At 42.9% G+C, this 144,179-nt stretch overlaps 1 protein-coding gene across 3 annotated transcripts; it reads right to left on the reverse strand.

The window, feature by feature from the left end:
* Positions 1–13,389: 13,389 nt before the first annotated feature.
* Positions 13,390–104,511, reverse strand: slc7a10a (solute carrier family 7 member 10a). 3 transcript variants are annotated; one of them, XM_060911971.1, is made up of 11 exons: positions 104,235–104,511; positions 63,668–63,872; positions 56,876–57,027; positions 35,975–36,100; positions 29,753–29,906; positions 27,585–27,708; positions 27,378–27,481; positions 27,202–27,298; positions 25,448–25,597; positions 17,752–17,929; positions 13,390–14,184 (listed from the first exon to the last, which is right to left on the reverse strand). In XM_060911971.1, the coding sequence occupies exons 1-11, from the start codon at positions 104,380–104,382 to the stop codon at positions 14,078–14,080; spliced, it is 1,545 nt and encodes a 514-aa protein (XP_060767954.1). In that variant the 5' UTR covers positions 104,383–104,511; the 3' UTR covers positions 13,390–14,077. The 3 variants fall into 3 exon arrangements, with proteins under 3 accessions (XP_060767954.1, XP_060767955.1, XP_060767956.1); XM_060911972.1 differs by lacking the exon at positions 104,235–104,511 and having other exon boundaries at positions 63,628–63,714; XM_060911973.1 differs by lacking the exons at positions 63,668–63,872; positions 104,235–104,511 and adding an exon at positions 61,841–62,531.
* Positions 104,512–144,179: the final 39,668 nt, after the last annotated feature.

A 144,179-nucleotide genomic window follows, 5' to 3' on the forward strand; every position in this document is an offset into this window, starting at 1 on the left:
AATTTGGTCACCTACAAACAAGCAAGATTTCTGGTTCTCACAGACCTGTAACTTCTTCTTTAAGAGGCTCCTCTGTCCTCCACTTGTTACCTATATGGTATTAATGGCACCTGTTTGAACTCGTTATCAGTATAAAAGACACCTGTCCACAACCTCAAACAGTCACACTCCAAACTCCACTATGGCCAAGACCAAAGAGCTGTCAAAGGACACCAGAAACAAAATTGTAGACCTGCACCAGGCTGGGAAGACTGAATCTGCAATAGGTAAGCAGCTTGGTGTGAAGAAATCAACTGTGGGAGCAATTATTAGAAAATGGAAGACATACAAGACCACTGATAATCTCCCTCGATCTGGGGCTCCACGCAAGATCTCACCCCGTGGGGTCAAAATGATCACAAGAACGGTGAGCAAAAATCCCAGAACCACACGGGGGGACCTAGTGAATGACCTGCAGAGAGCTGGGACTAAAGTAACAAAGGCTACCATCAGTAACACACTACGCCACCAGGGACTCAAATCCTGCAGTGCCAGACGTGTCCCCCTGCTTAAGCCAGTACATGTCCAGGCCCGTCTGAAGTTTGCTAGAGAGCATTTGGATGATCCAGAAGAGGATTGGGAGAATGTCATATGGTCAGATGAAACCAAAATAGAACTTTTTTAAACACGACTCAACTTGTCGTGTTTGGAGGAGAAAGAATGCTGAGTTGCATCCAAAGAACACCATACCTACTGTGAAGCATGGGGGTGGAAACATCATGCTTTGGGGCTGTTTTTCTGCAAAGGGACCAGGACGACTGATCCGTGTAAAGGAAAGAATGAATGGGGCCATATATCGTGAGATTTTGAGTGAAAACTTCCTTCCATCAGCAAGGGCATTGAAGATGAAACGTGGCTGGGTGTTTCAGCATGACAATGATCCCAAACACACCACCCAGGCAACGAAGGAGTGGCTTCGTAAGAAGCATTTCAAGGTCCTGGAGTGGCCTAGCCAGTCTCCAGATCTCAACCCCATAGAAAATCTTTGGAGGGAGTTGAAAGTCCATGTTGCCCAGCGACAGCCCCAAAACATCACTGCTCTAGAGGAGATCTGCATGGAGGAATGGGACAAAATACCAGCAACAGTGTGTGAAAACCTTGTGAAGACTTACAGAAAACGTTTGACCTCTGTCATTGCCAACAAAGGGTATATAACAAAGTATTGACATGAACTTTTGTTATTGACCAAATACTTATTTTCCACCATAATTTGCAAATAAATTCTTTAAAAATCAGACAATGTGATTTTCTGGATTTTTTTTTCTCCTTTTGTCTCTCATAGTTGAGGTATGGACCCTTTTCACGTGACGTCACGACAAACGCGGCCGCCATTTTGGACATGTACTACCAGTAGTTTACCACAGTAGTTTAACACTATATTGTTGTGCACCTGGATGTAGTAACCATCAACAAACAAGGCAAGGTTTATCATTTTATCGGATCCCGACGGAGAAGATGGATAGCGGCCATTAACAGATTGGCAGCCCTCGGCATACCAACGCTTGTGTAGTGACCACTTTGTTGGAGGTAAGACAAATAAAATTAGCCAGAAAAGGCATTACATTGCTGTTAACATTCTGTGACGGCGAGTGTGTAACCAAATAGGCTAAAATAACCCATTGTAACCTCTTTGTTCTTCTGTAGTAGCTATTGTTGACTAGCTAATGTCAACAAGTAGCTGGTATGTTACTGTAGCAATGTTTATGTTCAGTCATTTGGATGACTGTTAAAACCTTTCAGTCTCAAGTTTTTCCTTTACTGTATTTACTAGTTTACTGTAATTATGATCCGGCAGCTATTTACACCGGATCCAGTGTAAATAGCTGCCGGAGCCAACGTCCGAGGTTCCGGAGCATGCTCCGGCTTGCTCCCCCTCAAATTAAGCAGCGCGCTCCGGCTTGCTCCCGGAGTGCTCCGGCCGAGGTTCCGGAGCCGGAGCGCGCTGCTTAATTTGAGGGGGAGCAAGCCGGAGTGTACGTCAGTGAACAATCCTGGTGGAAGCAGGTAAACGTCGTTCTCTAAGCCTGCTAACCTCAATTTTTGCAAATACCTCTCCCTCTGCTCGCCCTGTAAATGCCCTACGTCACTGGATAGTGAAGGTGTTTTCTGCATCTCGCTCCTTTTTCTTTTATGTTTTTCGTTTGTCACCTTCCTCGCATTCAAACTGATTCGAGCCGAAGTCCACTACATGTCCAAAATGGTGGTCACGTTTACGAAGGTCACGTGACTGAAAAGGGTCTATACCTATGATGAAAATTACAGGCCTCTCTCATCTTTTTAAGTGGGAGAACTTGCACAATTGGTGACTGACTAAATACTTTTTTGCCCCACTGTATGTTGCCATACTTTGACTCATATTCAGAATTGTTTGAGTTTTCATTGAACGTGTATGTCTGGCAACGAGGGTGTGTATGACTGTATGAGGACCCCACTGAAAAGATGCTCATGGTGGCAATTTATGAGATTGTGAACTGTGCACATAATTGGGCTATGATAGATAGATAGATAGATAGATAGATAGATTATTCTTAAATGGACTGTATTTCCTACTGAAAATGACAGGATTATATTTCTTACCAGGGCAAAATGTTGAAAAAAATAATATCGAGCAGATTGTATCAACTTGTCTCTTGATTATTAAAACGCATCCAGTGATGATTTAACAGTTAAAACTGAATAAATAAATAATCTATATTTCTAGAAGCTGCACAAATGGACATTAGGTCACGAATTGTGATGAGTATAAATGGCCAGGAGAGGGCAGAAGAGATTAATGCTGAAATGTCTAGAAGACATTTATTTGGTATTTCTTAATTCTTAAATAAATTCTGAGGGATTTTTCTTCTCCATTAATATATTAATAAGGGTAATGTGTCCTATGTGAAGCTTTAAAAGATGGCATGTGGCAAGACAGTACTGATTCATATCATTTACAAATGAAAATTATCAGGTATAACAATAAATCAGGACTTACTCGGATTTAAATGCTGAATCGTATGTTTGCCATGTGAACGTGATGAAAAAAGAATCGAATTAGAATGAAAACTTGTGCTTTCAGTGTAATGAAAAAGAAAGCCTTTTTGAAATGTTATTCTTTACATCATGACAACTTTCTTGCTTCAAATGAAAAGTTTTTACTGTCCTGTTTGTCTCATGGAAGATTAGTAGAACAGCATTTTACACAAATATAATTATTTCTTATTTTCTTTGCAGGAAATGCTATACTTCATATAACAACAACAACAACAAGCAGCTTCCTGGATAGAGAGAGTGTACCCTTAATCATCACATTTATTATTATTATACGAATAAGTTGGGCGGCACGGTGGTGTAGTGGTTAGCGCTGTCGCCTCACAGCAAGAAGGTCCGGGTTCGAGCCCCGTGGCCGGCGAGGGCCTTTCTGTGTGGAGTTTGCATGTTCTCCCCGTGTCCGCGTGGGTTTCCTCCGGGTGCTCCGGTTTCCCCCACAGTCCAAAGACATGCAGGTTAGGTTAACTGGTGACTCTAAATTGAGCGTAGGTGTGAATGTGAGTGTGAATGGTTGTCTGTGTCTATGTGTCGGCCCTGTGATGACCTGGCGACTTGTCCAGGGTGTACCCCGCCTTTCGCCCGTAGTCAGCTGGGATAGGCTCCAGCTTGCCTGCGACCCTATAGAAGGATAAAGCGGCTAGAGATAATGAGATGAGATGAGATACGAATAAGTTCACAGTCTCGGTGTGAGTGATTGGTCTATTTGTCCTGCTGCGTGTCCATCAGGTCCCCATGACCTCAGATCCACAGCACCTTCTGCAAGATATTTACGGTTCTGAGCAATAAAAATTTCTGAAAGGCCCCTACATTGTACTTGATCTTCAGCTGGTCCAAGAAATCCAGAAGTTTGTGAGGACTTGACCCCAGGGCTCCGATTACTATTGGAATTCCTGTCGTTTTCCTGTTCCACATCCTTTTAATTTCCATTTTGAGATCAGCACAGTTACTGGTCTTTTCAAATTCTCTTTGGGTGATGTTGCCATCTCTGGGAACATCAACAAGGAAGCATCAATCAACCTTCTTATCCACCAAAGTGATGTCAGGCCTGTTGTGCTCAATTTTCCGGTCAGTCTGTATGGTAAAATCCCAAAGGATTTTTGCACGCTCGTTCTCCAGGACCTTCTCTGGTTCATGGAGATCCCACCGAGTGTTAACTTGGAAACTATATTTCTGACCCAGACTCCAATGAAGATTTACTACCAATCAAGATCGCCTTGCACCTTGTAAAGCATCTTTGAGCATTGTTAAAAGCGCTCTATAAATAAAATGTATTATTATTATTTAAGCGTACCTTATCATGCCATCTCTTGTAATCTTTTCGTGCAAGCATTTTACAAGAGCTTACGATACGAGTAACATTCTCAACTCTTAACTCCATCTCCACGGAGCCTGCATTTGTCAGAGGTTTCTTGTTATATATAGTCCTCTTGATTTCTCTCTCTTTCTCGTTTCTCTGCCCCCCTCCACTCTATCTGTCCCTCTGAGTTACATGTCGATCCTGAGACCGAGGTGCTGACCTCTTCTGCTACTCAGACCTGCCTGATCCATCCTGATGCCCTACGTCTGGCTGGAGTCTCATCACATCGCTCCTGTGGAGGACGGCCCCATATGGACAGTCGAAAGTCACACCTGGAAGACGATCTGGACTCTTACAGTAATGCTTTTATGGCTGAGGACTACAGTTGACTTGCTCACTTTAGGACTGCAGTTGTCATGAACAGTTTTGCACTCAAGTTTCCATCAACGAAAACAGACTTCATGTTAAAACTGTTAAAAATGTTATAGTCACGTTATCTGTTATCATCCAAATGAGGATGGGTTCCCTTTTGAGTCTGGTTCCTCTCAAGGTTTCTTCCTCATGTCATCTGAGGGAGTTTTTCCTTGACACTGTCGCCACAGGCTTCATCATTGGGGATAGATTAGGGATAAAATTAGCTCATGTTAAAGTCATTCAAATTCTGTAAAGCTGCTTTACGACAATGTCTATTGTTAAAAGGGCTATAAAAATAAACTTGACTTGATTTAGTGTTTAGAGCTTGAGCTGCAATTAAAAGGCTCTTGGTTTCCCTTTCTGAGGTCTCCCTTCACAAGCCATTTCCATGAACCTTCCATCTTGAGATCTTTCGTGTCTGTGAAACTATCCACGACGAGGTGTCTCCTCCACCAAGGCAACTTTCTCATCTTTTAGTCTCGATATCAATGGTCAACAAATTTTCAGAAGTCGTCTGCTTCAGAGATGAAATTGGCTGTTTGTTATGAAATTTGGTGTGTTGAATTCAAATACGATGATTAAAACAACTGATTGGCTACGGCTTCCAAGATATTTAAGATTTTGCATTTTATACTTATGTACATTGTGTAGATCATAATGTTTTAAGTATAAATTGTAAACCGAGATCTCTTTACATGTTTATGGTTGATTTACATGATATTTCACCTGTTCTCTTTATGTAACACTAGAAAAATCAGCAAAAAGTTTATATAAATAAAATGTATTATGAACCAAATGGCAGAAAACAGGGGCGGCACGGTGGTGTAGTCACTATGGCCTCACAGCAAGAAGGTTCTGGGTTCGAGCCCAGCGGCCAGCGAGGGCCTTTCTGTGTGGAGTTTGCATGTTCTCCCCGTGTCCGCGTGGGTTTCCTCCGGGTGCTCCGGTTTCCCCCACAGTCCAAAGACATGCAGGTTAGGTTAACTGGTGGCTCTAAATTGACCGTAGGTGTGAATGTGAATGATTGTTTATCTCTCTGTGTCAGCCCTGTGATAACCTGGCGACTTGTCCAGGGTGTATCCCGCCTCTCACCCATAGTCAGCTGGGATAGGATCCAGCTTGCCCGTGACCCTGTAGAACAGGATAAGCAGCTACAGATAATGGATGGATAGCAGAAAACAATTATGTATAAGTACTGAATAGGTTTTGTCTTTATTCAGTGCTTTTTGGCAGCTTGTCTCTTGTTAAGCAAAGACTTGATCTCGAGTGCACTGGACTGTATGATTTTTTTTTTTTGAGCTGATATTGCTGGGTTTCAGTCATGTGACTTTTCTTAGCGGAAAGTTTTACCGGAAGTGAAATAGCTGGTGGTCTAAACGGCTGCCGTAGTACAAACAACTAGTGATAACTTATCAGAGTACGCTCATAATCTAGAAGCCACTGCTGGCTTTAGATATATTCAGAAGATTGCTCTGTGCAATGGAATCGACCCCTACAGTCTGGGAAAGAAGGATTTGTCATACGATCTCGAAAACTACCCTTCAGTCGAGTTCCCCGACATCTCCAACTATCTGGTGTTGCAGACGTCCTTCTACACCGCAAAACAGATGAAAGCGTGGAAGAGTATGGAGGCTTACAACTGTTTTGTATGTGGCTGGGTAAAGGACCTCGGGATCAAGTCGCTGCCGAATGAATCCTGTATTGTTTTTGCCCGTGTATGTATGGTTTTTTTTAAGCTTTTCGTTTGCATCTTTACAATGAAGCGCTGCAAGTTGAAGTGTAAACAAACAGTTGGCTTGATTCTCACTTGTGTTGGCTCTTATCTCTCAGCTAAATCATTCACAAAGATCATCAGAAACTCCTTTAAAGACCTGGATCTTAGTTAAACAAGACGGAGAAGTGATCACGGCGCATTGTAACTGTACGGCTGGGGAAGAATTTTGTCGCGACCTTCATGCATATGGACTTTGTGAGGAGGAAACAAAGAAACAGCTGGGGACTTTAGCGCTTCGTGACTAAAAAAAGTACCGTAAAATAACGACACATAGCAAGAAAAGTACTTGGAAAACACTAAGGACAGAGCTGAGAGGGAAATACAAACCTTTCACCCAGTGACCACTGCAAACTCGAGCATGCTTCGAAAGCCACTTTTCTTGACGTCTTTTTGTGAAATCCTGTGTTCGTTCACCGTTTTTTATTAGTTCACAGGGAACTCTGAAGAAACTTTTATCAGTTTCATGGTTTGATCAGTTCGAACGACCTAAAACAGCGCAAGCGTAAGGCATTTTTCATGCGAGCAATGCACCTTCTCCGTACAAACGCCTTGTTAGCTGAACTTTAGCAGACCACCAGCTAAAGTTCTGAATAACTAATGAGGCAGATGTGACGTCACGTGAAACCCAGCAATTGGGCAATTTGTTCAGCAGAGTGATGCAAGTTGACTTATGATTGCATCATCAATGACTTCGAGGAATAACATGAGATCATGTATGACAAAATACCGGCTTCAGATTGCATCATTCATTGTTTTGCCAAGAAAGTAAGTACTATCCAAACTCAATCATAGACTTATTCATAGAGCCAGCTTGAAAACTAGAGCCAATGAACAATTTTAAGTTTCATTTTTGTTCTCAGCAACCCAGAATTAGTAAAGTTTGATGATATTTATTTCGGAAGCGTTTTGGCTGTAGACCAGTGTATTCTGTCTTGGTCTCAATAGTACCACGGGCAGCATGGCGGTGTAGTGTTTAGCACCGTTGTCTCACAACAAGAAGGTTCTGGGTTTGAGCCCAATGGCTGACGGGGCCTTTCTGTGTGGAGTTTGCATGTTCTCCCCAAAGACATGTGGTGAGGTTAACACAGGGTGGCAATGGCCTGAGGTTGGGCTGAAGTGCCCTTGAGTAAGGGCACCTAACCCACAACTGGTCCCTGGGTGCTGAAGCATAGCTGCCCACTGTTCTGGGTATGTATATGTGTGAGCAATGAGCACACACGTATACTTCAGCAGTGTTTTATTATTATTTGCCAAGTACCAATCTAGCATCCATCTTTCACTCGCCACACAATCTTCAGTGCTAACCAATCCCCGACCTCCCCCTGCATGGTGCTTATATGATTATTATTATTCACAAAATGTATTAGTGGGCGACACGGTGGTGTAGTGGTTAGCGCTGTCGCCTCACAGCAAGAAGGTCCGGGTTCGAGCCCCGTGGCCGGCGAGGGCCTTTCTGTGTGGAGTTTGCATGTTCTCCCCGTGTCCGTGTGGGTTTCCTCCGGGTGCTCCGGTTTCCCCCACAGTCCAAAGACATGCAGGTTAGGTTAACTGGTGACTCTAAATTGAGCGTAGGTGTGAATGTGAGTGTGAATGGTTGTCTGTGTCTATGTGTCAGCCCTGTGATGACCTGGCGACTTGTCCAGGGTGTACCCCGCCTTTCACCCGTAGTCAGCTGGGATAGGATCCAGCTTGCCTGCGACCCTGTAGAACAGGATAAAGCGGCTAGAGATAATGAGACAAAATGTATTAACGTGCATCTTTAGAAATCAACAATAACACGACAACAGCTCAACCTTTTGAATTAAATTTATTGTCCTATTTTTGTTACACATACCCATCTTTTACAATAAAAGTACATATTTATAGGACACATTCCCAATGTCTCACTCAGCTGGCCTCAGGAATGCCGTCCCTTTCCCAGGAATAATATTTACACAGCTGTGTTTGTTTGAATGAAGCACTTGGTGACTGAGGCAGTGAGAGCAGGTCAGTGTCATGTTTAGGGACAGAAACATCTTGTCCTGGAGCCCATTAAATGAAAACAGCAACAAAAAAAAAAAAAAGGCTTAGACTGGCCCATGTGATACATCATTATTTGTTTGAAAAAAAAAAAAAAGGAAAAGTTTAATAGCTTTATTTGGGCTGAGGATGAAACTGGTGTGTACCGTCAGGAAGAAATTTGTTGGATGTCAGTCCTGATTTGAGACACGAGGCTCTGGGAATAGATTAGACATACATCATTGCGGATACTGTGCAGATTTAGTCATACTCGTGAAATATTTTTCGTTCCTAATATCTGATATCATGTGATATCACGACTAAACAGAGTGTCAGATCCTGACCCGAGCGGTCAGATTAAATTAAATGCATGTTTAGATGCTGTGAATTGTGCACATAAAAGGTATTCGTGAGAGCGAGTGCATTCGTGGAGCAGCGAATGTATGAGAGCACTTCACTTCAGTGAGCACTGAGCACTCGGACACGCCCACTTCCTTTCCACTCGCTCTGCTCGGGTCCACCGGGGAAATCTCAGCACACAGTACAAACCAACAAACTGAGCGAAATAAAATGCTCCCCGATGATCCTGACTGAGTAACGCTAAGTGATTAGTCCTTTCAGTATCAATATCAGTATCGATGCGTCCCTCGAACAGACACGGTCAGTTATGTGATATTATTGAAGCATGTCTCAGTGGAATGTCCCATTTTTAGTCCCCATGAAGCCTAAATACATATCTTTTCAATTCCAGCGTAGCAAAAACACAATTAAATAAGTTATTTACACACACTAATCATTAACGTGTCTTTAAAATTCAAAACGTGATAAAAACAGATGGGAAAAGTACAGTCTGTGTTTCACTGGCAGTGACATGGTACTGCAACAAGTTACTACAACTATTAAACAAAATTATTAATGAGCCATTAAAGTAATTAAACCTGTTTGCATAGATACATAGCTACTGTCGCTCATTAACTGGGATTTGGTTAACGAATTATAATTTCAAATTATAAAGTGACTTTAAACCTGCCCGTGTAAGGAATAAGTGCTGGAGTTGGAGTTAGAACAAATACACAGTTCACATTCATCAGGTGTCCTTAATACAAACTCGAGTCACTTTACATTGCTTGTTTTTCATCCATTGGTAAAACGTCTCTTTAAAAAAAAAAAAAAAAAAGCACATTACAAACCCTTAATGGCAAAAATATTCCACAAACCACAGAAACACTCTGAAAATTTACCATGTGACAAAACTAAAGATGCAAAAAACAACGTCAACGTGGTCCGATGCTGCGTTCGTGAAAACTGAGTGATCAAGATTGTCCAGGAAAAAAACCCACAAAAACAAATTAACAATAAGCTAACGTTTATATATTTTCTTTGTTAATTAAAAAAAAAGTTATCAAACAGCTTTTAAAAATGCCAGGAGAGATGTATGGTTCGGAATTTATTATAAATAAGATCAATGCAGATGCAAGATGGAGGTTTTTGTAATAATCATTAATTGCACCCAAATTCAAAGTGCCAGTTAAACAAGCCTCCCTTTAGAGATCTTACAATACGACAAATACCACACACACACACACACAGGATCACTAAAGTCTGTTTAAAAAGCTGAAAACATGCCGCTAGTTTCATTCTCTGGACACAACACAGAGTGAGTTCTCATAAAATTTCAGTGAACACCACCACAAGTCAGGGTGAGAGCACAGGGTCGACTATGATACAGCGGCCCTGGAGCAGAAAGGGTTAAGGGCCTTGCTCAAAGGCCCAACATTGGCAGAGAGGAGGTGCTGGGGCTTGAATCTCCAACCTTCTGATCAGTAACCCAAGAGCCTTAACCATAACCATCAAGCCACCATCAATCCATGGCCTGTGCATGAAGAGCAAACAGCTCCAGGAAAGAAGGTCTGGAGGGTCTGGGAACATGGAACCTTAAAGACATGGCACTTGGGAATATGGGAACAGAGGACTCTGAGGATATACACACACACACACCAGGGTATGGCTCTTCAGAACATAGACACAAACATACATAGGGTTCTGGGAATATAGAACCATAGACACGTAGGGTCCTGGGAACACAGAACTCTAGGAATATAGAAGTGTAGATTCATAGAATCCTGGTGAGCAGTAGGGGGGTAAGTTCCTTGCTCAAGGGCACTTCAGCCATTCCTGCTGGTCCAGAGAATCAAACCAGTGACCTTTTGGTCCCAAAGCTGCTTCTCAAACTATTAGACCGTGACGTCCCCATGTAGACACTGGGTTCTGGTAACACAGGCTCTTGGAAGGTAGGCAGTAGGACATGGCTCTGGTTGAACAGAACCTTTTGTAATATAGGATCTGAAAATCTAAAGCCCTGGGAACATTGAACCCTAGATAGGAGATGACCCGAGATACATGGAGAACTGGAATCCATAGAAAAACAAAATCATGGGAACATAAAAACATAGATAAATAGGATACCGAGAATACAGAACCTTAGATGAATAAGGTCTGTGGAACACATGATTCTGGGAACACAGACGTGAAGAAACATAAGGTTCTGGGAACACGGGCTCCTGGAAGATAGGCATGGCCAGGATCTGGCTCTGGGAGCATAGAACCGTTTAGACCCTAGGATCCCAGTGCACCATGTTGAAACTGACACCACATGTAACTATGTTCTAATCAGAAGTCAGAAATGTCCCACTTCCCACCCAGTCACGAATGCAGCATTAGAACCAACTCTATGTGCAAATTCTACATTTCAACATGGATCCAAATAATCAGTTAATTATTATTAATCATTACGTCAATATGCACATTCTGTAAAAGCGCGCGCATGCACACACACAACAAATATCTCTCTCCATGACAGAGTGAGTGCATCATCATCATCATCATGTAGAAGGCAGCTGCAGCATTAAACACACTTACACCTCAGCACACATCTGTCTGGCCTGGTTTCAGTTAAACAGCTGTGAAATAGAGCAAGTAACACTATGTTCACACTAGAAGGCGACAAAGTAACAAGTGAGCGTTCTTTTTCTACGCAAGTCACGGAGTCAGCGACAGTCGCAAGACCAATTTGAGGCATTATGAAGTAAAATAAAGCTCGGAATGAAGTAGTAAAGATCGTTGGTGTTTCTGGTGAGTGAGTGTACGCAGTGAGTAAAGTTACTAATAATAAGCTAACGTGAAGCAAAGCGTAAAACACGTAAACAATCACATTTCACACTGTTTTGGGTGTTATTTAAATAGTGTTTTGACTAGTTAGCTTTTGGAGATGTAGCTACTCAAATTTCTCATCAGAAATTAAAAAAATAATAATAATAACCCCCCCGACAGGCCACACCCACAAGCTACGAACCATAAGCCATGTTTCTTGTGTGTGAACATAGTGTAACTTTATCCTGCATCCTAATGTCTAGTGAAATTAACTGATGAAATGAATGTTCCGCACATCAGCAAAGGGGATTTGTATTGAAAACGTTTTTCGTAAAAATATCGGAAGTTTTTTTTTTTTAAACTACATTATAAATTTAATATAAATGACTGTGTGTGTACTGTTTTTAGGAATCTAACAAAACTTTTTCATTATAGAAATGTACATTTCTGTAACCAAATGCACAAACACACATTTTGCATAACCCGAGTATGGTTATGATCTTTTCTTTAAAATTTAGATTTGCCACAAATAAAGTAACCAGTTTAATTTACATGCTTTTAGTGCTCAAGAAAAGATTGTAATTAATTAACATGCAGCATATTAACAACAAATACACAACATTTTGTTGTAGATTGTTGTTCATATGTTCGGTAGATGTGAGTTCTAATGGCGTAAACGAAAAGCATTACAGTCACTTAAGTAGCTTTTTCGAACCGTTTTGAAATTTTTCACACTGGGATGTTTTCCCGGGATACGCTCCAGATCCAACGCGTTCCCAACCAGGATAAAGCGGCTTCCTGAGGACAAATGAACTTTACTGGATAAACGAAGTGTGCACGTTGTTTTGGTTTCATTTGAGTTGAGTTGGAAAAGAAAATAAGATATTTTTAGCTGGTTAAATTTGGCGACATTCTACCCCTCACTGTTCTTTCCCACATGGAGTTGTTCAGTGCACATTCCCGAGTGAGGACACGTTCACGACTCTGCCAGACGGTTTCTGAGGAGTAAAAAACATCATAAATATTTATACATGAAGACGTTGACGATGATCGATCAATGCGAGAAAAATGAATAAAACTGAATCTAAAATATTAACGTTTAAAATAAAATGATAAACTTGATAATCTTGTGATTTCTTTGCTTAAGAAAGTGACTGTTGTCATCAATAAAGCTGCTAATATTCACTCTGTCAATAATATTCATAGGCTTATGGATGCTAAATATTTTAAGCAACTAAAACTCATAAAATAGAATAAAACTTTAAAGAAAAATATTTGATTGCGCTAATCAAAGAATGCACAGAGGTGTATATACAGTAGTATAATAATTTTAAAAATTCCGAATATATTATTTCAAAGGTTTTAGAACTTTTCAGCATCACGTTTTACACTAAAATGTCAATAATAATAATAATAATAATAATAATAATAAACAGGATAAAGCGGCTAGAGATAATGAGATAATAATAATACACTACTTGAATACGTTTTTTAAAATTAGATCCTTATTGAAATAGTTCTGTGAAAAACAACTTTTAATGATTTTAGTATTATTTTAGGTCACTGTTATACTCAAGTATTAGGAATCAATTTTAAATTTTTTTTTTTTTTAAAGCAAGGAGACTTTAACAGATTTTAAAGTTATCCGTCTTCAAAAAACAAAACAAAAAACAAACAAACCCAGAAATACTCAAAAATTGCATATTTTCACCTTGCTTCAAAAATACACACTGGTTTTAAGGACACCTGATACACAGCTGAACAAAAAAACAAAGCAAAAAATAAAAATTAAATGTACACACACATCTCTGTGGTACGACTTAAAGATTTGTGGCTTCATGCCATCTATATAAGGATGATATATCAAAGAAAAACACACACACACACACACACACAGCTGAAAGTTATGGGCCGGTAGTCGTTAATACACAAAGAACAAAAGAAACAAAAGATCCTGCATGGCTCTCGAGAACACATGCTCCGTATTTTAAATCAGGAATGGCCTCCAGGTAGCAACGAGGGGAGGTCGGTGGAAACCAGTTCCTTTTGTGAGGACAAAAGGGTTCGTTTTACACATTCCTACATCCGCAGCCAGCGGAAAAGACGAGAAGAGCCCAGAATAATAAAATATGCACCTCTCCTCAACAGGCCTCTCTTTCTTTACACACTTGGGAAAAAACAAAACAAAACAAAGTGGAACCTAGAGCACCGTGGAGAAATCCGTCTCATCACCTGCACAAGAAATTCCCGAGTTAATAACTGCTGCTTTTCTGGGTGGGGTTTTTTTTTTGACCCCATAATATTTAACTTAAAAAAAAAAAAAAGAAAAAAAAAAGAAAAAAAGGGGACGCATTTTCCCTGGAAGGATTGATGCCTCAGAGCTCCGACTTCTCAGTTTTCTCTGTGAGAGGCTCCGTTTCAGAGAGATCGTCCTGAGGGAACACGACGTAACACAGCTTCTGGCCCAAATACGTCACATGCTCTGAAAAACAAACAAACAAACAAACAAACAAAAAAACCCCCCAGAAAGTGAAGCAGGACGACAATAAATTACGCTCAAAATGAACATGAGCGGTTTCAATACACAAACACTGAAAACAAATTTACACAAGAAATCTGGTGTTCATAAAAATCTTGTAATCGTTGTCCCCTATGCTCACTCATCGAGAGTTTAAATCTACATCTGAGGAGACATTAAAGTGAACGGTTACTTCAGGTCACATTTAACGATGGTTAGTGTCACTTATGAGAACAAGTGCTAAAAAAAAAAGTCATTAAAACAGCAGGTAAACATCTGTATTCTTCCTTTTTTTTTTTTTACAACAAACTACTGAATATTTCTTAAAGCTCATTTTCTTTTCGAGGTAAGGAAACGAACAGCAAAATTGTTCTCACCCTTACGATGATGAATGTTTCGCTCACAAGTGGCGCATAAGTAAGAACTGTTTTTAATCTTAGGCTGATGATACACGGGGCAACTTTTTGGGCGATGTTGCCAGGCAACTGCGCTTCGACACTTTCCCATTGAGATTGGGCAACACCATTTCTATCGGAACGATTTTGATCGTTTTGGGTAACTTTTTAAGATCAGTCAATCAGAGTGCGAGCAGCGAATCACATGACCACCTGAGTGAGAGCTTCTGAAATTTTCAACAAAGATGGCAGCGTCTCTGACAGTGGAGCGAAGAAAAAAAAAAAAAGAGAGAGAGAACTTTTATCCCAGTAAATTGTTCTGCTCTGTGTGAACCCAAAGTGATGAATTTACCTTATCAAACGCTTAGAAAACCAACAGACATCTACAACCCCAATTCCAAAAAAGTTGGGACACTGTGTAAACTGTAAATAAAAACAAAAATGTGATAATTTGCAAATCATGGAAACCCTATATTTCTTTGAAAATAGTACAAAGACAGCAGATCACATGTTGAAACTGAGAAATTTTATTGTTTTTTGAAAAACGTGCTCATTTTGAATTTGATGTCAGCAACACGTTTCAAAAAAGTTGGGACAGGGGCATGTCTACCACTGTGTTGCATCACCTCTACTTTTAACAACACTCTGTAAACGTTTGGGAACTGAGGAGAGCAATTGCTGTAGTTTTGAAAGAGAAATGTTGTCCCATTTTTACACGATACACAATTTCAGTTGCTCAACAGTTCGGGTCTCCTTTGTCATATTTTGAGCTTCATAATGTGCCAAATGTTTTAAATGGGAGACAGGTCTGGATTGCAGGCAGGCCAGTTTAGCACCCGGACTCTTTTACTACAGAACCATGCAGTTTTGATATGTGCAGAAAGCAGTTTGGTGTTGTCTTGCTGAAAGAAGGAATGCCTTCCCTGAAAAATATTTTGTCTGGATGGCAGCATGTTGCTCTGAAACGTGTATATATCATTCAGCATTCATGATGCCTTCCAAGATGTGCAAGCTACTCAATGTCACGTACATTAATGCACCCTCATACCATCACAGATGCTGGCTTTTGAACTGTACACTGATAACAAGCCGGATGGTCCCTCTCCTTTTTAGCCTGGAGGACGTGATGTCCAAGATTTCTAAAAAGAATTTCAGATTTTGATTCATCAGATCTCAGGGCAATTTTCCACTTCACCTCAGTCCATCGTAAGAGAGCTCGGGCCCAGAGAAGGTGGCGGTGTTTCTGGATATTGTTTATATCTAGTTTTAACTTGCATTTGTGGATGCAGTAATGAAGTGTTTTCACAGACGATGGTTTTCTGAAGTGTTCCTGAGCCCATACAGTGATTTCCACTACAGACACGTGTCTGCTTTTAATGCAGTGTCTCCTGAGGACCTGAAGATCACAGGCATCCATTGTCAGTTTTCAGCCTTGTCTCTTGCATACAGAGATTTCTCCAGATTCGCTGAATCTTTTAATGATATTATGGACCATAGATGACGTGATCCCCAAATTCTTTGCAATTTTACATTGAGGAACGTTATTCTTAAATTGTTGCACTGTTTGCCCAAGCAGTCTTTTACAGAGCGGTGAACCCCGCCCCATCTTTACTTCTGAGAGACTCCGCCTCTCTGGGATGCTCTTTTTATACCCAATCATTTTACTGACCTGTTGCCAATTAACCAAATTACTTTTTTTTTTTTTTAGCATTACACAACTTTTTCAGTCTTTTGTTGTCCCTGTCCCAAGTTTTCTGAAACGTGTTGCTGACATCAAATTCAAAATGAGCATACATTTTCCAAAAAACAATAAAATTTCTCAGTTTCAACATGATATGTTGTCTTTGTACTATTTTCAATGCAATATAGGGTTTCCATGATTTGCAAATTATCACATTCTGATTTTACTGATGTTTTACAGTGTCCCAACTTTTTTGGAATTGGGGTTGTATTTTTATGCTCAGGTTGGAATTAAGACATTGATTTTATTTTGTTTTCAGCTAAGTGTAAACTGCCGTTAGCTAACCACCACTCCACAGAGATTGAATGGGATTTAGCTAACTAGCAGTGGCTTTTGCTAACATAGTAAACTGGAAATTATCGCTAGCTATGTAGGATAACATTAGCTCTCTTGGGTCAAGTTAAAAGTGATGGGCAACTGAGGATTTTTTTTTTTTTTTGAGTTGTAATAAAGATCGTCAAACTTATCGTCCGATCTAATTCACATCCAGAGCACGACTACTCGTGGAACCCGAGGGCGAAACAGTACAAACTTCAGGATCTAAAAAAAGAAAGAAAGCCTTCAGGAGCTTCGCCACGCCCTTTTCCTCCTCAGCAGCATCTCCTGCTCCATGTCCTTTTTGCTGAGATGAGAATTAAACGATGATGTTTTGTGATGTACGGGTATGTGTCAGTTATTAGTTACAGCAGATGTGATTGAGGCTAGTAGCATTTTAAAGAGATTTAAAAAGTGTTTATTATTAATAGAATAATGTGGCTATTTTGACTTATAAATGTTAAAATAATGGCAAATTATCTTTTGACCAGAGGATCTATTCAGTTTTGTTCCAGAAGTGATACGTACTTGAGCGAAATAAAGGCTGAAGGCAAAACAAAAGAAGTGACAGCTGTAAATATTTCAGTGTCAATCTTTGTGGTGTCTGTGTCCCAACAGATTTGCTCTTAGCTGATTGGTTGTTGCCAATTACCTGTTGCCCTGATTAGTTGCCCTGTGTCTCACCTGGTTGTCCGTTGCCAGCAACATTACCCAAAAAGTTGCCGCATGCATCATCACCTTTAGTTTTTAATATTAAACATTATATAGTTGTCTCGTAACAGCCAACTCCATTAATCTAAATGTACAGAACACTTAGGATCATAATCAGTCATGTTTTAACCTCAAAACTGATTTTGTTCTCATAATGGGTGCCAATACGTCTGGAGCTGAATGCATAATCTGAGATAGAAACAGATGTGTGTGAGCTCAGGGCTCATCCTGCTGTAATAAGAAACAAAATAATCAACTTGTTTACAATTTTAACGTGCAAAAAAACTTTTTTTGGCGCAAATAACATCGTCCCCCTGTGACCAAGCCCCGCTGAAAGCTTCCTGGACAGGTTATCTGAGTGTCACTCACCCACTGCGCTGTAGATCCAGTGTGGCTTTTGTGACCACTGAACTCCAATGAAGTAGATGGGGACTCCGGTGAGCATGATGACCAGCCCCATGCCACACACCACTGGCTCCGAGTACAGACTGAAGCCCAGCAATACGGCCCAGAACACCAGGTAACTGATGGGGACCAGCAGGTTCACCTGCACGCATGCGCGCACACACACACACACACACACACACACACACACACACCAAACGATTCTGTAGTACAGGAAAAATCATGAGGTAAAGACAAAATCAGGGAAGATACAACAACAATAATGACAATGAGAATAATAATCATTTTCAGATCATTGATGACATCAAGGGCGGCACGGTGGTGTAGTGGTTAGTGCCGTCACCTCATAGCAAGAAGGTCTGGGTTCGAGCCCCGTGGCCGGCGAGGGCCTTTCTGTGCAGAGTTTGCATGTTCTCCCCGTGTCCGCGTGGGTTTCCTCCGGGTGCTCCGGTTTCCCCCACAGTCCAAAGACATGCAGGTTAGGCAGCTGGGCCATAGAAGGTTCACGCTGCATGCTGCACGCTACACGCGTGTAAAGAAAAGTGGACAAACGTAGCATGACTTGCTCTGGGCCATAGAACGGCGTTCACGTTGCACGCTGCACACTTCACGCGTGAAGCGAGAAATGAACATGCACACTTTTTTCTAGGCGTGAAGATGGAAATTCCAGTCAATGCATGCGGTCACCGCCGCGCCAGCCAATCAGAACAGGTCTAGGGAGATAACTCTATGCTTTCAGGGGAAAACTTCAGAAAAAATATAATTGAATGGTATAATTGAAAAATAGTTCTTCATCGGGATTGTCAAGCAGATTATAGAATGTTCGGTGAAATTCACCACGGGTTTCTCTCAGAAGGAAGTGTTCTCGGCTCCAAATTCTGTTCCTTTTTCTCTTCCTCTGTCTCAGTAAAAGCAGAATGAGGCAATCGTCGTCATCCGAAGAGTCCATATTGTTGGTTACTCGGTCAAAGTAGAACAGACGCAACACGTGAACATCCAAGCATGAAGTTTAATGGCCCAGGGTCCGGTTCTTCACGTGAACGTGTAGCGTGCAGCATGCAGCGTGAACCTTCTATGGCCCAGCTGCCTTAGGTTAACTGGTGACTCTAAATTGAGCGTAGGTGTGAATGTGAGTGTGAATGGTTGTCTGTGTCTATGTGTCAGCCCTGTGATGACCTGGCAACTTGTCCAGGGTGTACCCCGCCTTTCGCCCGTAGTCAGCTGGGATAGGCTCCAGCTTGCCTGCAACCCTGTAGAACAGGATAAAGCGGCTACAGATAATGAGATGAGATGATGACATCAATCCAACCCCACGTTTGTTCCATGGTTGTCATGGTAACCTTTGCTTCTCACGAAGTGTGTCGGTTTCCTAATTTTTCCACCCACTCTCATTCTCGTCTCTCACACATTTCAAAACCTGAATATAAAACACCAATTCTAATTTTCTTCGGTCTAAACGTGGTTTAAAAGCTACAGACATCCACAAGCACGTCACATCATCCTCCAGACCACGTGCACCATCTCCGGAAGCGAGTCATCCATCTGATTGTCTTCAGTGAGTGATTTGATTCAGCTCACCAATAAGAATCGACTCCTTCAAATCCCAACCAACTCACTGAACGACTCACTGAATGATTCATACGGCAACAAATGAATTTTTGGCAAAATTAATACATTTGATTCAGTTCACCAATAAGAATCAACTCCTTCAATTCACAAACGACTCACTGAACGATTCATACAGTATCAAATGAATATTCGGCAAATGAACTCATTTGATTCAACTCACCAATAAGAATCGACTCTTTCAGCTCCCAAACGACTCACTGAATGACTCGTACAGCAACAAATGAAGCTTTGGCAAATGAACATAACTTAAATATAACAGAGTTGATCTAATATTTTATAGTATTATAAGATTACAAACCAAATATAAAATAATCCAAAGTATTTGTTGACATTTCAAGCTTTACATTTTCTTGTTTTATCGGCACATACAGTGCCTTGCAAAAGTATTCATACCTCTTGAACTTTTTCACATTTTTCCACCTTACAACCACGAACTTAAAAGTTTTTTATTGAGATTTTATGTGATAGACCAACACAGAGTAGCACATAATTGTGAAGTGAAATGAAAATGATAAATGGTCTTCAAAATTTTAAACAAAAATCTGAAAAATGCGGTGTGCATTAGTATTCAGCCCCCCTGCGTCAATACTTTGTAAAGCCACCTTTTGCTGCAATTACAGCTGCAAGTCTTTTGTGGTATGTCTCTACCAGCTTTGCACATCTAGACACTGAAATTTTTGCCCATTCTTCTTTGCAAAATAGCTCAAGCTCAGCCAGATTGGATGGAGAGCGTCTGTGAACAGCAATTTTCAAGTCTTGCCACAGATGCTCAATGGGATTTAGGTCTGGACTTCGACTGGGCCATTCTAACACATGAATATTCTTTGATCTAAACCATTCCATTGTAGCTCTGGCTGTATGTTTAGGGTCGTTGTCTTGCTGGAAGGTGAATCTCCTTCCCAGTCTCAAGTCTTTTGCAGCCTCCAACAGGTTTTCTTCCAGGATTGCCCTGTATTTAGCTCCATCCATCTTCCCATCAACTCTGACCAGCTTCCCTGTCCCTGCTGAAGAAAAGCATCCCCACAGCATGATGCCGCCACCACCATGTTTCACAGTGGGGATGGTGTGTGCAGGGTGATGAGCAGTGTTAGTTTTCCGCCACACATAGGGCTTTGCATTTAGGCCAAAAAGTTCAACTTTGATCTCATCTGACCAAAGCACCTTCTTCCACATGTTTGCTGTGTCCCCTACATGGCTTCTTATGCCTGTCTTTCAACAATGGCTTTCTTCTTGCCACTCTTCCAAAAAAGGCCAGATTTGTGGAATGTATGACTTATAGTTGTCCTGTGCACAGATTCTCCCACCTGAGCTGTGGATTTCTGCAGCTCCTCCAGAGTGATCATGGGCCTCTTGGCTGCTTCTCTGACCAGTGCTCTCCTTGCTCGCTCTGTCAGTTTAGGTGGACGGCCATGTCTTGGTAGGTTTGCAGTTGTGCCATACTTTTTCCATTTTTGAATGATGGATTGAACAGTGCTTCTTGAGATGTTCAGAGCTTGGGATATTTTTTTATAACCTAACCCTGCTTTAAACTTCTCCAGAACTTTATCCCTGACCTGTCTGGTGATTTCTTTGGTCTTCATGATGCTGTTTGTTCTTTAGTGTTCTCTAACAAACCACTGAGGCCTTCACAGAACAAGTGTATTTATGTTGAGAGTAAATTACACACAGTAGGACTCTTAACTAATTAGATGACTTCTGAAGGCAATTGATTGCACTGGATTGTATTTAGAGGTATCAGAGTACAGGGGGCTGAATATTAATGCACACCACATTTTTCAGATTTTTATTTGTTTAAAATTTTGAAGACCATTTATCATTTTCGTTTCACTTCACAATTATGTGCTACTCTGTGTTGGTCCATCACATAAAATCTCAATAAAAACTTTTAAGTTCGTTGTTGTAAGGTGGAAAAATGTGAAAAAGTTCAAGGGGTATGAATACTTTTGCAAGGCACAGTAATTTTGTTTCCTTCCAGAAATAAGAACTTAAAATGAGCAAAAATATTTCAAGCTTGAACTTTGGGAAAAATCTCCAGTGATATGTTTTAATCATCTTATATTTAGTTTATTACTTTATATATTTTCAAGATATTTTAACTTGAAGATTTTTTTTTCCAGAAAATGTTGTGTAATATTTTGACAGGTGATTATTCCTCCTGTTTAATGAAACTCGACTCAAACTTCTAATTACCAAAACACAGGCATGTAACTATTCACACAATTCACAATTCGATTTGAGTCACAATATCAAATCAGTTCATGATTTGATTTTCCCCACAATATTTTTGAAAAAAAATTACAGAAAAATTACAAAAAAAATAAAAAATCTACATTCTTATCATTTATCTAAATATTCCTTTTGTTAAATAAAAATTCATTTTGTTTCATTTTCTTAACCAACAATAATTATTTCCCCACATTTGTAAAGGTTGGAATATAATACAGTATTAACTAAAATATTCCTTTTATTAAAGGTCCCATGGCATGAAATTTTCACTTTCTGAGGTTTTTTAACATTAAAATGAGTTCCTCTGACCTTCTTGTCACCCCAGCGGCTAGAAATTTCATAATGTGTAAACCAAACTATGCCCAACATTTGAGAATGGCGCGTCAAAACGGCGCGTTGATAAGCTCTTCCCTTTACTACGTCAGCAAGGGAGATGATCCCCACGCCCCCCCTCTGGATTCCCACCCACTGTATGGATTGCCCGCCCAGTTGTAGTGAGGAGACCATAGAGGGAGAACACAACATGGCATCACCTAAGCGAGCGAAACATGGAAATTGCGCTGTACATGGATGTGACAACACAGAAAAGAGTCTGTTTTTACTGCTGACGGGAGAGCCCCTGAAGACGCAGTGGCTTAATTTTATTCACTTCAATAATACGCCGTCGAGTCTACCTAAGACGGTGTATGTTTGTCGGAAGCATTTTCCTGAGGAATGTTTCCACAACTTGGGACAGTACAGGGCAGGTTTTGCACATCAACTGTCACTGAAGCCTGGGTCCGTACCAAGCATCCCTGCCGCATCAGCCACAAACACCGAACAAGTAAGTGTATAACTGTTAAGTCGTTTTGCCGTGTTTTAAAATCGGTGCTACGTTAGCCTTGCAATGGCTACATTAGCTGTGCAGCTAACCGCTTCCTGCAGTTAGCCAGGTACTCTGCGCTACAAAACCAAAAAGCATGCAGCATGCTCTGTTATAATAGCCAATCAAAACAGTTTTTACAAAGACACCCACATTCTTTTTAAGTCACTCGTTCATTTTATTTGTTTGTTTGTTCAGTAAAAACCCAAACATTTGTTGAATTTATTTTATTTCCTCGCGTCGCACCTTAATGACGTCAGCGCGCGGTATTTTTCCCTTCGCGGTTTGTTCCTTCTCTCTCGCCATAGTAAGACACCCACATCCGCTTGTTCTGACCCACTGGAGGTAGCGTCACAGTGCTGTTAGCCAATCAGAGGTAACATGTTTACATGTCATGAATATTAATGATAAGACCCGCCCCCACCCTCTACCCTTCCCTGCCTCCATGCTTCTCATTAGCAAAACGACGCACTGGGAAAAGCGCTGAAATGGGGCTTTCTCCCAGGAGGCTATATCTACGTGCCGAGGGTTCATTTCGAGAAAGGCTGCGGATAGAACATCCGGAAACCTCCACGAGCCCGTTTAAAGCATCAACAAACCACCATGCCATGGGTCCTTTAAAAATGAAAAAAGCTAATCACAAATTGTTCTTTTCTTAAACTTTTATAAACATTTGTTTTGCCTCCATTTGTTTCTCTTTTCTTTATCTTTCAGCAGTCTGTAAAGACAGAGAGCTCTGAGTTGTTATTAAATCTATCTTGTGCACAATCGCACAGCAGCGATTAAATCTGTTTATTTCTTGTGTTTTCACAGCATTAGAGCTGCATTACTTCTGCCTACGATGAAGTCACGTATTCTCATTATTGTACATGTTATTGCACCCTCTGCTGTCTAAAAAATGCAATTACAGCCAGGAAAAATCAAAAAGATTATGCAGCGGGTTAATTTTTTATTTCATGGATTCGAATTGTCATGAATTTGTATCATGGTTTATCATCATTTGATATATCATTACATGCCGAGCAAAATAACATTATTGTGCATTGTTGGTTTTATAACATCATTTACAACATTTAAATAATTACATCCAAAGTTTCTTTGTATGTGGGAATCATTAAAAATCACTAAAAACGTGACTTCCACATAAACTTATGAAGTTTTATTCCAAGCTTTCAGATGTACGGTCCATCATCAGGGACAGAATGGAAATGTGCATTTACAAACGTCAACAAACCAGCTTAATCGAAAATAATAACAACTAAACGGTCATGTGCGTTATGATGGGTCATGCGCTTGTAAAACAGAATAATTTACAAGAAACACTGAATTGAGGAAAAAAGGACAAAAAAAGCTCCATCATCTATCGACGGTGCTGCAGTGGAGAGGGTGAGCAGCACCAAGTTTCTGGGTGTACACATCTCTGAAGACCTGTCCTGGAGCAACAACACCGCATCACTGGCCAAAAAAGCCCAACAGCGTCTGTACTTCCTCCGCAAACTGAGGAGAGCAAGAGCCCCGGCCCCCATCATGCACACATTCTACAGAGGCACCATCGAGAACATCCTGACCAGCTGCATCACCGTGTGGTACGGCGCCTGCACCGTGTCCTGCTGCAAGACTCTACAGTGCATCGTGAGAGCAGCTGAGAGGATCATTGGTGTCTCTCTCCCTTCTCTTATGGATATTTATAACTCCTGCCTCACCCACAAAGCCATCAGGATCGCAGGTGACCCCACCCACCCATCCATCTCACAGCCTCTTCAGTCTGCTGCTGTTGGGGAGGAGACTGCGGAGTCTCCGGGCCAAAACCAGCAGGCTCAAGAACAGTTTCTTTCACCAGGAGGTCAGGAGGCTCAACTCCCTCCCTGTTCTGCCCCTCCTCTGCCCCCTGCCACAGATTCTGCTCGCACACCCCCCTGACCCCCCCTTCAGCATCCGACATGTCATCCTCACAGTTTACCCCCCCCAACACACACATCTCATCGTTCATTAACACACTGAACTCAGGGACCGCACATTCACTTTACCTCACTCATTTGCACTATTCCGCACTACCTCACCTTAACAGCTGCTAGTTTGTTTATTCTGCTTATTTCATGTTTACCTGCTATACCTCAAGTGCTCTTGACTGTTTATTTGCACCAATTTATGCGTGCGCGTGTATGCGCGTGTGCATATATATGTATACATGTGCGTGCGCGCGCGTGCATATATATGTATATATGAGTGTTTATGTCTAGTTCTTATCTAGTGTTTACACTGTTTATATTGTTTGTCTGAGTGTTTAGTCTATGTCTAGTTCTTATTTAGAGTGTTTATACTGTTTATATTGTTTTTTTTTCCAATTATTCTATTTCATTTTTATTTATTGCATTGCCTGTTTGCACTGTGGGTCAGAGAGGACTGAAATTTCATCTGTGCTGCATGTCGAGCATGTATAGCATATTTGACAATAAAGTTGACTTGAAATAATGGTAAAGTCAGCGAGGCACTACAATCAACATGTACAGTAAGCATCGCTGCACTGATGTTATCATGCTGAGATTCTCATACACACACACACACACACACCTCACTATTGACACTAATGAACAGATCAGATATGGAGAAGAGGTTTCTGTGGAAACGTTTTCATTAAATTACACCCGCTCAGATGTGTAGGTCAGATCTCAACATTCACAAAGTGGAAGAAAAAAAGAAGCTGACAGGAAGTACAATAACCTGAACATGTGGTGTAAACAGGTACAAAGCAGAACCTCTTGGTCTGTGGGTTTTCAAATCAGCAGGTACCCGTTTCCTCCACAAATGCCACCTAGTGATGAACGTACAGCATGTCGAAGCTCCACACGGGTTTCTTTATTGATTTAATCTCTTAACAGTGTTCATGTATAGCTAAGCGCACTGCTAACGAACCAGGTGTGTGAGTGTGTTTAAGTCCCTCACCTTAATGGGTCTGACGAGATGGGGCTTCTTCCAGCGGTAGTACAGCAGGCCGGCGATGGTCACGCCATAGGAGAGGTAGTTTATAAAAGACACGTAGTTAATCAGGTTATGGGTTTCACCAATGCAGAGGATGACGATGGTCGCAGTGCACTGAGAGAGCGAGACAGAGAGCACGCAAAAGAGGGAGACAGAGACAGAGAGAGATAGAGCAAAAGAGGGAGAGAATGACAGAGAGAGAAAGAGGGAGAGTAAGAGAGAATGATAGAGGGAGACCGACAGCAAAAGAGGGAGAGTGTGACAGAGAGGATGACAGAGAGAGAGAGAGAGAGAGAGAGAGAGAGAGAGAGAGAGAATGATAGAGGGAGACAGAGAGACAGCAAAAGAGGGAGAGAGAGCAAAAGGGGGAGAGAAAGAGAGAATGATAGAGGGAGACAGAGACAGCAAAAGAGAGAGTGACAGAGAGAGAATGATAGAGAGAGACAGCAAAAGAGGGAGAGAGAGAGAGAGAATGATAGAGGGAGACAGAGAGACAGCAAAAGAGGGAGAGAGAGGGACAGAGGGAGACAGAGATAGAAAGAGAATGATAGAGGGAAACAGAGACAGCAAAAGAGGGAGAGAGTGACAGAGAGGGAGACAGAGAGAGAGAATGATTGAGGGAGACAGAGAGACAGCCAAAGAGGGAGAGGGTGACAGAGAGAGAGCAAAAGAGAGGGAGGGAGGGAGAGAGACAGAGAGAGAGACACACACGGAGAGAGAGAGAGAGAGAGAGAGAGAGAGAGAGAGGATGACTATCACTATCAACAAACAGAAAAAGTAAATAAATGTAATTCTTACTGACTTCAGCAGTATAAACTCTTATTTGGTTTGTAGCAACGCAACACGTTTTTACTGTAACTATCAGGTTTATATTAACACACTTGTTCTCACAGTTCGTCGTTTTTTACTGCAGATAGTTTATTGTTGCTTTCACAAAATAATAGTTCTGTAAGAATAAGAAAACCATCGATCAGTAATATACGCAGTGAGTTTCTAGAGGTTTATCTGACATTAACGGAGGGAGACTCCAGTGTCAGCACTTTATACAGTCAGTAAGTCTTCAGGAGAAATACATTTATTACAGATTAAATTAGTTCTTGTGTTTTAAGCCTTTATTTTTCTGTAAAGCTGCTTTGCGACAACGTCTGTTGTTAAAAAAGTGTGATACAAATAAACTGACCTGAGGGCCGAGTTTATGGCCTGTGGTTTCTCGGTAACATGACGAGCTGCGTTTTTGTTTATCGCTGCTCTGGAAGGGATTCTGTATTTCAAGAAGTTTATACGTCATCCTGCTTATTCCACCGTTACTAATGATTAAAAATCAATCATCTGAAACAAAATATTGATTAAAAAAAAAAAAGACTTGTTTTTTTTTCTATGGACCATAACAATGATGTGTTATTTAGGAATAACAGACCATAGAATGCTGTAACTGACCAATCAGAATCGAGTATTCAAATGAGCTGTATAATGTAACTTAGAACAGGAACTAACTCATTTCATGAATGTTCCACCACATTAAATGGAAAAGTAATTTAAAAAGTAATCCTTGGTGAATTGCTGTGGTGTAAGAGGAATAAAACACTTCAGGATGTGCTGAGAGAGAGTACGGGTCGCGGCGCGTGCTGAGAGAGAGTACGGGTTGTTGTGCGTGTTGAGAGATTATGGATCGTGGTGTGCGTTATGAAATATTACGGAGTGTGTATCGTGTCTCTTACACAGACGAGCAGAGCCGGGATGGGTGTGCAGTTCTTCAGATGGATCATTGCCAGCAAGTAGGGCAGGTGTCCTTCTCTTGCTCCTGAGAAACACAACCTGCACAGCACAGATCATCACTAACGGATCCCACGGGACATCATCAGTCTGCTATGAGCTCACATGGTGCGGTGTTTACCTGGAGGACGTGAACAGGTAGCCGTTAATCCCTCCGAACGTTGACAGAGCCACGGAGATGGGCATGACCCAGGAGAACATCCCCAACAGCTTCTCACCAAACGTCTGCAACACATCAACATACTCAAATCAATTCAAGTGTTTAACTTTCATCTGACCAATCAAAGCAGGGGTGTGTGCGCGCGCGTGTGGGACAGAGGTCACTCACCACGGCAACGGCGTTGGATGCGAGCAGCTCCTCGGGGGTCATGGAGGAGAAGTAGGCGATGTTTGTGAGAGTGTACACTAACGTGACTAGAGGAATGGAGACGTAGATCGCACGTGGCAGGTTCCTGTAAAAACACACGAATGCTAACGCCGTCACAATCCGTATTTTTATAGCAACACACTACAGGCAGAAAGGAGTAATTATTTGTTAAAAGTTAGCAGTGATGTGTGCATTTCACCACTTTTGTTCTCCCACGACCAGCTTATGATCCGAGAGGAAAAGGTTTTAAGCTCAGCCCACATCACATCACAAGTAGTTTCCTGATTTTTATATACGTCAATGTATGCATCATTATGACATTTACGTCAGATTTGTTAATAAAATTTATTTATTCACCACAATTATTAGTGTGGAAATAAATTAGATTAAATTTATTTTTAAAGTTAGACTGCCTTTCAGATTTCAAGTGCAGGTCATAAAAAGAATTTTCCCGACACCCAATTATTTTTGTTTAGTGACCGAAAGCTACTGAATTTGAGTCACAGACTTCCAATTTTATTAGGTTTTTTAAAAAATAGAACAATTAATGAATTTATCTCCACGTGGCCCTAAATTCTCCGCTATTTTTTCCTGCTTCACCATGACCCAATTCAAGATACTACATCATGCATCACGTGGTGGGCTTTCCCCGTTCACGCAAGGCATTGTGGGATACAAATTTGAAACAGGAGAGAAAAATGGAGGACGTGAGTGTGTGAATGAAACGTGAAAGACCGACTACAGTAACGGAAAGAAAGCGAGAAGAAAAGACGTTATGTTATATACGAAGGAAAGGAAACGCAGGACCAAACTAATAAATATTGGCGCTCAGCGAGCACCTCGGTGTGATCAGCTGTTCGTTTAGCGACAGAATGATGGAACTGTCAGCGCACGCTCAAAGGGAAACCTGCGCATGCGCACACACACGGACTTCCTCTGTCTGCTTGACTGCGCGAAGCGAGCGATTTCATGCACATTATTTGCTTTAATCCCCTCAAATTAATTAAATAACTTCCCAGCCACAGAATGGCCTGATATTTTGTGAGATATTACAGAAATAAACATATATCACAATGACCATATTTCAGAGGGAACTAAATTTCACCGATTTTATGGAATCGAAAGGCCGTCTAGCTTTAAACTTGATTTTCTGGTTTCCCCCCCCAAAATCTCAGTCTCTCTAGACGACTTGAATTTCTCCAACTGTTGATGACTGTTAGATTTATGACAGATCTTGTACTCAAAATGACATAAAAATTTTAAGACTGGTATATGTTCAGGATTAAATGAGAAATAAATTACACGAATAAACAACCAACCAACCAAATTCCAACACACAGGTCTGTATTTTTAGAAAGAACTGTTCACAAAAAAAAGTAATAATCGGGCGGCACAGTGGTGTAGTGGTTAGCGCTGTCGCCTCACAGCAAGAAGGTCCTGGGTTCGAGCCCCGGGGCCGGTGAGGGCCTTTCTGTGTGGAGTTTGCATGTTCTCCCCGTGTCCGCGTGGGTTTCCTCCGGGTGCTCCGGTTTCCCCCACAGTCCAAAGACATGCAGGTTAGGTTAACTGGTGACTCTAAATTGAGCGTAGGTGTGAATGTGAGTGTGAATGGTTGTCTGTGTCTATGTGTCAGCCCTGTGATGACCTGGCGACTTGTCCAGGGTGTACCCCGCCTTTCGCCCGTAGTCAGCTGGGATAGGCTCCAGCTTGCCTGCGACCCTGTAGAAGGATAAAGCGGCTAGAGAATGATGAGATAATAATTATAAAAAAATGTTCTTTGAGATGCATTACACCAAGTCTCAATGCATTTACAAAATAAAATACAATTGTAAAATTAAGTAAAAATTGTACGACTTATAATCCGTAGGCTTTGCGAAAGAGGAAAGTCTTTAGTCGAACATCTTCCAAAGATTAAATTTTTTGGTTTTATAAAGTATGAAAATGTATGTGTATTTATTCAGATTAAATAAAGCCTCATTTGCATAAATAAAAGCACATTTTTTATCTAAAGAATGCCTATAAGATGATCAGAACTCCAGAAGCAGAGATTCCCTACGATCCGAGAGCAGCGTCGAGACTCGACCAGCGGTTGGGTTCGAGGACGATGCTGTTGCTGAAGTGTGACTCACTTGCGTGGCTCCACCACCTCCTCAGTGACGTAGTTGAGAAAGTTCCAGCCGCTGAAGGCGAACGAGGCCTGCAGGAAGGCCAGAGCGATCTGCCCCACTGACGGATCTCGGATAAACTCGAACGCTGCCTGAGGCTCCAGAGCGTCGTAGTGGCCTACAGAGGGACATCAAATCTCAGAGACAGTTCTGTAAACAGGAAGATTTTACTGACAAAACAGGAAACTACATCAGTTACATAATGACAACATTAAAACATTTCCAATCATGATAAAATATTTACAGCACTGCAGCAGGAGTCCATAAAAGTCAATCTGTAACACATTTAAAAAAAATTTTCATTTTTAATCCTGTTGTCATGTTGTGGGTTAACGGTGCCGTGTCGTGCACCTTCAGGCCACCGTACTTTACAGAAAGTGTGTGATGAAAATAAACAGTTTTTCTTTTAGATTTTTCTGTGTTACATTTAAATAATATTGTCTGGCCTTTTTTTTCATGGTCTATCAGATATATTCCATTCAGCTAGCATGATACTGAACGAGTCAAAGACGAGTAGCTGAATGGAATATATCTGATAGACCATGAAAAAAAGCCAGCCATTATTATTATTATTATTATTATTACTATTATAATACATACACATTCCTTTCAGGTGTTCAGCGCATCTTTCTCTTTCAAAATTCTCTCAAAATCTTCTGTATTTAACGAAGCAAACCTGGCGGCTATGTTTGTTTACAAATTGCCACAGTCACTCGCTAGTGCAGAAGTTTTACGTCTCCGACGTGTGACGTCATGTTGTCTTGATAACCGTGCAATATCGTAAACCATATTCAACGCTTATTCTCCATTGGGTAGAGTGACGTAATACACGTAGGATAAGCGATATGCTAACAATATTGCATGCTATCGAACCAAATGAATGAAACTCACTCGAAGGGAATAGAACACATGTTTTTATTCCATCAAAAAAGTGTCCTGTATGGATAATAATCTATTATATTACAGGCATTTAGCAGACACTTTTATCCAGAGTGACGTACAACAAGTGCGCACACACACACACACCTAGCCTGGGCCCGCCCATCCTAAGCGTGACGCAACACGAGGACCTGTTGCGAGCTTAGTCTGGCCAGGCAAGCTATCTACAGCTCTTCCAAGCTCCCGAAAAATCGGGAACCAATCAACTTTGAGCATCTCCAACGGCCCTGGGTAGAGGCGTGTTCAAGGCACTGACGTAGTAGAACTGCGACCGGAAGCCATAGATTGTTTACAGAATCTATGCCGGAAGCGCTTCATTCACGAATGCTGTATTGAAAGCATTCAACGGGAAGTTCTCATTGAAAACGGAGCAAAGAGCAGCCCTGGAGGTATTTATTGAAAGGAAGGACGTTTTCGCCTTGCTCCCGACCGGCTTCGGTAAGAGTTTAATAATAGGATGTCTATGGTTTAATCTACCAGTTAGCCCCGTCGCGTCGCATACATCAGAGGAAAGAGTGATGCGATTGGTTTAAGCTTCGTCACAGCCTTTTCTGGCTTCGACCAATAGCAAACTGAGGCATTTCAGGGAGGCGGGTCAACCACGGGCTCTGGGAAACGGTTGGGCTTAATATCTTGGCTAGACCAATAGCTCGGAGAGCTTTGCAGTCGCGTTAGCCAGACTAACACACACCCCACCTGGGGGGCAGTCAGGATTAGATGCCTTGTTCAAGGGCACTTCAGCCATGGATTTTCCTGACGGTCCAGGGAATCAAACCACCGACCCTCCTGTCATTTGGTCATACTGTAACTTATTCTCTTTTCTTTCTTTATGTAACACACAGTCCTGTACAAAAGTCTTAGTCGCATGTAAAGAAATGCTGTTGACCAAAAATGACTTAAAAATACTGAAATTAAATGTTTCAAACATTAAAAAAACCCCAAAACTATAAACAATAATCAGTAAGCCATAATAAATGAAACAAAAAGTCAATATCTGGTGCGAGACAAAATTTCCTTTGCTTTAAAAAAAAATTAAAATAAAGTAGTCGTCTCAGGTCCAGTGAGTGCAGTTTTATGTGGAAATGATCTGTAGGTTTTCCTGAGCATCTTACAGAACCAGCCGCAGTTCTTCTGGACACTTTGTCACACTCACTTCTTCATTTTACACCAAAACCCAGCAGCCTTCATTATGCTTTCTTTTAATCTGAAAAGTGCTCTCTTATGGAATATGCTGCTCAGACATATTACAAATTTCTTTTCTGTAACATTTAATTTTGTGCTGGGAAAAAAAAAAAACCCGAACGTTTGGAACTCTAAAATGTTTTTGTAATGTTCTGACTCGATAATGTAGAAGTCATAAAATAGAAATCTATAACAAAGTTTATAACAAACTAAAGCTAAACTACTCACAGAGCTACTGTTCCTTCCGACCAATCAGAATCCAGAATTCAACAGCACTGTGTTATTAAACACAAATAAAAGATATTTAGAAGGTTTTTTTTTTTTTTTGTTCGTCATAACCAAGACTTTTGATATTTGACTTACAATAACAAAAAAAAGCGAAGAAAAGGTGGAAGCTTTGCAGGTGGGATGTTCACCTGATGATGAAGCATTGACAATTAAAGGATTAACTCTTTAACATCGCTAATCGGATAATGAAAAGTCGGACTGTAATCATACAGCCAGTGTGGATTATCAGAGTCACGCCAGCGCTCGAGTAATGACGCGCTCAATTTCCTCCTTTCTGAGAGGATCATTCATCAGAGCAGACAAAGAGCTTCAGAGGTTTTCTCCATTTCAGTCTCTCACGAGGTTTTTCCAGGTCATTCTCAGGAACGCCTCAAACCCCTCTGTTCTCTGAGAACACGCAGAACAAAACACACGGACAATACAGCGATTTAGAAACACCAGTTGATAATTTTCCTCGAATAACGCATCCTAAACCGTTTTATTCCTCTCACACAATAATAGCAAGGTAGCAATTATGGTTTATTTATTATCATTTTTTAGAAAATTATACACCACACTTTTTAATCTGCTAATAGTTTCATGTCATGGAACGTCCATGAAACAAGTTCGTTCCTGTTCTCACTTACATTAGAACAGCTAGAAACACTCGTTTCCTTACCAGCCTCTGTTTTTTTTTTCTCTCTTGAAGTTAAAAACAACAAAAATGAGCACTTCACTTTGCTAATGCAGACTAGTTTTAATCTTCTGAAATGTTACAGTAGCTCACAGAGGGAAACCGTCAGGACCTTCTCATCCTTCAGAGAAGCCCAAACATATCACCATTTCAAATTTTATATTTAATTTCTTTCATTATAATTATTCTCTTCTAATTTGGCCTCATTTTCTATCAAATGTGCTTCAGAAATGAAAGGACAGAAATTACGGTCCTGAAAATATTAAAATCGAGTTCTCCAATGAGATTGTTTTGTTTGTTGTCCCGAGGCTGAGAAGAGTTTAGAGCTGCTCACTCACTGGTTAGGACTTCATTGACGGGACAGAAGGCCATGGCAGTGTGTGTTTATGTAGGAAGTGACGGATGAATTAACCAATCAGATTTTGATTTACAGTGGGAGGGACCAAAAATGTAATCGCCCTTGAAGGCCAACGCGAGCTTAACTGCACCCGTAGCGTACTTCCAATATTTACATTCACGCTCCTTTGCTTTTTCTCAAGCTAAATATTATTTTATGATCATTCAAATTATTATTTTTTTTTTACAGCATTTTGATTGGCTGAGTGAACTTCAAATAACGGTCTGCTCATGCGCAGTTACATCGCACTTTTGTCAATATGGCTCAAGTTCGTCTTTGCGCAAACTTTATAATCAGTATTTTAAAAAAAATAATAATTTGAATGATAAAAACACGGCATCAGCAAATAATTAATAATTTGCTCGCCACTAACAAAATCACGATATTTTGTTGAACCTCATCTGATAATTGCTTATTATCCTCCATTTTTCAGAATGTGGGCTCTCAAACTTGTCAGCCAGCAGCAAACACTGATTCCTCTTCTTTCTTTTTTCCCCTCTTTGTCTTGCTTCTAGATTCATTCTGCGACTTGTAAAAACGAAACCCTCTCGAGGTTTGTCTGTTCCTGGCCACCGTAGCGGAGCAACACACTGTGGAAGTGAACCTGCGCCATGTGTAGATATAAAGGGCTCATTCTAAGCTTCTGGAACCACAACGATTCATATTACACACAAATAAAAACACACTCATGAATACAACACTCCATTTCTGCCAACAGGGCCCCCCTAAATCCTACCTAGTGCACCTTTAAACTCATTTCCTGAAAGCTTATTTACAACCCCGATTCCAAAAAAGTTGGGACAAAGTACAAATTGTAAATTAAAACGGAATGCAATGATGTGGAAGTTTCAAAATTCCATATTTTATTCAGAATAGAACATAGATGACATATCAAATGTTTAAACTGAGAAAATGTATCATTTAAAGAGAAAAATTAGGGGATTTTAAATTTCATGACAACAACACATCTCAAAAAAGTTGGGACAAGGCCATGTTTCCCACTGTGAGACATCCCCTTTTCTCTTTACAACAGTCTGTAAACGTCTGGGGACTGAGGAGACAAGTTGCTCAAGTTTAGGGATAGGAATGTTAACCCATTCTTGTCTAATGTAGGATTCTAGTTGCTCAACTGTCTTAGGTCTTTTTTGTCGTATCTTCCGTTTTATGATGCGCCAAATGTTTTCTATGGGTGAAAGATCTGGACTGCAGGCTGGCCAGTTCAGTACCCGGACCCTTCTTCTACGCAGCCATGATGCTGTAATTGATGCAGTATGTGGTTTGGCACTGTCATGTTGGAAAATGCAAGGTCTTCCCTGAAAGAGACGTCGTCTGGATGGGAGCATATGTTGCTCTAGAACCTGGATATACCTTTCAGCATTGATGGGGTCTTTCCAGATGTGTAAGCTGCCCATGCCACACGCACTAATGCAACCCCATACCATCAGAGATGCAGGCTTCTGAACTGAGCGCCGATAACAACTCGGGTCGTCCTTCTCCTCTTTAGTCTGAATGACACGGCGTCCCTGATTTCCATAAAGAACTTCAAATTTTGATTCGTCTGACCACAGAACAGTTTTCCACTTTGCCACAGTCCATTTTAAATGAGCCTCAGCCCAGAGAAGACATCTGCGCTTCTGGATCGTGTTTAGATACGGCTTCTTCTTTGAACTATAGAGTTTTAGCTGGCAACGGCGGATGGCACGGTGAATTGTGTTCACAGATAATGTTCTCTGGAAATATTCCTGAGCCCATTTTGTGATTTCCAATACAGAAGCATGCCTGTATGTGATGCAGTGCCGTCTAAGGGCCCAAAGATCACGGGCACCCAGTATGGTTTTCCGGCCTTGACCCTTACGCACAGAGATTCTTCCAGATTCTCTGAATCTTTTGATGATATTATGCACTGTAGATGATGATATGTTCAAACTCTTTGCAATTTTACACTGTCAAACTCCTTTCTAATATTGCTCCACTATTTGTTGGCGCAGAATTAGGGGGATTGGTGATCCTCTTCCCATCTTTACTTCTGAGAGCTGCTGCCACTCCAAGATGCTCTTTTTATACCCAGTCATGTTAATGACCTATTGCCAATTGACCTAATGAGTTGCAATTTGGTCCTCCAGCTGTTCCTTTTTTGTACCTTTAACTTTTCCAGCCTCTTATTGCCCCTGTCCCAACTTTTTTGAGATGTGTTGCTGTCATGAAATTTCAAATGAGCCAATATTTGGCATGAAATTTCAAAATGTCTCACTTTCGACATTTGATATGTTGTCTATGTTCTATTGTGAATACAATATCAGTTTTTGAGATTTGTAAATTATTGCATTCCGTTTTTATTTACAATTTGTACTTTGTCCCAACTTTTTTGGAATCGGGGTTGTAAAACAAACAAGGTTATTTAGTTACACTGATTACACAGACTCCCTTATCCAGCAATTTTTGTTGTTGTTGATGCGTTTCTTCACCCAAGTCCAGGACACGCTGGTTATTAACTCACCACAAGGGCAATAAAAATTAAACAGCGGACAAAAACACGGGTTTGAAGTCCACGCTGCTCCTGATGCAACTTTCTGCTGACATGGAGATGGTAAGGCAGGTCATGTGACCTGGAGCCAGGAAAGCTTTTTGTACTAGAAACTGAGTTGAAGATATGAAAAAGTTTTGTTCATACACACACACACACACACACACACACACACACAAATACCTTTGCAAATCTGGACCATGCCCACGACAATAATGAGAACAAGAGCGAGCAGTTTCCCAACGGTGAAGAAATCCTGGATGCGTGTGGCCCAGCGAACACTGGAGCAGTTCACCCATGTCAGCAACACTGAGAGAGAGAGAGAGAGAGAGAGAGAGAGAGAGAGAGAGAGAGAGAAAAGATGAGATTCAGACTTCAGTTAACTCACTCACATTGATATGAATCTGCTCTTTTCTACAAACTAATATGTGGACAAAATTAAATAGAACACACACACACACACACACACACACACACACACACACACACACACACACCCCTTATCTTGAGCTGTAATTACACCATCAGTTACATTTCAGTATCTATAACAATCAATCAATATCAGCATTTGATATACAATAAATCCAAACGTAAATCACACCATGTACTGTACATCCTGCCCTCACACTCCCATACAAATAGATGGAGGACAAACTGGATTCAGGGATTTGCTGCGCATGACAGCAGATGACTAAGATTACTTCTCTGACTGTTTTTCCATCACTGTACTTACAACTAATCACAGAGGGGGTTAACACCAAATGATTCACTTCCGAGAGAATCCAACATGCTTGATTATTGATTAAAAATATCAGAACCTTGATGAGAAAAAAAAGAAAGCACAACTTTATTCATCACACACTTGTGAAATTTCCTGTCTGCATTTAATCCATCTGAAGCAGTGAACACACACATGCGAGCAATGAGCACACACACACACACACCCCCAGAGCAGTAGGCAGCCATGCTAACAGCACCCGGGGGAGCAGTTGGGAGTTCGGTGCCTCGCTCAAGGGCACCTCAGCCCAAGGTCGTCCCATATTAACCTAACCGCATGTCTTTGGACTGTGGGGGAAACCGGAGCACCCGGAGGAAACCCACGCGGACACGGGGAGAACATGCAAACTCCACACACAAAGGCCCTCGCCGGCCACGGGGCTCGAACCTGGACCTTCTTGCTGTAAGGCAACCGTGCTAACCACTACACCACCGTCAGAGAAGACCACTGGGAAATTCGGGATAAAATCCTGAAGTGTGCACTCGGCTTTAGCGTGTGCTCACACTTGTTACTTTGAACAGGAAAAGTGCTGCTTTTGTCATAAATCTCATCCTCAATCTCGTCTCAGAGTCAGATTTTCTCACTTGTCACCATCCTGCAAAACCTGCAGCCTGAATACCCCACTTCCCCACAGGATCATATTAAAGTGTGTGTGCTGCTGAACGTTTCAGGAGTGACCTGATTTTCACGCTGCAGTCCTAAGGAAGTCCTACAGCACCATTTCCCCAAAATCATCCTCAACATCACGGTCCCTGCTCATTTAATGTCATCTTTCAGGAGAAATTCCTAAACACTGGATTTTGGGGGTCAAGTAATCAAATGTTTTCAAATAGGAAATAAAACATCACAAATGTCACAAATTTGCAACTCGGCTCAGATCTTCCTGAGAAAGGCGTGGATAAGTCCAGGACAGTTTTACAGGGAGACGACAAATAAACTGGAGCTACGTTCTGCTGTCAAAAGAAGCCATTGTAATTCCAGAGAGCCTCTCAGTACAGTTCAGAACACCACCCACACACACACACACACGGTCTCATATTTCACTGTAGGCCGCTGTAACGCTTTGTTGGTTGCTGAAGTGGAATCACGTGTTTCAGGGGGACTCATCAAAGTGTGACACAGTAATGAGAACAGCGGGACTAAATTTGGCCGCATGGCTCCGATTTCAGAGAGTAACGTTCCGGGAAAAAAAAATATCAGTCAGATGTTTTTCCATATGATCTGGAAAATGGCGTCCTGTCCATCCGAGAATGAATGAAGGAAGGAAAGCAAAGAGAACAGAATGGAGTGGGGGGAGAGAGAGAGAGAGAGAGAGAGAGAGAGAAAGAAAGAAGGGGAGAAAGAAGGGAAGAAAGAAAGAAAGAAAGAAAGAAAGAAAGAAAGAAGGGAAGAAAGAAAGAAAGAAGGGGAGAAAGAAAGAAAGAAGGGGAGAAAGAAAGAAAGAAGGGGAGAAAGAAAGAAAGAAAGAAAGAAAGAAAGAAAGAAAGAAAGGGAGAAAGAAAGAGAGAGAGAGAGAGAGAGAAAGAAAGAGAGAGAAAGAAAGAGAGAAAGAAAGAAAGAGAGAGAGAGAGAAAGAAAGAAAGAAAGGGAGAAAGAAAGAAAGAAAGGGAGAAAGAAAGAAAGAAAGAAAGAAAGAGAGAAAGAAAGAAAGAAAGAAAGAAAGAGAGAGAGAAAGAAAGAAAGAAAGAAAGAGAGAAAGAAAGAGAGAGAGAGAGAGAGAAAGAAAGAGAAAAAGAAAGAACGAACGAACACTCTCCAATTGTACAAAACAAAAATACACAAATCTTGCAGAAAACACTGAAAAGTGTCGTCTTTACCTTCATGCCTTTTGGTGATCAGTTCATCTTCTGCTCACTTAACTATTCACAGTAACAGACATTTTCAGTAAGGGTGCCCAAACTTTTTATATTACACACACACACACACACACACACACACACACACACACACTTTATATCTGGGTCTATCTCAGAAACTGGGTACTGTGGGGGTAGCCCACTAAATATACTCACAGTCAGGAAACTATACGGTTTTGAATGGTGATGCTGGTTTTAATTTGAAATAAAATGCTGAAAGAAATAATACAGATAAAACTAAATCTTTGATGTGAATACTCTATTCAGAATTTGGCAAAAATTCTGCAAATTTGTGGAAAAATGGCGGCTTGATCTGGGACATGATAAATGGTCGACTACATCGCATTCCCTTAAAAAGGCTGTAGTCCACTGAAAAGTATTTTAAAGTTGTAACTTTATACACCTAAGGATTGGTGCGCTCACAGAATAATCAGCCGTAATAAAACATCATGCAAAATATTTGATCGCCGTCGTAACTCCATTTTCCGCAAACCCAAACCCAATACGATCGTGTGTTTTGATCTAAACGGGAAGCCTCAGGGTCAAGGTCACTACCTCACCAAAAGTAGGAACTTAAAATCACTACGCCGTATAAAAATTTAGTTATAAATCTGCGATTTTGTTTTTTAAAACGAAAGCTGAAAGTTAGGTATAGAATATGTTTCTTACAGAATATGTTACGATGGTAGCTGGTCTTGTATGAATTTCTGAGCTATAAAATGAGTCGTGGTCTATTTTTTACCGTAGCGTGTTATTTGTGTGCGGGGAAGGACACACATTAACAATTTGCATGTGTAGAATGGAATTTTCCACTCCAACAGTTAGAAGCTGATCGTGCTTCCATTTGCGGTTTTTCTGTTACGCGGGTGATCTGTTCGGACGTTATCACTGAAAAGGTGAGTTTTGACAGTTTTATTTTGTTTTAGTCTTGCAGTATAAGGCAGTAGAATGTTTCTTTTTCATCTTACTTTCATATTTCGTAGTGTTTGCGTATTTTTGGCCAATATTTTGCAACCATGGTCAATTTAGATCGAACTTTTGATAGAATCTACGGCCAGTCACTTTGCCCTGCCCCCGCCTCGCGCTCCATCCGGTGCGGTAGTGATGTCCCGTTGCTCGCGCGCCGCAGCAGAGACCCGCGCGACCTTCAGCCGGTACAGTCGCTGTTCTTTTACCACCGCCGTTATTCTCATCTTTCCGGTGTGTTCTTGATTTTTCCATTGTGTCCTATTTTGCCGTATCAAATACCCGAAATGTATCATATTATTCATATTTAAGTGAATAATCAATTCAGTCATCATAACTTGGCATTTTTAACCCAAGCAATCAAAAAGAGGAAATTTATTCAATATTTTCACTCATCTGTGAAGGAGGGGCTTTAATTCTTCATGATGGAGTTATTTTATATGGAAATCAATTTTACAAAAGCATTTGAATTGTAATAAAAAAAAAAATGTTCCACAGTGGAGGCCAGATAAAGCAAGATACTATCTTTATTCTTATTAAACATGACAAAAGAAACATTGAGTGTTAGGTAAATGCAAAAAAAAAAAAAGTTAGAAAATTTATTTTTTGACCATAATGTCCCAAATGAGAGAGCAGTTTCTGAGACGGACCCATTTTTATATATATATACACATACATACACACACACACACAAAATATATATATATCAGCTGGATAGTACAGTGGTAACGCTCACTGACTACGACGCAGGAGATCGGGGAGAACTGCTAAGTGAATGTCTCAGGCAGCAGAACCCTGATGAGAGTGCAGAGGAGGAGGAGGAACAGACAACCTGGAGAGACAAACCCCTACATGGCATGTACCACCGTCAGATGGAGGAAGTGGCTGATATCAAGAAATCCTACCAGTGGCTGGATAATGCAGGACTGACAGACAGCACAGAGGCACTATGTTAGGACTAGGACTGTTTTGGCCTCTAGAGGCCGCTGTTATTTCCTTTTCATGTCGTGTTTATTTTGGCCTCTAGAGGCCGCCACTGTTCCTGTGTCTTGTGTTTGTGTTAATTGCCTAATTATCTTCACCTGTGTCCTTAATTAGTTTGTCTATTTATACCCCTGAGTTCAGTCCTCTTGTCACGGAGTCTTTGTGCTGTTATGTTTATCTCCAGTTTCCTTTGTACTGTGTTTTTTTGATCTTCTTAGCTTTTGTATTTTTGCACTTTGCTTTTCTTTTGGATTACACTCTTTGGTTTTTTTTGTCTTTTGTTTTGCCCTGTATATAGTGTATATAGTTTAAATAAACCTTTTTGATTCTTTTTCTACTTCCGCCTCACGCCTCTGCATTTGAGTCATCCCCCTGGTGGCCTAGTGGGGGTTTGCTGGATCATCACACCAACGAACCAGGTTCGAATCCCAGCAAAACCCTAACAGAAAGACTCCGTCATGACCGACTCAGCAGAGGCTGCTTCAACTGTCTACCCGGCCAACCTTCAGGGAATTATGGCAGCTTTGACACGCTTCGGAGCAACCATGGACGCTCATGGACGTACGCTCACCAGCCAACGTGAGGCCCTCGCTCGCCACGAGGAACTGCTTCAGCAAATTGGGAAAACCCTGGCACAGCTGACATCTCTGCCTGCATCTCCTGCTCCTGATCCAGTTCCTGCTCCTGATCCAGCTCCCACTCCTGCTCCAGTGCCTCCTGCAATGCTGCCTTCTTCACCTCGCGAACCCAGCCTTCCTGCACCACAGAGGTATGACGGCAAGCACAGTGAGTGCCGAGAGTTCCTTACCCAGTGTCAACTCACCTTTGAGCTTCAGCCTACCACCTACACTACGGATCGCCGCAAGATTGCCTTTGTGATCACCTTATTAGCTGGTAAGGCGCGAGCCTGGGCTACTGCTATCTGGCAAAGACAGGGACCTGAGTGCTTTGATTTCCAGCTGTTTTCTGAAGAGATGCTTCGGGTCTTCGATCAGGCAGACATCAGTACCGACGCAGCCCGAAAGCTCATGTCCATCCGGCAAGGAGGAAGCGTCGCAGATTACGCCATCTCGTTCCGAACACTCGCAGCAGTAAGTGGATGGAACGAGACTGCCCTGGTGTCAGCCTTCCACCATGGTCTGTCTGACCCCATCAAGGACGGTCTGGCCTCTATTGGATGCCCAAGTGACCTCGAAACCCTCATCTCACATGCTATTCGTCTGGACAACAGGATGAGAGAACGCCACCAAGCCTTGAGCCCCCCCAGCCTCCCTACCTCTACCTGGAGACCATCTACCTCCTTCAGTGACTGTCCAGAACCCATGCAAGTGGGTCGTACTCGCCTCTCCGCATCTGAGAGGGAGCGCAGAAGGAGGGACAAGTGCTGCATCTACTGTGGCAAACCTGGTCACTTCCGAGCATCATGTCCCGAACTCTTGGGAAAAGGACCGCCCCGTCCAGCCGAGGGAGGGTTGTGACGGGGCCTACCCTCTCTCCCGGACTCCCTGGCCAAGGAATCTACATCCCGGTCTCCATCTCCTGGGGTGAGTCTGTCCACTCTTGTCAAGCTTTGATAGACTCAGGGGCGGCTGGGAACTTTATGGATATTCACTTCGCCCAAAGCATCAATATTCCGACTGCACCTCTTGAAGTCCCACTGTCTGTGTCTGCCCTCGATGGCCAAGCGTTAGGTGATGGAAGAGTCACCCAAGTTACTTCTCCAGTTTTCCTCCAGTCTCAAGGTCACAAGGAAGAAATATCCCTGCACCTGATTCCTTCACCTGAGTTCCCAGTTATTCTAGGCCTTCCTTGGCTTACTCGCCACAACCCTCGCATAGACTGGGTAACAAGCCAGGTTGTGGAATGGGGCCCTGCATGCCATGCCTCTTGTCTGCTCTCTAGCTCTCCTGTGTCTCCTGCCGAGCCCCCTGATCTCACCGAGTTATCTCAAGTTCCCACAGAGTACTGGGATCTCAAGGAGGTATTCAGCAAGAGCAGGGCCGCCGTTCTTCCTCCGCACCGGGCCTACGACTGTGCCATCGACTTGCTCCCTGGGACTACCCCTCCTCGTGGCAGACTGTTTTCACTCTCTCAGCCAGAACGCAAGGCCATGGAGGAATACCTCAAAGATGCCCTGGTCTCTGGGTTTATTCGACCCTCCACTTCACCTGCTGGAGCCGGCTTCTTCTTTGTCGGCAAGAAGGATGGGGGGCTCCGACCATGTATTGATTACAGGGGCCTGAATAAGATCACTGTGCGCAACCGATATCCCCTTCCGCTGATGTCCACAGCTTTCGACCTGCTCCAAGGCGCCACCGTCTTCACCAAGTTGGACCTACGGAACGCATACCACCTCATCCGTATCCGACAGGGAGACGAGTGGAAGACTGCCTTTAACACCCCGTCTGGGCACTACGAATACCAGGTGATGCCCTTCGGACTCACCAACGCACCAGCTGTTTTTCAGGCCCTAATCAACGACATCTTAAGGGACATGATTAACCTATACGTTTTTGTCTACCTCGATGACATCCTTATCTTTTCCAAGACCGTGCAGGAGCACCGCCACCATGTCCGCCAGGTTCTCCAGAGGCTGCTACAGAACAATCTGTTCGCCAAGGCCCAGAAATGCGAATTTCATGTTCCCGAGGTCTCCTTTCTGGGATTTATTGTACGGACAGGCCAACTCCAAATGGACCCTGCCAAGACCCTGGCCGTCCGGGATTGGCCTACTCCCAAGTCCGTTAAGGAGGTTCAGCGGTTCTTAGGATTCGCTAACTTCTACCGCAAGTTCATCAGGAACTTCAGTTCTGTGGCAGCACCCATGTCAGACCTCACCAAAGGGACAGGTGGATCTTATGGCTGGTCTCCTCAGGCAGAAAAGGCGTTCAAAGACCTCAAGGACCGCTTCTGCACGGCACCCATTCTGGTTCTCCCGGACACCTCCCAACCATTCATCGTGGAGGTGGACGCCTCGGACAGTGGTGTCGGCGCGGTGCTCTCTCAACGTTCGGAAGGAAAGCTGCACCCCTGCGCTTACTTCTCCCACCGCCTGAGTCCTGCTGAGTCCCGGTACGATGTGGGGGATCGAGAACTGCTAGCGGTCAAACTGGCCCTTGAGGAGTGGAGGCACTGGCTGGAGGGAGCACAACATCCATTCCTGGTTTGGACTGACCACAAGAACCTGGAGTACCTCCAGCAAGCCAAGAGACTGAACCCTCGACAGGCTAGGTGGGCCCTGTTTTTCAGTCGATTTGACTTCACCCTCTCATACCGCCCCGGCTCCAAGAACACCAAACCTGACGCACTGTCCAGACTGTTCTCTGCCACTAACAGGGAGAATGAAGTCGGGCCTATTATCCCTGTGTCCCGGATTGTGGCCCCTGTCCGCTGGGGTATTGAGGAGGCTGTCCGACGAGCCCAACGCCAGGACCCCGGTCCTGGGACGGGGCCACCAGGCCTCTTGTACGTCCCACATCAAGCCCGGGCCAAGGTTCTCCAGTGGGGTCACTCTTCCCCTCTCACCGCCCACCCGGGAGCTCGGAGGACCCTGGACTTCCTGAAAAGACGCTTCTGGTGGCCTAACATGGAGCAGGAAGTAAGGTCATTTGTCCTGTCCTGTGAGGTTTGCACCAGAACCAAGAACCCACGACAGCGTCCCCAGGGTCTCCTGCATCCTCTGACCATTCCCCGGCGTCCCTGGTCCCACGTGGCAGTCGACTTTATCACGGGTCTCCCTGAGTCACAAGGTAACACGGTCATTTTGGTCTTAGTTGACAGATTCTCCAAGGCCTGCCGCTTCATACCACTGTGCAAACTCCCCTCTGCTCTTGAAACTGCGAAACTTTTGTTTAATCATGTCTTCCGAGTCTTTGGTCTTCCACAGGACATCGTCTCAGACCGAGGGCCCCAGTTCTCCTCCCGAGTGTGGCACGGGTTCTGCAAGGTCATCGGAGCCACTGCCAGCCTCTCCTCTGGGTTTCACCCACAGTCCAATGGTCAGACGGAGAGGCTCAACCAGGACCTGGAAACCACCCTGCGAGGCCTGGCTATGGATAACCCGACATCGTGGAGCACCTGGCTGCCATGGGCGGAGTACGCCCACAACACCCTGCAGTCATCGGCCACCAAGCTGTCGCCATTCCAGTGCCAATTCGGGTTCCAGCCACCTCTGTTCCCGGACCAGGAGGAGGACGCGGGGGTGCCCTCGGTCAACCAATATGTGAGACGGTGTCGCAAGACCTGGAGCAAGGTCAGGAAGACCCTCATACAGACCTCCAGAACCAACCAGACTCAGGCCAACCGCCATAGAAGACCTGCACACGCTTTCCGCCCTGGGCAGCGTGTTTGGCTGTCCACTAAGGACCTTCCACTGCGGGTGGAGAACCGCAAGCTTGCTCCTCGCTACATTGGCCCCTTCAAGGTGGTGCGCAGGGTGAACCCTGTCTCCTACCGGCTCCAGTTGCCCCGGACTCTGAGGATCAACCCCACTTTCCATGTTTCCCTGTTACGGCCCGTACTGACGTCTACGTATGCCCCTGCCCCTAGGAACCCCCCACCCCCCCGCATCTTCCAGGGGCAGACTGTGTTCACTGTGAATCGCCTGCTTGACTCCCGCCGGGTCCGCGGCGGGTTGCAATATCTGGTGGACTGGGAGGGCTATGGTCCTGAGGAGCGCTGCTGGGTTCCTGCTCGGGATGTCCTTGATAAAGAACTATGTCGGGACTTCCATTCGGCCCATCCGGATCGCCCTGGGAACGTCAGGAGACGCTCCTAGAGGGGGGGGTCCTGTTAGGACTAGGACTGTTTTGGCCTCTAGAGGCCGCTGTTATTTCCTTTTCATGTCGTGTTTATTTTGGCCTCTAGAGGCCGCCACTGTTCCTGTGTCTTGTGTTTGTGTTAATTGCCTAATTATCTTCACCTGTGTCCTTAATTAGTTTGTCTATTTATACCCCTGAGTTCAGTCCTCTTGTCACGGAGTCTTTGTGCTGTTATGTTTATCTCCAGTTTCCTTTGTACTGTGTTTTTTTGATCTTCTTAGCTTTTGTATTTTTGCACTTTGCTTTTCTTTTGGATTACACTCTTTGGTTTTTTTTGTCTTTTGTTTTGCCCTGTATATAGTGTATATAGTTTAAATAAACCTTTTTGATTCTTTTTCTACTTCCGCCTCACGCCTCTGCATTTGAGTCATCCCCCTGGTGGCCTAGTGGGGGTTTGCTGGATCATCACACCAACGAACCAGGTTCGAATCCCAGCAAAACCCTAACACACTAATCATGGCAGCACAAGAACAGGCCATAAGCACAAGAGCCATAGAGGCCAGGATCTACCAGAGTAGATCAGACCCAAGATGCAGACTGTGCAAAGAAGCCCCTGAAACAGTCCAGCACATAGTAGCAGGGTGTAAGATGCTAGCTGGATCAGCATACATGGAGAGGCACAACCAAGTGGCTGGGATAGTATACAGGAACATCTGCAACCAGTATGGAATAGAAGTACCCAAGTCCCAATGGGCCATACCACAGAAGGTGGCTGAGAACAACAGGGCCAAGATTCTGTGGGACTTCAGCTTCCAGACTGACAAACAGATCCTGGCTAACCAACCGGACATAGTGGTGGTGGACAAAGAGCAGAAGAGGGTGGTGGTGATAGATGTGGCGATCCCAGCTGACGCCAACATCAGGAAGAAGGAACGTGAGAAACTTGAGAAATATCAAGGGTTGAAAGAGCAGCTGGAACGGATGTGGAAGGTCAAGGGTTGCGTGGTCCCCGTGGTAGTGGGGGCACTTGGGGCAGTAACCCCCAAACTGGGAGAGTGGCTCCAGCAAATCCCAGGAACAACATCTGAAGCCTCAGTCCAGAAGAGCGCAGTCCTAGGAACATCGAAGATACTGCGCAGAACCCTCAAACTCCCAGGCCTCTGGTAGAGGACCCGAGCTTGAGGATGACATGGATACCACCCCCCCCCCCCGCCGGGGGTGAGAAGGAGATTTTTACATACATACATACATACATACACACACACACACACACACACACACACACAGTGGGGAAAATAAGTCTTTGATACACTGCCGATTTTGCAAGTTTTCCCATTTACAAAGAATGGAGAGGTCTGTCATTTTTTTTATCGTAGGTACACTTCAACTGTAAGAGACAGAATCTAAAAAAAAAAAATCCAGAAAAATCACATTGTATGATTTTTAAATAATTCATTTGCATTTTATTGCATGAAATAAGTATTTGATCACCTACCAACCAGCAAGAATTCTGGCTCTCACAGACCTGTTAGTTTTTCTTTAAGAAGCCCTCCTATTCTCCACTCACTACCTGTATTAATTGCACCTGTTTGAACTTGTTACCTGTATAAGAGACACCTGTCCACACACTCAATCAATCAGACTCCAACCTCTCTACCATGGGCAAGACCAAAGAGCTGTCTAAGGACACCAGGGACAAAATTGTAGACCTGCACAAGGCTGGGATGGGCTACAGGACAATAGGCAAGCAGCTTGGTGAGAAGGCAACAACTATTGGTGCAATTATTAGAAAATGAAAGAAACTCAAGATGACTGTCAATCTCCCTCGGTCTGGGGCTCCATGCAAGATCTCGCCTCGTGGGGTATCAATGATCATGAGAAAGGTGAGGGATCAGCCCAGAACTACATGGGAGGACCTGGTCAATGACCTGAAGAGAGCTGGAACCACAGTCTCAAAGATTTCCATTAGTGTAACACTACGTGGTCATGGATTAAAATCCTGCAAGGTCCCCCTGCTCAAGCCAGCACATGTCCAGGCCCGTCTGAAGTTTGCCAGTGACCATCTGGATGATCCAGAGGAGGCATGGGAGAAGGTCATGTGGTCAGATGAGACCAAAATAGAGCTTTTTGGTATAAACTCCACTCGCCGTATTTGGAGGAAGAAGGATGAGTACAACCCCAAGAACACCATCCCAACCATGAAGCATGGGGGTGGAAACATCATACTTTGGGGGTGCTTTTCTGCAAAGGGGACAGGACGACTGTACTGTATTGAGGGGAGGATGGATGGGGCCATGCATCATGAGATTTTGGGCAACAACCTCCTTCCCTCAGTAAGAGCATTGAAGATGGGTTGTGGCTGGGTCTTGCAGCATGACAATGACCCAAAATACACAGCCAGGGCAACTAAGGAGTGGCTCCGTAAGAAGCATTTCAAGGTCCTGGAGTGGCCTAGCCAGTCTCCAAACCTGAACCCAATTGGAAATCTTTAGAGGGAGCTGAAACTCCGTGTTGCCCAGTGACAGCCCCGAAACCTGAAAGATCTAGAGAAGATCTGTATGGAGGAGTGGGCCAAAATCCCTGCTGCAGTGTGCAAACCTGGTCAAGAACTACCGGAAACGTCTGACCTCTGTAATTGTAAACAAAAAAGTTTCTGTACCAAATATTAAGTTTTGTTTTTCTATTGTATCAAATACTTATTTAATGCAATAAAATGCAAATTAATTATTTAAAAAAAATCATACAATGTGATTTTCTGGACACTTTAAGATTCTGTCTCTCACAGTTGAAGTGTACCTACGATAAAAATGACAGACCTCTCCATTCTTTGTAAGTGGGAAAACTTGCAAAATCAGTAGTGTATCAAATACTTATTTTCCCCACTAATATAGTATATTATATATATATATACACACACACACACACTAAGTGCATGTGTTCTGTCTCGTTTGACAACAGCTCCAGTGGAGATCCGGTGTCTCCAGGGCCGGCTGGTGCTGTGAATCCAGCAATGCAGCAAAGGACGCTGGGTAAAGGGGACACGTCTTCCCCCTTCTCATCCATCACTGCCTGGAGCTGCCCGCCCACACACACACACACACACCCACCCACCCACCAGTGCACATTCACTTAACAGCCACACATAAACCAGAAATTAGTCAACAGCCAGATAAAAAACCACACACACACACACACACACACACACACACACACACACTTTAGCACTGCTGTTCTTGCTCAATTTGTTCCCCTTCACATGAATTTCATACGCCTGTCTGTTCCTGAAAAGGTTCTGATGCTCAGACAGATCCGAACCCTGAGCTACTCTCCAGACCGGTGTAGAGAAACAGAAATTAAAATGATCCATACAGTATCATCCATGTTGTGTTTGTATTTATACATTATTGTATTTATTTGGACAGCCTGAGCCCAACTGTTTTAGCCTGTCCACCTCAAGGTTCAATGCATTGCGAGATGCTTTTCTGCTCACTGTGGCTGTAAAGGGTGGTTATTTGAGCTACAGTAGCCTCCTGTTCTCCTCCATCCTCTCTCTAGAGACTGTTGTGTGTGAAAATCCCAAGAGATCAGCAGTTTGAGAAGGATTCAAACCAGTCTGTGACACCAACAACCATGCCACGGTTAAAGGTCACAGGACAGGACAGGACAGGGTTTGGAAAGGAAATAGAAGTTAGCTTAACCCTTGCATCTTCAGGAAGAAAAGAGATGAGGATTAGAACAAAAAAGTGCAGCTCCAAGGATACGAAAGAAGCTGTTAATGGTGGAAATTTTTTTGTTTCAAGGGTGCACAAACTTTTGGGCAAAATTCTCCATCATAGTAAAATGACGTCTAATCTCCTTTGTATCAATCAAACTGAAGGTCACCAAGACGTCCAAAACCATTGGAACGCTACCTGCGCCACGCGTGCACATCAGAACGCTTCCTGCGCCACGCGTGCACATCGGAACGCTTCCTGCGCCACGCGTGCACATGGATCCTCCTCTCACGACTCTGAAATATGTGCCAGGAGCTTCGGCTGCGTCTCGCGTCCTCCATTCACCCCTCGTTTCGCTCCTCTCGGTGTGCTCGATCCCCAAAGCGGAAGTTTATCAACAGCAGCCAAATGGAGTTAAATGAACTCAATGCTAATGAGAGGAGAATTTCAATGAAGCTCCGACACTGGTGTTTTTCCTGCCAAGCCACAAAAGGACTCGGGCCAAAAGTGAAGAGGGATTTCCCAAAGTGGCTAATTGACCCATAAAACCCACAAAAGACTCGATAAATAAGATGGAGAAGATTGGCCTGGAACTCTTGGTGGTCTCGGGCTGCGATACAGAGGACAGACAAGAATCAACAAACAACAAGAAAATAATTTCAAATCCCATGAGACCTTTCCAGAAACAAATTTGAGCTGATTTTAACAAGCAGATCGAGTTTTATTGGAATGAATGTACAGGTTGTGTGTGTAGTGTGTTTATATGGTGTATGGTAAGTGTTCTGTATGTAGTGTGTGTAGTGTGTACGTATAGTGCATGTGTGTTGCATGGGTATGTGTAGTGTGTGCAATGTGTGCCGTGTGTGCGCGCGCACGTGCGCTGTATGCGTGCTGTGTGCACCCGCGTGCTGTATGTGTGGTGTGTGCTGTATGTGTAGTGTGTGCGCGCGCGCGTGTGTGTGTGCTGTATGTATAGTGTGCACGCGCGCACTGGTGTGCTGTACGTGTAGTGTGTGTGCGTAGTGTGTGCCGATGTGCCGTATGTATGTTGCTGTATGTATAGTGTGTGCATGCTGGTGTGCTGTACGTGTGTGCAGTGTGTGCGCACGCGCGCCGGTGTGCTGTACGTGTAGTGTGTGTTTGCTGTATGTATGGTGTGTGTGCTGTATGTGTAGTGTGTGTATGTGCTGTGTATGAAGTATGTCATATGGTTAGTATGTGTATGCACGTGTTGTGTGCTGTATGTGTAGTCTGTATGTGTGTGTGTTTCCAGCAGACTGCTGTATGTTCGTTATCTCTCCCTGGTTTCAAACAAGTTGTTCTCCCTCCTACATTAAGTGGTTTCAATGGACGTGTGCGCGCGCGCTTAGCCACGGGCGATGTGTATTAAAGAGCATTTTGCTGTGTGTTATTGCGGCACAGCAGTCTAGGATATTTCATATCTCTTTTGAATAAAAGTGCTCTCTCACGCAGCAGAAACAGTTTGTCCAGAAGACGTTTTGTGTCGATACGACAAAACAGTAAGAACAATAACGTGCATCATGCAAAGTGCACGACCCTGTGTAACCATGACAACGGTTTTAGCCAGTGCTAGCATGCCTGTTTAATCTAACCTACTGCTGAGAGCTAAAAACGCAGGCAGGTTGAGGATTACATGTAAAACCGTACGCCGTACAAAAGCAGCCTGATATCGGACTGCAAACCAGCCCTCACTACAGCGCTCTGGAACATTAACACTTGATTCTCAAGCAGCTGAGAAAAGGAACGCTGTGTTAAAGAGGAAAATCCTTTGCAAACGCATGTCAGAAAAGAGACTGTAAAGCAGACGTCTGGCCTAGTAACCCTCTGTTTGGTTAAGAGCCAAGTAAACATTCTTTAAGTGGGACGTCACACTGCAGTGGTACAGCGGAGAGTCGGACACTGCGTACGGAGTTTATATTCCAGCTTCTTGGAATCGTCACAGATTTCTTAGTGGCCCAACACGAACGACTTTTTCCTTTCCAAAATTCTCTGCTGCTTTGCACCGATGCAAGTGAGCAATATGTTGAAAGATGGAGTGGCTTCTTTCCAGGAACTTGGAACCATAATGTCCAGGAATATCTACAGTTTAAACCATAAATCACATGTAAAATGATTAAGCACATCAATAAACACAAAAATACACAACTGACTTTAACGTGTTGTGTCAGAGAGGACGGTGTTCGTCTCTACAGTCACACTACATGAAGCAGAATTATAAAAATACACAAGGTTTAAAACACATCCCTGAAACTAACTCAAACTAGCCTTCCACATTCACTGGATATGAGCAATCGCGATCTCTGATTGGCTGCTCTACTACTAGACTATCAGCTCATGTACTGTTAGTAGAGAAAAACAAAATGGCGGAGCATGTTGCTGAACCAACTGAGGACGAAATAAAAACTCCACTCGAAAACAAAACCCCAAAATTATCAAGTATTTAAAAGAAACAGAAATAGCTGAAAGAATATATAGTTTGTTTTCCCCCAGCTGTTCCACACTCCAGCCCAGTCGGTGGCAGTAATGCACATGTAGCAACAAGTAACAATCAGGACCACCTGTTCCAGTCCCAAGCACGGCAGGAAAATATTTTTCTGTTATCTCTCAGGTGTGGGACGGTGCAGGAGGGTGGCACTGGGTTTGTGTGTAAAAGACCCAGCTTCAGGATTTTATTATTTGTGTATCGGCTCGCCTGCTGTGTTTTTGTATCATGGTGTTCTAGTTGTTCCTTGATCCAGCTGGAGAGGATTGGGAACACCGTGTGTGTGTGTGTGTCTCTCCGTCCGTCCCATTGTCTGTCTGTCTCTCTGTCCGTCCCATTGTCTGTCTCGCCATCCGTCTCATTGAAAACACAAAACCTGTGTTTTCTCTCTCTTCTCCCCCCCAAATCTGTCCCTCTGAGTTACATGTCGGTCCTGAGATCGAGATGCTGAACCTCTTCTGCTCCTCGGACCTGCCTGATCCATCCTGGTGCCCTGTGCCTGGTAGGAGTTTCAGCACATCGCTCCTGTGGAGGACGGCCCCATATGGACAGTTGAAAGTCACACCTGGAAGACGCTCTGGACTCTTACAGTAATGCTTTTATGGCTGAGGACTACAGTTGACTTGCTAACTTTAGGACTGCAGTTGTCATGAACAGTTTTGCACTCAAGTTTCCATCAATAAAGAGTTTATAACATCAACGAAACTGTCTTCATGTTGAAACTGTTATAGTGATGTTGTCTGTTGTTGTCCAGGTGAGGATGGGTTCCCTTTTGAGTCTGGTTCCTCTCGAGGTTTTCTTCCTCGTGTCATCTGAGGGAGTTTTTCCTTGCCACCGTCGCCACAGGCTTCATCATTGGGGATAGATTAGGGATAAAACTGGCTCATGTCTTGGGTCATTCAGATTCTGTAAAGCTGCTTTGGGACAATGTCTATTGTTAAAAGTGCTATAGAAACAAACTTGACTGGTCTGTCTCACTGTCCGTCTCATTGTCTGTCCGTCCGTCCGATCGTCTGTCCGTCCGTCCGATCGTCTGTCCGTCCGTCCCATCGTCTGTTCGTCCGTCTGTCTGTCCAATTGGCTGTCCGTCTGTCTCATTCCATGTCTGTCCGTCCGTCTGTCTCATTCTATGTCTGCCTGTCCGTCTCATTGTCTGCCTGTCGTCCGTCCGTCCGTCTCGTTGTCTGTCTGTCTCATTTTCTGTCTGCCGGTCTCTCCGTCCATCTGTCCGTCTCGTTGTCTATCTGTCTCTCCATCGCTCCATCTGTCTGTCTCATTATCTGTCTGTCCTCACCATCTCACTCCGTTTCACACTACTTTTGTCTTGTTCTCTCTGTCTCGCTCACCCCATCTCGGTTTTGCTTTCTCTCTGTCTAGCACTCTCACGCTCCGTCTCCTTTCACTCTCTTTCTGTCCATCTGTTTTTTGCTCCGTGTCTGTCTCTTTGTCTGTTTCCATCTCATCTCACACTTTGTCTTTCTCTCCCTCCCGCTCTGTCTATCTTTCTCTCCCCCTCTCGCTCCCTCTCGTTCCCACACAAAATCGACACAAATATTCACAGAATACAGAACATAAAAACAACAAGAACAACACATCAAGCTCTGAAACAGAACCAGAAACAAATCATGTCCACCTGCAGGGTGAGCAAGTTTCTGACACGTCAGAGTGTCCAACCCCCCCCCCCAAAAAAAAAAAAACAATATACAATGCGGGTGGCGCTCAAAGCCTGGTACCATTACAGAGTCTGACACTACGCCATGTGAGGGAGGGTCAGGTGCTCCAGTGCCCTCGCCATCACACAGACTTCTGCACCGTGTGCCATCTCGCGCACACTCATTCACAACACCTTGACCTCTGACCCTTTTTATGGGTCATAAAAGCACTAAAGTCAGAAATACGTCCGCAAAACAACAAAACAAACTAACTGCTGGATAATGGTGTATGCTTAACTAAAATAATAATAATAATAATAATAATAATAATAAGGCCTGGACTTTTGCATTTGCTGCAGAAAATTACAGGTGGAGTATACACAGTCAAGTGCAAAAGTTTACATCCCTATCTCTAATGTAATTCTATTATGACAGTTTATCGCACGTTTCTGCATGTTGTGACACTGTAATAACAGTTCACACTTCGAAATATCAGGTACAAGTGTTTCATTATTAATACACAACAAATATTACACTTTGTGACCAATTTCTATCTTGACATTCTTCTTAAAAGTTATCATCTCAAAAAATACAAATAATTTAATGTAAAGTTATTTCCCCCCTTATCTATCTATCTATCTATCTATCTATCTATCTATCTATCTATCTATCTATCTATCTATCTATCTATCTATCTATCTATATCAAAATTGAGTAAACTGTAATCAAAACACCCAGTTAGCTGGGTTCTGGAAAGACATCAAAACTTTCACGTAAAATAACTGTTTGACCGTCAGAAAAACCATCTTTGTTGCATCATTTCAGTTACTATGGTGATAACACAACCTCAAAAGGTAGATTTAAATAAACGAGCTGCATTTGCAAAGAAGATTATAAATGAGGCATCGTAAAATGGAGGTCTGAGGTGTGAATGTGAACACAGCACACTGAATGAAGGAGTTCGTTCCAAAACCTGCCGAGTCTCATTTTAATACAATCGGAGAAAAAAAATTAATCGAATAATTTACAGTTTCAGTCTTTGTGCTAAAGTGGAAATGACATTTATACAACTAGGGAATATTTCAGAAACAGTTTCAAAATGCTGCATGAGAAAACGTTATCTCATCTCATCATCTGTAGCCGCTTTATCCTGTTCTACAGGGTCGCAGGCAAGCTGGAGCCTATCCCAGCTGACTACGGGCGAAAGGCGGGGTACACCCTGGACAAGTCGCCAGGTCATCACAGGGCTGACACATAGACACAGACAACCATTCACACTCACATTCACACCTACGCTCAATTTAGAGTCACCAGTTAACCTAACCTGCATGTCTTTGGACTGTGGGGGAAACCGGAGCACCCGGAGGAAACCCACGCGGACACGGGGAGAACATGCAAACTCCGCACAGAAAGGCCCTCGCCGGCCACGGGGCTCGAACCCGGACCTTCTTGCTGTGAGGCGACAGCGCTAACCACTACACCACCGTGCCGCCCCGGAAAACATTATGTAGTATTCAAATACGTTTACTCAGAGTAAAGCCCGTGTAGAATTTCTTTAAAATTCACCCTAATATCGGGAATGTACAACAGTGCAATGACAATCACTGAACAGGTCAATATCACGCACTACGTTTACATGAACAAAATATTCCAGTTTTGTCCTTATTCTCAAAAATACAACATTCCTTCTCAGCTGTTTACATGGCTAATGAATCAGCATCACTCGATCAGCAGGTCTCTGTATCCAAGGCTCCAGATCTGTTAAACCTGGAATCAGTGTGGATTTGGCAAATATGGAGATCTGCAATGCAGGGGGCCAAATGGTCAGCTCGGATGGCATGGACTGCTTATGAAGGATGATCTTTAATATTACACTGCTTTCCAACAAACTGATTATGGATATTTATCTTTACTGTTTTAGTATTTTTTTGTAAGACTCACTTGAGTGTATAATAAAGTTTAAAAAAAAAAGTCAGCATGTAACGATATTTCGCGCGATGATAAATCACAAGACAAATTTCTGACAATTTGAATCGATGAAAAAAAAAAAAAAAAAAAAGAATTGTGAGGATTATCAGTTTCCGTAATTTCTTTGTTTTTCCTAGCTGGACTTGTGTTGTTTAGACAGCAGACAACACAATTACGTACAACTGAGGGAATACATGTGACTTCACCACAAGTGGAAGTAACACAGCCCTAATGGACCTGCCTGATCCATCCTGATGCCTTACTTCTGGCTGGAGTTTCATCACATCGCTCCTGTGGAGGACGGCCCCATGAGGACAGCTGAAAGTCACACCTGGAGGACGCTCTGGACTCTTACAGTAATGCTTTTATGGCTGAAGACTACAGTTGGCTTGCTAACTTTAGGACTGCAGTTGTCATGAACAGTTTTGCACTCAAGTTTCCATCAATGAAGAGTTTATAACATCAACGAAACTGACTTCATGTTAAAACTAATAAAAAATATTATAAAATCACACTGTCTGTTATCACCCAGATGAGGATGGGTTCCCTTTTGAGTCTGGTTCCTCTCAAGGTTTCTTCCTCGTGTCGTCTGAGGGAGTTTTTCCTCAACACCGTTGCTACAGGCTTCATCATTGGGGATAAATTAGGGATAAAAAATTAGCTCATGTTTAAAGTCATTAAAATTCTTTAAAGCTGCTTTGCGACAATGTCTATTGTTAAAAGCGCAATAAAAAATAAACTTGACTTAATGCTGTGAGAACACACAAATAAAAAACAGATCTGAAATGTGAAAGAGGTTTTGTGCGATTGTGTACAAATAGATTTAATAAGAAATCAGAGCTCTCTCTCTCTCTCTCTCTCACTCTTTACAGACTGCTGACAGATAATGAAAAGAAAAGCAAATGGTGGCGGGACAAATGTTTATAAGACATTTGAATTTGTGGCTCGTAATAACCGCAAAGAAAGAAAGCGTAAACACCATCTTATTTATAACCATAAACAAATCACTCGCTAATCGTTATGCATTAAAAGCTAACCGTTGTTGTCGTCCTCAATTCGCGTTAGTCGATTATTTGGGCCTTTGTAAGGAACTTTATGGATGTAGTCCTTCGGAAACACCACAAGGCTGGGAATAAAACTGTAAATGCACTAAAATGCAGCGTGATTTTCATTCTACACTTTTAATCTCACCAACGTCTTGTTGCCTTTCTCGAGTTCAATCTTTTTCACATGGGTGCAGATAAGACAGTTTACATTCTAGCACCAAAAATAAAGGGCTGGTTGTGGAACTGGCTTGCGTACAAAAAAAAAAAAAAAGCAAACAAGCACACACCCTCTTTACACCTTCTCATGTTCTCCATCAGACACGTCCCCTCACCCCCCCCATGTTCTCCATCAGACACGTCCCCTCCCCCCCCTTACGTTCTCCAACAGACACGTCCCCTCACCCCCCCTTACGTTCTCCAACAGACACGTCCCCTCACACACCCCCTTACGTTCTCCAACAGACACGTCCCCTCAAGTTCTCCATCAGACACACCCCCTCATACCCCCCTCATGTTCTCCATCAGACACACCCCCTCATGTTCTCCACCTCTCAAAAGCCAGATCATACAGGCCCAAACCAGCTGAGTCACAAGACTAGAGGTAACACATTCATACCCTCACACACACTCTTGGTGGCCTTTCACATATGTCAGCAGTGTCTGCTTGACCGGTTTGATCTTGCCATCTCCATAAATATTCTCACGCTGACGTACACTTGGCCAAGTTTGTTATACAGCTGTCCTTATGCTCACACCGTGGGGACGCGAATACCCAAACGGATATGAGGTGTGTGTGTGTGTGTGTGTGTGTGTGTGTGTGTGTGTGTGTATGTGTGTGTGTGTGTGTGTTAAACTCACAGATGCAGATAGTGGACAGGAGGCGAGTGGCGATGTAGGGAGGAAGGCAGTTGGGGAATGCCGGCTGCAGGACGTAGTTTGAGAAAGTGAGAGCGATCACAGCCAGCGTGGTCGGGTACATGATCCATACTGCACTCCACAGCAACAAGAATCTGGGGTTTCGATCATACAAACAACATCCATAAATCATCATCATCATCATCACTCTCTCACACAAACTTCCAGAGTGTTCCAAGTTACACTCATGATGCCCATGGTCTATTCTAAACCTATTTTCAAACGCTTTGTTCACTGATAAGGGCCCCGGTCCCTCAGCGCCGATAACTCTAACTCCAACTCTGACTCTCTGTCTGCCTGAATTTAGTTCCAGTCTGGAGCAGAAACACCACAATTATAATCCCCACTATAATATCACTCGGTCCTGACACTCAGGGAAAAACACATGCAGCTTAGGAATAGTCATGGAAGTTTTTTCAGAGTAGTAGCACATTATTCCGGGTCGTACTGTACAGCTCGGACTTCAGAACAACCCATGTACACACTCCGGCGGTTGACATAATACGGACAGGTCACGGATTACAGAAACATAATAAAAAAAGGATACAAAATATGGAGTGGTTACGGATTTTAATACGGATGCATCACGGATGCTAATAATTTACGGATCGGTCACAGATGTTTCAGGACATTACAGATTTCATCACGAATGGGGAAAAAAAAAGAAAAAAAAAGCATCACATAAAACATTAAGAAGTCTAAAATAATTAAATGCCGAAGTTCATAATTAAAATATCTTACCCACTGTACGTTTACTTTATTAATTCACTATTGATATTTCACGGAAAATAATCATATCCGTGAATAAAAGATCCGTGCTTTGTATTATATGTATTTATTTTCCGTGAATCCGTATTCCGTGACTATCAACAAGGATGTACAAAGATGTTCAGGAAAAATAACACGTGCTCAAACAACGTCACATGGAAACAATTCCCTGATTGGTCAGATGGTTTATGGGATCAGGTCCAGGCCTGGAAAAATGGCTCCAGAAGGAATCTCACCGATACGGATAAACCCAGGCCTGGGCTATAGACCCTTTTCAGTCACGTGACCTTCGTAAACGCGACCGCCATTTTGGACATGTAGTGGACTTCGGCTCGAATCGGTTTGAATGCAAGGAAGGCGACAAACATAAAAGAAAAAGGAGCGAGATGCAGAAAACTGTATTTACTAGTTTACTGTAATTATGATCTGGCAGCTATTTACACCGGATCCAGTGTAAATAGCTGCCGGAGCCAACATCCGAGCTTGCCGGAGCGTGCTCCGGCACCTCGGCCGCGAGCTAGCGCGCTCCGGCACCTCGGACGCGAGCTAGCGCGCTCCGGCACCTCGGACGCGAGCTAGCGCGCTCCGGCACCTCGGATGCGAGCTAGCGTGCTCCGGAACCTCGGACGTTGGCTCCGGCACTGGATCCGGTGTAAATAGCTGCCAGATCATAATTACAGTAAACTAGAATGGAAAGTTAACAGCAATGTAATGCCTTTTCTGGCTAATTTTATTCGTCTTACCTCCAACAAAGTGGTCACTACACAAGCGTTGGTATGCCGCTATCCATCTTCTCCGTCGGTCAACATCTACCAGGATCCGATAAAATGATAACCCTTGCCTTGTTTGTTGATGGTTACTACATCCAGGTGCACAACAATATAGTGGCATGATGGAAGTCTTGCTGAAAATAAACACTTTCTTTGCTGCCGTTCCTCAGTGTTGGCTGTGGTAAACTACTGGTAGTACATGTCCAAAATGGCGGCCGCGTTTGTCGTGACGTCACGTGAAAAGGGTCCATGGGGATCGTTATCAGTCTGGTCTGAGCACCGACCATGAACTGCAGGGGACTGATTTTATTCATAGTTATGGTTATAGTTGTAGGTATTGTGGGACCGGGACTGAATATGGACTCAACAACACTGAACAACTTGCCTCATTTTAATTGTCTGTTCAAAAGTCATCTTTAGCCACAAATTAAAAAAACAAACAAACAAACAAACAAACAAAAAAAACATTCTCCAGGTCCAGACAAATTTGCAAACATACCCTAATTATGGGCTCTTACTCTGTTAAAGATAGTGTGTAGAAATCCAGGCCCTGATGGTCTAACGGTGTACAGCATGTGCAAAGCGGCTATTGGAGTTAAAAATGTACTGTTTGGATTTATTAAAGACGCACAGTGAAAAGTTTGCGATGGAAACGTATGGACAGGTATCTCCATGGCTGACCTCACTGCATATGTATTTATAGGAGGTTCCCTTATCAGAACATAACGATTTCCTGATGCCAATTTACGCTGCTCTTGGTGGACTGCGTTGGTCATTATTAAAAATAAATAACTGCAGCTGTATTCAATAATTTATGCATTGTTAGTAGATCTCATGCAGAACTGGCCACTCCCACCAGTGTTTTTTTAAATTATTAGGGCCCGAGCCCTATGGGCGAAGGCCCTATTGTTCTTGTAAGAGTTCACTATTATATTATTCTTCCGTCTTCTTCTTCCGTCTTCTTCATTTTTCTCCGCTGTTGGGCCATTTTCGGGGCGCTTGCCATGGGCGGAAACGCACGAAATTTGGCACCAGTTCCGAGAATTGCCACCGCTACTCAGAACCAGACGCCCAAACTTGGCCGGGCCTCAATAGCGCCCCCTAAGTCGTTGTGATTTTGGCCTCCCGCATTAAGGTGCCTGGGTGCCATGTAGTTTGTGGTAGTGGCATGCCATTTGGTACGCATATGTATCTCACTAAGCCGGACAAAAATGTAATGCCAATGCATTAGCCACGCCCAACAGGAAGTGAGGTAATTTCACTTTTGTGCGAAATGCATGGCCACGAAGATGGCGCAACTCCTCCTAGACCGTTCATCGGAATGTCACCGTAATTGATACACATCATCTACAGACATGGCTGACAAAAGTTACTAAATACGTTTCACGTAGGATAAACCCTTCAGAAGTTATACGTCAATCAATTTTCGATGCAAAATTTTACATGCTTAAAAATTCATAACAAATCTTCTGCTTGCTCAAAACTGCTCATGCTTCACACGCAGGTCACTCATTGGGCTTCTGACATGTTACCCAATTTCTGTGATGTTTCGCCACTGGGGGCGCTATTTTTGGGCAAAAATTCCAATCTTTCCTCAAATTTGGTCAAACTTCACGGCCACCCTCTTACTACCTCCCATGTCATGTATACCACGTTTTGGGAATTTTCGTCCATGGGGGGCGCTGTTTTTGGCCGACGCAATTGCTCCAAAACGGGTTTTTGGTAAATAATTCCATAATGCTTTTCCTTCACACCACTACCTTGTGATAGTTCGTTGCTGTTGTAGACACTTATTTTTCCATCTCATCATCGCTCATGTACAGCATAGCGCCACCTACTGACATGGGAAAAACCAAAAAATTTCTTCTTCAAAAATCTATATCTCATCTTCTATTTACTCAATTGTCATCAAACTTCATAGGCAAACTCTTCATAGCTCACCTGACATATACGCCAAATTTTGTGCACTTTCGCCACTGGGGGCGCTACTTTTGGGCAAAAACTCCAATCTTTCCTCAAATCTGGTCAAACTTCACAGCCACCCTCTTCCTACCTCCCATGTCATGTATACCACATTTGGGGAATTTTCGTCCATGGGGGGGGGCGCTGTTTTTGGCCGACGCAATTGCTCCAAAACGGGTTTTTGGTAAATTATTCCTTCATGCTTTTCCTTCACACCACTACCTTGTGAAAGTACGTTGCTGTTGTAGACACTTATTTTGCCAACTCATAATCGCTCATGTACAGCATAGCGCCACCTTCTGACATGGGAAAAACCAAAAAATTTATTCTTCAAAAATCTCTCTCTCATCTTCTATTTACTCAATTGTCATCAAACTTCATACGCAAACTCTTCATAGCTCACCTGACATATACGCCAAATTTTGTGCACTTTCGCCCCTGGGGGTGCTGGTTATGGCAAAAATGATATTGCAGCTTCTGATTTGTCAAACTTGGCAAGCGAACTCTTTACAAGACCCTTATTGGGGCGCTTGCCATGGTCGACGACGCACGAAATTTGGCTCCTTTTTCTTAGACTGCCACCGCTACTGAGACCCAGAAGCCCAGATCCAGGCCGGCCTCAGGGCCTCTATAGCGCCCCCCGAGCTCCGTTCAGTGCGAGACCCTATTGTTGCCATGTGTCCATTTCTGTGGTTTGTCGCCATTGTGGGAGTAATGTCTCTTGCCGAAGAAGCTGTGGAAGGTTTTTCGCGGGGACGCATGCCCCCGCCCCCCTTGGCCGCTGGCGCGAGGGCCCGTCGAGGCCGCTTGCGGCTTTAATTATTATTATTATTATTATTGCAGCCTCATGTTAATTTGCCCTGCTTGGTAACTCTGGCCCTTAATCTGCTGAACCAGACGTCTGGTTTTCTCTAGAGAGTCTGGTGCCTTCTTGCTGACTTCGACAGGAAGTTAGCTCGCATTTGACTGAGATTTTAACCCAAAGCTCATCAGCAAACTCACAAGACCTTTACGTTGCCTCTTAAAGACCGAATTCAGTGAAGTAGATAGAAATACAGCAACGATACCAGGCTTCAACTTTTGCTTTATTGTGTCCCAGCATCCAAAATCCAGTGTGTGAGATTGAGGTGTGAACACACCGCTTTAGTGTGCAGATTGCTTTAAGATTCTGAAGCTTGTGGCCAGAAAAGTGTACATGAAACTACGAGACGAGGAGCAAAGATTGCACTCTTTTAAAAAGCTGGAATTAATAACCGTCTGAAGAACATCGAGTGTTACAGTCGAAATATTCATAAATACTAATGTTTATCATCCTGGGATTGACTCCTGACTGTCACATGACCCCAGGGCCAACATTACATGACAGGCGTTTAGCAGACGCGCTTACCCAGCGCAATATACAACATACCCAGAGCAGCCTGGGGAGCAGTTGTGGATTAGGTGTCTTGCTCAAGGGCACTTCAGCCATTCCTGCTGGTCCAGGGAATAGAACCAGCGACCTCTTGGTCCCTAAGCTGCTTCTCGAACCATTAAGCCATGGCTTCCACCCAACAAAATGGAAGAGTAAAGATCGCAGTTTGTTGTTACAATTTTTCTGTCTGACAATATATTTTTTCAAACAACTATACCTTACATGAAGACGTTCACATCAAAAATGAACGCTTGTCTGAAAAAAAGCGACTTTTTTTTGTAATAGGTTTGATTTTTCTAATATTTCTCATTTCACAGATATTCAACCAATCAGGACGTGGGTTGTGTAAATGTCATCAGCATCACACTGCTGCAGGCTGATCGGACTCTCATTCACTTCGTGTCTCAAAACCCAGCGCTGTTTAAAAAGAGCAGCAAAACTGATAAAGATAACGACTTTAAAGACGTCTGGAAACAAAATAGTCGAGGAGCTCGGAGATGAAAACAGTGGGTGTCCAGTCCCTGGTCCGTAGCCTGCTTTGTGACGTGGTGTAGCGAAGCTTGGTATCACTCTCAGCGAATCCTGAACCAAGCAGCGAAACTCCCTGCGTCCTCAGGAGAGGGACAGGACACGCCCAACAGTTTGTTTTTCCTCTCCTTTATTTTGTAAAAGGGAAACGAGCATATCACCACTTATTGATTACATCACGCAATTATTTTTGTGAAATGTTTACATAATCGAGTTGCGTTTAATGTGAATATTAATGTCATGTTAAATTCATTAATTATTTTTCCACACTTTTGCATTGTTTATTCACATCATGCTGTACATGTAAAGATCTTAACTTTGAGTAAAATCTGTTTTGGCGATTCTTAAAATGAAAAAGCTGCGTACAGCGCACATACAAAAAGTTATTTGTTTTGCAAGTTTTTGGGGATTTTTTTGGATGCTTGCATACTGCTGGCGTGCTCCGAGGGTGGACAAAATTTCAAAAAATAAATCATGTTATTCGATCCACATTTCACTGGATATGAGCAATCACGCGCTCTGATTGGCTACTCTACTACTAGGCTATCAGCTCATATACCGTGAGTAGAAAAAAAAACAAAATGGCGGAGCGTGTTGCTGAACCAACCGAGGACGAAATAAAAACTCTACTCGAAAACAAAACCCCAAAAAATACACAAAAAAGTGCAACAAAACATGGAATGAAAGTATTTAATAAAAGTAAGACCATATCTTTTTTAATTTTAAACCTGTCATTTAACCGGTTTGTTTACATTCTAAGTGAAAACGATTTTGTAGGACGTTTTTATTTATCAAATTTGCAAAAAATAAAAATGCTCTGTTTCTCAAAATCCAGTGAATGTGGATAGAATAAAACAGTCATTCCACTCAATCTCGTCGTACATGGATTATAGACAATTTGGTGCTACGCACCTCGTCAGCTATCAGCTCATGTACGACTCGATTTCATGGAATAACTTAAATGTCAGATCATATTAGGAGACATTTGTATAATGTATGATAATCAGCCAGCAAAACAGCAACTGTTGCATTTTGTTGTAAAAACTGACACTTTTAATAAACGTCTACAAAAACTCACACCCATCTGAAATACTAAAAAGGAAAAAAAAAAAAAAAATCAATAAAAATGAATATTTTCAAGATTTTGTATTTGCTAAAATATTGTGATACCTGTGACATCACAGGGAAGGAATTATGAAAGCATAAATGCAAAAGAACCGACTCACTGAGTCACTGTCTGTAAAGCGTCTTTTCACCTGAAAATTTCGAAAGAGAGAGAAAGCAAATCCCTCATACCCCACCAGTCCTCCAAAGATTTCCGTCACGTAGGAGTAATCTCCCCCAGATTTGGGGATGGTGACGCCCAGTTCGGCGTAACACAGTGACCCCAGAGCACAAATCCCTCCACCGAGGACCCAGACAATGAGGGAGAAGCCCACGCTGCCAGCATGCTCCAGAACCCCCTTCGGAGAGATGAAGATACCGGAGCCAATGATGTTACCTGCACAACACAAGCCAACAAACAGAAGACATCATCCTCAATGATCAAAGGTTTCACTCCATCAGATTATTTGCTGAAATAAAAGGTGGATTATTGTGGTTTTTTTTTTTACCTGAGCACATCAGCATCACAAACATGCGTTAAAAAAACAAACAAACCCCCAAAAGTGCTCTGAGAGCACAATACCCCCCACTACAATACAGTGGAGTTTGAAAGTTTGTGAACCCTTTAGAATTTTCTATATTTCTGCATAAATATGATCTAAAACATCATCAGATTTTCACACAAGTCCTAAAAGTAGATAAAGAGAACCCAGTTAAACAAATGAGACAAAATATTATACTTGGTCATTTATTTATTGAGGAAAATGATCCAATATTACATATCTGTGAGTGGCAAAAGTATGTGAACCTTTGCTTTCAGTATCTGGTGTGACCCCCTTGTGCAGCAATAACTGCAACTAAACGTTTGCGGTAACTGTTGATCAGTCCTGCACACCGGCTTGGAGGAATTTTAGCCCGTTCCTCCGTACAGAACAGCTTCAACTCTGGGATGTTGGTGGGTTTCCTCACATGAACTGCTCGCTTCAGGTCCTTCCACAACATTTCGATTGGATTAAGGTCAGGACTTTGACTTGGCCATTCCAAAACATTAACTTTATTCTTCTTTAACCATTCTTTGGTAGAACGACTTGTGTGCTTAGGGTCGTTGTCTTGCTGCATGACCCACCTTCTCTTGAGATTCAGTTCATGGACAGATGTCCTGATATTTTCCCTTTACAATTCGCTGGTATAATTCAGAATTCATTGTTCCATCAATGATGGCAAGCCGTCCTGGCCCAGATGCAGCAAAACAGGCCCAAACCATATGTAGTGGAAGTTCTTTATGTCTATCTATTATAGATATTTTTTAAGTTCGTTTCTTAGACAAGGATTTTTTAAACTTGTTACCTTGTTAACAGTTTCGGCGAGAATCTTCCACCTTCTTCAGAAACAGTCACCAGATGTCGAGTGGTGACGTGCCTTATCAGCTGATGTTGTGTTACGGAGGCGTGAACGTCCCGCCCAATTTGACAGGTAGTTCACGCCTCCTGCGGTCAGGTCGCTCCTCCAGGACGGCGCTCCAGGTGTGCGACAGTGCATACGCTCCCTCATCCCGGTTCATCGTCCTCTGTGCCCGCTTGCGTATCTCCACTGCCTCTAAAATCCAACGCTGGTATCTATTTTCTTTGTTTCTGAAGAAGGCGGAAGATTCTCGCCGAAACTGTTAACAAGGTAACAAGTTTAAAAAATCCTTGTCTAAGAAACGAACTTAAAAAGGCCCAAACCATGATACTACCACCACCATGTTTAACAGATGGGATAAGGTTCTTATGCTGGAATGCAGTGTTTTCCTTTCTCCAAACATAACGCTTCTCATTTAAACCAAAAAGTTCTATTTTGGTCTCATCCATCCACAAAACATTTTTCCAATAGCCTTCTGGCTTGTCCACATGATCTTTTGCAAACTGCAGATGAGCAGCAATGTTCTTTTTGGAGAGCAGTGGCTTTCTCCTTGCAACCCTGCCATGCACACCATTGTTGTTCAGTGTTCTCCTGATGGTGGACTCATGAACATTGGCCAATGTGAGAGAGGCCTTCAGTTGCTTAGAAGTTACCCTGGGGTCCTTTGTGACCTCGCCGACTATTACACGCCTTGCTCTTGGAGTGATCTTCGTTGGTCCACCACTCCTGGGGAGGGTAACAATGGTCTTGAATTTCCTCCATTTGTACACAATCTGTCTGACTGTGGATTGGTGGAGTCCAAACTCTTTAGAGATGGTTTTGTAACCTTTTCCAGCCTGATGAGCATCAACAACGCTTTTTCTGAGGTCCTCAGAAATCTCCTTTGTTCGTGCCATGATACACTTCCACAAACATGTGTTGTGAAGATCAGACTTTGATAGATCTCTGTTCTTTAAATAAAACAGGGTGCCCACTCACACCTGATTGTCATCCCATTGATTGAAAACACCTGACTCTAATTTCACCTTCAAATTAACTGCTAATCCTAGAGGTTCACATACTTTTGCCACTCACAGATATGTAATATTGGATCATTTTCCTCAATAAATAAATGACCAAGTATAATATTTTTGTCTCATTTGTTTAACTGGGTTCTCTTTATCTACTTTTAGGATTTGTGTGAAAATCTGATGATGTTTTAGGTCATATTTATGCAGAAATATAGAAAATTCTAAAGGGTTCATCAACTTTCAAGCACCAGTGTATACAGCAAATGAAGTTGCAATATGTGTATTACTGTCCTATAACAAAGCCTTCTGCCAAGTTTCGTGAAATTCCTCCAAAAATTGTGACAGGAGTTGATTTCAGAAGGCCCTTTCCTGAGATGGACGGATGGACATCACCACGACATAATCCCCTTTCAGGCCTTTTGGCCAGCGGGGAATAAACCCCCCCCCCCCCCCCACACCTGGATAGAAACTCTGATGAAAGTCACAGTAATTTGCACTAGCTGTTACAAACCGGGACGTCTGGTCACCGTGTCCTATAGATCCGTAACGGTAAGAGATAGAGAATGACACCAAGTGAGGAAAAGTTGCGACCTGTCGCCCTGAACAAAATTAAAACAGCTGATTGAAAAAAAAAAATCATGAAAGTTGACAGAGTTGTAAGTGATTGAAAAAAAAAAATACCATCACGTTTTTCATGGATCATTCCAGATTAGTGATCCAAATCAGCACAACGTAATTCAGCCCAGAGGTATTCATGTAAACATTACAGCAGGATGCACTTGTACGAAAAAAGGCGGAAATATCGCCAGAAACACCCGAGCTGCTGGTACGGTCTGGATTTATTTGGTAAAATTCATACATGTAAAAGATACAGTATAAATAGCACTGAGGACAAAGTATAAAATACACTTATTTCCAGTGTGATCCTCTTGATGACAGCAAGAAACAATAAAATATAAAGAGACAATAATAAATTGACAAAATTGTATAAACAATGAGTCAAACAAAAAATATGCCAACTGTAATTATCGCGGAGTCCAACTAGATTACGGAAATAGCACCAAAATGATTAAAAATTAGTTACACACACACACACACACACACACACACACTAAAACTGGGTTTGGAATTTACTCCATAAAAACTTTCACCTGTTTCTTAAAATGATGACGCGTTTGACTGGATTGCAGTGATGGAGGTCGGCTATTCCACAAACACATTCCTGTAAACCTAAAAACTCTGAATGGTTTCTGTAAAGTGTGACGTCACTTACAGTACACGGCCGTATTCGACAAAATGGACCACAGCGCCAGCGACGTTTTCTTCACTGATTTCCTCGAGTATTTCAGACAGTGACACGAATAATGATGATCATGATAAACAAGCATTACCATATCAATTAGTTCCACACAAGTGAACAATAGAGTTGTTTTAGTTTGTCATTCTGAGAACACGAAATCAAAGCAACATGCCCAAACGTCAGCCGCTTAGCTGCATCAGCAATTATTACGTTTATGCCCAAAGGAACTCAAAATAACATCATGCTTAATAAAAAGTTAGGGAAGCCGTAAAAAGCGTTTTCTTACCCTTTGAACTATTTTGCGGACTACTGACCGTGTGGTCTCGTTTGTCTCGTCCGCTTTTTGGCAAAAGATTGTGGGAACCGCATGTGGATTCAGCGTTGGTGTGTATGGTATTCTTAAAGCCGGTGCATCAGAGCTGTTTGAGTAAAACAATTTTCTTTAGAATGTTCCGCACACACGAGCTGCGTGAAGCAGTGTTTGTTTATCCTCTTTCTGCGTTGCAGCAGGGGTTGGACTGTCTACTACGGTAATTACGGTAGGCTAGCCTGGGGACATCTTGATGAAATTTTTCATGAATGAGCCAAGAGCAGGCAGCATGGTGGTGTAGTGGTTAGTGCTGTCGCCTCACAGCAAGAAGGTCCGGGTTCGAGCCCCGGGGCCGGCGAGGGCCTTTCTGTGTGGAGTTTGCATGTTCTCCCCGTGTCCGCGTGGGTTTCCTCCGGGTGCTCTGGTTTCCCCCACAGTCCAAAGACATGCAGGTTAGGTTAACTGGTGACTCTAAATTGAGCGTAGGTGTGAATGTGAGTGTGAATGGTTGTCTGTGTCTATGTGTCAGCCCTGTGATGACCTGGCGACTTGTCCAGGGTGTACCCCGCCTTTCACCCGTAGTCAGCTGGGATAGGATCCAGCTTGCCTGCGACCCTGTAGAACAGGATAAAGCGGCTAGAGATAATGAGATGAGTCAAGAGCATGCCAAGCGTGCTAACGAGTGCTTATGCTGCCAGGAACGTGTAAAAACTCGCACACTTGCCTCTTTGACAGATTTGTTTGTAGGTTGTCTAGCAAGGTTACAGTCCGCAGAATGAGGCGTCACGGCAGCACTACTTGTATCGGGGATATAAATATGAGAAGTTACCTTCCCCGTTCAGTCACATAGGAGTAAATCAGCTGTTCACGCTTCCCTCGCTGTTTATTAGCGACATCAGTATTGTCTTTCCCCCTCCACTTTTTTGTTGGAGAAATGGAATTTCTTTTTTTTTCCATATAAACTTAATGAAATAATCTCCAGCCAGAGGCAGCTTCAAGTCTTACTTGCTATGCAGAGCTTCCATGTTTTGCGCCCAAATAACGTCAGAGCACTGCAGGAAACAATTGGGGGGGATTTTTCTGATTGGTTAAAATATTTTCAATGGTGGCCTCCATGAAATCGTCCATTCTGCATAGAAACTGACTTTCGGAGATGGATATCTTAGTTGTGTGAGCTCCTTATTTTCAATTATTCACATGAATCGTTAGTTTATATCAACATCTATCTTCATAACTGTATTTCAAAATGGGTTTTCTTTTCTTTTAAAGGGGTTTCTGATGACCTGAGAGATAAGAGCCAACACAAGTGAGAATCAAGCAAACTGGTGTTTGTTTACACTTCAACTTGCAGCACTTTGTTGTAAAGATGCGAATGAAAAGCTTAAAAAAAAAAACTTCCACGGGCAAAAACAATACAAGATTCATTCGGCAGCGACTTGATCCCGAGGTCCTTTACCCAGCCACGTACAAAACAGTTGTAAGCCTCCATACTCTTCCACGCTTTCATCTGTTTTGCGGTGTAGAAGGACGTCTGCAACACCAGATAGTTGGAGATGTCGGGGAACTCGACTGAAGGGTAGTTTTCGAGATTGTATGACAAAGCCTTCTTTTCCAGACTGTAGGGGTCGATTCCATTGCACATAGCGATCTTCTGAAGATATCTAAAGCCAGCAGTGGCTTCTAGATTACGAGCGTACTCTGATAAGTTATCGTTAGTTGTTTGCACTACGGCAGCTGTTTAGACCAGCTAAGAAAAGTCACTTCCAGTAAAACTGCTAAGAAAGAAAGAAAAAAAAAAAAAAAAATCACATGACATGACTGAAACCCAGCAATACAGCTTCTTTAAGTTGGAACAAACTGCCTGAGGACATCAGGAACATTAAGCAGAGTTTCTCGCATAAGAAGTCACTAAGAATTAAGACAGCATTTAAAAAAAAAAAAAAATCAAAATCATATGCAGGTAGCGTAGCTGCTTTGTGACAGTGTTGTAGTTGAGTCGCTAAACCTCGAGTCCGAGTCCAGTTCAAGTCCAAGTCATTAAAGAAAATTGAGTCGAGTCCACTATTGATCCAAGTCAAATCAGAGAACAAGACTCCACCCGCACCATTTGACGGTGGCTGTTGCTGCCTTTATATGAAACCGTTTACAGCATGCGTGTGCTGGCCGGAGCGCGCCCGAGAGTCTCTGATGCACGTGCCAAGGTGCACAGGTGTGACACTCTTACACAAAATTCGTACAAAAATTAATACAGATATAAAATCTTATGCCAAATTATTATGGCATGCTACAAAAAAATAAAGAAAAAATCCGAGTCCTCGTCTCCAATTTACGAGTCCGAATGCAGTTAATGCACGAGTCCGAGTCCAAGCCCGAGTCATCAGTGCTCAAGTTCAAGTCATGAGTCCTTAAAATTAGGGTACGAGTTGGACTCAAGTACTACAAACCTGCTTTGTGAAAGTTGCATTGGATCGACGATGTCCTGTTGCCCGATAGTTCCTTTTTTATTAGTCTTTTGTTCTATTATTTTCCCTTTGTGTAGATCAAACTGACTTTCTTTGTGTGTTTGTTCACTGCTCCTAATGTAATGTTCTCGTATTATGTTTTTTTCTGAGTGTAATTTTTTTTTTTTTACTGTGGACCCCAGGAAGACCAGCAACCACTTTGTGGAAGCTAATGGGGATCCAAATAAAGAATAAGGTACACACAGGGGGCGGAGTTTGACTATATTGGAGGTGTGTATTTTTTTTTCATATTATATATATATATATATATATATATATATATATATATATATATATAAATAAAAATTTATGGATGGACATGGATACCACCCCCCCGCCGGGGGTGAGAAGGATATATATATATATATATATATATTTTTTTTTTTACATATTCTTGCATGATTTTGGTTTGAGAGTATTAAGTCCAGGGGTGGCACGGTGGTGTAGTGGTTAGCGCTGTCGCCTCACAGCAAGAAGGTCCGGGTTCGAGCCCCGTGGCCAGCGAGGGCCTTTCTGTGCGGAGTTTGCATGTTCTCCCCGTGTCCGCGTGGGTTTCCTCCGGGTGCTCCGGTTTCCCCCACAGTCCAAAGACATGCAGGTTAGGTTAACTGGTGACTCTAAATTGAGCGTAGGTGTGAATGTGAGTGTGAATGGTTGTCTGTGTCTATGTGTCAGCCCTGTGATGACCTGGTGACTTGTCCAGGGTGTACCCCGCCTTTCACCCGTAGTCAGCTGGGATAGGATCCAGCTTGCCTGCGACCCTGTAGAAGGATAAAGCGGCTAGAGATAATGAGATGAGTATTAAGTCCAATATTAAATACAGAAATAAAATAAAATGTCCTCTACGTCTGTATACGGTCATGATTTATAACCCGAGTCACCCCGAAGAGGGCGTGCTCCATTTTCACTCTGGTTCTTTTCAAGGGTTCTTCAAGGTCCCCCCTCCCCCCTCTCCGCGGTCATCTCCGATTTGTTTGTTAAGGATCGAAATTGACGTGCGCATTTCTGTAAAGCTGCTTTCTGACGATTTCCATTCTTAACAAAAGCGCTCTATAAATAAAATTTAACTGACTGTGAAAGGATCATCGCTCATTGTTCTAAGCAGATCAGCTCTTCTGATTCTTTTCAGTCCTGTTTTCTAGAGAAACGGTTCAGAAAAACGTCAGCTAAAAAAAAAAAAAAAAGGATGTCAAAGTCAACAGATGTGGAGCTGTTAAAATCAGCATTAAAGTCCATGTTGGAGTAAACTCTGATCTCTCAACCCAAAAAACAGAAGGTGGGTTTGTTTAGACTGGAGAGTATCCTGAATATGAGTGCGCGCACATGTGTACTGTATGTGTGGTGTGTGTACTCTTCTGTTCAATAACGACTCCTGTCAGGAATGATTTGAGGCTCTCCAGTAAAATTCTCAAGCTTGCAGAATCACATGATCTCATTTGTTGGAAGTTTACATGTCTAAATGACTAGAACCAGATCCTCTGATGAATCCAAGACACTGAAAACCATGAAGAGTTTTCGCAAGTGGTGCTAAACATTCCCAGGTCCTGAGTTCCTTCAACAAACCTAGTCACGCATCTTTTACTGAAGAATTGGAAGATAAGGTGCTTTCACATCTACTCGTTCATTTGCTGACTCTGAATTCGGTTGGACACTCAAAAGACTAAAAAGCCTAAAAGTTCATGGTGAGGCATGTGGGAATGGAACCTGCCTCATACAGGTCAGAATACAGCGATGGAGAAATCACAACCATCACAACTATCACCCGAGCATGCAGAACATTCTTTAATCAGAGAACCCAGAACCTTCATGCTGTGAGGTGACGGTGCGAGCTACTGCACCACCATGCCACCCTCATTTCACAGCTTAGATCAGGAATAAATCCGGGATCTTCCTCCCTCTGGGTCTCGTGTGTCTTTTCTAAAGCAGTGCGTTATTGATTTATCTAACGCTCCTCAGACGGAGCAGCACTTAGAAGCTCTTCAGATGATTCAGAGGAAGAAGAGCAGACAGCGGGTCACCACATCCTCCCTGTGTGCTGAGAGCCGAGCCTCAGTGAACGGACGAAAACATCACAGGGTGGAAACTCAAGACTGCATTAGATCTCAGCACTACTGCTCAGAGAGAGAGCTGCTGAGAGACTCAAGTGGAGGGAGGAATGGAGGGATGAACAGACAAACAAACAGATGTAATGTTGAACAGCTGAATGAATGAATTAATGAATGGTGGAAGGAAGGAAGGAATAGATAGACTGATGGAAGGACGTGCAGATAGATGGAGAGATAAATGGATGGTTTCAGGGATAAATGCATTCATAGATGAATAGGAAGGATAACGGAGTTGATCAATGTGTAGATTTATGGATGGAAGCATTGATGAAAAGATGAATAAACAGATGAATGAATGGATTAATGCATTAATAAATGAAGGAATGGATGAATAGCATGATCAATGCACAAGTTCATGGGAAGTTGAACTGACAGAAAAATGGATTAATAGAGGGATGAGTGGATGGAATGAATGAATGAATGAATTGATCATTGGGTAGATTTATGGCTGGATAGATGGAATGATGGATAGAGTTACTGATGGACAGAAACTGATGGATGAAATGGATGCATTGATGAAAATATGAATAAACGAATGAATGGATTAATGGACAGATGTATTAGTAAATGAAGAAATGGATGAATAGCATGATCAGTGCACAAGTTCATGGGAAGGTGAACTGACAAAAATGGATTAATAGAGGGATGACTGGATGGAATGAGGGAGCGAATGAATTAATAATTGGGTAGATGGATGGATTGACAGATTTACTGATGGACAAACTGATGAATGAATGGATGAAGGAATTGATCATTGGGTAGATTTATGAATGGATGGAGGGACAGATAGATTTACTGATGGACAGAAACTGATAGAGGGATGGATAAATGGATGCATTGATGGAAAGATGAATAAACAGATGAATGAATGGATTAATGGATAGATGCATTAGTAAGTGAAGGAATGGATGAATAGCATGATCGATGCATAAGTTCATGGGAAATTGAATTGACAGAAGAATGGATTAATAGAGGGATGACTGGATGGAATGAAGGAATGAATGAATTGATAATTGGGTAGATGGATGGAATGACAGATTTACTGATTGACAAACTGATTGATTCATCCATTCATTCATCATTGGGTAGATTTATGAATGGATGCATTGATGAAAAGATGAATAAACAGATGAATGAATGGATTAATGGATAGATACATTACAAAATGAAGGACTGGATGAATAGCATGATCAATGCATAATTTCTGGGAAGCTGAACTGACAGAAGAATGGATTAATAGAGGGATGAGTGGATGGAATGGATGAACTGATCGATGGGTAAATATGCAGATGGAAGGATGGACAGACAGATGAATGAATGAATGAACGAACGAACTGCTTAGTGCATGGATGAATGGGGATCCGTTAGATGAGTGGCTGACTGAGTGAGTCAGCCACAGTCCGGCACAGAATGGCACAGTCCGGGATGCTGACCCATGACTGCACACTAACATCCAACTCTAATCTCTTCATCAAGTTTGCGGATGACACGACTGTGGTGGGTCTCATCAACAATGGTGATGAGACAATCTACAGGAGTGAGGTGAGCCGCTTGGCCATGTGGTGCAAGGACAACAATCTCCGTCTGAACGTGGAGAAGACGAAGGAGATTGTTGTGGACTTCAGGAGAGAGCACACCCAGCATGCTCCACTATCTATCAACGGTGCTGCAGTGGAGAGGGTGAGCAGCACCAAGTTTCTGGGTGTACACATCTCTGAAGACCTGTCCTGGAGCAACAACACTGCATCACTGGCCAAAAAAGCCCAACAGCGTCTGTACTTCCTCCGCAAACTGAGGAGAGCAAGAGCCCCGGCCCCCCATCATGCACACTTTCTACAGAGGCACCATCGAAAACATCCTGACCAGCTGCATCACCGTGTGGTACGGCGCCTGCACCGTGTCCTGCTGCAAGACTCTGCAGCGCATCGTGAGAGCAGCTGAGAGGATCATTGGTGTCTCTCTCCCTTCTCTAATGGATATTTATAACTCCCGCCTCACCCGCAAAGCCATTAGGATTGCAGGTGACCCCACCCACCCATCCATCTCACAGCCTCTTCAGCCTGCTGCCGTCGGGGAGGAGACTGCGGAGTCTCCGGGCCAAAACCAGCAGGCTCAAGAACAGTTTCTTTCACCAGGAGGTCAGGAGGCTCAACTCCCTCCCTGTTCTGCCCCTCCGCCCCCCTCTGCCCCCTGCCACAGATTCTGCTCGCACACCCCCCTGACCCCCCTTCAGCATCCGACATGTCACCCTCACAGTTTACCCCCCCCAACACACACACACATCTCATCGTTCATTAACACACTGAACTCAGGGACCGCACATCTCACTTTACCTCACTCATTTGCACTATTCCGCACTACCTCACCTTAACAGCTGCTAGTTTGTTTATACTGCTTATTTCATGTTTACCTGCTATACCTCAAGTGCTCTTGACTATATTGTTTGCTTTTTCAATTATTCTATTTTTATTTATTTCATTGCCTGTTTGCACCGTGGGTCAGAGAGGACTGAAATTTCATCTGTGCTGTATGTCGAGCATGTATAGCATATTTGACAGTAAAGTTGACTTGACTTGATGAATAAATGGATGAACTGATTGAGGGATGGATGGACAAATTAACAGATATATATTTGAATGAATGAAGACAGATGGGGAGGGTGAACTGATGAATGAATGAATGAACACATCCAGTAAATGAGAACAATGATCATAGCATGTATTATGTACAGTTTGGTTTTTTATGTACCATAAAGCAGCAAATAATGAAATAACTTTTTTTTTTCTCGCGGTCCATATCCTGCGCTCTGATTGGCTGGCTAGTGGGTCCAAATCCTACGGTATAGACCTCAGTTACGGACCTCTGGGAACTCGCTCGTTCACAACAACAAACATAGTAGCATTTTTTTTGTCAACGTTTATCTTTTTTTAATAAGATTTATTTAAAAGCTTATCAAAAAGCTTATACATTTTTGCCAGCATTTCTCAGGAGAATAGCATTAATTTTACAGCATGGATAGCGATAACGACAGTGTTCACAGCAAAAGCGAGTTTTACTCCCCTGAGGAAGAAGAAATAAAAGAAAACATTTCAGGAGAAAGCTAAAAACCTGTAACTGTTGCTAACACCGAGCAAAAACATGGCTGAATCCTGAATGACTCAATTTTGTATAAATAGGGGACTACATAGGCAGCAAAATATAGTTTTTTTCCTGTCATGGAAGTGCACTTGTATACCGAGGAGGAAGCCATTTGCATTACAGCCGTGAATGAGGATTCAAAATGGCGGCTCGCCTCGGCTCGGTTTTCCCTTTCGGGCGCTCTCGTTTTCTGTTAGAATCTGGTAAAAAGAAAAAAATAAATATATTATTTACCAGCTTAAGGTCGGTCCGTATGGTGAAATACCGTGACCTCGGCCTTGAATACTGACCTCGGCCCAGACGGCCTCGCTCAGTACTTTCAAGACCTCGGTCACGGAATTTCACCATACGGACCTCCCAGCTGGTAAATAACATGTATGTATTTTGGTCTTTATGTCTGTAAAGAAGTGGAGCTCTGTAAGCGACTGTAACTCATCACTGTACCTGTGACACTTATTTACCAAAACAACCACTAAACCGCCTGTAAGCTCTTTTTTTTTTTTTTAAATTCCCCTGACCACACTTTGGTATCCAAAACAGAAATTTGGGTCAAAAACACAGCGACCTACAGCACAACCTAAATCTAACACCCTTTCAGGAAGAGAGTGGAGTCAGATTAATCCCTTTAGCATCAACAACAATGCAGCGGAAGGTTTTTATCGAGTAACGCACCTGGCAACAGTCCATTATATACATATAAAAGCAGAAATACAAGATAACATCGTGCAACACCATGAAATAAACTCTACAACATCAACTCGACTCGGACCTCAAATCAAATCTCTGGAAGATCTTCAGGTGCAGTTCCTGCAGACGTAATGGATCATGTTCATGGAAATGAAGGGTGTTGACCAAATCCTGTTCGAATCAGAAACTACAGAGTTACTGTGTCATTACGTGGAAATTTGTTGCACCAAAAACAAATGCGAACAAAGCTGGAGTTCCACTGAGAGTGTTTAAGGTTATTCCTCGTCAAGAGATCCTGATAAAATATTGACTGCATTCTGGAACAGACTGTGTAATAATGTCTCTGTGTCGGAGAGCACGCTGGCTGGAGATCCTCGAATAATCGACCTGCGATTAAAGACAACACTGATTTCATGTCAGGTTTTTTCCTCTGGTGGCGCTAAATCATCAGCTGATAATGCAAACACGTCACATTAAGACCTCTGATCTCAACTCTCGAGCAAAGACTAATTTTCCTACATGCATGAAAAAATGTGGCACCACCCCTTCGTGTACTCTTGCCCCACCCTCTTTACCACCTCCTGCCTTAAAACTATATATTTGTAAAGATTCTTTATCAAAAGTGCACAATCTTGTCACTTGGTTGATATTTTTTTCAAAAGGATTTGATGTGTAATTTTTTTTTCAGTGTGCGTGAGCTCTATCTTTTTGGTGCTTACGTCACCATCCTTTCCCTTGATAGGGCAAACACAGGAAACCATACATTTTCAGACATGCGTGTGACGTGCTTGGGGAAACCCACAGTCAAAAGTATTGTCACGCATCTCTGTCCTTTTCCAGAGGAAGTTGTAGTTTGGGTGTGGGAGGAAACAGTAAGAATGTAAACAGTGAATTAAAAGGCAGCAGCAAACTTTAGCCTCTATAAACCATTTATACCGTCTTTATATCATATCATCATTATTGTTGGACTGTTTTTAATCTTTTTCATACATGCACATGCAGTGTTGTTCATCTCCAAACCCCTCGAGACATTTAGTGTCATTAGTCTCGAGACTATTCATCATTCTCAGTGTCACGTCTCTGGTCTCTTTACAAACTTTTACACAAAATCACAAATCACGGCTTTTTAAAAAAAAAAAAAAAAAGGATTCGTCCTATCATCCAGAGATTGCGACTTCGAATCCCAATGATGCCACAGAAATCTATGACCAGGAGACCAAGAGAGCAAAACTGGCTGTGCTCTCAGGGAGGGAGGAGTGGCATACTCACTCTCTCACTCTCTCTATATTATAGTGACGCTGGCCAGTCATGGGTGTCTGTAAGCTCGTGAATATGGAAGCGGGCCGATAGCGCTTTCTTCTGAACAGATGTGCTCGGCTGGCATCACATGTCTCAGAGGAAGTCATGATGACCTTCACCCTCCCAGGTCGGCAACTGTCATGTGATAGAGGAGACCTGATAGAGGAGGTGGGTGGGAACTGGCCAACAAGGGAGAAAATTGTGGAAAAATCTCAAATTTAATTTTTTTTTTTTTAAATTAGACAATACATATTTATTTAATTTATTTATATAATCATGTACGATGAGATTGAGTGGAACAACTGCTTTATTCTATCCACATTCACTGGATTTTGAGAAACAGAGCATTTTTTTTATTTTCAATTTTTTGCAAATTTGATAAATAAAAACTTTACACAAAACATCCGACAAAATAATTTCCGCTTATGCGGACTTCTTAAAAACCTATCGATGGCGGCACGAATTGACTTTACTGCTTTTTTTTTTTGTAGGAAGTGCCGTCTTGCTGTTGTGCCGAGGTATAGAATTTAGGCTTTAGACATTTATTTAATTCTTCCTTGGGCATTTCAGTTCTGTAATCTTCAAACTTCTTTGAGCTTCTGAACCAGTCTAAAAAAATTCAACAAATTTTAATGCTTAAAGATAAATGTAAACAAACCGGCAAAACAACAGGAGCAATTTGAGAAAAACGCAATAATAATAATTCTTAAAAAAAAAAAAAAAAGTTCTTACCATCAAATACTTTTATTACATATTTTGTTGCTTTTTTGGGGTTCTGGTTTCGAGTAGAGTTTTTATTTCGTCCTTGGTTGGTTCAGCAACACGCACCACCATTTTGTTTTTCTCTACAGAATAAATAAATAAAAATTTTATATTACACACACCCCATGCAATAAACTCCTTAGTTTTGATTTTTACTGATTTTTTTCCTGCCACTGGAACCAGCTGCATCATGCAACAGTCCTAAACTGTGTAAATTTTTTATTAGCAATTCTGTAAAAGATATTGCCATATTTTGTTAAAAAAAAAAAAAAGACATCATCTCTCATTTTGGTCAACATCACATATTTTGGACCTGAATGTTAACGATTTTTGTTCGTACACACTTTTCTCCCCCCATTTCAGATAAAATATTTATCTTTTCCCCTCATGGTATTCCTACATGTAGTTTCTGGGTTTAAAGGGGTGAAACATCTGGGAAGGGCGGCTCCCAGCTGATGACCCTATGATTGGCCCACTGGCACCGGCAGAGGTGCGACAGGCAGAAACGCCCCACAGGTAACAAATACCTACCTGTGCTTCCAACCTGAACATTCCAGGACATTTAACTGATATTTAGAAAAAGTTCAAATGCTCGTTATTTTTTTAAAAATAATTCATCCCGAAAGTGTGAACTATCCTCAGGCATCATGCATAACAAGACGCCTCATTCTGGTTCCAGGTGCCCGTTTCTGCTGTAACTGTGATAATATTTACTTCCACCAGTTCTGAGCCTTTAATTACTTTCTAATTATCCTTTTCTCAGCCACAGTTGAATTCAGGATCAGGTGCATGCCTGAACAGGCCTGCTGTCCTTTTCTCTCTTCTTCAGGTGACGAACATGCTCAAAACTTGTGATGAGTCTCGAACAGACGACCGGCTGAACATCCCTCAGTTCTCAGCTTTCAGCCAGACAAAGACTGGCCCGCTCTTTCCTGGTTATTTGTACCGAACTGTTTAGAAGCATTTGCAGTAACTAAACATCACCATTATGTCCAATCACCCTCGATTTCTTCCAGACAACAGTTCTTTCTTTTGGAAATAAAAAACGCAGAGCAGGAAGGAAGCGTTTATTTGGACTGTTTCTCCTGAACATGTAAGATTTGTATAGAATTAATGCGTCTCTCATTTCTGGCGCTCAGCCACAAAGTCAGCGGCTTTTCTTTCTCAGCGTGTTGACGACCTGTAGACCTACGGATAGTCCATCAAACGCCGGCATTCACCCCAGGCATGGCAAACCCTGGCATGAAGCATCGTGGGAATTTCAATAAGGGCCCATACTGTGCTTACTAACAGAATGCAGGCAACGGTAAACAGACGCATGCTTCTGTTGCCGTATCTCGCGGAGTAAAAATCACCGAGTCCAGATGACCTTTATCTGAGCAGCATGGAAACATCTAAAACTTTCACAAAGTGTTTGGAGATACAGCTTTTGTGATAACATGTTCTCATGAAGGTCATTCAACAGTCTCCATGTTTATTAACCTTACGAGTACCTCAGCAGGTCGAAATAATCACTGCTGCTGAGTCATGTGTCTTAAAGCAACATCACTACATGCAGAAATGAGTAATTTGGTCAAATATTTTTAGATTTTTGAATAAATTTGACTCTAACATCTCTTAAACTGTAATAACATCAATCTCCACTGTAATATTTTTATTTCAGTCGTTTTTTCCATCTGAAAAAGCTAACAACTTCGAACGTCTTTAAGCTCTGCCTCCTTGGCACAATGTCGTATACAAACTTCTTTCCTGAAAAAAACCCCAATATTTAACAGTTATTCCATGAAATCAAGTTGTACATGAGCTGATAGCCGACGAGGTGCATAGCACCGAGTTGTCTATAATCCATGTACGATGTGATTGAGTGGAATAACTGCTTTATTCTATCCATATTCACTGGATTTTGAGAAACAGTATTTTTATTTTTTGCAAATTTGATAAATAAAAACTTTATACAAAACATCCGACAATCATTTCCACTTAGAATGTAAACAAACCAGCGAAATGACAGGAGCAATTTGTGAAAAATGCGACAATAATAATTATTGAAAAAAAGATACTCCGGAAGCGTTTTTCCGGTTTACATGGCGGCGCACACGGGTGCTACGGCTCGAGGCTCCCCGCTACTTTGCACCCTTTTGTGTTTTTTTATGTCTTTCGAATCTTTTCTGGACACACTCTTGCCACAGCAATACCATCTACAGCCGCCAAGATTTGATAAACATTGGATTTCAGGCAAAAACTGAAGTTACGATCGCTTTTTCACGGACTCACAACATCCCACCGGAGATAGCGAGACCGACGGGAGCACCATGGATTGTTGTCGGGAACGGCAGGCGCCGGAGGCGGCGTAGGGAGAGGAAGCAGAAACGTGGATGCCGGGCAGGTCTACTAGCTCAGCTAAGGAAAAAACCACACAGACCTCCGCTACCATCGATCTTCCTCACAAACGCTAGATCCCTAGCAAACAAGATGGATGATCTACAGGCACAGATCACATACAACCGCTTCATCCGTGAGTGTTGCCTGCTGATCGTCAGTGAATCCTGGCTACACCCGCTAATCCCCGACGCTACAGTGGAACTAGCAGGCCGCACCATCCACCGCTATGACCGGAACGAAGCCTCCGGTAAGAGCAGAGGAGGGGGACTGTGTGTTTACGTGCTCGAGGACTGGTGCTCAGACAGCAAGGTAATCAACACCCACTGCTCACCGGATCTAGAGGCCATGTCTGTCCAGTGCCGACCTTTCTACCTGCCACGGGAGCTAACGGTAGCCATCGTGACCGCTGTTTACATCCCTCCCGATGCTAACATTAGCACGGCACTCGGCCATTTGCTACACATCGTAAACAAACATCAGAGGGCTCATCCGGATGGCGTTCACATCATCGCTGGGGACTTTAATAAAGCATGTCTCAAGTCTGTCCTCCCCAAATTCCACCAGCACGTCAAGTGTGCAACTAGGGGAGAAAATACACTTGATCATGTTTATTCAAATATCAAACATGCCTACAGAGCGACCCCCCTCCCCCACATTGGACAATCAAACCACCTCTCTCTGCTCCTATTCCCAGCCTACGCCCCCCTCAGAAGGCAAACTAAACCAGCCACTCAGACCATCAAAGCCTGGCCTGGAAATGCTCTCCTCCAACTGCAGGACTGCTTTGCCTGCACAGAGTGGAGCATCCTTGAGGATCAGGACCTGGACACATACACCGAGTCTGTCCTCTTCTACATCAAATGCTGCGTAGAACACGGCACAGAGGAAAGACGCATCCGGGTCTTCCCAAACAGGAAGCCCTGGATGACAAATGAAGTCCAGACCCTGATCAGAGCCCGAAACTCGGCCTTCAGGACGGGGGACAGAGCTCTTTACAGCACCGCCAGAGCTGATCTGAGGAGGGGCATCAAACAGGCCAAGGACTCCTACAAGAGGAAAATAGAGGGATACCTGGAGGACAACAACCCACAACAGATGTGGAGGGGCATCCAGGCCCTAACCAATTACAAAGGCCAAACCCCTCCCGCCTCCCCCAGCAGCAGCACACTGGCAGAGGAGCTGAACAACTTCTTTGCCCGGTTTGAGACCACCACCACAAACCTCCAATCACTGCCTCCCCCTGATTCCAGCACCCCACCTCTTTCTCTCTTGGAGCACGAGGTGAGGAAAAACCTGAGAGCAGTGAACCCCAGGAAAGCTGCTGGTCCGGATGGTATCCCAGGGGTGGTGATTAAAGCATGTGCAGACCAACTGGCAGGGATCCTCACCAAGATCTTTAACCTCTCCCTGACACATGCCACCGTCCCCACATGTCTGAAGGCCTCCACCATCATCCCCAAAAAACCTGCCATAGACAGCCTCAACGATTACAGACCAATAGCCCTGACGTCTGTAATCATGAAGTGTTTAGAGCGATCGGTCTCCCAGCACATCAGAGACTGCCTCCCTCCCTCCTTCGACCCTCACCAGTTTGCATACAGGGCAAATCGGTCTACGGAGGATGCCATCGCCCTGACATTCCATACAGCGCTGAGCCACCTGGAGAACAAGAAGAGCTATGTGAGGATGCTCTTCGTGGACTACAGCTCTGCGTTTAATACTATCATCCCGGACATTCTCTTCAACAAACTCATGCAGTTACAGATCCCTCACCCCATATGCAACTGGATTAAAAACTTCCTGACGAGTCGCCCACAGACTGTAAGACTCGGTCCCCACCACTCCTCCACACTCACACTCAGCACTGGGTCCCCTCAAGGATGTGTCCTGAGCCCGCTACTCTATGCCCTGTACACCCATGACTGCTCTCCAACCCACCCAACCAACCACATTATAAAATATGCGGATGACACCACCGTGGTTGGACTCATCTGTGGTGAGGACGAGACATCGTACAGGGCTGAGGTAGAGAAACTGTCACTCTGGTGCTCAGAGAACAACCTGACCCTGAACGTCCAAAAGACAAAAGAACTCATCATGGACTTCAGGAAGAAAAGACAGGACCACGCCCCCCTCCTCATAAATGGAGAACGGGTGGAAACTGTCACCACCTTCAAGTTTCTGGGCACCCACATCTCTGCTGACCACACCTGGACTTTTAACATCAGGGCCCTAGTAAAGAAGGCTCAGCAGCGGCTGCACTTTCTGCGTGTTCTCAGGAAGAACAACCTGGACACTAAGCTGCTGCTGGCCTTCTATCACTCCTCTGTGGAGAGCATGCTGACGTACTGTCTGGGTGTCTGGTACGCAGGGTCCACAGCTGTGGATAGGAAGGCGGTGCAGAGGGTCATAAACACCGCCCAAAAAAAAAAATCATCGGCTGCCCTCTGCCCACCCTGGAACACATCTCCACATCCTGATGCCTCAGAAGAACCAAGGCCATCACAGGAGACCCCTCACACCCTGCCCACCCCCTGTTTGATCTATTGCCCTCGGGGAGACGCTTCAGGTCAATAAAGTCCCACACCAGCAGACTGACAAACAGCTTCTTCCCATGGGCCATCAGGACTGCCAACAACAACGGACACATACACACACACACTCTCACAAACGGACTCACATAAACACCTCCACCCCAACAACCAACAAATCTACCTCCGCTTCTTGTTTAAGCACCTTATATTTATTGCTTTTTATCTGCAAATTGCACATTTTATGTCTCAATTTTGAGAGACTATAATTAACTCCCTGACGTTTTTATTCCCTGACGTTTTTTATTGTATATTCTGTGTCTCTTATGTACATTTTATTTTCTGGTGTATGGTGGCTCTGTGGGAGCACCCTCAATTTCGTTGTATCTCCCGGTACAATGACAATAAAGATTATTCTATTCTATTATTCTATTCTATACGTTCTTACTATCAAATACCTTTATTCCATATTTTGTTGCCTTTTTTGGTATTTTGTTTTCAAGTAGAGCTTTTATTTTGTACTCAGCTGGTTCGGCAACACGCGCCACCATTTTGCTCTTCTTCTTTAGGTTTTTTGGCGGTTTGGTGCCACCAACTGGGCTGGAGTGTGGAACAGGATATATTGGAGGGAAAAATATATTCTTTTAGCCATTTCTGTTTCGTTTAAACACTTGATAAAGTGATATATCTGACTTGATGCACTCCACCATTTTGTTTTTCTCTACTCACGGTATATGACCTGATATCCTAGTAGTACAGTAGCCAATCAGAGCGCACGATTGCTCATATCCAGTGAATGTAGATAGAATTTTTAAAATCATATGTATAAAATGTGATTTATAAACAAAACCATGTTTTTATGACTTATCTTTTGAAGATCTGTTTTTATTTCTTTCAGTGTCGAAGGTCTCAGTTTCTAGATGATCTGCATTCATGTAATGTGCATTTCTACACATATCACTCATCTCATCATCTCTAACCACTTTATCCTGTTCTACAGGGTCGCAGGCAAGCTGGATCCTATCCCAGCTGACTATGGGCGAAAGGCGGGGTACACCCTGGACAAGTCACCAGGTCATCACAGGGCTGACACATAGACACACACAACCATTCACACTCACATTCACACCTACGCTCAATTTAGAGTCACCAGTTAACCTAACCTGCATGTCTTTGGACTGTGGGGGAAACCGGAGCACCCGGAGGAAACCCACGCGGACACGGGGAGAGCATGCAAACTCCACACAGAAAGGCCCTCGCCGGCCCCGGGGCTCAAACCCAGGACCTTCTTGCTGTGAGGCGACAGCGCTAACCACTACACCACCGTGCTGCCCCACACATATTACTATTTAGAATTTTATTACAAAGAAATTCCTTGTGAAAATTAGATAACTGCTGGATTTATGGTTGACTTTATAGTGAAAAACATTATGAATAAATTATGCCATGCTCCGGTCCATGCCATTTTCTTGACAGATAAATAAATAAACTTTTCACCAAAACTCTCTTTTTCCTCTGAACAGCTTTCCCACAGTGGAGTAAACATTTTAATCCCAACCATCATCCCAAGTCAGGACTTAAGGTTTTACAATGGATGCAAAATTTGTATTCAATTAGACTCTCTTTTGCATAAATACATACAAATTTAAAAACTCTAAAGCACTGAAAATACTTGTCTATTAAATTTCATTAAACTGTGTGTTTAACTAAATTGAAGTGCCGCGCCTTTAAACAAATATCCAAATAATCTCGGGATTCAGGGCTCTCAAGTCTCACGCATTGAGTGTGACAGTCACGCTTTTCGGTCTGTTGTCACGCACTCCCCGCCACACATTGTATTTCTCACGCTGAAAAAAAATTATAATATAAATTTCTCTGGTGCGCCACTATCGCTATGGAAACGGCAGGAAACAAGCGCGTCTCCCATGAGTCGAGCCTGCCACTTACCAGCCAATCAAAAAAAGGAAAAGGGCGGGGCTACACAATAGCCAATCAGAAGCACTATTGTATCTGGGTCGATAACGCAACAATCAATGAAAAAAGCATTGTTATCCCGGGAATTGTTCACGTGATTCTGCTACAACCATCTTCTGAAAGTTTTGTTCAGTGGACAGCATGAGGATGAGCTCCGAGCAGCACAGAGACCAGAGGAAGGCATATCCTGTTTTAATGTTACAACAAATTCACAACTTGTTTGACACAAGAAATGACAACTTGCCTGCTGTGAGAGAATGTTGCCCAGATAATCCGCATGGACATGGTCAGGTTTTACAGGAGATGAGCTGTATTGCACCTGTTTAAATGATCCCCTGGCGAGCAGCTCCACTTGTTCACAGGCAATAACAGACGCTGGTCAGTAATAATAACAGCGACACTAACGTGTGTTTAAAGCAGCATGTGAATACCAGTAAGAGTGAAGTTTTTTTAATTTGCCAGCAGTTATGAAAGACCCATTTGTGAAAGATCAAGTTTTTATTGTTCATAATATAGAAACTGCGTGACTCCAGGGAAAGATATAGGGAAGAGGAAAGTCCCACTATTACAGATTACAGGACCCGGCATCCTTTGACGTTGAGGAGTTTTGGGAAAGAATGTCCTCAAAAAAGAACAAAGTAAGAAATTTTTTGCACACAACATGACTTGCTCAGGCGGCACGGTGGTGTAGTGGTTAGCGCTGTCGCCTCACAGCAAGAAGGTCTGGGTTCGAGCCCCGTGGCTGGCGAGGGCCTTTCTGTGTGGAGTTTGCATGTTCTCCCCGTGTCCGTGTGGGTTTCCTCCGGGTGCTCCGGTTTCCCCCACAGTCCAAAGACATGCAGGTTAGGTTAACTGGTGACTCTAAATTGAGCGTAGGTGTGAATGTGAGTGTGAATGGTTGTCTGTGTCTATGTGTCAGCCCTGTGATGACCTGGCGACTTGTCCAGGGTGTACCCCGCCTTTCGCCCGTAGTCAGCTGGGATAGGATCCAGCTTGCCTGTGATCCTGTAGAACAGGATAAAGCGGCTAGAGATAATGAGATGAGATGACTTGCTCATTATTAAGATAAAAGGAAAAACATTTAAGTAATAGAGGCCCTTGGTTCCTTTTTCAAAGGTGACTGGCTTGAACCAATTTGGGAGGTTATCAATGATAACAACCTGGGTTTTGGTGCTTCCTCATTCAAATGCTGATGCCGAGAGGGTATTTTCAATGGTCAGTCTGAACAAAACCTCAACCCGAAACAGCTTGTCTCTGGACGGGACATTGGCCTCTATCATGACCCTGAAAATGGCTGGACTTGAGCCGAACTGTTTTAAGTGGGAGCCAACAACACAAATGATGAAGGACTCCAAAAAGGCAACAAACACTTACAATAAACAACACCAGTCATAATCTCTCTCTCTCTGCTCTCTCACACACACACTTATTCAATACACGGAAATTGAATAAAGACTTTGTATTTGGTTGAGTTGTCAGTGCCATGTGTTATCCTTTCTTCTGCAAGTCTGAGCAGTTATTAATAACACTAATAATAATAATAATATTATTATTATTAATGAAAAAGACCCCCATTCCTGCGACCCATCCAACCAGCCCCCCCAACGGAGGGGGGGGGGGGGGGGGGGAGATATGTCACTCTTGGCTGCATTCAAAACTTGAGAGCCCTGTCGGGATTTAAGGTGTTAACCAAGACGATATAAATAAGTTATGTTTTTTTCGTCTCGTGATCCTGATGTGATTTATATTTGAGAAAGCTCAGACGCATGACCTCTGTGGTTCGCTGAACTGGAGCCAGTAGCAACACAGATGGAAGAAGCAAATATACATAACCTTAATGCTGTCATGGGTTTTACGATGCTCTGGATTTTAAAATGTTCCACACAAGAGATACACTTTTGAAGATCTAGTAAACTGTAACCTCTCATCACTGGGCTGGTACCATCAAGATGACAGCTTTAATACCTTTACTTCAGGGCAGGGCTCGAAATTAACTTTTTTTCTTTGTGTCCCCCAGTGGTCCCGAATTCTGTGTTGTATTGTCCCGAATGGAAGCAATAGTGTCCCCATTTTTTTCCTTTCTGAAATAACCAGTGGTTAATATCATATGAAGTTACTATTATATTTGTAACTATGCGATTTTGAACCCTTTATATCATTTTTACAATAAGTCACAAGACACAAGCGACACGTCCTATACATCATCTACTTCAAAATTACAGTTATTGCATTTTCAGTTTATTAAACTTTGGCGATCTCACTGTATGAATAGATACCAGTTTATTTAAAGGGGCCAACTAGCTCATTCAGAAAATGTTTCAACTCCCTACATCTGCAGTACACTTTAGTTGAAAATAAGACCCCTTTTATGTTCATTTCATCTACTTATACCTTGAATATCTGTTGGCACTTATAAGGCCAACTTATAATTTTCACCATTACCGTTATCCATTTTTATGAACTTTCCGTTATCCATTACCGTTATCCATTTTTATGAACTTTCCGTTATCCATTACCGTTATCCATTTTTATGAACTTTCGCTGCCGAAACGTGGATGCAAATGTTAGCAACATCAACATAGTGCCAGGTCCGAGCCTAGTTGTGCTGCTGACTGACTAAACTTTCTGAACTAGAAAGACACCAAGAAAACTCACTCATTCTGTTGAACGGTATCTTCCGTCAATATCATCCACATCATTCCTGTTGTATTTTATAACGTGCCTAACAGTGTTCATTAAGTTCATTCAGTTGCTAGCGTTGCCTGCAGACCAGGCGATGACACTTTGGATCCTGAAGGTCCCGGAGACGTTATGTCTGGGCTTTCAGTTTCTTCCCCGCGGTCGGTCCGCTTCAACCACTTCAGCATTTTTGTTCTGGCAAGAGTCGGCGCAGCGTGTGCGGTAGCAATTCCATTCCAAGTCCATATAATGCAGACTCCGGCCGAAGATTCTAGAACAGAATGCGCTGCTCTGTAGCCTACGGATGCAGGTGCATCGAAAGTGTAGCTACTATGTATTTTTCGCTATTAACGTTTTAAAATTAAAATTGACAAATTAGGTGAATGTCTACGTATGTGTTACGGCTTTGTAAATAATATTAATGTAGAACTTTTTTTCTAGATCTATTTTTTTCCATTGTCCCGGGATTGTCCCAGATATGATAATTTTGTGTCCCGATGACATTTTTTATGGTCCCCGGGACGTCGGGACACCGTTAGTTTCGAGCGCTGCTTCAGAGGTCACCTGATTTACAAACAGGGTCGTGAGAGAAACTCACAGTCTCCTCTTTTGGTTTTATTCACTGATTTTACAAAGTCATTGTTTTGTGAACGATTCGATGCTCGTGAATTCCTAAAATCTCAATGCTATGCGAAGCTGCACAAAAAGAAAGCTCAAGCGTTTTAACCTTATCCTTGATGGAGCAGCAAGTCTTATTTGTTTTACTTTATGGATTTGTTTGGAATCGCTTTAAAAGTAGACGGCCTTTCGATTTTATAAAATCAGTGAAATTTAGTTTCCTCTGAAATGTGGTGATTGTGATGTGTTTATTTCTGTAATATCTCACAAAATATCAGGCCATTCTGTGGCTGGGAAGTTATTTAATTAATTTGAGGGGATTAAAGCAAATAATGTGCATGAAATCGCTCGCTTCGCGCAGTCAAGCAGACAGAGGAAGTCCGTGTGTGCGCATGCGCAGGTTTCCCTTTGAGCGTGCACTGACAGTTCCATCATTCTGTCGCTAAACGAACAGCTGATCACACCGAGGTGCTCGCTGAGCGCCCATATTTGTTAGTTTGGTCCTGCGTTTCCTTTCCTTCGTATATAACATAACTTCTTTTCTTCTCACTTTGTTACTGTAGTCAGTCTTTCACGTTTCATTCGCACACTTGCGTCCTCCATTTTTCTCTCCTGTTTCAAATTTGTATCACACAATGCCTTGTGCGAACGGGAAAAGCCCACCATGTGATGCATGATCTAGTATCTTGAATCGGGTCATGGTGAAGCAGAAAAAAAGGACCACGTGGCTCTAAATTCATTAATTGTTCTGTTTAAAATACCTAATAAAATTGGAAGTCTGTGATTCAAATTCAGTAGTTTTCGATCCACTAAACAAAAATAATTGGGTGTCGGGAAAATTCTTATGATCTACACTTGGAAAAATCTGAAAGGCAATACAGCTTTAAAAGACCCCTCATCATCAGCTCCTCCCGATAGATGGCTTGAAGTATACAGGGCTGTGAAATAGAAATGACAAAATCCAAAGAAACAATTTTAGCAGGGGGTCTGGGGGGAGCAGTCCCCCAGGAGCCGGGGGCCTGGGGCCCGCAGGGCCCCAGAAGCTGAACGGATTTTGTGTATATTGATAGATTTGAAGCGTCTCCTGAAAGCAAATTTTTTCTCAGCCATGCCATTTAATTTGAACTGTTTATTATTATTATTATTATTATGATAAATTGAATATATAAATGTGAACAAGATGGTCTACCTGGTAATCTATAGTTCAACAGCTTCAATTTCACCAATTCCGCATGTTTTTTTCCTTTAACATGGTCAACCAAACGCATCCTTCCACCAGAACCGTACTTCACATCCTGATGGCACAAGATGCGGTAAGCTTTCCCCGGTTCTTTTATCTTCTGTATGTGCTCATTCACTACCAACTTTAAACTCCAGCCATCGCCAATTCCATGGATTTTTGATGCCGTTTTCCTTGGCAAATGTTTTTGACATCGTCGGTCTCACCGTCCTCCCTCTGAACGATGTCCCTCTGTGACACAGACATACCGCGAAATTCTCCTTTTCAAAACCGTTGATATCGAAAGCGTGTTTAAAGAGCACAAGATTCGTGCCATGGTTTGTAAGCATGGCGCAAATGCCGTAAACCGGTCCGTCATTGTTGCAAAAGAAACCTCCCCCCCCAATTTTTATTGCAAAATTAGATGATTTACTAAAATGATATCTTTGGCGGCCAAATTCGCGGAATTCCGCGGATTTTTCACAGCCGTGAGTACATGATTCTCGATAACTCTATGTGCCATAGTGTATAACTATACAATGCAATAAGTACGGGAAACTGGGCCACAATTCCTCATGTTTCGTATGTTTTTTTTTTTTTAAATCGGGGATGTCTCCCCTAGATTGGCTACAGGAGGCTTGGTCATTGCTATCGCGATCCTGACCTTCCCACAAGTCAGCTGGTGTTGTGGTGCCCAACCCATGGTCATCTGAGGAGGGACCGCCCTCCAGTCACCTTTCTAGACACACTAATGAGGGACACTGGGGCTCAGAGTCTCTCTGAACTAACATCAAAAATCACGACGACGGACTGGGCCACGAGGCGTATGGCTCGGCTGAAGCCGCATTGATGATTACAGAGTAATATTACGAACAGCGCTCTAACTATAAATTTAGATTTTGAGAGCTAAAGTTGGAGTAGCATAAGAGTTCAGCAATAAAATGGGGACTTCTGGTCACGCGACCATGACGGTAGCAGTCTAACTTTGGAGTTCCCTGGCTCCAAAATGGCGACTTTCTGAGGTTTAATCTCGTCAAGGTTATGTGAGATTAAGGCGTTGAGTATATGGAAAGGGGGAGACGGAATAATGCAGCGCATGTTAAAAAACTTAAGACTCCATCTAAAGAAAATCCTGCGAGCAACAGCAGCCATTTCACGTCTGATAAACTAATGCTGCAGGAAAGGGACGCTATGGCTCACCTACAGACGATACTCCAGGAATTAAGGAACTTTTGGTGGGAAAATGGAGAGACACTGCAGGAAATTAAAGAAGATATTAAGGCTACGAACACAAGAGTCGACGAGATGGAAAATCGTATCGCGGGAGCAGAAGAAAGGGTACAGGTGGTGGAAGAAGCTGTGTTGGAGGTGCTACAACTACAGGAGAAACTTAAGGGGGACTTCAGGTCAAGCAATAAAAATGGACAAACTGTTCATCCAGCTACCTCCGCTAGCCCTTTCAAAACACGGATTCCACTCTTCGAACAACAGGGAACGGGTTCTTGAACCGGTTCCGTTCAGGATTCTTTGAACCTCGGTGCCTGCACACAAACCATCCTGCATTTCTACCAGTGTTGAGTGGAACTGTCGTAATCAAGTTGTTGCGTCATGAGCGGAGGATGTTGCACGACGCACATCAGGCGTAAACAGGAGGAGCAAATCGGTGGAGCGCACGGATTGCAAACTTTTGTTCTGTTATTACAGATATTTACTTGTTTTCATTCCAGTTTCTCAAGATGTCTCCTTTTCCATTCTGTTCGCCATTCCTGTGCTCTGCTTCCTCCCCTAACTAATGGCACACCCACTGATGTCATCATCACAGTTCATGCTGGAAAAAACAGCTCTCTTTTGGTTCCAACTGGGAAACAACTTTTCAGCTTTTGAACCAATTGATTTTTGGTTAAAATGCTCTGAACGGGTCAAAATGTGGTGCACGAACCAGAACGGAACCAATTAGAAAAGCGGTACGGGAGACTGCAAGAGTGTCCGAAATCACTCCCTACTCACTATATAGTGAGGACGCCATTTTGTAGTGCTGTCTGAAACCTTAGTGAGGATTATTTACACCCTATATAGTGCACTCAAAGTATCCCACAGTGCATCACGAAAAGTAGTGTACAACCGATGGTTACTAACCAAAGCAATATATCCCATCATGCATTGCGGTCGTGCTGAAAGAAATCAAATTAAAAGCCTCAAATTTGATTTAATCAAAAGGCAGCAGCAAAGAAGAAAGTATTCAGCCTTGATTTAAAAGAACTGAAAGATGCAGGTACTTTGTATTGATTAATGTGGTAAATACGCTCAGTATAATATGGATTTATCACTAAAATACATGCGTGTATTTATTATTTTGAAACCCACCAGCCGACTGATCTGGCATGTTTTAATTGTGCAACAGTAATGATGTAAATAACGGCACGACGGACTAGTGTCCGAAAGAGTTGTTTCATTTTATCAATGAGCTCACTATATAGTCCTCTATATAGTAATTCCCTATATAGTGAGTAGGGAGTAGTGAACGAGTGAGTGATTTCGGACACAGGGTCTGAGTCGGTGGAAAAACACAAGTCAAGAGAACAAAACAGGAAAGCTGGTACAGTATACTCAAACATTGGGTCACTGAAGGATTTGGGGTCATGTGCCATTAATCACTCCCAGAAAAAAAAGTTTGGGAACTCGTGCTTTAGTTTGTATCTTTCACCTGGAAGCAAATCTGTAAAGGAAAATTACACTCATCTTTCTGAGAAAAGGAGACTATAAAAAGGTACAAAAGGTACCCGGCCCTGTTCATGCTATTCGTTCCAATTATGTTGCACAAAAAGTAAAATCAATACATCCTCTTACGTAGCCAGTACAATACTTTTTGGTTTCCTAATACCCTAAAGTTAATAAATCATAGCAAGAGAGAGCTGAACGGGACCGAGTGCACGTTATCCAGGCAACTGAATATATAAAAAAAAAAAAAACCCAGATTTACATCTTCAAAAAAATAAACCGATGACAAGATGTGAAAACACTTTTACGAGCGCTGAGACAAATTTACAAGTGGTGGAACACTTTTACCAGCCTTGAAACAAATTTACAAATGAAAATCTTCACTGAAGGGGAATGTACCAAATGCCACAAGCGACCTGGAAGTACGGTGGCTGGGAAGCGATAGAGTGAGCGGTCAATTCGTGTTCCCTGTGTCCGAAAATCACTCACTACATATTCCTCTATATAAAATTCCCTGTATCGTGAGTAGTGAATGAGTGAGTGATTTCGGACACAGCTGTTGTGTTCCCTGTGCACTTGGTCCTTCTGTCTGGTCTGTATCCTTCAAAAGTTCTAGAGACCATCCACACAAAGCCACGTTAAACGGTTCATGTGTTTTCCACAAAAGGGGCAAACATAATTCGGTTACAGTCGACGTTCCGTCACCATAAACTCCAGAGAAGACAACACGAATTTATCGCTCACTATCACTTCCGGGTCGCTTGCGGCATTTGGTACATTCTCCTTCCGTGAAGATTTTCATTTGTAAATTTGTTTCGAGACTGGTAAAAGTGTTCCAACACTTGTAAATGTGTCTCAGCGCTCGTAAGCGTTTCACATCTTGTCAATTTGTTTTCTAAAGATGTAAATCTGTTTTGTCCTTAGTAAAAAAGTGTTTTGCTAAGCTAACTTTGTTTTATAAAATGTAAAAGCGTTTCACATTTTGTAATTTTGTTTTGCGCTTCCCGGCCACCGTAGTAAACACACTTTCTTTGTGGCAATACTTGAACGTTGCAGCAGAATCAGTTACAGAGGCGACTGAAATCCCGTATGTGACAAATGTTTACGAAAAATAGTCGAATGAACTTCAGCCAAATTTTAAAATTCTCAGTGTTTCAGAAGCCTTGTTGTAGTTTGAAATTATTGCTATTGTGTTTGTAATTTATTATGTACAGACTGGCTTGCCTTGATTAGTTTTAGTACTACCTGCAGGCCAGTCAGATTCATTTTCATAATTCTCATCTCATCTCATCATTTCTAGCCGCTTTATCCTGTTCTACAGGGTCGCAGGCAAGCTGGAGCCTATCCCAGCTGACTACGGGCGAAAGGCGGGGTTCACCCTGGACAAGTCACCAGGTCATCACAGGGCTGACACATAGACACAGACAACCATTCACACTCACATTCACACCTACGCTCAATTTAGAGTCACCAGTTAACCTAACCTGCATGTCTTTGGACTGTGCGGGAAACCGGAGCACCCGGAGGAAACCCACGCGGACACGGGGAGAACATGCAAACTCCGCACAGAAAGGCCCTCGTCGGCCACTGGGCTCGAACCTGGACCTTCTTGCTGTGAGGCGACAGCGCTAACCACTACTGTACACCGCCGTGCCGCCCCTTTTCATAATTCATTTATTTTTACCTAATAATAAAGAATAAATAAAACCTGTGTATTACACTTGTTAGACTCTGCCTTCTCAGAGAGCATTTTGACTGACCTGTTGGGACGCAACAGCCGACTAGAAATAACAAAACTGTTTACGGAAAATGTCACATACAGACAGAACCGTGGGTTTGCACTGCATCTGGTGAGACGGAGATTCAACATGCAGCGTGAATCTTACTCCACTTTTAAACCATTGACTGTTAGTCATCCAACCAACAAGAAATGTAAATAGAGGCGACATCAAACAGGCACAAACTCTGAACAGTTCCTATATCTGCATGCAACATGGCGTATGGCCAAATGGGAGGCTCTGGGTGACTGTGGTCACCTGGAAATAGATCAGGAAAAAAAAATCATTATGCAACCCAAGCTAGTCCTGTATGAACACTGTGAGGACATGCGCTTTTGGTGATCAAGATCTACCATGAACTAATAGCAAGAACTTAGACATGACATGACATTTTTTGAAGTGGGACCAATAGTGTGACCAGAGCTGTGCACTTCACAACCCAGGAAAAGAACTGTTTCGTCCCATGTTGTTGTTTTCCTGAGACTGGACCTGTAGAACATATACAGTCCTGTTTTGATGTTGTAACGCCATGTTTTTAAACGCAATAACATACTGATATATATTTATCATTTTTATGCATTAGGGCATTATTAAAAAAGGGTTGTTTTACAATCAGGGTACGCAAGCTAAAAATCACATTTAACACTTATCTTCAATATCAAAAGGCTTGACTAAATAAACTTGGTTGTTTATTGTAGCCCTGTGATAGCTCTATTTACCATGCAAAAAAAAAAAATTTGGTGATAACGTTATTTTTGGTGAATGTATGGCAATGTGTGTCATATTTAGCAAAATTACTCGCGTCAAGTGCTTTTTGACCACAGGTAGCTCCAAAAGGGATGCAAGGCAAGGCAAGTTTATTTATATAGCACACTTCATACACAGTGGCAGTTCAATGTGCTTTACAGAAGTAAAAGCAAAACAGTAAACAATAGAAAATAAAATTACATAAAATAAATGGGGAAGAAAAATAATAAGAATTAAACAATAGTAAATAAAATAATAAAATGAAGTAAAAGTTCAGTAAAAGAAAAAAAAACAGCAGAATAAAATAGAATAAAAGTTAAGTAAAATTTAAAACATGCAGAGACTGTAAAAGTTAATATTTATTTAGCAGAAAGCATCTGAGAACAGCTTGGTCTTTAGTCTAGATTTGAAGCTGCCAACAGCAGGAGCATTTTTGATGTCCTCTGGCAGTTGGTTCCATAGCTGTACTGCATAGTAGCTAAAAGCTGCTTCACCACACTTTGTTTTAACAGGTTTTACAAGTAAATTTTGCTGCTGCGATCTGGTAGATCTGATTGGGTTAGGTCGCTGCAACATAGAGAGGTAATTGGGCCCTGTACCATTTAGAGATTTGTACACCAGCAGCAATGCTTTAAAGCAGGGGTGGGCAATTATTTTTTCCATGGGGCCACATGAGAAACAGAAAATTTTGTGGAGGGCCGGACCAAAAGGCTGAACTAAATTCTGCATAATATTAATTGTATTTCTTTATATAAAGCAGTAAATAACATTGTTTTTACAAGCTGCTAAGACTGGTAAGAGTATGGAAAAAACGAGGTTGCCTTACAAAAAAATTTAATTTATTCAATCAAATTTCCCAAAACAATGGTTAACAAAATGTGAACGTTTGTACCATTTTTTTCAGTCACACTCACCCCAAAACACAATAAAGACATCACAATATTGTCTTTCTGCTCCAAATATCAAGCAAGATACATCATATAATGATGATGCCCACATTTGTAGTCTAATCACCTCATTTGGTGTTTTTCAGTTTTTTATTTGTTCAGTGAGAGAAATCTAGTCTCTGTTGGGCTTTAACGAGTGCATCAAAATCAGGTTGAATGTCTGAGGTGGAGATGCGAAGCACAGCTGACATGGTCATCGGTGAGAGAGGATCTATACCTGGATTTGTTAAACTTCATCACTGAAAATGTTTGTTCATATAAACATACTTAGCAGTCCGTGTTTTGTTGAAAGCCCTGCATTCAGCATCTACCTTTCTTCTTTTTGCGGACATTTTGGGGGCTAAAGTCTTCTTGTGACCTGCTCGCAACAACGTTGATTCGGTGTAGGTATCAGATCTACAGATCGGCTCGGGCTCCGGCGCCTGCTGGTGATGTCACACTATGTGATTGGCTGGACCGTTTGAAGGATGACGTACAAGTTTGTGGTTGGTCTGGACAAATTACGGAAGTAGTTATCGCGGGATTAGGTTTCGTGGGATTTCATGTCATGTTCGTGTCGCGTGCATTGCGTTTTTGTTGAACACAACTTCTAAATAAAAGCAATGCACATTCAGTTCATGCATGGGGTAAAATTAGAAAATACGTTTATTTTGTAATTTCTAATTAACCTTACGCGGGCCGGTCAGAATGAACCAAAGGGCCGGATGCGGCCCGCGGGCCATAAAATGCCCAGGTCTGCTTTAAAGTCAATTCTGTAGCTTACTGGAAGCCAGTGAAGGGACCTTAGAATTGGAGTAATGTGCTCTGTTCTTTTTTTTCGTGTGAGAACCCTCGCCGCTGCATTTTGAACCAGCTGAAGTCGTTTGATGGTCTTTTTTGGCAGGCCTGTGAAAAGGCCATTGCAGTAATCAACCCTACTAGAGATGAAGGCATGCATAAGTTTTTCCAGATCATTTTTTGACATAAGTCCTCTTAGTTTGGAAATGTTTTTTAGGTGATAAAATACCGTTTTAGTGATTGCTTTCATGTGACTGTCAAAGTTTAGCTCGCTGTCAATGAAAACACCAAGATTTTTAACCATATCTTTTGTTTTAATACCCTTTGTGTCAAGAATAGTGGTAATCCTGAGTCTTTCATCTTTTCTCCCACATAGAATTACTTCTGTTTTATCTGTGTTCAGCTGAAGAAAATTTTGTGACATCCAGTTGTTGATTTGGTCGATACACTGGTAGAGACATTCAAGAGGGGCATAATCATTAGGTGATAGAGCAAAATAAATTTGGGTGTCATCTGCATAGCAGTGATACAAAATTGAGCTGCTCTTGATAATTTGCCCAAGTGGGAGCATATAAAGTTGAATAGTAATGGTCCAAGAATCGACCCCTGGGGGACACCACAGGTCAAGGACATTGATGTTGAGGTACAATTTCCCATGGTAACAAAGAAGCTTCTGGGTCTTCCCCGGGGCCTCCTCCCGGGGGGACATGCCTGGAACACCTCCCCAGGGAGGCGTCCAGGAGGCATCCGAAAAAGATGCCCGAGCCACCTCAGCTGGTTCCTCTCGATGTGGAGGAGCAGCGGCTCTACTCCGAGCTCCTCCCGAGTGACTGTGCTTCTCACCCTATCTCTAAGGGAGCGCCCAGCCACCCTGCGAAGGAAACTCATTTCAGCCGCTTGTATCCGCGATCTTGTTCTTTCTGTCATTACCCAAAGCTCATGACCATAGGTGAGAGTCGGAACGTAGATCGACCGGTAAATTGAGAGCTTCGCCTTTTGGCTCAGCTCCTTCTTCACCACGACGGACCGGTAAAGCGACCGCATCACTGCGGAGGCTGCACCGATCCGCCTGTCGATCTCACGCTCCATCCTTCCCTCACTCGTGAACAAGATCCCGAGATACTTAAACTCCTCCACTTGAGGCAGGACTTCTCCACCAACCTGGAGAGGGCAAGCCACCCTTTTCCGGTCGAGAACCATGGCCTCGGACTTGGAGGTGCTGATTCTCATCCCAGCCGCTTCACACTCGACTGCAAACCGCCCCAGTGCATGCTGAAGGTCCTGGTTTGAAGAAGCCAACAGGACAACATCATCCGCAAAAAGCAGAGATGAAATCCTGTGGTTCCCAAACAGGATTCCTTCCGGCCCCTGGCTGCGCCTAGAAATTCTGTCCATAAAAATTATGAACAGAACCGGTGACAAAGGGCAGCCCTGACGGAGTCCAACATGCACTGGGAACAGGTCTGACTTACTGCCGGCAATGCGAACCAGACTCCTGCTCCGTTCGTACAGGGACCGGACAGCCCTTAGCAAAGAGCCCCGAACCCCATACTCCCGAAGCACCCCCCACAGAATACCACGGGGGACACGGTCGAATGCCTTCTCCAGATCCACAAAGCACATGTGGACTGGTTGGGCAAACTCCCATGAACCCTCGAGCACCCTATGAAGGGTATAGAGCTGGTCCAGTGTTCCGCGACCAGGACGAAAACCGCATTGTTCCTCCTGGATCCGAGGTTCGACTATCGGTCGAATTCTCCTCTCCAGTACCCTGGAGTAAACTTTCCCTGGGAGGCTGAGAAGTGTGATTCCCCTATAATTGGAGCACACTCTCCGGTCCCCTTTCTTAAAAAGAGGGACCACCACCCCAGTCTGCCACTCCAGAGGCACTGTCCCCGACCGCCACGCGATGTTGCAGAGGCGTGTCAACCAAGACAGCCCCACAACATCCAGAGACTTGAGATACTCAGGGCGGATCTCATCCACCCCCGGTGCCTTGCCACCGAGGAGCTTGCAAACCACCTCAGTGACTTTGGCTTGGGTAATGGACGAGTCCACCTCTGAGTCATCAGCCTCAGTCTCCTCAGTGGAAGACATGACGGTGGGATTGAGGAGATCCTCAAAGTATTCCTTCCACCGCCCGACAATGTCCCCAGTCGAGGTCAACAGCTCCCCACCCGCACTGTAAACAGTGTTGGCAGAGTACTGCTTCCCCCTCCTGAGGCGCCGGACGGTTTGCCAGAATTTCTTCGAGGCCGACCGATAGTCCTTCTCCATGGCCTCCCCGAACTCCTCCCAGTTCCGAGTTTTTGCCTCCGCAACTGCCCGAGCTGCAGCACGCCTGGCCTGCCGATACCCGTCGGCTGCCTCAGGAGTCCCGGAGGTCAACATGGCCCGATAGGACTCCTTCTTCAGCTTGACGGCATCCCTTACTTCCGGTGTCCACCACCGGGTTCGGGGATTGCCGCCACGACAGGCACCGGAGACCTTGCGGCCACAGCTCCGAACAGCTGCGTCCACAATGGAGGTAGAGAACATGGTCCACTCAGACTCAATGTCCCCCGCCTCCCTCGGAAGCTGGGAAAAGCTCTCCCGGAGGTGGGAGTTAAAGACCTCCCCAACAGAGTGCTCGGCCAGACGTTCCCAGCAGACCCTCACCATACGTTTGGGCCTGCCAGGTCTGTCCAGCTTCCTCCTCCGCCAGCGGATCCAACTCACCACCAGGTGGTGATCAGTTGACAACTCAGCCCCTCTCTTCACCCGAGTGTCCAAGACATAGGGTCGGAGATCAGATGACACGACTACAAAGTCGATCATCGACCTCCGACCTAAGGTGTCCTGGTGCCACGTGCACTTATGGACACCCCTATGCTCGAACATGGTGTTCGTTATGGACAAACTGTGACTAGCACAGAAGTCCAATAACAAAACACCACTCGGGTTCAGATCGGGGAGGCCGTTCCTCCCAACCACGCCCCTCCAGGTGTCACTGTCATCGCCCACGTGAGCATTGAAGTCCCCCAGTAGCACAATGGAGTCCCCAGTCTGAGCACCCCTCAGTACCTCTCCCAGGGACTCCAAGAAGGCCGGATACTCTATACTGCTATTTGGCCCGTAGGCACAAACAACAGCAAGAGCCCTCTCCCCAATCCGAAGGCGCAGAGAGGCGACCCTCTCGTTCACTGGGGTAAACTCCAACACATGGCGGCTGAGCTGGGGAGCTATAAGGAAGCCCACACCAGCCCGCCGCCGCTCACCATGGGCGACTCCAGAGAAGTGGAAAGTCCAGCCCCTCTCGAGGAGCTGGGTTCCAGAGCCCAAGCTGTGCGTGGAGGTGAGCCCGACTATCTCTAGCCGGTACCTCTCAACCTCCCGCACAAGCTCAGGCTCCTTCCCCCCCAGCGAAGTGACATTCCATGTCCCAACAGCCAGCCGCTGTGTCCGGGGGTCAGGTCGTCGAGGCCCCTGCCTTCGACTGCCACCCAATCCACACTGCACCAAACCCCTACTGCTACCTCTGTGGGTGGTGAACCCACAGGAGGTCGGGCCCACGTCGCCTCTTCGGGCTGAGCCCGGCCGGGCCCCATGGGCAAAGGCCCGACCACCAAGCGCTCGCATACGAGCCCCAACCCCGGGCCTGGCTCCAGGGTGGGGCCCCGGCTGCGTCCTACCGGGCGACGTCACGGTCCTGGATTTTTTCTCCATAGGGGTTTTTTGGTGAACTGCTCTTGGTCTGGCCTGTCACCTATATTTTTTTGGGCTTTTTGCACCTTTATTGGATAGGACAGTGTAGAGACAGGAAATGAGCGGGAGAGAGAGATGGGGAAGGATCGGGAAATCCTTCGCTGGAGGGACTATGTCTCTCGGCTGGCCTGGGAACGCCTCGGTGTTCTTCCCGAGGAGCTGGCCGAGGTGTCTGGGGAAAGGGAAGTTTGGGCTTCCATGCTTAGACTGCTGCCTCCGCGACCCGGTCCTGGATAAGCGGAAGAAGACGAGACGAGACGAGACAAAGAAGCTTCTATCTTTTAAGTATGATTTTAACCAATTGATAACTTTACCAGTCAACCCAACCCAGTGTTCAAGTCGATATAGCAGTATGTTGTGATCAACAGTATCAAAAGCTGCACTGAGGTCCAGTAACACCAGGACCGATGTTTTGCCTGCATCAGTATTAAGACGTATGTCATTTATAACTTTAATCAGCGCTGTTTCAGTGCTATGATTGGCACGAAATCCTGACTGAAAGTTATCAAAACAGCTGTTTGACATCAAGAAGGCAGTTAATTGATTGAAGACAATTTTTTCAAGAATTTTCCCGATGAATGGTAGATTTGATATTGGCCTGTAGTTGTTTAATACTGAAGCATCCAGATTATTCTTTTTAAGTAGGGGCTTTACAACGGCTTTTTTCAGGGACACAGGAACAATGCCAGTCTCTAGGGATGTATTTATGATTTGAAGCACATCTGTAATTATAAGATGAAGAACAGACTTAAAAAAGTTGGTGGGCAGAATGTCCAATTCAGATGTTGAGGAACTGAGATTTTGTACAGTTTTTTCAAGAGTCTCGTAATCAATTAAACAAAATTCTGGCATTGTGTTGAAATTGTCTGTCTGCGTCACTGGTGATTGCAGTTTTTCAATTATTTGCAACTGAGATATATTATGAGCAATATTCTGCCGTATTTTATCAATTTTACCTTTGAAGAAGGATGCAAACTCATTGCATTTATTAACTGAGGGAAGTTCAGGTGCTAATTGTGGTGGGGGATTAGTTAGCTTCTCTACTGTTGAAAATAGCACACGGGCATTGTTCATATTCCTGTTGATGATGGAGAAGAAAGACTGTCTTGCTTTACGAATTTCATAATTATATTTACAAAGCATCTCTTTATGGGTCTGATAATGGATGTGAAGTTTAGATTTGCGCCATTTTCTTTCAGTCTTCCTACATTCTCTCTTTAGCAGTTTAACAGCTGGGTATTGCTTCCACGGTGCTTTCTGCTTGTCACTGACTCTTTTGATTTTGAATGGAGCAATATCATCCATAATTTGGGTCATATTTAAATTAAAAATGTCCAGTAAATCATCTACAGAGTCTGACATTTTGGTTGAGATCCGAGAGAGAGCTTGCTCAAAGAGAACACGTGTTGTCGTTTATGACTCTCCTACCCATAGTCATTGAGCTGTTCTGAATGTGAGGAGACATAGAAACATCAGAGAAAACACAAAAATGATCAGATAAGGCCAGGTCAACAACAGTAGTAGAAACAGTAAGACCCTTTGTGATGACGAGGTCAAGGGTATGACCTGGATGCGATTTGCTGGGGGGGGGATCATCCCCCCCCCTCTGGTTTTTATCTCTGCTGAAAAAAAATCCTCGGGGACAACCCCGTCAATAAAACAAACAAACCAAAAAAAAAAGTTGACATGACAGGCATGTTGTGACACAGTTTTCTATGGTCTACATTGCACTCACTTTCAAAATGACCCGAAGTGGCAGCTTTGATGTTCACGAACGTCCCCAGCAAATAGATACATTGTAGATAATAACAATATCTTTGCGTTCTCGCAGGGATGCAAACAGCGCGCCTTTTGGCGGATGCTGCCTTTTTCACGGCCGATTTTTTTTTTTAGGGGGGGGGCGTTGGAGTGTCTGATTATAATTTCAAAGTAAATTCTGTATTAAAATTACTAAATAAGCAAATCCGTTACAGTTCATGAAACAGGAAGTATAAGGATGAGAAAAAAAAAAACAGTTTAAATCGGAAAGCTGCGCACAATGTGAACTGCGCCATCAGAGCAAACTGTTCATTTAGCATTCATGTATTTTAGTGATTTTCGAGTCACTGTCCATTTAATCCGGAGGGAGAGAAACATCACCGCAACGCGACAAGCAATGCGAACTTTGTTGTGTTAGTGTTCGTGTATTTCGTCAGAGAGATAGGAAGATGAATTTACTATCTCTGGTTTAGTGTTTGTTTTCATTTAGTGTTATTCATTTGATATCATCGGATGTTATTGAGCTGTTAGCCTATTGTTACCTTAATTTTGTGACGTTTCATGATTAAAAAAAAAAAATCCCCCCTTCTGGTTTTTTGACAAATCGCACCCTGGGTATGACCACGAGAGTGGGTCGGCCCCTGTACATGTTGTACTAGGTTGAAGTTGTCAATAAGTGCAAGTCTCATCTCATCATCTCTAGCCGCTTTATCCTTCTACAGGGCCGCAGGCGAGCTGGAGCCTATCCCAGCTGACTACGGGCGAAAGGCGGGGTACACCCTGGACAAGTCGCCAGGTCATCACAGGGCTGACACATAGACACAGACAACCATTCACACTCACATTCACACCTACGCTCAATTTAGAGTCACCAGTTAACCTAACCTGCATGTCTTTGGACTGTGGGGGAAACCGGAGCACCCGGAGGAAACCCACGCGGACAAGGGGAGAACATGCAAACTCCGCACAGAAAGGCCCTCGCCGGCCACGGGGATCAAACCCAGACCTTCTTACTGTGAGGCGACAGCGCTAACCACTACACCACCATGCCGCCCCATAAGTGCAAGTAGTTCTCTTTATACCATAAAACAAATATTTGGTTCCATATCATTGGAAACATAGTTAAGTTTTAAGGGTGGCACGGTGGTGTAGTGGTTAGCGCTGTCGCCTCACAGCAAGAAGGTCCGGGTTCGAGCCCCGTGGCCGGCGAGGGCCTTTCTGTGTGGAGTTTGCATGTTGTCCGCGTGGGTTTCCTCCACATCCTAAATGACCACATCCTAAAATGTGGTCAAGATATTGGGACATAAATATTAGAGACAACTAACACAAAGCTTACAGCCTTAGATTTAAAAGCACTATGGAAGTAGTGGATTCTGAATTGTCAAAAAAAAAAAAAAAGTCCTCTCCGAGAATCACTTCATTTGTTTCTCCCATCTTATAGCAGATTACACAAAACTACCATACACACACGTCAAAAAAATTACTTAAAATCTGTTCTTTAACTTGTCCTTCACTTAAAAACCGGTACAAGAATCAGTTTGAATCGATTTGAATTTTGGACCCCTGTGACACAAACTCTGTCCGCTGATTGTAAAACAACCCAAAAACTAATAAAATGGAAATAAAAGGGTGCACGCGCAGGCTACGATGCGTCTCTGCATCCACGTGCTGTTCAGTGATGGTCATGAAAACAAACAGACTGCACAGACAGAGTTCCAGAGTTCCTCTGCACAGACAGTTCCTCTGCACAGACAGTTCCTCTGCACAGACAGTTCCTCTGCACAGACAGTTCCTCTGCACAGACAGTTCCTCTGCTCGGACCCCGGCGAGGCTGCAGGACTTCATGAACGTTCGCACTAAAAGTGGGAACAGACCAGTCGGTGTAGTCGGTAGTCGTGATGTCAGTGATCGTGATGCGTGCCGGGATGAGGGAATACGTGGCGAGTGAGTGCACGAGTCGCGTGCACAAAAGTGCATTGTAGCCACGTAGGCGCTCGAGTTCAAGTACAACTTCCTAATGATGCAATACTGCACGAGGATGAGAGAGAGAGAGAGAGAGAGAGAGAGAGAGGTGTACTTCTTACACCACTTGAGAAAAGTTTTAGTCTTTAGCAACAAGAGCTCATCTCTTATAACAATACTGCTGTTATTTTTATTTTCATTATAATAACATCTAAAGCATGCACGAACGCTGCCTTTGAGGACGTTTCCAGCTTCCTTGTGTCCTCTAACTGTGTCAGATTTATGTCAAATTAAAATGCTGCGTGGAGAAGATATAAAACACAATAATAAATAAATAAATAATGGGAAATGAAGTATACTTTATAATGCGCGCGCGCGCGCAAGAATGAAGAAGAGCAAAGGCGTACACTACCTATAATAATAGCGCACGCGCTCATCAAACCGATTTCCTTCTTGAGTGTCACGCGCTCCTTCGAGCCGCTTTTCCGGTCTTGTCCCGAATCTGCCGCCGCGGTGTCGCTCCTCGTGCAGTTCCTCCGGTTCGCCTCGGTCCCGTCCATCACGAAGACTGTTTTAAAAAATATTAAACCATGCCCGAGTTTGGTCTCATATAGCGGGCGGATGTGCAGCGCGCGACGCGCATGCGCAAAACCACACAAACCCGAACCACTCCTGAGCGCGCGCCAACTCGTTCCAGCGGCCGCATCTTTCAGGAAACTGGCGCGCGCTTAACCTGACACCTGAGTGCACCTGCCCGCCCCGGAAATGACGTCATGCTTCTATACAAACGGCTTTGTTTGTACAGAAGAAAAGGAGGGAAAAGCTTGAAGTGAGCAGTGTGTTCCGTTTACAAAAGATCCAGGAGGGAAAGCAGCTCCACGCTAAGAAGTAGCTGGATGACGTCATAGACTTATTTGAATATGCTTTGGTCGTCGTGATTTGGATTTGCATATCCAAATATGTAACATGAAGAAGTACGACTTTCGGAAATCTAATCACTAGACTTTCATCAGAATATATATATATATATATATATATATATATATATATATATATATATATACATACTGGTTTGGCGGCACGGTGGTGTAGTAGTTAGCGCTGTCGCCTCACAGTCCTGGGTTCGAGCCCCGTGGCCGGCGAGGGCCTTTCTGTGCGGAGTTTGCATGTTCTCCCCGTGTCCGCGTGGGTTTCCTCCGGGTGCTCCGGTTTCCCCCACAGTCCAAAGACACGCAGGTTAGGTTAACTGGTGACTCTAAATTGAGCGTAGGTGTGAATGTGAGTGTGAATGGTTGTCTGTGTCTATGTGTCAGCCCTGTGATGACCTGGCGACTTGTCCAGGGTGTACCCCGCCTTTCACCCGTAGTCAGCTGGGATAGGATCCAGCTTGCCTGCGACCCTGTAGAACAGGATAAAGCGGCTAGAGATGATGAGATGAGATGAGATGTTTATATGGCGTAGTGATTTTAAGTTACTACTTTTGGTGAGGTAGTGACCTCGACCCTGAGGCTTTCCGTTTAGATCAAAACACACGATCGTATTGGTTTTGGGTTTGCGGAAAATGGAGTTACAACGGTGATCAAATATTTTGCATGTTGTTTTATTACGGTTATGATTATTCTGTGAGCGCACCATTCCTTAGGTGTATAAAGTTACAACTTAAAATACAATTAGTGATAACTGTAGACTTTTCAGTGGACTACAACCTTTTTAAGGGAATGCGATGTAGTCAACCATTATGCCCCAGATCAAGCCGCCATTTTTCCACAAATTTGCAGAATTTTTGCCAAATTCTGAATAGAGTATTCACATCAAAGATTTAGTTTTATCTGTATTATTTCTTTCATCATTTTATTTCAAATTAAAACCAACATCACCATTCAAAACCGTATAGTTTATTGACTGTGAGTATATTTAGTGGGGTACCCCCACAGTACCCAGTTTCTGAGACAGACCCATATATATATACCATGACCGAGGTCTTGAAAATACTGAGCGAGGCCTTTGGGACTCGATCAGTATTTTCAAGACCTCGGTCACAGTATTTCACGATACAGACCTCCCAGCTGGTAAATAATATATTTATTTTTTCTTTACCAAATTCTAACAGAAAATGAGAGCACCCGAAAGGGAAACCATATTTTGAACAAACCTGCTACAAGCTCGTTTTCGGCTTTCTCCTGAAATGTCTTCTTTTATGCCATCTTCATCAGGGTAGTAAAACTCACTTTTGCTGTGAACACTGTCGCTATCGCTATCCATGCTATAAAATTAATGCTGTTATACTGAGAAATGCGAAAAGAAATGTTGACAAAAAATTGCTACTATGTTTGTTGCTGTTGTGAATGAGCGAGTCGCCAAAGGTCTGTAACCGGGGTCCATATTGTAGGATTCCGGACCGCTTGCGAGCCAATCAGAGTGCACGATTTGATGGAAACCAAACCACGAAAAAAATTAAAAAACAAGATTCATAATGTGTTAAGCTACATCAAGCTGGTCACCGTGCAACAATTCACATCTTTAAGATTTGACAAATTTTTTTACCATTTCTATCAAGAATGCTGACAAAAACAAAGAGTGGTTGTGAAGAATCAGGATACAGACTCGAAGAAAATGGTTATGGGTTGAATAACTCACTTATGTGACTGTAAATATCACTAAGATGCAGGTTTCAAACAAGTGCACATGGGGATTAATAACGGTGATGACTGATTTGTTTTGCTGAGGGGCGCCAATAATAAGTGCTTTTGAAAGAAAATACTATGACTTGCTTTTAAATAAGGTCATCTTAATGAGAAGGTGTTACCTGAGAGAAGTACACTTGCCAGCCACTTTATTAGGAACACCCATACATCTATTTGCTGTTTGATGCAGTTCTCTATAAAATCACGCAGATACAAATCAAGAGAACATCAAGTTTCATGATGTTCAAACATCAGAATGGGAAAAATTGTGATCTCAGAGTGTGACTTTCTTTCACTGTGGCATGGGTGTTGGTTTGAGCCAGATGAGTATTTTTGGTTTGAGTATTTCAGAAACTGCTGATCTCCTGGGGTTTCCACACACAACAGTCTCTAGAGTTTATACAGAATGGTGCAGAAAACTAAAAACATCATTGAGTGAGTGAGAGACAGTTCTATGGGTGGAAAAAACAAATGCCTTGGTGATAAGAGAGGGTCAGAGGGAAATGGACAGATCGGTTTGAGATTTTTGGCCAGGAAGGATATAGTAACTCATATAATCACTCTTTACAACCATGGTGAGCAGAAAAGCGTCTCAGTATGTAACAGCAGAACACATTGGGTTCCACTCCTGCAGCCAAGAACAGGGATTTTAGAATCAACAAAAACAAGTTCCTATTAAAGTGGCCAGTGAGGTTGTGTGTGTGTGTATATATTCCATTTAAACATTTGGACACACCTTCTAATTCAATGTTTGTTCTTTATTTTTATGAATTAAAAGTCACTTCATGTCTTAAAGTAATGATGGATGTTGTTTCTCTTTACTGAGTTGTTCAGTTCTTGACATAATACGGTATGAATTACTACAGTTGTGGATGGAACAGGGCTATTATTTACTGTTTGATGATTTCAAATGCATCAAGAGCGGCAAGAAACTTGTCCACTAATTACCTTTTGACAAGGCACACCTGTTAATTGAAAAGCATTCCAGGTGACTCCCTCATGAAGCTTAAGATAAGAAAAGAAAGAAAGAAAGAAAGAAAGAACAACTTTATTCATCACACACTTGTGAAATTTCCTCTCTGCATTTAACCCATCTGAAGCAGTGAACACACACATGAGCAATGAGCACACACACATACCCAGAGCAGTGGGCAGCCATACTAACAGCGCCCAGGGAGCAGTCAGGAGTTAGGTGCCTCGCTCAAGGGCACCTCAGCCCAAGGCCGTCCCATATTAACCTAACCGCATGTCTTTGAACTGTGGGGGAAACCGGAGCACCTGGAGGAAACCCACGCGGACACGGGGAGAACATGCAAACTCCGCACAGAAAGGCCCTCACCCGCTGGGTTCGAACCCAGAAACTTCTTGCTGTGAGGCGACCGTGCTAATCACTACACCACCGTGCCACCACGCCAGATAATGCCAATAGTGTGTAAAGCATCATCAAGGTAAACACTGGATACTTTAAAGAATCTACAACCCTGATTCCAAAAAAGTTGGGACAAAGTACAAATTGTAAATAAAAACGGAATGCAATAATTTACAAATCTCAAAAACTGATATTGTATTCAAAACAGAACATAGACAACATATCAAATGTCGAAAGTGAGACATTTTGAAATTTCATGCCAAATATTGGCTCATTTGAAATTTTATGACAGCAACACATCTCAAAAAAGTTGGGACAGGGGCAATAAGAGGCTGGAAAAGTTAAAGATACAAAAAAGGAACAGCTGGAGGACCAAATTGCAACTCATTAGGTCAATTAGCAATAGGTCATTAACATGACTGGGTATAAAAAGAGCATCTTGGAGTGGCAGCGGCTCTCAGAAGTAAAGATGGGAAGAGGATCACCAATCCCCCTAATTCTGCGCCGACAAATAGTGGAGCAATATCAGAAAGGAGTTCGACAGTGTAAAATTGCAAAGAGTTTGAACATATCATCATCTACAGTGCATAATATCATCAAAAGATTCAGAGAATCTGGAAGAATCTCTGTGCGTAAGGGTCAAGGCCGGAAAACCATACCGGGTGCCCATGATCTTCGGGCCCTCAGACGGCACTGCATCACATACAGGCATGCTTCTGTATTGGAAATCACAAAATGGGCTCAGGAATATTTCCAGAGAACATTATCTGTGAACACAATTCACCGTGCCATCCGCCGTCGCCAGCTAAAACTCTATAGTTCAAAGAAGAAGCTGTATCTAAACATGATCCAGAAGCGCAGACGTCTTCTCTGGGCCAAGGCTCATTTAAAATGGACTGTGGCAAAGTGGAAAACTGTTCTGTGGTCAGACGAATCAAAATGTGAAGTTCTTTATGGAAATCAGGGACGCCGTGTCATTCGGACTAAAGAGGAGAAGGACGACCCAAGTTGTTATCAGCGCTCAGTTCAGAAGCCTGCATCTCTGATGGTATGGGGTTGCATTAGTGCGTGTGGCATGGGCAGCTTACACATCTGGAAAGACACCATCAATGCTGAAAGGTATATCCAGGTTCTAGAGCAACATATGCTCCCATCCAGACGACGTCTCTTTCAGGGAAGACCTTGCATTTTCCAACATGACAATGCCAAACCACACACTGCATCAATTACAGCATGATGGCTGCGTAGAAGAAGGGTCCGGGTACTGAACTGGCCAGCCTGCAGTCCAGATCTTTCACCCATAGAAAACATTTGGCGCATCATAAAACGGAAGATACGACAAAAAAGACCTAAGACAGTTGAGCAACTAGAATCCTACATTAAAGCCGCAAGCAGCCTCGACGGGCCCTCGCGCCAGCGGCCAAGGGGGGCGGGGGCAAGCGTCCCCGCGAAATACCTTCCACAGCTTCTTCGGCAAGAGACATTACTCCCGCAATGGCGACAAAGAACAGAATTAGACACATGGCAACGATAGGGTCTCGCACTGTACGGTGCTCGGGCCCTAATAATAATAGCGCCCTAATAAGGGTCTTGTAAAGAGTTTGCTTGCCAAGTTTGACAAATCAGAAGCTGCAATATCATTTTTGCCATAACCAGCACCCCCAGGGGCGAAAGTGCACAAAATTAGGCGTACATGTCAGGTGAGCTATGAAGAGTTAGCGTATGAAGTTTGATGACAATTGAGTAAATAGAAGATGAGATATAGATTTTTGAAGAATAAAATTTTAGGTTTTTCCCATGTCAGTAGGTGGCACTATGCTGTACATGAGCGATTATGAGTTGGAAAAATAAGTGTCTACAACAGCAACGCACTATCGCAAGGTAGTGGTGTGAAGGAAAAGCATTATGGAATTATTTACCAAAAACCCGTTTTGGAGCAATTGCGTCGGCCAAAAACAGCGCCCCCCATGGACGAAAATTTCCAAAACGTGGTATACATGACATGGGAGGTAGTAAGAGGGTGGCCGTGAAGTTTGACCAAAATTGAGGAAAGATTGGAATTTTTGCCCAAAAATAGCGCCCCCAGTGGCGAAATATCACAGAAATTGGGTAACATGTCAGAAGCCCAATGAGTGATTTGCGTGTGAAGTATGAGCAGTTTTGAGCAATCAGAAGATTTGTTATGAATTTTTAAGCATGTAAAATTTTGCATCGAAAATTGATTGACGTATAACTTCTGAAGGGTTTATCCTACGTGAAACGTATTTAGTAACTTTTGTCAGCCATGTCTGTAGATGATGTGTGTCAATTTTGGTGACATTCCTATGAACGGTCTAGGAGGAGTTGCGCCGTCTTCGTGGCCATGCATTTCGCACAAAAGTGAAATTACCTCACTTCCTGTTGGGCGTGGCTAATGCATTGGCATTACATTTTTGTCCGGCTTAGTGAGATACATATGCGGACCAAATTGCATGCCACTACTACAAACTATATGGCAACCAGGCACCTTAATGCGGGAGGCCAAAATCACAACGACTTAGGGGGCGCTATGGAGGCCCTGAGCCCCGGCCAAGTTTGGGCCTCTGGTTCTGAGTAGCGGTGGCAATTCTCGGAACTGGTGCCAAATTTCGTGCGTTTTCGCCCATGGCAAGCGCCCCGAAAATGGCCCAACAGCGGAGAAAAATAAAGAAGAAGAAGAAGAAGACGGAAGAAGAAGAAGAAGAAGAAGAAGGAGACGGAAGAATAATAATAGTGAACTCTTACAAGAACAATAGGGCCTTCGCCCATAGGGCTCGGGCCCTAATTAGACAAGAATGGGTTAACATTCCTATCCCTAAACTTGAGCAACTTGTCTCCTCAGTCCCCAGACGTTTACAGACTGTTGTAAAGAGAAAAGGGGATGTCTCACAGTGGGAAACATGGCCTTGTCCCAACTTTTTTGAGATCTGTTGTTGTCATGAAATTTAAAATCACCTAATTTTTCTCTTTAAATGATACATTTTCTCAGTTTAAACATTTGATATGTCATCTATGTTCTATTCTGAATAAAACATGGAATTTTGAAACTTCCACATCATTGCATTCCGTTTTCATGTACAATTTGTACTTTGTCCCAACTTTTTTGGAATCGGGGTTGTAAAATATTAAACATATTTTGTTTTTAAAATTTTTTGCATACCACATAATTCCAGATGTTATTTCACAGTTTTGATGTCTTCAGTTTTGTTCTACAATGTAGAAAATACAAACAGAAAAAACGATGCGTGAGTAGAGTAGGGGTGTACAAACTTTTGAATATGTATCAATGAATATGTTAAGGCCTATTATGAGTGCTATATCCATCTGTTATCTGTAGCCGCTTATCCTGTTCTACAGGGTTGCAGGCAAGCTGGAGCCTATCCAAGCTGACTACGGGCGAAAGGCGGGGTACACCCTGGACAAGTTGCCAGATCATCGCAGGGCTGACACACAGAGATAAACAACCATTCACACTCACATTCACACCTACGGTCAATTTAGAGTCACCAGTTAACCTAACCTGCATGTCTTTGGACTGTGGGGGAAACCAGAGCACCTGGAGGAAACCCACACAGACACGGGGAGAACATGCAAACTCCACACAGAAAGGCCCTCGCCGGCCACTGGGCTTGAACCCAAAACCTTCTTGCTGTGAGGCGACAGTGCTAACCACTACACCACCATGCCACCCTCTAAGTTCTATAATGAGGCCTAAATCCTGACTGATATAGTACATTTCCTGGATGTTATTCTTCTGTAACTATGAGTTTAACTGCTATGCCACAGGCAGCACAGTGGCATAATGGTTCGCACTGTTGCCTCACAGCAAGAAGGTCCGAGTTCGAGCCCAGTGGCCGGCGAGGGCCTTTCTATGTGGAGTTTGCATGTTATCCCTGTGTCCGCGTGGGTTTCCTCCGGGTGCTCCGGTTTCCCCCACAGTCCAAAGACATGCAGGTTAGGTTAACTGGTGACTCTAAATTGAGCGTAGGTGTGAATGTGAGTGTGAATGGTTGTCTGTGTCTATGTGTCAGCCCTGTGATGACCTGGCGACTTGTCCAGGGTGTACCCCGCCTTTCACCCGTAGTCAGCTGGGATAGGCTCCAGCTTGCCTGCGACCCTGTAGGACAGGATAAAGCAGCTACAGATAATGGATGGATGGATAACGACCAGGTCACCTCAGTGGCTCTGTGCTTTTTCTTCCGTTGTCAACAAAGGATTAACCTGAGGCCCTGAGGCTCAAAGGCTCAGATTACAGACACTAACTCATAGCCATGAAACAACACTTGCGCTACAGCAGCAATAGTTGTTCCCTCAGCAAACTCTTTTTTCTCTCTCGTGAAGTTAATGAAACCGTGTAAACTCCTGGACTACTGAAGATGACAGAAAACAAACTTCTTGCTTCACCACTGACTGTTACAAAACTAACACTGGAGACTCCTTACTTACTTCCAGTCAGCTTTATCACAGCAATGATTCTCATCTCATTATCTGTAGCCGCTTTATCCTGTTCTACAGGGTCGCAGGCAAGCTGGAGCCTATCCCAGCTGACTACGGGTGAAAGGCGGGGTACACCCTGGACAAGTCGCCAGGTCATCACAGGGCTGACACATAGACACAGACAACCATTCACACTCACATTCACACCTACGCTCAATTTAGAGTCACCAGTTAACCTAACCTGCATGTCTTTGGACTGTGGGGGAAACCGGAGCACCCGGAGGAAACCCACGCGGACACGGGGAGAACATGCAAACTCCGCACAGAAAGGCCCTCGTTGGCCACTGGGCTCGAACCCAGGACCTTCTTGGCGATGTGATATGATGGTATAATATTGATATCGTAATAAATCATGCCACAATACACCTTTCTGACATATTGTGGGTATCGTGATAAATAAATAATGTTATAAAAAGGTATTTTTTTTCTATTTACAGTCTGAATGGAACTTGGAACTTTTCTTCTTTCTTTGAGGGTTAATTTATTCTTTGTGCACATTAAATAAAAAGTATTATTCATATTCATTTTTAAGGCAAAAATTGCTATTTACTATTTTGCTCAAAGTTTCTGAGCAAACCTGTGTAGCTCGGTACATTGTGTATCACATGTACTGAAAATATAATCCTGAATTATCGTGATATGATATTTTTGTAATATCGTCCACCGTGTAAGTCCCTGTAACTGTGTTGTTGCTATGGAAACATTAAGATATAAAAATGAGTATGTTGTGATGAACCAGCAGTACTGTCAGAGCTACTGTTATCAAAAACAAATCAATGCCTTCTGACCAATCAGAATCCAGAATTCAGCACAGGCTCTGATTCTCCTGGCTGTACACAGAGTAAAACATTATGAGTTCAATGTGTGCACCGTCTCCCTTCACAGTGGGGTACGTTTATTTGTTGCCCGACACCTCGCCTCAGTCCCTTCGTCCCTCTCTCTCTCTCACACACACACACACACACACACACACACACACACACACACACACACACACACACACACACACAGGCGTTCTGTTCTCTTCCCGTCCCTCTCGCTTTGGGCCAAAAGTGAGGCCCTTGGTGTAATTGTTCATTCTGTGACATTAGCGTGAGAGAAAGGAGAAGAAAACAAAAACAGCCACAACTTTGTAGCTCTCAGAGTGTCCTGTGTGCCACCATCAGCGACAGAAAAAGGAAAGAAGTGGGAGGACAGGTCTGATACATAAGGCAACACACACACACACACACACACACACACACACACACACACACACACACACACACACACACACACACACACACCAGGCCAAGTAAGAAGCCTTTATTTGTCACACATACACTTAAGCACACAGTGAAATTTAACCTCATCTCATCTCATCTCATTATCTGTAGCCGCTTTATCCTGTTCTACAGGGTCGCAGGCGAGCTGGAGCCTATCCCAGCTGACTATGGGCGAAAGGCGGGGTACACCCTGGACAAGTCGCCAGGTCATCACAGGGCTGGAAATTTAACCTCTGCATTTAAACCATCTGAAGCAGCGAACATACACATGCACACACAAGTGAGCACACACACATACCCAGAGCAGTGGGCAGTGATGCTACAGCGCCTGGGGAGCAGTTGGGGGTTTGGTGTCTCGCTCAAGGGCACCTCAGCCCAACCTCAGGCCAAGGCCACCCCATGTTAACCTCACCGCATGTCTTTGGACTGTGGGCGAAACCGGAGTACCCGGAGGAAACCCACACAGACACGGGGAGAACATGCAAACTCCACACAGAAAGGCCCCTGTCAGCCGCTGGGCTCAAACCCAGAACCTTCTTGCTGTGAGGTGACAGTGCTAAGCACTACACCACCGTGCCGCCCCAAAATATCTCTAAACAGCAAGGCTTGATGTGAGGAGAGGGTCAAGGTCCTTTCAAAAAAAAAACAAAAAAAACCCTCCTCTCTGTAAAAACACAATTTTTAATTTATTTTCTTCTTGTCTGTCAGTCTGCAAAAACACTTCACATGGTGACATTCTGACTATACTATATACAGTGACAAAATAAAAACGTACACACTTTCCTGAACTGAAATTATTTTGTATATATCTCAATCAGAAAGTAAAGTTCTGGGATTTTAAATTTAACAAGGAAGAAAACTGCATTTAAAAGTTTCATTTATTTGAGTTTCATTCCATTGAAAGAAGCTCCGCCTACCTCTACATTTACAACCTTATGGAAAAACAATGTTCATTAAACTTTTAAAGACTAAAACATTACATTTTAAAGAATTATAAGTTTAGTATACAGTATATTTAGTCGCTCCCTAAAAGCGAAGCTCCTGATGAGTTTATGAGCAAAATATTTGCAAGGGCACAAAATCGACCTGAATAGAATAATATGAGCGCGCAGCCGCAGACTACACCACGCTTGCGCAGTGCCATTAGGACTAATCCCCATGCGCCTGTTTCTGATTAGAGTGCAATCACAGCGCAGACATTTACAGTTAGGTCCATAAATATTTGGACAGAGACAACATTTTTCTAATTTTGGTTCTGTACATTACCACAATGAATTTTGAACAAAACAATTCAGATGCAGTTGAAGTTCAGACTTTCAGCTTTAATTCAGTGGGTTGAACAAAATGATTGCATAAAAATGTGAGGAACTAAAGCATTTTTTAAACACAATCCCTTCATTTCAGGGGCTCAAAAGTAATTGGACAAATTAAATAATTGTAAATAAAATGTTCATTTCTAATACTTGGTTGAAAACCCTTTGTTGGCAATGACTGCCTGAAGTCTTGAACTCATGGACATCACCAGACTCTGTGTTTCCTCCTTTTTAATGCTCTGCCAGGCCTTTACTGCAGCGTTTTTCAGTTGCTGTCTGTTTGTGGGCCTTTCTGTCTGAAGTTTAGTCTTTAACAAGTGAAATGCATGCTCAATTGAGTTGAGATCAGGTGACTGACTTGGCCATTCAAGAATATTCCACTTCTTTGCTTTAATAAACTCCTGGGTTGCTTTGGCTTTATGTTTTGGGTCACTGTCCATCTGTATTATGAAACGCCGACCAATCAGTTTGGCTGCATTTGGCTGGATTTGAGCACACAGTATGTCTCTGAATACCTCAGAATTCATCCGGCTGCTTCTGTCCTGTGTCACATCATCAATAAACACTAGTGACCCAGTGCCACTGGCAGCCATGCATGCCCAAGCCATCACACTGCCTCCGCCGTGTTTTACAGATGATGTGGTATGCTTTGGATCATGAGCTGTACCACGCCTTCACCATACTTTTTTCTTTCCATCATTCTGGTAGAGGTTGATCTTGGTTTCATCTGTCCAAAGAATGTTCTTCCAGAACTGTGCTGGCTTTTTTAGATGTTTTTTAGCAAAGTCCAATCTAGCCTTTTTATTCTTGAGGCTTATGAATGGCTTGCACCATGCAGTGAACCCTCTGTATTCACTTTCATGCAGTCTTCTCTTTATGGTAGATTTGGATATTGATACGCCTACCTCCTGGAGAGTGTTGTTCACTTGGTTGGCTGTTGTGAAGGGGTTTCTCTTCACCATGGAAATTATTCTGCGATCATCCACCACTGTTGTCTTCTGTGGGCGTCCAGGTCTTTTTGCACTGATGAGTTCACCAGTGCTTTTTTTCTTTCTCAGGATGTACCAAACTGTAGATTTTGCCACTCCTAATATTGTAGCAATTTCTCGGATGTTTTTTTTTTCTGTTTTTGCAGCTTAAGGATGGCTTGTTTCACCTGCATGGAGAGCTCCTTTGACCGCATGTTTTCTTCACAGCAAAATCTTCCAAATGCAAGCACCACACCTCAAATCAACTCCAGGCCTTTTATCTGCTTAATTGAGAATGACATAACGAAGGAATTGCCCACACCCGCCCATGAAATAGCCTTTGAGTCAATTGTCCAATTACTTTTGGTCCCTTTAAAAACAGGGTGGCACATGTTAAGGAGCTGAAACTCCTAAACCCTTCATCCAATTTTAATGTGGATACCCTCAAATGAAAGCTGAAAGTCTGTACTTTATGCCCATGTCTATTATATAACTATAACTTGAATGTGTTTCAGTCAGTGGCGGCTGGTAGTCTTTCAAACAGGGGAGGCTGGTCGGTTACGATATTTCCAGATTTTAAAAGAAAAAACATCAATTTTGCCCATACTCTTGCCTCTGATCTGGCTGATTGTTGGCAGGGTCACAAACTGTGAAATAACAGGTTCTTTTGGCCCATTAGCCTACTGTCCAATATACATGATGGTGGTGTGTGTGGGGGGGTATTTTAACATTTTATATTTTAAAATTGTGGCATGTTGTTTAAAAATTGATCATTATTGAAAGCAGCTCTTTGTCAGGAACCTCAGCAGTAACAGCAGAGTGTTCTGGAATAGGCACAAGCACTGACCTTGGGGAGCCAAACATAGAGCTGGGTGCCACACATTTCATTCAGTGACACTTTCCCTATATTTTACTTATTTTGACTGAGAAATGTTTTATTGACAATTTTGATAACCCTTCACTTTTAATCCAGGTCTGTAGTGTGAAATGTTCTCGGCTGTGTTTTTGTTTAAAAATGTTTTCCAAATTGTAGCTGTGTTTAATTCATATCCAGAAAAATATATATTCCAATATAATATACTCAGCATAAACATTTTAAATAGATTCTATATTTTTGGTCCATCCATGACATATTACTAAAGTAGCCTATTTACTGTTATTGATGTGGGTCACTTGCTGTTAGCCAATTCACTTTCTCGTACCAGGAGAGCTGAAAGGAACGAGTATTATTCCCTACCTTTTTCACCAAGTCAATTTGAGGCGTTGGTCTACCCTGCTCTTTAATTTTAATTTTTTCCTCGAAAGGAAGACTGGCAAATGGCTTCGCCAAAATTAAATCAGCAATGCTTGGCATCCGTGCGCAGCTTTCTTGCTAGCTGACTAGCCCCCTCAAGTTCAAGTTCAGTCACTCAAATAAACGAAATTTCTGGAACTAAGATAGCAAACTTGACAACACTATATTTACACTTTATTTACAATGAAAATATATACAAACTAAAAAAGCTGGTAGAAACCGTATGTAATGAATGAAATCGAAATGTAAGCCGATCTCTTACAATACACCACAGCACTTGCGAATCCGCATGGGACTGAACTGAAATTCACCGCTGCCTGTCTATATTTGAAACGAGCTGTCAATCAAAGAAAATATCCGTCCGCTTTCACCAATCACCAGTCTCCTCGCGGAAAGCTTTGCCATGTCCCTCCCACTGTGAGGCTGGGAGTCTGGTGGGCGGGCGTTTTCGCAGTATTTGTCCAATAACCATCTTGCATTTTGATATTGAAAAGCGCATAGCTCCCAAATGCCATTGAAGTCCACTGAGGCTGGGAGTCCGTGGGACTCCGTAGGCGGGCGTTTTCGCAGTATTTGTCCAATAATCGTCTTGCATTTTGATATTGAAAGCGCATAGCTCCCAAATGCCATTGAAGTCCAGTGAGGCTGGGCTGCATCGCATTGTCATGAGGGGGAAAAACTCACGCACACATTAGGCGAACTGGGGAAAGTTATAACTGAATGATTTCGCACTGTAGTTGGGTTGAGCACATATATTTCTATGATTCTGGATCTGAAATAGCAATGTTATAAGGTCAGCTATAACATAAGCCTAGCGCAATTCATCCTACACGATGTTCGTCATTTTTAGAGGAGGCTGAGCCTCCCTCGTTGTCTTAGAGCAATCACCCGTGGTTTCAGTAAACAGGTAAAAAAAGAAAATTTGTGTCAGTGTCCAAATATATATGGACCTAACTGTATATAAGGACTCTGAGTAACACACAGACTTTGTGAAGTATACGCTCTGTACCCTGCATCTGATGTTATCAAGCCTTGTATTTTGTGTCATTTTTCTGGTTTTGATCCTGTTTGTGTTTTTGGACTGTGAGTATTGTATTCCTTCTGATATCCTGTCTGTGCCTCACTCCACCACTGCCTGGTTTTCCACTCTGCCTTTATCTCCGTTTTGGATCTGTTTGCGAGCGTGTTTTCAATAAAACTCTTCCTGCGATTACATCCGTCTATCACCTTTACACGACACAAACTGTCAACTGTCCAACTACTGAGTGGACTAATAAAACTGTTTTAACTCGTTTTGTATGAAACTGTCAGGAATATTTTCTGTAAAATGTGTTAGTAAGTTATCCCACATTATTTTTTAAAAAGCAAATTAAAAATAAGCGCTGGATAAAAACCCATCTATCTTATGGAAATAAAGATACAGATTTCACTGTCTGGTGGTGAAGTGTTTATAAGATATGTTGCCTTGCACTTACAGTCAGGTTTCCTGTGTATGGTGGTACAGAGATGGCATTCATGAAAGCCATCAAAAATCAAATTGATGCATTTCTCTGAAGTATGGAGCTCCGCTTTGCATCCAAAGCATGCGGGGAGCTTCGCTATGACAGGAAACAAGTTCTCACTTTGATTTTCGGCTTCATCCATGTCAGGCTCTGTTTTATCTTATTATCTGAGCTAAAAGTTGCTCACGGCGCATAAATAAACTTGATCCTCACAGTCGTCTGTTCACTCCACTGATCAGTGACAGGAAAAATCCACCATTCCACGGGCACAGATAGAGGGTGGGATGGGTGGGATTCGTCCCACCCAGATTTAAATTCACCTCGTTCGGTCCCCCCCACTTATAGGGAGGAAAAAACGTCTATGCTGTCTTTCTTTGCATAAGGCAAACCTCACAGAAAAATCAAAAGACTAATTACTATTCGGTTTATTGAGGTGCACAGCAGTACATACATAGTTGCAACAACTCACATAAAACAAAACAAAGACTGATATTCAGTTGGTTGAGCTGCGCAGACTGCACAGGTTGCGAGCTCGAGCTTGGTTGCTATGGTTACCCACAACAAGTTTGACAGGCATATCGGGGACAGCTCCTAGTTCAGGACCCCAACACGGCATGATGAAGGGTGCCAAACCGAAAAGGCAGAAAACGATTGCATCATTTTTTCAAAAAACAACGACTGTAAGTAAACTGTGCCTTACTTTATCATATCACCTTGCAATTTTTTGATAGTCTGTTCAAAGTAATGTCGTAGTGAAAGTAAAATCGTACGGAGTAGAGATGCCTTTCTGGTAGCCTCCTTCTTTCGGTGGTAGCCTGTAGATACAGTGCTCAGAAGGCAGTTTTAATGTTTAATCTGGCGTTCCCTGCCATAATTTCAGCGAGCATATTGTTTCATAAGGAAACTTTGCGAAGAGTTGTTGACTGACTGCCGTTCACGCAACACACAGGCATAGTTAGAAAGTCAGGATGCACTGGTTTACACTTTACACACACTGTAAAGGGCATCAGAGTATATTCCTCGCACAACACATGTTGGGGTTGGGGTTGGTTTGCTGGCAGCTTTGTCCCCCCCAGTTCAAAAAACGTATCTGCGCCCCTGCACCATTCACTCTCTTCTCTTCTGTTGGATCTGTTTTGTATTGTATACCTTTTTAAAAATTAAAATCTGCCGTGTGTACAGTGTGTGTAAACGCTGTTCTCTGTTTCGCAGCCTGGTAGACACTGTGACAACTAACATCAGGGATGGAATTTATTCAGCTTTACTATAACACACAGCTAAATCATGAGGAAATCAAACTTTATTCTGACTTTTATTACTGTTTTTACTGCTGGGTTCCTTAAGTCTTAGGCACCCTGGGTTTTTTTGTTTGTTTGTTTGTTTGAGTTACATGTCAATCCTGAGATCGAGACGCTGAACCTCTTCTGTTCCTCGGACCTGCCTGATCCATCCTGATGCCCTACTTCTGGTCGGATTCTCATCACATCGCTCCTGTGGAGGACAGCCCCATATGGACAGTCGAAAGTCACACTTGGAAGATGCTCTGGACTCTTACAGTAATGCTTTTATGTCTGAGGACTACAGTTAACTTGCTCACTCTAGGACTGCAGTTGTCATGAACAGTTTTGCACTCAAGTTTCCATCAATGAAAAGTTATAACATCAACAAAACAGACTTCATGTTAAAACTATAATGAATTTCCTGTTTTCACAGTTGTACTTTCTGACTCTATAGGACACTGCTATCAAAGCAAGTTATTTATAATCACATTGTCTGTTATCACCCAGATGAGGGTGGGTTCGCTTTTGAGTCTGGCTCCTCTCACGGTTTCTTCCTCGTGTCGTCTAAGGAAGTTTTTCCTCACCACCGTCACCACAGGCTTCATCATTGGGGATAAATTAGGGATAAAATTAGCTCATGTTTAAAGCCTTTAATTTTCTATAAAGCTGCTTCGCGACAATGCCTACTGTTAACAGCGCAATACAAATAAACTTGACTCGTTTTTTGTTTTTGGTACAAACTTTGTGATAGATTTTTATTTGATGAATTCTACTTTATGGAGTCAGTACCAAAACATTTAAGATTGAAAATGTTAGATTTCCAGCACTGAATTCCCCTTACAAAAAAGAAGTTTATTTAAGTTTGCTTCTAGTATACTTCTTTTAAACTAAAAATAAGAAAATATGCTTTCAGTTTACTTTTTATTTACTTATCAGAGATATACTTAATAAAGTTATACATAAGTAGACTTGGCTTAGACTGAAAAGTATATAGAAAAGTCTAAGTATATTAAGCTTATACTTAAACTTTTGATCAAGATATACTTACCAAAAGTGTAATAAAGTATTAAAATATTTGTGCTTTATGTTTAAGTGTACTTGCCCTGTATTAAATTTTGATTTTTAAAGAAAATGAATATGTTCTTAATCCTGAGTATCTGTTGTTATTTTTTTGTGAATTCTTATCTTTATAACTTCATTGTAACTTCAGGTACAAAACACTTAAGTTGTCTGCTGGTAGTGTGCATGAGGTAAGGGTTAGGGCTAGAAAACTAATAGTATACGTAGAAGGGTAATTGCAGTATACTTCAAAACTAAAAAGTGGACTAGATGTATATAACCAGTAATTAATAGTATATTTCCAATATGTTACAAAGTATATGTTTATAAACTAAAAAGTAGATTAGAAGTGTGTAACGAGTAAACCAATAGTATATTTCCAGTGTACTACAAAGTATACTTTAGTAAACTAAAAAGTGGACTAGAAGTGTGTAATGAGTAAAGTCATAGTATATTTCCAGTATACTATGAAGTACGTTTTTGTAAACTAAAGAGTGGACTACAAGTATAGAACTAGTAAACTATTAGTGTATAATTTTATTTGTGGTATACTTGCAGTACAAAATAAAAAATACTAGTTGTATACTCAAGGTTTACTTCTCTTAGACTTAAAGTATACTTTTTATAAACTAAAAGTGGGCCAATTTAGTCCCAAGAAGTATTAGATTAGTTTACTTACAAGTATACTGTAAGTACAGTGATATCAGTATACCTGGTACACAAAAGTATATACTTGAAATATACTTGAAATATACTTGAAGAAGGCGGCACGGTGGTGTAGTGGTTAGCGCTGTCGCCTCACAGCAAGAAGGTCCTGGGTTCGAGCCCCGGGGCCGGCGAGGGCCTTTCTGTGTGGAGTTTGCATGTTCTCCCCGTGTCCGCGTGGGTTTCCTCCGGGTGCTCCGGTTTCCCCCACAGTCCAAAGACATGCAGGTTAGGTTAACTGGTGACTCTAAATTGAGCGTAGGTGTGAATGTGAGTGTGAATGGTTGTCTGTGTCTATGTGTCAGCCCTGTGATGACCTGGCGACTTGTCCAGGGTGTACCCCGCCTTTCGCCCGTAGTCAGCTGGGATAGGCTCCAGCTTGCCTGCGACCCTGTAGAAGGATAAAGCGGCTAGAGATAATGAGATGAGAGATGAGATATACTTGAAGAAATATACTTGAACTTTACTTAAGTATACTTTTTGATAAGGGTCTAAACGTCAGTACAGAAAGCAGCCTATTCAGTAAGAGACACTTTTTTAAATAAAAAGCATAATGAAGGCTACTGGGTTTTGGTGCAAAATGAAGACACGAGTGTGACAGTCAAAGTGTCCAGAAGAACTGTGGCTGGTTCTGTAAAATGTTCAGTAAAACCTACAGATCATTTCCGCATAAAACTGCTCTCATTGGACCCAAAACTCTTGGGTTTTTACAGTAAGACTATTGACTGTTGTGTCTTTTTCAGTGCTTTTGATCAAGTCTGTGATCTTTACGCTCAGGTAAAGGATCATTTTGTTTTCTGTGTCTCTTATCTGTCATGTTTCGTTTTCTTTTGGTTGATTTGCTTCTCTTTCTGTCGTGCCATTACTTTGTAAAGCGTCCTTGAGTTAGTGAAAGGCGCAATATAAATTAAACATTGTTGTAGTTGTTGTGGTATAATGCACAGATTCTGGACTCGTGAGTCACCTCGCTTGCAGCTCACAGTGTAAAACTGCAATGAGCCAAAGGCTGAGAATAGAAAAGTGACCTGCTGATATTTCCAGGCATTACACCCATCAGCGCTGTTACACACTCACACAGGAACAAGATGGTCGACTCTAACCCTGTAATTATTTCATCACACGAAGGTGAGCAGCTTCTTGGAGTCTAGCCAAGAAAATGGTGAGAATTTCCTTGAGTGAACACAGTCGTATTCAGTCGTCTTCGGCTGAAAAAAAAATACTGGTTACTATTTTAAAATAAACACCATGTAGGTTGCTTTAATTTGTTTCTTGAGGAAACGTGGATGTACAGTACATCCACACGCATCTGAAACAGGACCCTGTCATTTAGATGAGTAAATTTGTTAATTTGAAAAAAACAACATTCACCAAGAAATTATAAAAATCTCAAACTGGAAAAATGCGGATTCGATCTCATACCCGTGATTGTTCTACAGAAAACACTTTCGACTTACCTCTGTATTCCTCAAAAAAAAAAGACCTATTTATTTATTTATTTATTTATTTTATTACATTCTTTCTCTTTTGGTAAAACAAAATTTAATCCAAGTGTCTTGAAACCTGCTGATTTTACCGATACAAAAACAACGAACCAGATCTTTATTCCATTTAGAGATTTAAATGTATCCGAGATGTCAGTGTACTTTAGCTAAAATATTTTTTTCTATTCCATGTCCCAACAGCTAGCCGCTGTGTTCGGGGATCAGGTCGGGGATTCCGGGCCTGGCTCCAGGGTGGGGCCCTGGCTGCGCCATACCAGGCAACGTCACGGTCCTATGGTCATGAGCTTTGGGTAATGACCAAAAGAACAAGATCGCGGATACAAGCGGCTGAAATGAGTTTCCTTCGCAGGGTGGCTGGGCGCTGCCTTAGAGATAGGGTGAGAAGCACAATCACTCAGGAGGAGCTCGGAGTAGAGCTGCTGCTCTTCCACATCAAGAGGAATCAGCTGAGGTGGCTCGGGCATGTCTTTCGGATGCCTCCTGGACGCCTCCCTGGGGAGGTGTTCCAGGCATGTCCCCCCCGGGAGGAGGCCCCAGGGAAGACCCAGGACACGCTGGAGGGACTATGTCTCTCGGCTGGCCTGGGAACGCCTTGGTGTTCTTCCCGAGGAGCTGGCCGAGGTGTCTGGGGAAAGGGAAGTTTGGGCTTCCATGCTCAGACTGCTGCCTCCGTGACCCGGCTCCGGATAAGCAGATGAAGATGAGATGAGATGAGATGAGATTTTTTTCTAACTATTTTTTTATGCCAAAATGATTCCCCTGTACTTTAGAGTTCACTTTCCCCACGTACTTAATACCTACAATTTAGAAAACAGTAAAAGGAAGTCAGAACAAACTTATTTTATTATCTTTATATTTTTGTCTTCAACTGTGACGGTTTTTAGATTTTTTTTCCCAGATTTTCCAACTGGATATATTAACAATAAATAGAAGTAATTATTAGTTTGAACAACAACAATAAAAACAAAACAAACAAATTTTGTTGTCTTGAAACTTTGCAAAAAAAAAAAATAGTAATGTTTGTCCTTCAAGGTTGAAGATGACCATGACTTCAATTTGGTGGGTGGTGGTTGTGGGTCCAGAGGTGACTGATGAGGCCAATCCATGTTTTGAAGGTACACCTACATGTCGATGTTCCAGGTGCCAAGGTTGAGTACCTTCACTATCTTTTTGTTGTATTTCGATCCCCGCCAGCCACGGTGTACTGGCCAGGCTGAGGTGAAGCAGGCTATGTTTGGGGCACCTTTTCTAGCTCTTTCCTCCATGGAGGTGAGCAGAGCGAATCCTAAACAGGGCTGCTCAGACACCCAGGGAGCTGCTGAACTCTGCTGCTACTTTGTTCCAGCAGAGAGCGATGCCTGCCTGTGTGCAGGTTCGTGACTACAGCTTCCACTGTTTCTGCACCTGCTGCTTCATTACTTGCCCATCACCACAGGACTTGAATTTGGATTTGAAGTCATGACTTGTGCATGATCAGCCCTGCGATGGCCTGGTGACTTGTCCAGGGTGTACCCTGCCTCTCGCCCATAGTTAGCTGGGATAGGCTCCAGCTTGCCTGTGACCCTGCACAGGATAAGTGGCTACAGATAATGGATGGATGGATGGATGGACTTGCACATGACTTGGATTAGAGTGAGGGAGAGTTGCGCAGCCATCAGCCTCACTCTCTCATCTCAACCTAACTGGGTCCAGGGACAAGACAGAATCAGGATGGTTGGTACTAGGTCGGGATGCAGTGGATGGCCAATAGTGTTCTACGTGGTGTACTGTGCCCTGATTGTGTTCCACAAATGCTTTGCTGGATCCGCCTTCCTGCCCATTGAACCACCAGGTGGTGGTCTCCTCTGTTGAGTCCAGTCTTTGATCAGAACCCTGACCAGGGGGAGCAAGGGGTTGCTAGTGCTTGCTCAAGGGACCATCCCAGTCTAGTGGAGGGAAGGAGACGCCTTACAACTCCATAGCAAGGTGGTCCTACTACTATTACTACTATTACTTCTAATCATCATCATCATCATCATCATAGTCCAGATTTCTGAATACACCAATCCACAAAATCAATATACACAAATCAGATCTGTTTTTCAAAGTCAGAACGACACACCCATCAGCCCCAGCACTAACACGCCTCACTAATCACTCTCTCCTGCGTCTCCTTACGCCTGTTATCACTGTTATTATATTTGAGTTTTTCAATGTCTCACTGCCAAGCTTTTATTAGAGTTATTGTTTGCCAAATGATCTCCTACACTCTGTACGTTTCTTGCCTCCATAGTGTCTGTTCATGGTTCTTGTTTTCACCATTGTGTTTGTTTGATTTTATCTTCTCCAGTAAATTACCAGCACTTGAATCCGCCTCCTCTCCCCTTACAAAAAAGAAGTTTATTCAAGTGTGCTTCTAGTATACTTCTTTTAAACTAAAAATAAGAGCGTATGCTTTCAGTTAACTTTTTATTTACTTATCAGAGATATACTTAATAAAGCTATACATAAGTATACTTGGCTTAGACTGAAAAGTATATAGAAAAGTCTGGGTATATTAAGCTTATACTTAAACTTTTGATCAAGATATACTTAACAAAAGTGTAATAAAGTATTAAAATATTTGTGCCTTGTTTAAGTGTACTTGCCCTGTAGTTGTGCTTATCCTTTTGATAGTAGCCTATAAAATACTTCTTTTTCACTCACATTGGCTTCTTTGTGAGATACGGCAGCATGTTTTAAATCCCATCTTTTAAACTTACATGTACCATAAGTTTGTGGTCAGCTCTGGGGTGGAATAGCTTAAGAGTAAACGGTGTTGGAACTTAAACTTATCTGTTATTAACCCACAAAGAGACAGATAAACATTTCTCTTATTTTATTTGCCAACAAATTTGAAAACAAAGGTGAGAACATTGTGACAGACTTGAATCATACTGGCTGTCATTATACGCCATCACCAAAATACATCTGAATTTTTACAGTTTCATCAAAAAAAAAGTCAGTTTTCATCAGTAAAATCATATATCAATGGCAACAACACTGGACTTAAGATATGACTCGAGGCTGCTCTTTTAGTCCTGTTCATATGGATTTGGCAAAGGAATGTACAATTTATCAACCATTTCAGCAATAACACATTTCATTGTTATCATATCAGGGATATGATAAAAAAAGTGGATTAGAAGTGTGTAACGAGTAAACCAGAAGTATATTTCCAGCATACTACGAAGTATACTTTAGTAAACTAAAAAAAGTGGACTAGAAGTATAAAACAAGTAAAGTCATAGTATATTTCCAGTATACTATGAAGTAAGCTTTTATAAACTAAAGAGTGGACTACAGGGCGGCACGGTAGTGTAGTGGTTAGCGCTGTCGCCTCACAGCAAGAAGGTCCTGGGTTCGAGCCCCGGGGCCGGCGAGGGCCTTTCTGTGTGGAGTTTGCATGTTCTCCCCGTGTCCGCGTGGGTTTCCTCCGGGTGCTCCGGTTTCCCCCACAGTCCAAAGACATGCAGGTTAGGTTAACTGGTGACTCTAAATTGACTGTAGGTGTGAGTGTGAATGGTTGTCTGTGTCTATGTGTCAGCCCTGTGATGACCTGGCGACTTGTCCAGGGTGTACCCCGCCTTTCGCCTGTAGTCAGCTGGGATAGGCTCCAGCTTGCCTGCGACCCTGTAGAAGGATAAAGCGGCTACAGATAATGAGATGAGATGAGATGAGAGTGGACTACAAGTATAGAACTAGTAAACTATTAGTATATAACTTTATTTGTGGTATACTTGCAGTACAAAATAAAAAATACTAGTTGTATACTCAAGGTTTACTTCTCTTAGACTTAAAGTATACTTTTTATAAACTAAAAGTGGGCCAATTTAGTCCCAAGAAGTATTAGATTAGTTTACTTACAAGTATACTGTAAGTACACTGATATCAGTATACTTGGTACACAAAAGTATACTTAAGGAAATATACTTTAACTTTACTTAAGTATACTTAATAAAATAAACTTGAAGTATACTTCTTTTGGATAAGGGTCCCAATTCTGTGACACTGGTTATTTATTTATTTATTTGTTTATTGATCAATAAACAAATTGATTTGTTTATTGATCAATTGTTTCTTGTTTATTTGTTTATTGTTGTTTGATTTATATTGATTTTACTGATTTGTGGTATACTTGCAGTTACTTACTTACTTAAGCCCTTTGCTCCTCTTGGGTGCATAGGCCGTTGACGAACAACCTCCATTTCACTCTGTTGGTGGCTTTCTGTTCAAGCTCTCCCCAGTGCAGCCCTCTCTCAGACATTTCTGCCTTATGCTTCTTCTCCAGCTGTTCCTGGGGCGACCTTGTTTCCTTTTCCCTTGGGGGTTCCACTTCAGGGCTTGACGGGTGATGTCTGTGGCAGGTTTTCTGAGGGTGTGACCAATCCAACTCCATTTTCTTCTCTGTATTTGTACATCTATGGGGTCTTGATTTGTTCTTTTCCATAGATCCACGTTGCTCACTTTGTCTTTCCACCAGATGTTTAGTATCCTTCTGAGGCAGGAGTTGATGAATGTTTGTAGCCTGTGTGTTGTGTGTTTTGTTGTTCTCCATGTTTCAGACCCATACAGCATCACCTGTTTCATGTTGGAGTTGAAGATGCGTATCTTAGTGTTTGTGGAGATGTTCTTCGAGCTCCAGATGTTTCTGAGCATGTTGAATACCACTCTTGCTTTGTTAATTCTGCTTCTCGTGTCCACATCCGTCCCTCCTGTGGTGTCTACAACACTGCCTAGGTAGGTAAAGGATTCTACCTCTGCTAGGGCAGCATTGTTCAAGGTCACAGGATTGTTGGTCTTGGAGTGGATCTTGATCACTTGTGTTTTTGTTGTATTGGGAGTAAGGCCAAGTTTTGATGAAGCTTGTGCAAGTCTGTCTGTCTTCTCTTGCATTTGCATGTACAGTATGTGTGTGAGAGTAGAACTATATCGTCTGCATAATCCAGATCATCCAGTTGCTCCCACAATGTCCACTGGATTCCATTTCGCTTTCCCTCTGTTGTTTTTCTCATGACCCAATGGATGGCGAGGAGGAAGAGGAATGGTGAGAGAAGACATCCTTGCTTGACTCCTGTCTTGACTTCAAACGTCCGGGAAAGCTGACCTGCATGCATGACTCTACAGGAGGTGCCGTCATATGAATTCTTGATTAGGTTTATGATCTTGGTGGGGATTCCATAGTGTTCCATTAGCTGCCATAGTGTTGTCCGGTCTAAGCTGTCAAAAGCCTTCTCAAAGTCAATGAAATTCATGTACAGGGATGTGTTCCATTCAATAGACTGTTCAATGATGATGCGAAGTGTTGCTATGTGGTCTGTGCATGAGCGATCTTTCTTGAAACCTGCTTGCTGGTCCCACAGCCTCCTGTCAACGGCTTCCTGAAGACGGTTCAGGATGACTCGATTAAAGATCTTACTGGGCACTGAGAGTAGGGTGATCCCTCGGTAGTTGTTGTACTTTCTTTTTTTTATTTTTTATTTATTTGCTAACAAATACAAACAAATACAAAGTAAAAAGGACAGAATGAAACAAATCAATACATACACATGACATACAACAGAAGCACTGACGTATCTAACAACAATTTCAAAGGCTGGACAATACTACTAATATGTTAACAGAGATGTAACAGAACACATGGAGACAAATTCGACAAAGATAAACAAGAGCTATATTGCTGTATAGAGGAGGATGGGTGGGGTTGATTAGGGGTAATGAATGTACATATGAGATAGAGGAGGGTAGGTGGGGGAGATTTGGAGGGGTTTTGGGCCTTGAATTATGGGTGGAGGGACAGTGTGTACACTGAGTGCAGAATTATTAGGCAAGTGAGTATTTTGACCACAACATCCTTTTAATGCATGTTGTCCCACTCCAAGCTGTTTAGGCTTGAAAGCCTACTACCAATTAAGTATATCAGGTGCTGTGCATCTGTGTAATGAGAGGGGGTGTGGTCTAATGACATCAACACCCTATATCAGGTGTGCATAATTATTAGGCAACCTCTTTTCCTCTGGCAAAATGGGTCAGAAGAGAGATCTGACAGACTTTGAAAAGTATAAAATTGTGAGATGTCTTGCAGACGGATGCAGCACTCTTGAAATTGCGAAGATGTTGAAACGTGATCACCAAACAATCAAGCGTTTCATTGCAAATAGTCAACAGGGTCAAAAGAAGCGTGTGGGGAAAAAAAAGGCGCAAAATAACTGCACATGATCTGTGGAAAATCAAGCGTGAAGCTAACAAGCAGCCATTAGCATCCAGTTCTGCCATATTCCAGAGTTGCAACATTCCTGGAGTGTCAAAGAGTACAAGGTGTGCAATACTGAGGGACATGGCCAAGGTAAGGAAGGCTGAAAAACGACCACTACTGAGTAAGGCACACAAGATAAAACGTCAAGACTGGGCCAAGAAATATCTTAAGACTGATTTTTCTAAGGTGCTGTGGTCTGATGAGATGAGAGTGACTCTTGATGGGCCAGATGAATGGGCCTGTGGCTGGATCAGTAATGGGCACAGAGCTCCACTCCGACTCGGACGCCAGCAAGGTGGAGGTGGAGTACTGCTATGGGCTGGTATCATCAAAGACGAGCTTGTTGGACCTTTTCGAGTTGAGGATGGACTCAAACTCAACTCCCAGACCTACTGCCAGTTCCTGGAAGAAACCTTCAAGCAGTGGTATAGGAAAAAGTCAGCATCTTTCAAGAAGAACATGATTTTCATGCAGGATAACGCTCCATCTCATGTGTCCAAATACTCCACTGCGTGGCTAGCCAGTAAAGGTCTGAAAGGTGAAAAAATAATGACATGGCCCCCTTGTTCACCTGACCTAAACCCCATAGAGAACCTGTGGTCCATTATAAAACGTGAGGTCTACAAAGAGGGAAAACAGTACACCTCTCTGAACAGCATCTGGGAGGCCGTGGTTGCTGCTGCACACAATGTTGGTCGTGAACAGATAAAGAAATTGACAGAATCTATGGATGGAAGGCTTTTGAGTGTCCTCATGAAGAAGGGTGGCTATATTGGTCACTGATTTTGTTTTTGTTTTGTGTTTGAATGTCAGATATGTTTATTTGCAAATCTGGAGTTGTCATATCAGTGTACCTGGTGAAAATAAATAAGTGAAATGGCTACACATTTGGTTTTTATTAAGTTGCCTAATAATTCTGCACAGTGAAAGTTACCTGAACACATACATATTCTCCTAAAATGGCCAAAACTAAAAACACCCCACTCTAACTTCCATACATATTCAGCTTTGATATTTATGAGTCTTTTTGTTTGATTGAGAACATAGTTGTTGTTCAATAATAAAACTAATCCTCAAAAATACAACTTGCCTAATAATTCTGCACTCCGTGTATATGTTGGGGGGGAGCAGGATATGTGAAAGTAAGCACGTGTGTGTGTGTGTGTGTGTATATAAGCAGTGCTGGTCTGTGTCGGGCCAGGGAGAAGGAAACTGGATCCTAATGAAGGAGAGAGGGGGAGGGGGAGTATTATTTTATTTGCTAATCATTTGTGTTAGTAAATTTTTTATAGATAGAAATTCTAAAAATAATAGTTATTTAATAGTTAATTATGATGACTACCTGAGCACCTGTTATGGCTAGGTTCTCGGCGCCCCGCCCACCCCACGCATGCACTCTGATACCTGCCTACTCTTGGTGTTGCACAGCGCGCCTTATCCTCTTTTAAATGCTCTACACATTAGGAAGCACACACCATTTGTACACCTGCAATAAGAACAACATGATAGACTAGGGTAAGGGAGGAATGCATGTGGGAAACCTCTGCAGGTGCTTCGCTGCACTCCTTGCCTCTTTTAATGCAAATACATCTCTTCTTTTAATTTCATTTTAGAGAAGGCACACATTCTTGTCATATACAGTCATATATAGGATAGGTAGGGCGTGTTGTGCGGAGGCTATGGGGGGCTGGTGTCGGTGCATGGGGCGTCAGGGCCCGGAGCCCTGCCTCATGCAGTACCTCCCCCTCCCCTCTGTCGTCCCATCATGAATCAGCTTGGGCAGGGGGGGCTGGCACCATAGCCATAACAGGTGCTCAGGTAGTTGTTGTACTTTCTTAGGTCACCTTTCTTCGGGAGTTTCACTATGTGGCCCTCTGCCCATTCTGTGGGTGTTTTTCATCCTCCCAAATTCTTCCAAAGAGGCTATACAACATGTCTGTAGATGTGTTCATATCAGCTTTGAGGGCTTCAGGTGGAATATTGTCAGGGCCAGCAGCCTTACCTGGTTTTAGTTGTTTGATTGCAGCTTTTATTTCAGTTTTTGTTGGTCTGTCACACTTGATCTTTAGCTGTGTCTGGGCCATAGGAATATGTGGCTTCTCTGCTGGTGGTGGTCTGTTAAGAACCTCTTTGAAGTGTTCTACCCATCTATTGAGCTGGTCTTCTGGGGTTGAAAGGAGTTGGCCGGCCATTCTTGTCCATGATCGGGTTATAACTTTGTTGATGTGTCCCAGCCAGTTTTCTTGTGATGTTGTACAGTTCCTTCATGTTTCTTTGGGATGCTGCAAGTTCTGCCTCCTTAGTCAATCTCTCCACCTGTGATCTCTTGTCCTTCTTGATGTTCTTGCGTACTTCTTTGTGGCAATGGTTGTATTCCTTTACGGCTGCTGCTTTTTCAGATCTTGTTTTTGCAATGTTTACTTTTTCCTTCAGCTGTCTCCTCTGATGGATTCTGTTGAGGGTTTCCGGTGTTATCCAATCTTTGTGGTTTTGTGATCTTCTCCCCAAGACCTCCTCACATGTTGAGCTCCAAGCAGTTTTTAGGTTTTCCCACTCTTTGTTTATTGTCCATTCTCTTGTGTGACCAAGCTGCATCTCTGTATTTTTCTTTGAAAGAGTATCTCTGAACTCTTTCTTGATTTGAGCATTGCTGAGGTAGCTGGTATTGTATTTTGTCCTCTGGCCCTTTGCATGATGGTATCTCTTCAGCCTTAGTTTGAATTTCCCCACCAGGAGATGGTGGTCTGAGGCTGCGTCTGCCCCCTGTCTTGTCCTGACATCTTCCATGGTTCTTCTAAACTTTTTATTTATACAGATGTGATCGATTTGGTTTTCTGTGACATGATCTGGTGACACCCAGGTTATTTTATGGATTGTCTTGTGGGGGAAAACACTCCCCCCTATTACAAGGTTATTGTTCACACAGGTTTCAGCAAACATCTCGCCGTTTTCGTTCATGGTCCCCACTCCATGTTTACCCATCACAGACTCGTATCCCTCATTTTGGGCTCCAATCTTTGCATTAAAATCCCCCATTAGAATAATGAGGTCCCTAGTTCCAATGTCATTGAGAAGGTGGTTTAAGCTGTCATAGAACCTCTCCTTGGCCTCGTCATCTGCGTCATTGGTGGGTGCGTAGCACTGGATGATATGGGCTTTCACTCTCTTATAACTAGTGTTGAAGTTTGCTGAGATAATACGGGAGCTGATGGGTTTCCATGCAGTTAGGGTCTTCCTGGTCTCTTTTGTCATCATGATAGCCACTCCCTCCATATGGCTTGCTGCCTCTTCTTCATGTCCAGAGTAGATAATGGACTGGCCACTGGTTAGTTTGACCTCACCTGACTGTGTCCATCGAGTTTCTGCCAGGCCCAGGACTGTGAGATTGTAGCGCTCCATTTCCTTGCCAATGGTAGCAGCCTTGCCAGCCTGGTACATGATTCTGATGTTCCATGTCCCCACGGTAATGAGTTTCCTTGGCGTCAGAAGGTGTTTCAGCCTACCAGCTCCCTTGCGGGTTTGGCTGGTAGGCGTCATAGTCCCCATTGCTGGGGCACCCTCTTCGGCCAGGTGAGTGATTTGGTTTTTCTTCATCAGCGTTTCCGTAACTGGAGAGTGTTTTACAGGGTTGGGTAGTTAACCCAACGCCCAACCCCCAACCTGGAGGGCCAGCTGCTGCTTTTCGTCTGGCCTCTACTCTAGAAACCTGCCCGGCATGGTTGAACCTACCGGGGGCATGGGCCCCCACCGATATAGCCTTCAGAGTCACGTAGGCACGCAAGCAACCCCACCACGACAAGGTAGCAGCATAGGGGAGTATATAACTTTATTTGTGGTATACTTGCAGTACAAAATAAAAAATACTAGTTGTATACTTAAGGTTTACTTCTCTTAGACTTAAAGTATACTTTTTATAAACTAAAAGTGGGCCAATTTAGTCCCAAGAAGCATTAGATTAGTTTACTTACAAGTATACTGTACTGTAAGTACATTGATATCAGTATACTTGGTACACAAACGTATACTTAAGGAAATATACTTTAACTTTACTTAAGTATACTTAATAAAATAAACTTGAAGTATACTTCTTTTGGATAAGGGTCCCAATTCTGTGACACTGGTTATTTATTTATTTATTTGTTTATTGATCAAAGCAGCACTTTTTTTGGCTTATTCACCACAACAGCAGCTGCTTCAGGTTCGAGCCTTTGCACCAAAGAATGAACAACATCAGTTTAATGTTTCATCAGTGTGTCTGAAGGCCAAGGTGGTGCAGTGTGAGCAGGAATTGCTCACAGGGGTATTTCAGGTTATTTCAGTGCACTTTGCTGAGACATTACATTCCTCCTCTGGGCAGGTGTGGCTCTGGTATTCTATACACTCATATCTGCACACTTTCACCATTTCTCATGGTTGTTTCTACCAATCAGTCATTATTCAAAACCCGAGTAGATCATGAACAACTGTGACATGCCGAGAGCACGGGGAGAGCACGCGGTTACAGTGACACATCAGCAAAATCACTGAATAAAATAAACACTACCTGTGATCCTCTGCTTAAACAACTGAGGAAAAAAAATACTTTTTTATTATGTATACACTCACCGGCTACTTTATTAGGAACTTGTTGTTGATTCTAAGATCCCTGTTCTTGGCTGCAGGAGTGGAACCCAATATTATAATAATAATAATAATAATAATAATAATAATAATAATAATAATAATAACTAGACAGGGACACTCTAACGAGTGCAAACCCCGCCTTTTCCCTATTAAAATACATTGGGCGAAAATTTCGAAGTTCTGCCATGACCTTGACCTTTGACCTCCAAAATTTAATGGTTTCCTTCCTGGGTGATTGGCAATACATGTACAAAATTTGGTCCAAATCGATCCATTGGTTCTTGAGATATCTTGCAGACACACAGACAGACAGACAGACAGACAGATACACACACACACACAGACTGACGCAGGTGAAAATAATAACCCCTCCGACTACTGTCGGCGGGGTTAATAATAATAATAATAATAATAATAATAATAATAATAATAATAATAAGTTCAATTTATATAGTGCCTTTCACAAACCCAAGGACACTAAAAGAAGGCCACATTAGGAAGAGTAGTGTGAGGTAAAGCGGAATGTTTTCAAGTTAGCTTTGAAGGAAGAGAGTGGAACAGTCACGAACTGATTGTGGTAACGAGTTCCAAAGTTTAGGAGCAGCAACACTGAAAGATCTGCCACCCATAGATGCCAGTTTAAAATGTGGAACAGTCAAAAGTCCACAGACAGAAGATCTGAGGGAGCGAGAGGGACAGTACAAATGAATTAGCTCACAGAGATAGGAAGGGGCGAAACCATGAAGAGCTTTATAGGTTAAAAGCAAGATTTTGTATTTAATCCGAGAGATAACTGGCAACCAATGCAGTTGCTGTAAAACAGGAGTGATGTGAGCAGTGCGCTTGGTGAGTGTGAGGACTCTAGCTGCTGAGTTTTGGATGGACTGCAGGCGATTGAGCGATGTGGCAGGGAGACCAAAGAAGAGAGAATTGCAATATTCAAGACGAGAAAAGATAAACACATTGACCAACATTTTGGCATCAGTTTCCAAGAGAAGAGGGCGGAGACGTGCAATATTGCAGAGGTGAAAGAAAACATTCTTAGTAATGAGGTTAAAATATGTTCTTCGGTTCCATTGTTGCATGCTGAGATGCTTTTCTGCTCACCATGGTTGTAAAGAGTGATTATATGAAATAGTGATTACTATATCCTTCCTAGCAAAAAAAGCTCAAACCACCTCAAATCTGTCCATTTTCCTCTGACCTCTCTTCTCAACAAGGCGTTTCAAGTCAACTCAAGTCAAGTTTATTTTTTATAGCACTTTTAACAATAGACATTGCCACAAAGCAGCTTTAAAGAATTTGAATTACTTTAAACATGAGCTAATTTTATCCCTAATTTATCCCCAATGATGAAGCCTGTGGCGACGGTGGTGAGGAAAAACTCCCTCAGACAACATGAGGAAGAAACCTCAAGAGGAACCAGACTCAAAAGGGAACCCATCCTCATTTGGGTGATTACAGACAACATGATTATGACATTTTTAACAGTTTTAACATGAAGTCTGTTTCGGTGATATTATAGCTCTTCATTGATGGAAACTTGAGTGCAAAACTGTTCATGACAGGCAGGTTTGCTTCCACCCACAGAACTGTCCCTCCCTCATTCAGTGTTTTTTTTTGTTTTCCACACCATTCTGTGTAAACTCTAGAGACTGTTGTGTGTGAAAACTCCAGGAGATCAGCAGTTTCTAAAATACTCAAACCATCATGCTCCATCTGGCTCAAACCAACACCCATACCACAGTGAAAGAAAATCACACTTTGAGATCACAATTTTTCCCATTCTGATATTTGAACACTGTGAACATTAACTTATTATATATATTAATATTATATTATTAATTATATTATATATTAATATTTGCATCACACAGAACATGAAGCTAAATGGAGATTTTCAACAGAGTATGCAAATGCAATGTTAAAACACACACACACACACACACACACACACACACACACACACACACACACACACACACACTTGAACACAAATACTATCGGTCACTGTTTCTTAGAAAGAGGCTTCTTTAAAGCACTCTGCTCTCTGAATCGTGGGCCATGCTCCTGCACAAAACATAATTTGTTAAGAGAACAGCTAAAGTGCCTGAGACGAACGCTGAGGCTGCATAGCAACCGAACACTGCCTGAGCCTCCTCAGCGTGAGCTGCACCGTCGTATGACTGACCCCGGGTCAGTCTCAGAGGTCATTTCTCACCCGGCATGCATTCAGCACAGAAATAACACTGACCGCAGATCAGCTTTGTGCCAGGCTGGGTAAAAAAGAGAAATGAGCGGAAACCTGTTTTTGTGAGAGTCGGAAAAGGAAGACCTCCTCTCTGGAAAAGAGACCTTGTGGGCTTTGGAAAAATAGAAAATAAACAAACAAACAAATAAAATAAAAGCAGTGTAGAGGCTGTCAGGAAGATGCCCCTCGAACCTCTGACCTGCTGCTGTATGTTTCTCTGACTTTTATATTTACTTTTCAATTTCACCTGTTCCTGGTCTTATGTGTATAATGTGTAAAATGTTCATAATCTGTTTATTTTTAAAATGTACACCTGTAATTCCTCTAGCTCGGAACAGGAGGTGAGGTCTGACTCAGCCAGTATACAGAGGGACTTAATCATCACCCCAACAGTGTCAGCATCACTTACATTTATTTCTTGTGCAATTATGTGGAAAAATGTGTGAAAACCTATTTCAGTATGTTATACCCTGAAATTACACAGATATAAACTAAACATGTGGATAAGGTTTCTTCCTCATGTCATTCAGGGAGTTTTTCCTCACCACCATCACCTCAGGCTTGTTCATTAGAGATAAATTTATAAATTCATCTGTTTAAAATTTATATCTGGAATTTATATATTTTTGTAAAGCTGCTTTGTGACAATGTCTATTGTTAAAAGTGTTATATAAATAAAATTGTATTGAATTGAAAAAAATCACAATGCAGTGTATTAAAATCAAGATGAAATTTCTGTGCAGATTTGAAAGATTTTCTCCAATCTACAGGCTGATTAGACTGATTCAGACATTTTGACACTCCACATACACTCCACATACCGTACACTCCACACGCCACATACCGTACACTCCACACTCCACATACTGTACACTCCACATACACTCCACATACTGTACACTCCACATACACTCCACATACTGTACACTCCACATGCCACATACCGTACACTCCACATACCGTACACTCCATGCTCCACGCTCCAGACGCCATCTACTGTTATAAAGCTGATCACACATTTATCAGTGCAGCTTTCATTTATACTTTTCATAGTTCATGATGAAATGCATCATGGGGAAAGTGTGTGTGCACGTGTGTGTGTGTGGGTGGGTGGTGGTGTTGGATTATAGAACCAGAACATCAAGGCCGTAGTACCTCATCTGGCCTGCCATCAAACCAACCATGACAACCAAAACATCACACAGAACTGAAATGTGACGATGTGTGAGAGAGAGGACCAACCTCCACGACAAACTGTTTACAACAGGAAAATCAACAAAGGACTAAATGTCTTAAGTTGACCTGATGACTAATTTGTTAGCAAAAAAAAATTAACAATACAACGACCAAGTGTGCAGAAGGTCAAGTTCTTTCAAATAAAACAATCAGAACTGAAATCTGGCGGCACGGTGGTGTAGTGGTTACCGCTGTCGCCTCACAGCAAGAAGGTCCGGGTTCGAGCCCCGTGGCCGGCGAGGGCCTTTCTGTGCGGAGTTTGCATGTTCTCCCCGTGTCCGCGTGGGTTTCCTCCGGGTGCTCCGGTTTCCCCCACAGTCCAAAGACATGCAGGTTAGGTTAACTGGTGACTCTAAATTGAGCGTAGGTGTGAATGTGAGTGTGAATGGTTGTCTGTGTCTATGTGTCAGCCCTGTGATGACCTGGCGACTTGTCCAGGGTGTACCCCGCCTTTCGCCCGTAGTCAACTGGGATAGGCTCCAGCTTGCCTGCGACCCTGTAGAACAGGATAAAGCGGCTAGAGATAATGAGATGAGATGAGAACTGAAATCCATTCAGAACTGAGGGAGGATACATAATTTAACTGAAAATGAACAAAGTTGTAAACAAATTGTTTACAGCAAGAAAATCAACAAACATACGACCAAGTTTTGTTCCTTGAGGGAGGATCAACCCAAAACACCAATCAGAACTGGAATTGGATGAGAAATCAGAGAGGAGATACAATTCTAGTTGACAGGCCTGGAAAATTTGTTAATTTGGCCTAATTACAAACTCATTAGCAAAAAAATTGACAAAACAATGACCAAGTTTTGTGTGGCGTGATGAGTTCTTTCAAGCAAAACAATCCAAATGGAAATCCGTGGAGAATCGACAGAGGAGATACGATTTAACTGAATTGTGGACGACAGACGCCACACCATGGCAATCAGCCTCATGGACAGATGAGCTAATCACTGACAGCTTCTCAATTCTTTAATCACATGACTTTGCGTCCTTGCTTCTATTCTGGGGACTGGAGTTTCTCCACTGCGAGATTCAATCGTCCCAAAGTATTCAGTGTTGCAAAAAATGCTACACACAGTTGTGGTCAGAAGTTTACATACACTCATCATGGACAGGAATGTCAGGGTGATACTGGTCTTCCAGAGATTTCTTTGAAGTGTTCTTTTTCTGGAGCAGGATAATTGTACAACACATATCTTTAATAGAAACAAACAAACAAACAAACAAAAATCTGGTGCACACGTTTTAATTTATTTTGAGTTTTCTGAAATCAACACGGTCAAAATTATACATATAGCGCACCTAATTTTTGTTAAACTACCCTTTTCACCTTGTTTCACTTTGACCAGATGTTTTTGTTCACCATCAATAAGCTTCGGTCAGACTCCTGGTTGGATATTTGACCTCTCTTCTTGGCAGAATTGGTAGAGTACAGTTAAATTTGTGTATTTCCGGATGCAAACCTGACTTTTAAGCCGAGTACACATAGTTTCGATAGGTTTGAGGTCAGGACTTTGAGGAAGCCATTACAAAAACTTAATGTTACCCTGCTTTATCCTCCACAACCAGCTTTGATGTGTATTTTGGGTCACTGTCCTGTTGAACGCCCATTTGTGTTCAACTTTCAACTGTCTTGCTGATGGTTTTGAGGTGATGTTGAAGAATTCTGAGGAAGTCTCTCCTCCTTCATTATTCCATTCACTTTATTTTAATAATCCTTAATAGTATTCTTGGGCTTGAATGTATCACCTTCACTATGCAAACATATCTCTGGTCACTGTGGACAACCAACTCAATCTTTGTCTCATCTAACCATAAAACATTCCTCCAGAAAGCTTTTCCTTTGTCCATGTGCTCAGATACAAACTTTAGTAGAGCCTGAAGGTGTGGATTTTGGAACAGGAGCTTCTTTTCTTGGATGGCAGCCTCTCAGTCCATGTTGATATAAAACTCACTTGACTATACACAGTGTTCCAGCAGCTTCCAGTTCATGGTTGGCCTGTGCTTTGGTGGTTCCTGGGTCGTTCCTGACCATATGAACCAATTTCCTCTCAGCTGAGGGGGACAGTTTGGGTCTTCTTCAAGCCCTTGGCAAAGTGACTGCACATCCTAATAACTCATATGTGTGTAGACTATGTTGGAACAGAGAAGCTACCAGCTGTAGTCAAATGTGATCACTAATAAGAAGATATTATTATTATTATTATTATTATTATTATTATTATTATTATTATACATACAGTGGCATACAAAAGTTTGGGCACCCTTGCTGAAAATATCTGTTACTGTGAATACCAAAAGGCATAAAGGTAAAGACGACACATTTCTTTTCAGCGTTTTCTGCAAGATTTGTATATTATTTTTGTTTTGTACAATTGGAGAGTGAAAAAAGAAAAGGAACACCATGCAGAAGTTTGGGCACCCTAATACAGGTAGTCGTCGACTTACGACCTATGCGACTTACGACCGATCGACTTTATGACCGTCTGGTTATGACTGGCAAGTGTTTCCCAGCTGAGCTAGCTGAGCGTATGACAGTTTCTGCCCCAGCTCCCGGCAGTGCCTCTTGCCGCGTACAACAGTTTCCGCCCCAGCTCCCGGCAGCGCCTCTCGCCACGTACAACAGTTTCCGCCCCAGCTCCCGGCAGCACTTCTCGCTGTGTACAACAGTTTCTGCCCCAGCTCCCGGCAGCACTTCTCGCTGTGTACAACAGTTTCCGCCCCAGCTCCCGGCAGCGCTTCTCGCCTCATACAGCAGTTTCCGCCCCAGCTCCAGGCACATGCACAGTCTCTCTCGCGCTCCCTTGCGCACTCCGTCATACAGTTTCCACCCCAGCTCCTGGTTTATGAAACGAGCAAATGCTCCCGCCAGCCCGAGCGCTGCAATAGCTGATGATGACGTAGACGACCCACAGTCAAGCACCAGTGATGCCAGCGGTCACTAAGTTTTGTATTTTGCTATGTTTTACATTTGTATTTTGGTATGTTTCAAACTAAAATGTTTTCTATTTTTCACAACTGTATTCCGTATTTGTTTTGCACATATTAAACGAATTGTACTGTACGCAGTGTAGTATGCAGTGTTTGACTTAAACCAAATAATGAGCCAAGGTAATAAAATAAGAAAATGTTGATAAAATAAGACTTTAAGATGATTACACATCACAATATACTTACGTTCATTTAACATAGGCCGACTTACGACCAGATCGGTTTACGACCGGTCAGTCATAACCAAACGCACTCATAAGTCGATGACTACCTGTGCATTTGAGTTCTCAGGTAACGTTTACCAAGGTTCCAGACCTTAATTAGCTTGTTCAAATTCTTCGTTAGGAAAGGTCAGATGATGCAGATTTCAAAGCTGTATAAATTCTCTGACTCCTCAAACTTGTCCCTAAAATCAACAGCCATGGGCTCCTCTAAGCAACTCCCTCGCATTCTGAATAATAAAATAATTGATGCTCACAAAGCAGAAGAAGGCTACAAGAACGTAGCAAAGTGTTTTCAGGTAGCTGTTTCCTCAGATCGTAATATTATTAAGAAGTGGCAGTTAACAGAAACAGTGGAGATCAAGGTGAGGTCTGGAAGATGAAGAAAACTTTCTGAAAGAACTGCTCGTTGGATTGCTAGAAAGGCAAATAAAAACCCTTGTTTGACTGCAAAAGACCTTCAGAAAGATTTAGCAGACCCTGGAGTGGTGGTGCACTGTTCTACTATGCAGCGACACCTGAACAAATATGACCTTCATGAGAGAGTCATCAGAAGAAAACCTTTCCTGCGTCCGAGCCACAAAATTCAGTGTCTGAAGTTTGCAAATGAACATCTAAGCAAGCCTGATGCATTTTGGAAACAAGTCCTGTGGACTGACGAAATCAAAATAGAACTTTTTGGCCACAATGTGCAAAGGTATGTTTGGAGAAAAAAAAGGTGCCAAATTCCAGGAAAAGAACACCTCTCCAACTCCGAAGCATGGGTGCAGATCGATCATGCTTTGGGGTTGTGTTGCAGCCAGTGGCACAGGGCACATTTCATTGGTCGAGGGAAGCATGGATTCGAATAAATACCAGCAAATTCTGGAAGCAAACATCACACCATCTGTAAAAAAGTTGAAGTTAAAAAGAGGACGGGTCCTACAATAAGACGATGATCCAAAACACACCTCAAAATCTACAATGGAATACCTCAAGAGGCACAAGCTGAAGGTTTTGCCCGGGCCCTCACAGTCCCCTGACCTAAACATCATTGAAAATCTGTGGATAGATCTAAAAAGAGCAGTGCATGCAAGACAGCCCAAGAAACTTGTAGAACTAGAAGCCTTTTGCAAGGACGGATGTGTGAAAATCCCCCAGGTAAGAACTGAAAGATTATTAGCTGGCTACAAAAAGTATTTACAAGCTGTGATACTTGCCAAAGGGGGTGTTACTAAGTACTGACCATGCCAGGTGCCCAAACTTTTGCTTCAGGTCCTTTTCATTTTTTGGTATTTTATTGGTATTTATGGTATTTTTCGAACCAGGTTCGAATCCCAGCAAAACCCTAACAAGGAGAGGTACCACACCATTCCAAAATGTTTGCAGTTCAACAGTTTGGGTACCACACCATGCCAACATGTTTGCAGTTCAATGGTTTGGCACTAGATCCATCCAGCCCACAAAATCAGACAAAACAGCTCAAGAAAGCAAAAAAACTCCAAACTGGTTTTCAGGTTCAAAGTCACTCACTGAAATATTTCCAGTCCTCAAAAAATCAAAACACAGGTTCCAAACAGGTTTTCATATTCCAAAAGGCCACTCATAGATCAGAATAACCTCCACAGGCAAAAGTCCAGGAACAGATATAAGCAGAAGCAAGGTCAGCTGCTCATAATACACCTATAACAGCAGACAGGGACATAAATGAGGGGCGGAGCAGACACCCAAAAGCACACGGTACTTAAAAACAAACACCAGCACTACAGCAGTCACCCATGACAACCAAAATTACTAAGAGTTATACTTTTTATATTATTATGTCTGTAAACATGTGACTACCATCTTATTACAGCTCCAACATAGTTTTAAAAAGAGAAAGTGTTAATACTCACATTCACTCAGCAACCGCTGAGCTGTATTCGTCCGTGCTTGTGCTGACTGGTTGTTAGCATAATTAGCATGCTTGGAGGAAAAGTGCCGTTTGATGTTATATTCCTTTAAAACTGCAACGGTTTCTTTGCAAATAAGGCATACAGCCTTTGATTGGACTTCAGCAAAAAAATATGTAGATGTCCATTCTTTATTGAACACCCTGCACTCACTGTCCACTTTTCTTTTTTTAGGACCACTCATTGTAAAGTTTTATCCTGTGTTCTCGAGATCATCAGTGGCACGGGTGCCAGAATGACTTCCATGGCACGCGCTGCACCACTCTGCAAATGTAATCTCACGTGAATACGACTGACTGGAAAGACGGATCTCTAGAACACCTGTCTACGTGATAACACTGACGCTTATAGTTTATAGATCTGCTCAATCGTGTTTATATGATTGTCTTCCGCGGGCCGGATTAAAAACGCCAACAGGCCGGATGTGGCCCGCGGGCCGTAGTTTGCCCACCTCTGGTCCAGTGCCATCGCCCAGCGTCGCTGGATCAGGCCATTGAGCTGGCGGAGGACCATATGGCGGCCATTCCAACGGCAGGACAGCGTGTCTCCCTTTCTCCCCTCCCCTCTCTCTCTCTCTCTCTCTCTCTCTCCCCTTCTGTTCCTCACCCTCGCCCCATTCCCCCACCACGGAGGCGGGGGCCGGCTCCACCCCAGCCGGCCCGCCACACCCGCAGTGTCCTACCATTTCCTACTTCTGTGTATGTCTTCCCCCCCTCAGGTGAGTGATATTCGGAACACCGGTGCAGAGAGAGAGCCTGGGCCGGTTTGCTGGCACTGCAGGGAGCCGGGGCACCTCCAGCATCAGTGCTCGGCGATGGAGGTGGGCGCGGTGGTCCGGATCCCCGACGCACCAGGAACCATCCTTGATCGGGTCAGAGCGTATCGCATACCGGTGAGTATCCAAGGGGATACGTATCAGGCTTTGGTGGACTCCGGCTGTAATCAGACCTCAATCCACCAAAGCCTGGTGCAAGACAAGGCATTGTGAAGAGCACAGTTGGTTAAGGTGTTGTGTGTGCACGGGGATGTTCACAACTACCCTTTAGTGTCGGTCCACATTCTGTTTCAAGGGGAGAAATTTAGAGTACAGGCAGCGGTTAATCCTCGCCTTACCCACTCGATAATTTTGGGGACTGATTGGCCGGGATTTCAGGATTTTTTTTTTTTTTTAAATTTATTTGCTACCAAATACAAACAAATACAAAGTAAAAAGGACAGAATGAAACAAATCAATACATACACATGACATACAACAGAAGCACTGACGTAACTAACAACAATTTCAAAGGCTGGACAATACTACTAATATGTTAACAGAGATGTAACAGAACACATGAAGACAAATTCGACAAAGATAAACAAGAGCTA

Source organism: Neoarius graeffei, chromosome 27 (assembly GCF_027579695.1).
Source record: "Neoarius graeffei isolate fNeoGra1 chromosome 27, fNeoGra1.pri, whole genome shotgun sequence".
In the NCBI taxonomy this organism is placed as follows: domain Eukaryota; kingdom Metazoa; phylum Chordata; class Actinopteri; order Siluriformes; family Ariidae; genus Neoarius; species Neoarius graeffei.

What these genes read in the sequence shown, in the direction of transcription:
- slc7a10a (XM_060911971.1), bottom strand. Translation starts at nt 104,382, where the DNA reads ATGGACGGGACCGAGGCGAACCGGAGGAACTGCACGAGGAGCGACACC. An exon ending in CGCGTGCGCTATTATTATAG is followed by an intron (nt 63,873 to 104,234) that starts GTAGTGTACGCC and finishes TGTGTTGTGCAG; the next exon opens with GTAACATCATTGGCTCCGGT. An exon ending in ATCTTTGGAGGACTGGTGGG is followed by an intron (nt 57,028 to 63,667) that starts GTATGAGGGATT and finishes TCGAAACCCCAG; the next exon opens with ATTCTTGTTGCTGTGGAGTG.